General features: G+C 38.6%; 2 protein-coding genes across 5 annotated transcripts; both read right to left on the bottom strand.

The window, feature by feature from the left end:
- Positions 1-49,749: 49,749 nt before the first annotated feature.
- On the bottom strand, positions 49,750-52,303 carry LOC18449076 (serine/threonine-protein kinase-like protein At3g51990). Its single transcript, XM_006859125.4, has one exon. It carries the CDS (start codon positions 51,035-51,037, stop codon positions 50,021-50,023), a length of 1,017 nt encoding a protein of 338 aa, XP_006859187.1. The 5' UTR covers positions 51,038-52,303; the 3' UTR covers positions 49,750-50,020.
- Positions 52,304-65,785: 13,482 nt separating this feature from the next.
- EMB2804 (tubulin folding cofactor B) lies at positions 65,786-141,023 on the bottom strand. 4 transcript variants are annotated; one of them, XR_016044543.1, is made up of 10 exons: positions 140,680-141,023; positions 137,233-137,419; positions 128,303-128,454; positions 121,352-121,470; positions 118,744-118,859; positions 114,610-114,665; positions 114,350-114,391; positions 95,512-95,645; positions 75,721-75,790; positions 65,786-66,001 (listed from the first exon to the last, which is right to left on the bottom strand). XR_016044543.1 is itself a non-coding variant. In XM_006859122.4 (9 exons), the coding sequence occupies exons 2-9, from the start codon at positions 137,332-137,334 to the stop codon at positions 65,954-65,956; spliced, it is 723 nt and encodes a 240-aa protein (XP_006859184.1). In that variant the 5' UTR covers positions 137,335-137,419; positions 140,680-141,023; the 3' UTR covers positions 65,786-65,953. The 4 variants fall into 4 exon arrangements, 2 of the variants coding, with proteins under 2 accessions (XP_006859184.1, XP_020532174.1); XR_016044542.1 differs by lacking the exon at positions 118,744-118,859 and adding an exon at positions 80,855-80,890; XM_006859122.4 differs by lacking the exon at positions 118,744-118,859.
- Between the last annotated feature and the right edge of the window lie 3,156 nt (positions 141,024-144,179).

Here is a 144,179-nt window from a genome sequence, read left to right as displayed (position 1 = left end):
AGAGCTCGCGTACGCACACCCACGAACATGCGATGCGTGCAAACCCTCCGCGGTTTTTTGAGAGAGGATTTTCTCCCCTGCGTGCACATCCCATTCGCACGAGGATCGAAAAGGAATTCCCCGACCAACCACACTAGGATTTCTTGGCCTCAATAGTTTTATATATGGCATTGCCTCATGCTATATGTATGGGATTTCTTATATACCATACTAATGTGGTCATACACCATACTTAGATTCCCATATCTCAACAGCTTTGTATATGGCATTACTTCATACTTACATGAGATTTCATATATACCCTACCCATGTGGTCAAACACCACACTTAGATTTCTTGACCTTAATGGTTTTGTATATGGCATTACCTCATGCTACCTGCATGAGATTTCTCACATACCTAGCTAGTGCAGTCACACACCACTTTTAGATTTCTTGGCCTCAACAACCTTATATATGGCATTGCCTCATGCTACTTGCATGGGATTTCATATATAGCCTGCCAATGTGGTCAAATACCACATTGGATTTCTTGGTATCAATGGTTTTGTATATGGCATTGCCTCATGCTACTTGTATGGGATTTCTCACATACCTTACTAATTATTCACCAACATGTTGAATTTTATTTACATGTATCTTTTATCCAAGAGAAAAATAGGTCAATTGCTATCACCTATTTCTCAAACATGTCGTCCACAACTGGTTTTAAGTCCAAAGCTCAGATTCGGATCATAGGTTAAAATAATAAATAATAATTTGACAAAGCTGGTGGTATTATTATATACATAAAGAAATCTTTAAGTGGTTTCAACCTTAAAAATAATAAAAGAAAGGAATATAATATCATTTCTAGTTGACATGTTCAATAAGTTTCAAATCGATGTTGTTATCAAACTATTCAATAATGCCTCCCACTATTCTTAATATGTGGTTGTCATCATAATAACAAAAATTAGTCCAATATAGTTTAGCATGCTAGATCAGTGATTGCTCTCACTTTTTTAATGTGCATTGATAATTATAGAGCTAACAAATTCATTTCTAATTTAGTAAATGATGATTTACTTCCACTATCTAATGAAACTATCACCAATATGATAATTCAATCTAACATGATACATCATTAAATATTTTTAATGTCATTTGGACATACACAAAACAAGATAAGATGTCAATAATAATTACATCTCATTGAAAAATAATAGCTCAACATCACATCCTCATGAGTACAAATTTAGTTTTCTAAATAAACGAAAAAATACTAAGAAAAAAAAAAAAAACTCGAAAAGTAAGTCACAACTTGGTTAAAAATAATAAACAACATTATCAATCTAAACAAAATATTTTTAATGCTTGTAGAAAGAAAGAGGAATAAAAATCTTAGCAAAAATATACATATATTGTTGAACTTGAAATATTAATAATCATTAGATCACCATGAAAATTTTCAAATCAAGTATATCTTTAAATAAAATTGATAACCAATATTTGTCTCATCATAATATGTTTAATTGCTAGAGGGCCGTTTTGGAAATAAATAAGAATATCTTCCAACCTTTTTCTACAATTTATTTCTTTTTTAAATAATGAAGAGTGAGAGATAGAGACTTGCGTATCTTTGGGTAGAGAGAGAGAGAGACAGAGAGAGATAGAGAGAGAGAGAAAAAAAACTTAAATTTCAAAATAGGAATGCACATTGATTTACATTCATTTCATGCTATTAAGATAAAATAGAAAGTTAACAAATTTCTAATTTAAGGCAATAAAGAACTTATCACAAAAGCCTTGTAATTGAAACCTACCAAATTCTAATTTAAGGTTATAAAAAACTTACTACAAATGCTTTATGATTGAAACATGCCAAATTCTAATTTAAGGCAATAAAGAACTTACCACGAATGCTTTATAATTAAATCCTGCCAAATTCTAATTTAAGGCAAAAAGAACTTGTTACAAATGCTTTATAATTGAAACCTACCAAATAAAGAACTTGTTACAAATGCTTTATAATTGAAACCTACCAAATTTTAATTTAAGGCAATAAAGAACTTACCACAACTGCTTTATAATTGAAACCTACCAAATACTTTTCATATTCAAACTTATTAAAAAAAATTGTAATACGTAACTACAGAAATCAAAGGCACCTTGCATATGGATAAACTCTCAAAGGCCAAAAAAACAAATCGTTTGTTCTAGAATAGGTTTATCGCTTGACCCCTGTAACCCTTACCAAAGAGCAATAAACATGTCATCGAAAAAAAAAAAGGAGAATGCAAGCATATTAGTGGAAGAGGCAACCTCTTTTATTTAAAGATTGAGAACCCATTCCATCTGATGTTCACCACGCTATAGTGACGTGGATCCCTGCAAATCATCCTTTTGCAACTACTGTCAATGACATTAATGAAGACTTAGCGAAAAAAATAATAAATAAATAAACTGGCAATTTTTTTTTCAGTGAACTTTCGACAAGAATGAAAAAATATTCAACCGATCAAAACAACCCATCAAGACCTAAGAGCCTCTCGTGCCTTTCTCCTTGCATTTTGGTCAAATCTCTTCACAACGCTGCGCTTTGGAGTCTCGTAACATTTGAAAGTTATATTCCCAGTCATAGATTCGTTTCTGGAAGAGCTCACTTACTTGGATCTGTCTAGATACTTAACCTTCAATTCACCAAGTTGTTGTTCCATAGCTTGGCATGGAGACCACAAGGCTCAAATCTACTAGGAACCAACATGAAATCAGCTCCAAGTACTATCATATGGGCAGGAGGAACATTGAACTTGATGGCAATAAAAATCAACACCATCAGAGAACTCAATAGACCTCTCAAACCATCTGGCCGGCCACAAGAGCAGAGCCTTTCTAATAACCCAAGCCCCTCACATCTCACAACCAAGCTATGATACCATTGTTAGTCCCAATAAATAAAATAAAATAAAATAAATAAATAATTAAAATTGATAAACAACTTACTCGGATTTGTCCTTAAGTCACACAAGAGACTTAAGGTTCCATACCAAAACCTATAGACCAAGCCATCCGATGACAGGCTACCTCGAGAGTCCTATTGGTGAAACTCTGTTACCTTCCTTTTCTAATTTTCTATCATTTTCTCTCTCTTTTCTAAAAGGGTTAACTTCCTTTTATAGAGAACACATTTATTTTGTAACTCTCACATTCATGGTCTATAGGATTTGAAATCCAAGTATAACTATTGCCTTAATTTCCTTAAGTGCATCTAATTAGGATTAACAAGTTGTCACCAAATTGTTAATCCTATGTAATGAGCTAAACATGTCATTAGTTTACTAATGACTCATTTAATAAGATGCCATCCAAGCATCTCCACAGTTTACAAGGAATCTAAACACACCACTGGGATCCCTCAAGTGATACTGGGTTTTTCTCTACAGTGATATATCCTATTAAAGCTTACCAAAAAAGGATCCATGTATATGTCATTGCCTCATGTTAACCACATGGGATTTCACATATACTTCAATATGGCTTTTGTACTATTATTGAAAAAAATGAATTTTCTGGAGAAAAGGGCCTGATAGGCCACATTTCTAGCATATAATGACGCAAATTGGATATGAAAATCCATGGTTCACTATTAACATCTGGTTTGGCATTAACATTATCCCTTGTAGCTTGTTGGGGTCAATTCAAAAAACATGTATTTTGTATTTAACAATGGAGAGAAGTTATAGCTTTGGATTATAATTATGAAATAAGCAAAATGGCTAAAGAATTTATTGTAAGTGTTACCAATATGACCTGAACCGACATTGGCGATCACAATGCATTGTGATAATCATGCTACTACAAGGGTATGTGGCCTTTAAAGGTCTTGAGAGTATATAGAAACTATGATTATAATGATAATTTACTAGGAGTTTAGTCCATGTGAGGCTGGAGAGGCATACTTCGTAGTGCCTAGGACTCACTCGAGTTAGGGGGACAAACCTATGAATCCTTTAGCAATGGTATATGACACAATAGGAGAAAGTTTGCAAGGTCAGCCCTTTTTGAGGTTTAGAGACGCCTAAGGTGGTTTAACCAAGAGACTCTTGTGTGGTTTGTGGCTTCTAAGTGCAATGACCAGAATCCTCAACATTACCACATCACAACATGTACATATGATAGTCACGTCTTTGGGAAGCAACCTATTGGAGTATGACATATACATGTGTTGAAGAGAGGCCCTCTACATCATTGTGATAGTGTGTACATGTCCATATAGGATATGATTTATTCGTGGGGTAACCTGTAATCGACACACTAGGCATATATTCCCTCCTTTTTTTGTGCACTTTGATGGACCAAGTATGGGCTCTTATAATAGACTATGAGCTATGGGTTCCATTGGATTGGTTTGAGAGGATAAATTGTAGACAACAGAAAGCAACATAAGTTGAGTGCCCTAGTTTATTTGCATTTTCTTGACCCCTTTGATCCAATTCTCTTTTAATTGTATTTAGTTCTATTTCATAAGATTTATAAAACACTAAGATAAATTTTTAAACTCCTCTTTATATTTTCTTTTACAAAATGAATTTTTTATAGAAATATAGAGGCTAAATAGCTTTTCAAATATCAAGTTATTTTTAAAAATACTAAATTTTCGTTTAAAAGAGTTTGGGGCTTCTGAAATATATGGGGGCCATTTGGAACCCCATGGCCAAGGGTCCACATGTGGGGAGCCCACATGGTTCAAGGTTTACGGCCTAAAAGGGTCTCATGGGCCAACATGCCCCACCTTCTTCTCAAAGGTTTTCTTCTTTCTCCCAAAAATATTTAAGAAATATTGCAAAATATTGAATAATATCCAATTGAGAGATATTTTGGGGTAAGGAAGTATGAAAGTTTTTTGGAAAGTGGTTCTATAACTTTAGAATTTTTGAAAAGAAAATTATTTGATTAAAATTTATAAACTAAAAGAGAATAACTCAAAGAAATTAAGAGATATGGATTCTAGAACGATCCAGATTGAATCTCAATAAGATGATGAACTTTAATCCTAAAAAATATTTATAAATTAACCACATAGGGGATGCCTTTGGCACACCAGATACCTCTCTCTCTCTCTGACCTCAACGCACCCTTCTCTGTCTCCCTTGACCTAAGCGATGCCACGCCCCACCTAGAGACTCAGGGGGTGGCAGACCCCATATAATTGACCTATGACATTATGTTATGTGGGTGTTGAAATAAGCCTAGTATTTTGATCTTGGTTATGCTATCTTGACCCTAATTAACTTGGTTCGCCATAGAAAGCCTCCCCATAAGGAGATTCAAAGAGGAATGTGAATTAATACCCCATTGAGCTAGTTGATCTGGAGTCGGGTTTATTAAATTTTTGGAGGTAATCTGATGCATCTATTCCTGTATAGTACTTCCATTGTTTTTGAATTATTTATGGTTTGTAATTATTATTTTTATGAATAAAATATGTTTTACAGCAGCAAGTGAGGATCCTTGTATCATAGTCAAAGTTTTAAAAAATATCGATCTGATTTGAATTCACCCAATCCGAATTGGGTATCAGTGAAACTGTCCCGGTTTTACAAAAAAACAAGATTTGGCGATTTCACAAAGTAGAATATGTGATGATGTCATGAAAGATATTCGCTATAGTATGACGTCACCAAATGGTGAGTCCCTACAGTAAATCAGAATTGTTGAACAATTTTCTTACTACAGTGAATCAGAATTTTTGAACAATTTTCTTAAAAAAAATATTGCATTTCACATAGTAGAATATGTGATGATGTCATGAAACATATTCGCTATAATATGATGTCACCATTTATGTGATGATGTCATGAAACATAGCTACAAGATGAATGTGATGATGTCATGAAACATATTCGCTATAGTATGACTATAGTGAGTCACTACAGTGAATCAAAACAATTTTCTTAAAAAGAATAATGCGTTGGGCCCTACTGATTGCACTCACATCACGATTACCTTATCCATCAATAGGCCTTACTCTAACATCATGCTCACCTCATAAGCATCATTGGTTTGTTGATGGCATTGAGGTCACCTTTTATGGGGGAACGCTCTCCCCAAATCTTTGGATGTGGGGTTACTTTTAAGCTTCAATATTTCCAAGGGCCAGTTCGTTATTGATAATGATTTTCCAATACATCATTTAGGATTGTACCACGTCTTTAAAAAAAAAAGTACTTTTAGCCTTCTACATTTCCAAGGCCAGTTAGTTATTGATAATGATTTTCCAATACATCATTTAGGGTTGTGACAAGTCTTTCAAAAAAAAGGGCTAGTTCGCCTTTGCTTAATTGCTTTTATCTCTCTCTTACCTATAATCGTTTACAAGAAGCAATCTACAAAATAAAATTTATTTATTCTTTTAGATTAATAATATTTATTTAAGTTTTAATTACATATAATCACATAAAAAATTTATATTTAATTAATTTTAAAAAATTAGTATAATTATATTGAAATTATTATTGTTTATTTTCTTAATAACTTGTTAAACTTATGTCAGTATAATCTTTAAATATGATCACATTAAAATTTATAGGGGGTTTTATTTTTTATTTTTAATCATTTGATTTGAAACCATTTTCTAATAATTTTTTAGTCATGTAGATTATCATATTATAACTAGTAATTATATATTGACAACCAAATCTTTTATTTTATTTGTATTCTAAATTATATAATGCATTAGTTTTCTTATAGTTGTAAATAAGATTTTTTAAATTAAATGATACTATAAGATTTGTTATCATTTGTATGGTAAAATAATTAGAAAATATATAGTTATAGACCAACAATTTCAGTATCAGTATATAATATTATAGTTAGTTAGGTTGTGATAATTTTGGATGAGTAAAGCAAATTAATAAATGTTTGATACTTTGATGTAATACTAATTTCACATTATACGGGAAATTATTTTTTAATCTTATAATTTGGAAGTGCTTTTTAATAAATTTAAATTATTTTGATGCAATATTATAATTATATTACAAATAATAATTATACAGACATCCAGACAGGATAACAACGTTTCAGTATTCACCTATTTTTACAAAGTAATAAAAGTGCATAATGCACCACTCTTAATTTCTTTTAGAAACTTAGAGAATAATTTATTAAAGATTTATTGTAATTTTTTGAAAAAATTTTGTGAAAAAACTTGCCGATTCTCCAATCCGACATACCGATCCATCGATTCAATACAGTATGGGTGAGGACAATTTGGGTCACCGATCCATTATTTTAAACCTTGCTTCTAATTCAAGGAGGTCAAAATCGTTTTTATCCATCACATTTCAAATTGCGCGTATTTTAAATAAAACTCAATACTTAAAAGAAATTTTTCGAATTCTATGACATAAAATAATATTTATTTTTAAATTTCCCCATGTACTGTTATGTAAATATTGCCACGTCAAATCTATTTGTGTACAATGTTATATTTAAAGTGTGAGGTTTGTATAAAGTTGAGGCCCTACAATCAAAGTAAGATGCACTTTTAAATAGTATCGAAAAATATCGTTTTAGTAAAAAAAATCTCTATGAAGGGTTGAAAAATTATTATCATCTCTAATTATAAAATTTAAAATTTTAAAAATAGTGTAGATCAAGTAGATCAATGAACACTTGAAAATCTTGAAAATCGATAGTCTAGATAATACATTACAAAATGGGATTGTATACAATGAGACTATTTACTTATTGTATAAGGAGGTAACAATTGATTATAACAATCCCATGTGAAATTTGATAGTCTAAGTGTGTCACAAACTTCGAGAAACTTTCTTTTGAACGTCATGTTTGGTCAATAGAATAAATATAACCATCCAATTTCACATCCAAAAGTCAAGATTATTTGTGACCAACTTATACAAAAGGTATGTGGTCTCCTTGTATACTTTTCCTTACACATACTATTTGCAAGATTTGATGTCCATTTTTTCTGAAGTATGTATATCTCATGGTCAAAATGATTAGACATGTGGGTTTTTTAGCATTGAAACAACTTCTTCTAGTGAATTTTTTAGGTGCGTTTTTATTTGATTGTTTATGGCCTCAGCTCCATATAAAAGGAAAAGTTTATATAGGGTTGCAACCTCAAAATGTAGAATCACAGATGCACCTCAAAAATCTATCGGAACTGTTGTTTGAATGTTGAAAAACCTTCTAATTGATCATCTCAATATCGAGATGCGTGAATATGAAAAAGAAAGTTTTTGAGTCCAGAAAATAATGCATCTTGAAACACATTATCTAGACCGTCCATTTTCAAGATTTTCATATATTTATAAATCTATATGATTTTAACAATTTTTGGAATTGAAAATTTCTATTTAAGTATGAAAATAGATTTTAAGATAATACTAAGTATTTTTTACAACAAAATTACATGTTAAAATAAAATTTTAAGGTGCACCTTAATTGGATTGTTTAAGGTTGCAACCTTATAGAAGCCGCAACCTTATATAAATTGTTGTTCACGGGATTGTATACAATGAGACCATTTACTTTGGATACAATGTGGTCATAATTACTTACAACCATCCGATGTGAAGTTTGATAGCTTGGATGTGTCACAAAGTTCGATAAATTTTTTTTTGAAGTTTCGGCTTGGACGATGGAATAATTGCAACCACATAATTTCCTATTCAATGGTAAAGATTAATGTCTCACCTTGTATCAAAGATAAATGGTCTTATTCTATACTTTCCTTTTTTTCACACTAAAATATTATAGACTTAATAAATGGAACTTTTAACTCACCAACGTTCATCTCTAAAATGAATGTTGTAAAAAACCTAAGGAGCCAAAATACATTTTAAAAACATCACATTTTAAAAAGGGAAAGTATATAATGAGACCATTTACCTTTGGAACTAGGTGATCACAATTGATTTTGACCATTGTATGTAAAATTGGGTGGCTACATTTATTTTATTGACCAGATTCAAAATTCAAAACAAAAATTTCTCAAACTTTGTGACACACCCAAACTATCAGATTTCATATCAAATGATTGTACATAATTGTGACCTCCCTGAAGCAAATATAAACGGTCTCGTTTTATACAATCGCTTTCAAACAATAATCACATTTTAAATATTAAATATTTTATGTTATTTTATTTTTCATACTCATGATCGCCCTAATCTAGATCATGAATTCCTAAAATTTTATATTAAAAATCTTTATTAAAAGGCGAAGGACCTTGTCTATTATAGATATATATGGTTAGAGTGTATATAAAATTTGAACTGTCCAATCTAAGAGGCCGTTTGGATACCCGAAAATATATTATTTGTGAAACATATTATTGGCGTAATACATTATTACATAATACATTACCTGTAAATGGATTGTTACTGTTTGGGTAGTATTTAGATGCAACCTGGGAAATACATTGTTATTGTTTGGCTATGTCTAGAAGAAAGATAGGAAATGCATTACCAACATTTTACCAGCACATACCTACGAACTCTCATTTCTTCCTTTTTTGTCACAAAATTCCACTAAAATGCAGAATTATCATTTCTTTCTTTTTTGTCTCAAAATTCCACTAAAATGTGGAATTATCATTTCTTTCTTTTTTGTCACAAAATTCTACTAAAATACGGAATTAAAATCATCACACCATTCCAAAAAGATTTCTAATAATAACATCATCACCATTCCAAAAAGATTTTCAAATAATAACTTGTACAATTTTGCAGTTATCATGACACTATTTCCTACTTATTTTACATGCCTTTGGCACTTACATGGAATCACATATCTTCTAACATGACATTGGTTTCAACATGATAAGTCATTAGAACAATATGATTGGAATAACATGATTTTATTATATTAAGCCTTATTTTTATTTATTTTTTATAGAAGTCTTTCAAATATTTCTCTATATAATTTCAAATAAGCAATAAATTTATGATACTAAATTCATAATCTTTATGGTACAAGTTAAAAAATGGGAAAAAGTTTGATTAGTAAACTGTAAGGTTTGTTAATTGCAATATAAAATTTTGAGGTATTGGAGGGGACTAAAGAGGTATGTTATTTCAATTGAGATTTCAGTAATCTCTTATGAGAATTATGTTGTGTGAAATTTTTTATTATGATTGTATTGTATAACTTATCATTGATTACTTATTTTTATTTTTATTATTTCTGTTTTTATATGATAACTGATGCCGTCGGATAAAGTGACGAGCTTAAAAAGGGAGGGATGCTAGTTATTATGAAGAGAGAGGGCTTATTAGAGATGATTTTTTTAATCAGGGATAGGATAAACAAAAACTCAAGTGAAAGATTTTCCAAAATTACCTGTCACTCTCATAATAGATTTTTCATCTATCACCGGGTGTAAAATTACATGTCACTCTCGTAATAGATTTTTCACCTATTACCGCACGCAATGGATTTCCTAATTTTTTGAGGAAATATGGCATAATCTACTCCTTATAATCTATTGTCATGTAATAGATTTCCAGGTACCTGGAAATATATTGTTTGTCAAATATATTACTGGCTTAATACATTGTTGCGTAATTAAATAGATTGTTACTGTTTGCGTAGTATTTAGATGCAACCAGGGAAATACATTGTTATTGTTTGGTTATGTCTGGAAAAAATATAGGAAATGCATTACCAACATTTTACCAGCACATGCCTATAAACTATCATTTCTATCTTTTTTGTCACAAAATTCAACTAAAATGCATAATTATCATTTCCTTCTTTTTTGTCACAAAATTCGACTAAAATATTGACTTAAAATCATCATCACACCATTCCAAAAATATTTCTAATAATAACATTATCACCATTCCAAAAAGATTTTCTAATAACAACTTGTACCATTTTACAGTCATGACACTATTTCCTACTTATTTTAAGTGCATTTGGCACTTATATGCAAACATATATTTTCTAACATGACATTGATTTCAACATGATAAATCATTGGAACAATATGATTGGAATAACATGATTTTATTATGATAAACCTCATTTATATTTATTTTGTATAGAAGTCTTTCAACTGTCTCTCTATATAATTTCAAATAAATAATAAATTATAAATTTATGATACTAAATTCAAAATCTGTAGGGTACGAGTTAAAAAATGGGAAGAAGTTTGATTAGTAAACTAGAAGGTTTGGTAATTACAGCATAAATTTTGAAGTATTGGAGGAGACTAAAGAGATATGTTATTTAAATTGAGATTTTAGTAATCTCTTATCAGACATAGGGTAAGCAAAACCACACACTAAAGATTTCTCAAAATTAGCCGTCACTCTATTTTTTTACCTATAAAGGCAAGTAATGGATTTTCTGATTTTTGGAAAAGTCTTGCATAATCTCTTTCTATTTCCTTACGATTAAGTGTACGTAACTAGTGGATATACCATGTAATCTATTGTCACGTAATAGATTTCTAAGTATCCAAACGTGCTCTAAATATCAAAAAAATCCTAAGCACCATTCACTTTGACAGCCGATCATGAATTTTAATATCTTATTACGCTTTTTCCTTTCTAATTTCTCTTCCTTTTGAAACCCTCCCTCTTATTCTCTCTCCCCCTAAAACCTGTCTTATTCTCTCGCCTCTTTAAAAGCCCTCCCCCGCCTTCTGTGCTTAATGATCTTGTTTCCTACTCTTATTCTTATTCTCTCGCCTCCTTAAAAGCCCTCCCCCGCCTTCTGTGCTTAATGATCTTGTTTCCTAAATGAGAAGAAGAGATAGAGCCAAGCAACCAGGAACAATGTTTTAAAAGTTGTGTAAAATTGACATTGCCATGATCTTGTTATATGTTGACATTATTTTAAAAGTTTGTGTAAAATTTATACCGTCCAAATTAAATGAACGATGCAGAGTATTGTAATTTTATTTATTACAACTTGTACAAACTGCACCTTTTTATAATGTGAAGTCAATGAATTAGACATGAAATGCGGACCGTTCCCCATAAATGATCATCAACCCAAGAGAAATATCACCCATACCCATTGCCAAGCTATGGATCCTATCATGAATGAAATTGACCATGATCCATCTCAAAAAAACTCGTGATTTTTTTTGTTGACAAGGTTACTAAATCGTGATATTATTGTTGAAGCTCTTCATGTGATACCATTATCATCAATATCACTACAAAGGTTCTGTCTCCCCGTGTGATAGTCGAGATTTAGCTACTAAATAAGTCTCTATGATGGGGACTATTGATTCGCTTCTATATGGCTATTTGTCTGAGTACATAACGAAAGTAATTTAAAAGCTTAGAGAGAGAGAGGGGGGCATGACGTGCTGGCAGACCATAGACAATGAAAAAGAGAGAAAAAATAGAATAAAGGTGCTTCACGGATGTGGAGGCAGGTACAGGAAATGGAGGCCCACACAAAGAAAAGTAAATGAGGATGACATTTAAAGAGGGAAAAAAAAAGTCACAAAAGAAAGACTAATGTAATCATGTCGGGGGATATATTTTTTTATTTTTCTTTTTTTTCACTCATTTATTTTTAATTTTATTTTATTTTGTAAAGATCACTTACAACTAGTCTTATTACACTCCTGTTTCAAAGAAAATAAAACTGACAAATCTAAGATCTTAAAAACCTTGATGTCACTAAACCAATTTTCTTTAAAGAATGAAAATATCCACAATTCTTATGCTTAGGAATATAAAGGCAATATAATTAAATATGGCAAGAAACAAAAAGAGATTTCCGGAGATTACCTCAATCGAATTTATTAAACCCAGATGGTGTGGGATTAACAGTCAACCTTCAATCTCAACCGGAAAAGCAAGTTTGAACAAGCGACCCCAATGAAATATGAACCCCTTTGATCATAAACTCAAACCCTAGGTGAATTCCCTTAGCAACCTAGTTTGAGAGAGATGGATTCTGTTTTTGCTACAACCCAAAACCCTTAGGCATAAATCCATAGTTGAGAGATGGGAAAGAGAAGAACTCTATAGCCTAAACCCTTAGCTCCTTTTCATAATCTGAGAGAGAGATCCAAGAGGTGGAAAGAGTGGGGTGTTCCCCTTTAGGCTTTCTTGAGAGAGGGAGAGATTTTAAAGATGAGAGAGAGACTTTCTAGAGTGGGGCATGCCCCCTAAATGGATGAGAGAGAGAGAGTGTGTGTTTGGTGTAGGAGATAAGCTGTAAAGATTTTGGTAGGGATCAATCCCCTTTTCATAGTGCTTGAACATGATTAAGGGTCTTAGGGTTTTCCTTGGCTTGTCTCTTCTTGTGAGATTGAATATGAATTATTGATCTTGAGTGACTTGTGCGGTGAGAGATTTGAGCCCTTCATTTCATAGATGGGTCATCAATATCATGGAATGTACAAGAGCATTTATCTCCCTCTTTCCTTTATCTGGCAAATTCCATAGTTTTCAAAACTCTTAGGACCACATTATCTTAGTAAACCCAAAATCCATAGTTCACACAACCTACTCTATGACCCGGAACTAATCTGCCTACTCGAAACCTTGCAGAAACCCTGTTTTGGTCCAGAATCCTGCATACGCCCTATTTTACCAAAAAATCATTAAAAATAGTAAAAAAATCCATTTTGATCCAAAGTTTCTCTAAGAGCTTTACAAGAGGCTAAGGAACACTCCCAAATTGGAATTTTTTAATTTGGACAAAGTTTGATGTGTCCCAAAATGAAATTTTCTCTTTGTGAGTATTTTTCTTACCTTTTTCTAAGATTTTTACTATGTTTATTTGGGCGACACTAGGTCACCTAGGCGATACCAACCGTGTTGCCCTGATCCGTACCTCAAAATTGGAATTTTTTGGATGATGATCTGTTGGTTATGGAAAGTTATCCTTTCCAACAGATCCTTGATCCCTATAAGATGTCTTTTCGTGGCCATTTGAGGCACGACTTCAGAGAGAGTACAACTTTAGAAGATTGAAACCATATACACTGCTTCAGAAACCCTAGCCTCCTGAGACTCTAACCTTAAGCCAAAAAAGCTACACCTAGGGCACAACAACCCTAGTTCTATAACCATCTTCAAGGCACAATCACCCTTTCAATCACAGATCTGCTGGTCAGCATTTGAATCAGAGAGGCAAAGAGGATGCTGGTTCTTATACGGGCGAGTGCTCGAAGGCTTGGGAATCCCGAACCATCTGGCTTGGTTTGGTATTGCTTCTTCCTTTTCTTTCTTCTTCTTCTTTCACTATCTTCATTTTATTTTGATCTATTCACTGCTCTAAAATCGTATTTTGATATTTTGGATCATGCTGACTCGGCCACAGATCTAAGAGTAGATCTGCTCATTTTCGGGCAGATCTGGCCTCAGATCTGAATTTGATTTGTCCCACTTTCTCTACCACTTATTTTTCATCAGTTTAAGGCGTCAAGATCTGAGAGATCTTCGTCGGAAGATCTGTCAGATTTTGCATCGTAAACAGTTTGGCACCCACCATGGGGCCTTTAGATCTTGATAGAAGCACCAAAATATGACTTTTATTCATTGTTTTTCATTGATTTTAGTCACAAAAGGTCCCAAAAGTCGGCAGTAACCAGGATTTAGGGTTTCGGTGCTGTGAAACCCAGATTTTTCTAGGCGACACCAGTAGTGTCACCTGACGACACCTTCAGTGCCACCCAAATCCAAGGCAACACTCCCTGTGTCGCTCAAATTTAGATATGCTTTAGGCTCTCTCTTGTGACTGCTCAAAAAATTTCATATCAAAATAAAATTTTAAAAAATACCAAAAAAATATTTTACTTGATACAAATTTGTTCAGTCTGCACTATCCTTCTTTACTCTATTTTAATTTATTTCAACATAAATAGTTTTTTTCATGCTTCTTTCAAGTTTACTGTAGCCTTATTCATCAATTTTAACAAAATAAAAATAGCAAAAAGTAATAATAATAATTTTTTGCAAGGGCGACACCACCCATGTCGCCCAACTGCAAGTGTCCCAGAAAAATTATGGGACCCCACAGGCCTATTCCAAGGACGTTTGGCTCCCTGATGACCAAGTTTTGACCTAAAATAAATTTTTTGAAAATATAATTTTTTTTTTTACTTCAGATAGGTCTATTTTGTTACTAGCTTTCTAATTTTATTTTAATTTGTTAATTTTGACTAAAATCCTATTTTCTCTTCTTTCACCATGCTTAGTTTAATTGTGTTTCATCAAAATAATAATAATAATAATTATAATACATTGAGGGTTGCTTGCACCCTCCCTGAATCGTATCCTGTTCGAGTCACCCTTTACTCGGGCCGAGCTCAACTTAGCACGAACTGTGCTTGGTCTCATTGTTTTGACTGTACCTTCTTAGGGGTTGCTTACCCCTCTATCTATATTTTACTTCGAATGAGTTTCCCTCGAAGTGTGCATCACTAGGAATGACTAGTGCCAAGCACTCGCTTTATTTCTTCATTGCATTGTGTGCCTGCCTGCTTGCAACTTCATTTTTTATTGCATGATTCTTTACACTCCAGCACATACAGGACCGGGAATGCCTGGGAAACCAGCAAACAAATATTTTGAAAACCCCCAAAATACGCGTTAACGGCGTGAGGGGAACCTAGCTTCGAGAGTTGGGATTCGCGTAACTTTAACTGTGAGCGCCCCTCCGTAATCCTTTGCCTCAAACAACTCCGTGTATAATAGGACCTGGTGAACATCCTATAACAGGAGGCCAAGGCTTATGTGGGGACCTATATCAGCCTAGCCGCATTTCAATAGTTAGGAACCCACTCTCAAGCTAAGCCTACTTATAATCTAGGTCAAACATTTTCGTGTGTTGTGCTTGCTTATTTCTATTGGTTAAGCAATAAGCAATCTTAAATCTCAATCCAGACCCGCTCTGGTCCGAGCTGAACCCTCTGGGATCAAGTCTAGGCTTGTACCCAGCTTAGTCCAGGTCCGAACCAGGTTTCGCCATGCTCCGAACCTAGGCCCCCTCTTGGTCCGAGTCGAAGGCTCATTCCTAGTTCATCTTTGATCCAGTCCAGGTCCATACCTGGTCTGATCCTCAAAATTCTCTGGGTCCAAGTTCAGGCTCATACCCAGCTTGGCCCAGGTTCACAACCGGTCCTAACCCAGAGTCACTCTTGGTCTTAGCTGAGACTCGTACTTATCTAGTCTAGGTCTTAGTCTAGGTTCTAGCATAGGTCTAAGCATAGAGTTGCCTTTAGAGCTAGACTAGGCTTATCCTAGTTCAAGGTCTGAACCAAAACCCATTGAGTCTAGCAAGTCTAGGTTCCAGTCTAGTCTTAGCCTATGTCTTAGTTAAGGTTTTGCCCCAAGAGTCAGACTAGGTCTGCCCTAAGCCGTCAAGTCTAGATCTCACCCTAAGTTTAGATTTTAGAACCCTACTATAAGCAATCACCATGTCAGTTAGTCAAGGTGAACATGATGATCGCTCGACAGCTGACTCTAAGCCTAACCTGCCCAAACCTAGGGACCAGTATGTCGGATCCCTTGGGATTATCGACAGAATGCAAGTCAATCCATTATCCAACACTTAGGTCTACAATTAAAGGCAGAGCCTCAAGGGTCCACTCCTAATTCTGATATTTGTGTGGTCCGAAAAGCTAGGTCAGCTCGAAAGACTTAGGATAATCAAGGGGTCCAACCTGGGGTCATCTTGCAAGGGCTTTTAGGCAACCAAAGTAGAAGTCAAGTGAGGGAAGATGTTCATGCAGTATCAAATGCCAATTCCCATAACTCAAACCGAGATAACCCCGAGGCACAATGATCCCAACCTAAGTCTAGGGGATCTAAGCCAACCTCGAGCCACCATAGTACAACTCATGATGTCTTGAACACTGTATGAAGTAGAGGTGTCGACCCAAACCGTCCCTTAGGTGAGATGGGTGTCCAAGCTACCCTTAAAAGTCAAGTTTACCTAGGTTACACCATCCGTGCCCCAGTACATGGGTCGATGCCAAACTCAATTAGTGGTATAGGTCAAACCCTAGCATAACCGAGTTAGTCGATTCTTTAATCTAGTTCAGCCGGTCCAACAACCGTGCAATTTCACAACCGGTGGCGAAACCTATGGGTTAGTGCCCCCCTCAAGCACCAATGTATCAAACCGCCTCGATGACTGCAGCTCATCAATCTCCGGCCCAGGCAGGCCAACATGTACCTCAAGTCTTGACTCATCAATCTACGCTTGGGAACCCACTGACCGGTGGGCCTATTGTCATGCCAAATACTCAACACGAAGGCACCTTAAAAGCAATACAGGATATGCTTGTAAGAATGGGCATGCATGAAATTCTACCCCCGAAGGCCTATGTTCATGAGACCTTTGGAGGCATGGAAGACCTTCCCCTAGGATTTGTTGTCCCAGAATTTAGAAACAAGTTCAATGGGAAGAGAGATTCAGATACTCATGTCAAAGTGTACCTCCTCTCCGTTCGAGCTTTGCGAGACAGGCCTAACCAATTGAAGGCCATATTTTCACAAATATTGACAGGTGAGGCCTTGAACTAGCATCGAAGAACAATGTCCGCTCGACCACGCATCACTCCAGACAAAATGGTCAACATATTCGTCTCTCACTACCGCGAGTCGACACCAAGACCTCTCTCACTGGGCGAGCTCAGTGCAACGAAACAAAACCTAGGAGAATCCTTCGAGGATTTTATCGGTTGATTCTGCGAGGTGGCGATGCGGGTCATAGAATGTCTACTTACGAACCCAGCCAAGATCTCCATAGTCTTAGAGAATGTTGCACCTGAATACAGGACCTTCTTCTGCTAAGGTCTTATCCCCCACTCCTTCGACTCCATGATTGAGCGAGTGGCGTGACATGAAAGGATCAGAGAGACACTCCTCAGCCCCAAGACCGACAATAAACCAATAACAACTCCCCAAAATAAGAATAAGAACAATAACAAAGGGAATGCTTCCAGTCAAGTTCATGAGATTGTCGTTAACGGACCAGCTCAAGGTTCAGCCGCTCAACGCAACAATCAAAAGCAAAACCAAACGGGTCAGCCTAGAGCCAATGCTCAAAATAATAACCAAAGGCGAGAGGATAATATCATCCCTCTCAAAGACCCATTAGAAAATGTGTTGGAATTACTCCTGGCTAGAAACATGGTTTATCTCCTGCCACCATCGGAACCACCAGTTCAAGTTATAGATAAGAGCAGGTGGTGCAAATGGCATCAAAACTGTGCTCATGATACTCAAAATTGCTTGTATTTGAAACAAGGATCATCTTCCAAATAAGGGGCTGATATGACGAAGATGATACGCTATAAATCAATATGGTCAGGATCAACGAAAAGGGATCAATATAGTCAGGATCAACGAAAAGGGATCATCTTTCAAACAAGGGGCCAACACCCCAAAGTCTCCCATTACTCTTGCTAGAGTTGACCCTATCGAGGTTAAGACTTGCGAGGTTGATTCCTTAACCCAAAGAGGCCGAGTGTTCAAACCCATTCAATTGATGGCCGATACTCTCGATGAAAGAATGGGAAACACCTCAAAAGCCAGACAACCAACAAGGGTGGCAGATCACGAACCGAATAAAGAATTTCAAGGATCCACAACCACCTACAATCTACCGACTCATCTCGGGAAGATCCAGGCCCAATTCACCAGCACACATAGCCCAAATCGAAAGGGTCCTCACCAGGACACACATCTCGAGCAACACACAGCTGGATGAGTTGTGCGAAATGATCAACCAACTAATGGCACCAATGCCAATCGTGTTCACAAAAAAAGAAAAAAAAAGGACGTGGTGAAAACTTGAAAAGGCATCACGAGTAAAAAAATTTTTTACAAACAAGTACTTGCAAGAATAAACAATCTCCAAGAAGGAGCTTCTAATTCAAGATCTCAAGTACATGCAGACTCTAAGGATGGAGACTCCTCCTAAACCCTGCAGGTTCCCAATAGATGTAGAAGGATGACATGAATGGAAAAACCGAAGTGACTTCGACAAACCCTGAAAGAAGTCGAGACTTCTCCAAGATGGAAGCCCGACAAGAATCCAGAGAACTCTTCATAGACCCGCGAAGTACGGGATGAAAGCTCCAAAGGTAAAAAAGACAATTTCGAGATTTTTGAGTTCTCGTTGTCCCACAAGGACATCCTTTCATCATTTCTGGGTAAAACATAATAAAGGAAATAACCACCAAAGGGGCCATAGGTGGAAAAATAGTAAGGCCCATCCCTTTTGAAAATGCTCTTTCAATTTGATTGTTAAAACCGTTCATTTCCAAAACCCTTTTAGAAAGGAGTTTCTCCATCACTACAAGATGTTAAACTGTTAAGTCATCTGACCTCGTTCTTGAAGCCAACTTCTTAAGCCTGTTATGAAGGATTGAAGCTAGTCAGGCACTCCATGGTTGTATGAGTATAATTACCAACTACCATATATAAGAGATGGGTGAACCTCGCCAATGACGAAATTAGCTAGTCTGGGAGCACTTTTCTCTCGACTGGATCCCCTAAGGCAAAATGAGGCAAGCTCATCCCTGTGTGTGCGTATGATGATCCAATAGCTAGGAATTCGGGATAAAAACCCCACAACTAGGGGGTTGAGTTTGTAAAAATTCAGTTTGAAAAGAGTGTGCAAAGAAAGTGTTCTGCTATGCTTCAATGAATCAAATGCACACATAGAGATGAACAAGAACCCCTCAACATGGGTAGTAACAAGGAGAAAATGAAAAAGTAGAAGGGATTCCACAATCCCAGAGGACCAATCAAAATGGACCAATCCATTGAAAATGAGCTTATTACATGCATTTACGCAATCAACTCTGGCCGCGGACCGAAATTTCTGTAGTCCTAATAGACTTCAACAAAAATAGAACTACTAAAAATAATGTTGATCATGAGATCAACTTATACATGCTAAGAAAACAATAAATAAAAAGAAAATATTTGGCTATTCAGTCTTCGACTTCGGATCAACATCCTTCTCCTTGAGTTCCTCCACGAAGGCCACCCACCAAGCCAATTCGACTTCAGCCTCTTCCTAGCTGAGGTCTGACATGTCCTCATTGGATTTGATTCATTTATTTGAAGAAGAGGAGCATCTTCTTGAGAAAGCATGGAATCCTGAGCAGGAGTAGAAGTTTCGCCATGTAGTCTCGAAGATCTGAGGCACAGTGGAAGAGGACATGCACGTTCCCACCAAGAATCGTAGTTGGAGGTGGTCATGGGCTTATCTTGCTTAACCAATCCCTCACTAGCAGAAGACTTCTTCCCCTTCCATGACAAACCTACCTTAACAAGAAGCGTGGAAGAGTGTCGTCGAAGCAGAAAAATAGCGCGACGATCGATCGCCTCTCCAGGGGAAGTGTAATTCTGAGTATGGTGAAACTGACAAAGCACCCTTTGAGGGAAGTACCCCTCTGTGAAGAACTGCCCTGCTAAAATAAGACATTAACATCCCATAGCAGGCAGAAACAGGGGCACATTCTCAGACCCCTGATCACCTAATCGAATGACGACAGCTCATCAAGAATCCTGCGATAATGGTTGACATCACGAGGCCGAATGAAGTCATTGACACATGCTAAACCTAGAGCAGCAGATACAGCCATCATTGATCGAGGTGGACGGACAATAGCGATGTGTTCATAGGCCCAAATCTGCAGAAAATATGAGCCAAAATCACCACAACGGGTCACAAGATAGAAACCCAAGACCTTGGAACCATCCGGGGCATATTGACTTGGCAGTGTCGCCCACCCTGTGTGGGTGACACCACCAGTGTCGCCTAACTGAGACCCTTCCGGACCGAGCTGGGATTTTTTCAGTAAATTCCTATTGTAAAAATATGAGATCTAGTGGCCAAAACCAGAAGAAAACCTGAGTTGTATGGGAAAAATAATAAATTTGAGTATGAAAATATACATGCAAAATCAAGATACTACCCTCAATGAATCGGTCACCTCGGGTGACTTGGTCATGAAGACCCCGATAAATGCCCGCCAACACGGCCGAAACAATGGTGTAACCTGCTCGCTCCCAAAAGGCATGGGCTAAAGGTATAAGCGAACTTCGAACCGTCTTACGACTGCTTGGAAAAAGGATGGCTCCTAACAGCACAAAAAAAAATACGGATCTGTTCGGCGGCTCAAGACCGATCCTCATTCCAGACTAGCAATTCCATATCGACCCACTGACCGTGTGAAGAGTAAGCAGCCCCCAACAGTCGTGCACCCATGATGGAATGATCGTCGGTGGCAGTATACGGTTGATACGCAATCCCGGCCAAGCTCAACCCAGAAACCCTGGCAATTTCCTCTAAAGTCGGTGTTGTTTTGCCCGTAGGAAGGAAGAAGTTGTTCGTTTGATAGTTGAACCTCTTAGCAAGAGCCTCAAGGAGCGGAAAGTTCACAAGACAAGAGGCCATATTCAAGATGCCTATCATTGAAACTAAAGCCAAAAAGGCCATGAGCTCGGGCTACTGCCGAGCAGAAAGAAACCAATCCCTGAACCAGGGTCCGATGACAAGAAAGCCATTGACACACGTAGGAACTTCACCCGATCGAAGGCCATGTGAGATATGGGAGAGCATATCTTCAGATAAAGTGCCTAACCCTAGTAAAAAGAGGGAAAGCCTCCTCCTCTCTTCCATTGTCAACCCGCTCGAAAACCTTCCCCTTGCCCTTTCAGATCACGATGTCCTTCCCAAGAGCTATGAGAGCCTAAGGATGAGTGCAAGAAAAACCAGTAAGATCATAGGGAGAAGATGAAGATGGAGGGAAGAAAAAAAGATCAAAAGAAGAAAGAAGAATGGGAAGGGGGATGATTTTCATAGAAAAAAAAAGAAATCTGACCCAAAACTCGTCCTGTAGCTATCCACTTTGGCCAACATAGAGTTTAGAAAACCCTAAAACCCAGCAAAATGATAAACTTCGATTTTCGAGGTCGAAGGTTTTAGCGCCACGCCTGGTGTCACCCAACTCCGTACTCAGGCTGGGCGCCTGGGCGACACTAGCAGTATCGCCCACAAATTTTTTTGAAAAAGACCCTTTTCTCATGCCATTGTCCAAAAATAAAAATGAAAATAATGATAAAAATTTTGTATGGATGACACGCCTAGTGTCGCCCAACTTGTGAGGGCGACACTACGTGCGTTGCCCGGGCGACACCACTGTTGTCCCAAATTTTTTAGCAAAAAACCCCTCTTTCATTCCCCAAACTCCCACACAAAAAAAACAAAAATTCATGGGCGACACGTCTAATGTCGCCTAGCCTGTGAGGGCAACACTCCTCATGTCACCTGGTCGACACAAATATTTTTTGCAAAACTATTTTTTTTGTTACTTTCCCAACTTTCCCATAATAATAGAAAAAAAAAAAGAAAAAATAATAATAATTTGGTGGGCAACACCAGCCGTGTCATTCAAAGTGCCACCCGGGCGACACACCTAGTGTCGCCCAAAATTTGTTTTCCCAAAAATGCCCCCACTTAATATTAAGGACTTCCGGGAACCAAATTTGGTTTTTTCATATGAATAAAAAAAAAAATTGTTCCTCGTTGGCATGAGCCTAAATTACCAACCAAAGCCAATTCAGTTCAACGTTAAACTCGTGCGATGCAAAAGAGCCGACACAGCTATTGTCTTGCCTTGTATGACTTGAAAGATCGGGTGTATCTAGTTCAACGTCAAACTCATGCCAAAAGAGCCGAGACAGGCACCGTCTAGCCCCATATAATGCAAAAGGTCAGGTGTATCTAGGGCACAACCACCCAGTTCAATAGAAAAACATTAAACTCATGCGACGTAAAAGAGCTGAGGCAGGTATCATCTAGCCCCGTATGACATGAAAGGTCAGGTGTATCCAGTTCAATGTCAAACTCGTGAGACGTAAAAGAGCCGAGGTAGGTAATGTCTAGCCCCGTATGACGTGAAAGGTCGAGTGTATTCCTTCTAGCCCCGTATGACGTAAAAGGTCCGGTGTATTCTATCTATCCCCGTATGATGTAAAAGGGTAGGGTGTATTCCGTCTATCCCCGTATGATGTAAAAGGGTCGGGTGTATGGTCCATCACTGCATGATGCTAAACTGCTTAGAGGGCTTTATGGTTGCAGGAGTTGAAACTGCTAACCAACCTTGTTGTTCGAAATATCTTTCTCTTTTCAAAATTTTCACTATATGACTTGTGTTTTCAACAACTTTAATTTGTTTGTTAATATCGTAACTTGTCCTTGCTCCGGGTTCTATTTCAAATCTCCCCCTACTTTCATACTTCGAAAATGACTTTTAAAAAAAAGGATCTTGGACTCTTGTATGTGATGATTATCACGTTGCCACGATTGCCACGTTGTTGCCATGTCTCTCTCTTCAGAATCGGTCAGACAATTTTTTTCCTATAGAAAGCCTTTCCTATAGACAGCTATAGGAAACGCAATGGAAATCAAGGAAGATATCAAGGTTAAAAATTCAAACTATGAAACCCCTAAAGTTAAGTGGCATGGACAGAAAATCCAACTCGAGTTTCAAGCTTGTGTAACTCATCGATATCTCACGCCGAAAACCCTAGGAGGAAAAATGCCCTAGGTGGGTGAGCTCAGTGAGCGCAATGACTTGGAGGGATTAGTTGGTGTGCCATCTGACCACGTGACGTCGGGAAATTTAAAATTTCTGCATTATCTTTGACGTTCACCAGCCCCTCGGAGGACAGGGAACGCCAAAGTGTCTACTTCTTTGCCACTCACTTGTCCCTCGAAGGACAGGGAGTGCCAAAGAGGGGCAACTGTAGACACCCCATTTTAAATATAGCAAGTTCTACGGTTTTCTGAACCCTTAGAACTACATTATCCGAGTAAACCCAAATTCCATAGTTCATATAGCATACTCTGTGACCCGGAACCAATCTGCCTACCAGGAACCCTACAGAAACCTTGTTTTGACCCAGAATCTTGCATACGCCCTGTTTTACCAAAAAAATCATTAAAATAAGTAAAAAATCATTTTTTACCCAATTTTCTCTGAGAGCTTCAAAAGAGGCTAAGGAACATACCCAAATTTGAACTTTTGAATTTGGACAAAATTTGATGTGGGCCCGGGCAAAACCAATGGTGTAGCCCAACTTTTTTGTCCCAAAATGAAAATTTCTCTTTGTGCGTGTTTTTCTTACATTTTTCTAAGATTTTTACTATATTTATTTGCGCGACACTAGGCATGTCACTCGGGCGACACCAGGCATGTTACCTAGATCTGTACCTCAAAATTGGAATTTTTTAGATGAGGATCTGTTGGTTATGGAAAGTTATCCTTTTCAACAGATCCTTGATCCCTATAAGATGTCTTTTCATGGCCACTTCAGGCACGGCTTTAGAAAGAGGAAAATCCTACAGCTTCAAAAGATTGAAACCTTAGACACTGCTTCATAAACCCTAGCCTCCTGCGACCCTAACCTTAAGCCAAAAAAACTAGACCTAGGGCGCAACAACCCTAGTTCTAAAACCATCTCCAAGGAACAACCACCCTTTCAACTACAGATCTTCTTGTCAGTATTTGAATCAGAGCGGCAAAGAGCACGCCGGTTCTGATACAGGTGAGCCCTCGAAGGCTCGAAAGTCCCTGGCCAATTGGCCTGGTTTGGTATTGCTTCTTCCTTTTCTTTCTTGTTCTTCTTTCATTGTCTTCATTATATTTTAATCTATTCACTGATTTAAAATCTTATTTTGATATTTTGGATCATGCTGGTGTTGAAAGGTATTTTTCATCAACATGAGGCCCCCGCTATATAAAGGCCTAGCAAGTAGTGGAAATTTCGACAGTCTCAGAACAACCCCATAACTGACCAAGATCTTCATGAGGCCTCTCAAAAGTCTCTTGCCAAGTTTTGTCATATTCTGACATGTTTAAGGCAGTAGAGATTGACAAAACAGTTCTCGCTGAATCGGCCTCTAGCACACTGAAACGGACCCCTATAACTAGAGCTACAATTTCTGCATCCCAAACTACTGTGGGACTACCACCATTGGATCCGACACAGTTGAAAACCTCTAAGGGTCAAGTTTCAACCCAAACAGACACTGCAGGAAGAAGTTATAGGCGAAAGAGTGAAACAGGAGGAGCCGCACACTATTCTCATTCGGCCACCTTGCAACACTACACTATTAAATGGACAGTCATGGCCGGTGAATTTTGATGCTCATATCTCGGCCGTCCCATGTCGGATCGTGCCAAAATTGGTGAGCATGTTCGTCTAGTCAAGGCAAGCGATTCGATATGTGGCATGCCCCATGACGATACCCGAGCGTGAAGAAACGTAAGAGAGAAGTGTTGATCTGTGAAGAAAGTGCAAGAAATTCAGCAGTGTCATGCCTCGCTCGAGCAGCCAAATCACACAACTCGTGAGCCTGATCAATGTGAGACCAATTTCATTGCAGGCGTAAGGCCTTGGGCCATCTCTGACCCGAACTCCGTACATGATAAACGGTCGGATTCTGTACACGAAGCTAATGAACAGACTGCAAATTCCGTCACTGGAACCCTTGATTCTTGCCAAAATTCTAAACGTGCAAATCTTCGTTCGGCCACGGAATCGAGCTGCGTTTGGTGTCCCGTGATCGTAGCGGCATGCTCAGTGTGATTCAACGAAGAAAACATAGAAAAACATCAAGGAACGAACACACTATCGATTCGAAGTTTCAAGATCTACTCAAAATTCAAGTCACATGATCGTACACCAAAAACACGATCCATGGCTAGAAGTTGGTATCAAATCGGTCGTCATGTCGAGTCCTACAAGAAAACAATCATCTTATGATCAACCGGGCATCAAAACGACCTCAGATCAGCCATGCAAGAACACGCAAGTCCTAGAGCAACACAAGGACTATTATGGAATTCCACAACTTGTTAGGAAGGGGCAAATATGCCATTTTGCACCCTATTTTCTAATGTCTTTTAATTCAATTTAATCCAAATTTCTAGCAACTAGGGTTACTTTTGATCATCCACCCATCTTTGGGGCACACTTCTATATATGCGTACCATTATTGTACGTAAAAAACAACGAGAAAAAGGCAGATATCTACACACACAAGAGAGAGTTTTCATTTAATACAAGTTTCTCTTTCATACCATTGTGGTGCTACATTTGAGAGAGAGGGTGAGGTTAGAGAAACTTTCAACTGGTACGCCTAGAGTTGAGGTAAATCTTCCTTCTCTTCTTTTTTCTTTTCTTCTTCTCTCTCCCTTCTCCCCTCTTCTCCCTCTTCTTCTTCTACATCCCACTCAGAGGTTGTGCATGGCAGTGGTAGTGTCGTGCATGCCTCTCCCTTGGTCTCATAGGTCATACATGGCGATGGCAGCGCCATGCATGAGTTTTCTTTCCCTCCTTATCGTCAATCTTTTTCTCTTAGTGAAGTCTATAGATGGCGTTGCCCATCGCCGCCCACAGACGTAACTTTGACATTTCGTGAAGAACCTAGACAGCGAAGTGTGTTGCCACCTGCAGGAGTCTTCCTCTGCTATGCATCTAACGTAGACCTCCCGCTAGAGGCCCTGACAACATCCATCGCCATCCACAAGCTTCCTCCGTGTGTCCAGTGCCTATTGTTGTTCTCCCTGCATCCCACATCTATCGTCATGTGACTTAAGAGAAACCATTGCCGTGTGCCGCGTCAGGAGCTAGCACTGTCCACAAGGGATACGTCGCCTCCTTGCATTGCCCACCGCGATGTTTATCGGTGTCTGGATTTCCCCTTCTCTTCATCGTCTCATTCTTTTCTCTCCACCTCTTTCTCTTCTCACTTGATTGAGGGTAGGCCTAGCTTAGCGCCGACACGGCGACTTTGGTTTCGAGTAGCAATTGCTGCCATGCTGATCCTGTGAACCATGCCCGTCTTGCTACCACTCCGAGTCGGTGGCTTTCGGTTGTTATGCTAGCCTCATGTCTCCATCAAGTTATCTTTTCCTTTCCATCTTTCATCTAACCTTGCACTTCATCGCAGCATTTCCCTAAGACAAGGGTGGGTCCTTTTCGACCCACTTGTCTTACAAATTAACCATACAAGTGTTGTGCAGAAAAAATAGAAGGTTACAGGTCAAAGGAGGCGATTCTGAACCAGCTCAAGCAGTTGGGGGGGCCTTTTTCATGATCTAAGAGAGCGCCCACACGAGCCAGCCCTAGTAACCCACCTAAAATTCCTCTCTCATTGGTTGATATACCTGCCCTTGTCCTCGAGTAAGGTTCTGAGAGAGCGATCTCAAATCCTGGGTCCACCAGAGACCCGAGATACTTGCCACCAAATCACCTAGATCTAGAGAGCGAGATCGAGGCACCTAACTAGCTTGGCGACTCCACTGGGGACTTACTACCCCTTAGTAGGTTTGTTCTTGTTTGACCAGTTTCCTTCTTTACTTTCTGCACTCATTTCTTTGGCACCAGGGTTGTTTAACACATTCATCCGGGTCGGGGATTTCCTTATCCCTACACTTGTGGTTGTCCCAAGGAAGCAAGCCACTCAAGCCTCCTTCCCTACTCTTCTTCTGAGTCAGGACTCAGGGTCTGGCTCCCAGGTTCTCACCTGGGTCGGTGCGAGACAGGATTTAAAGGTCCCTGCCTCCCCACTTTCTCTCCCTGGTGGACTCTCCACCAAGGCCCCTTTCATGGGCAGCATTTCTGCTGTCGTGCACCCTGCCACTGGCAAATATCCTGCCAATCATACTGTTGCAGTACACCATAAGGCTGCCTCATCCATCCCCGTGAAAGGCAAACAAACTGCCGTCACTCCTAAGGTTTGCCGCGAGGCAACCCCCTATGCCCCTTCACTATTCCGAGCCCCCACACCTGGAGAGTCGATACACAGAGGCGGAGGACCTGAGGTCTTCACCCCTCGTATACACTCAAAGGCTTGTGGTATATCCACTCGAGCCACCCCTTGGGCGGACCCTCATGTTGCCTTGAGCTCACATCCAGGACCCTACATGCGCCATGCATTCTCTTCCATAGCTCAAGGCAGTGCTAGCTCTATGCCATCTCGAGCACAAGAGCGTTGACCGCTCCGTCTTCCCTTCAGGCACACACAGCTTCACCTTGTGAGAGATGCTCCCCCGCCTCATCCCTCACAAATACAAGCTCGTGGGTCTTGGCCTCCACAGGTTGAACCCATTGACTGGGCCTTGGTCGACCCCCAAGTCACCCGAACGGTTAACCCTAAAGGTCCACACGCACCATCTTCGCAGGTCCTTTTTGAAGCCAAACTCAAGAAGAGTCAGGAGCCGGCCCCTCTTTCCTCTGCCACTTTCCTGACACCAGACAAGCACCATGAGCCCTGGTACTCAAAGGTCTTCGCTAAGAGTACCATCTTGAGCCAGCCCCGGGTCATCCAAATACCCTGGCCTCACAAAGGAATTTGGGGCAACGGCTTGATGTCGGACAGAGACCTCCAGCCTCCAAAACAAGAACCCAAGCTGCGCTCAATCATTGAGCGCCACTCCCTACTCCAACTCATAGACATGGCCCTTGCCTCTTCAAAGAAGATTGGCCAGTCCAAGTCTCAAGTTCGGTTTTGGAATGAGGTCCACATCCGCCTCAGGATAAAGCAGAAGAGGGGCCTATAGGTCCCGACTAGGGAAGCCTCCAAGGCAGTCGAAGTAGCCACCCCTGACGACCTCCTGCCTTGTAATCCCTTTTTTCCTCTTCAAACTCCGGAGCCTGAGCAAGTCCAAGAGAACTGTTCAGTGATCACCACCCAGAAGCCACAGTCCCAAGACCGTCAAGAACCAGATGTCACAAGATTGGCATACAAAGCCCGAGTCTAGTCGGGGCAAGCTGAGCCACTCCAGACTGACTTGCCACGTGTGACTCACCAACCTCGGCAGTCCGGTGCATCACCTGACTCTGACCTCCCAAAAGAAACGATCAATGTCATGGTGATCAATGACCCGAACGACGCTCAGGAGGAGCGAATGAACAACTTTGAGGAAATGATGCAAGCCATCCTCGGAAAGATGGAACGCCTAGAGGCCTCCAAGGCCCCTTCTATGCCCGACTCCCCAACTGGTGCGGACACAGCTCCTAGGCAGGCTCTCCCATCGGTCTCTCAAGACAGCTCCTCTTCTCGCGGGGTCTCCCAAACCGACATAGATACTATGGTGGCCCATATCCTCAAAAACAAGGTCCCGAGCATGCAGGAGACACCACTCTACCAAAAGCCGTATCCTTCGGACATTGACCAGGTGTCATTTCCCTCGAACTACCAAAAAGGGAAACTCCCCCTATTCAATGGTACCACGTCTCCTCACCAGCATACGTCCCACTTCCAAGCGGCCTGCCGGGAGACGGCTGACGGACGTCTTCTGCTTCCCAATTCGTCGAAACTCTTGAAGGATCAGCCTTCCAGTGACATGCTCGGTTGCCGCCGAACTCGTTGAACACTTGGCAAGAAATGGAGCCGTTATTCTACCAACGCTTCTACGAAGTCCAAAGGAACATGGAAACCAACGAGCTCCTCACCTTGATGGACCCTGGTGAGCCGGTTGATAAATTCATCACCCAATGGAGAGAGTTGGTGACCTTTCATGCCACTCCCATGAACAAGAAGGAAGCAGTCCAGACCTGCATACGGAACATGCTTCCTGAGATCGCCCTACATGTTGAGGCATCCAATCCAACCTTCATGTTAGATCTCATCTCTAAGGCAGTCCCTATTGAGGGATTGTTCAAGCACGGCAACACCCATCAGCAACCTGCTAGCTCAAACTCATGCCCAAACAGTCGGGGCAATCAAATGGCAGTAATCAGCGTGGTCGTCACCGTGGCTGACACCAAAGGCTTGGTTTCTCAAGCCTTGGACCTCTCCAAGGCACAGGCATCTCCGGCCAGAGGCAAGCAACAGACCTACAACAGTGTCCCGCCTCTTAAAAACTCTGGGCAAAGCGACTACTTGGCCCAACACAAGAATAAGATTTGCCCCTTCGACACATAGTGAACACTTGCATTACTTTGCCTGCTGCTAGAATAGAACATGATACAGTTACCGGAGGCCAATACTGCAGAGTTGGCTGGCAGGAGGCAAATGAGAAGTACTACGACTATCACAGGAGGGTTGCCACCCCACTCATGACTGCTATAAGCTCAACGACACTATCAAAGCCCTTATCAACAAGGGTCAGATGAAGCTCAAAGAATTGAAAAAGGCGTTCGGGGCAACTGAGGCATCTCACATAATCACAATCCAAGAAGATGACGGGGCACCCGCTACCCTTCATGCATTCTTCTCCATAATGGTCGAAGAAGGAATCGCCACCCCAAAGCTGACAAGGCAGCTTAAGTTCTTGCCTCCAGGGACCGAGAACCTTTGGTTCACATACCACAGGATAAAAGGCCATGATGTCAACGAGTGCACTGGCTTCCATAAGCTCTTGGTCGAGAAGATGCAGCAGTGCCAGGAAGTTCAAGACGACCCAGTGAGACACCCTCGAGTCCCTCTCCCGCCTACACAAGAAGACCTCTCGACGCAAGCCCAAGGAAACGTTGAGCCAGACCATCTGCAAGCTCTATTCGAGGCAATGCTCCAATAAGGTCTCGTCACTTCCAAGCTCTCCAGGCAGCCGAAACGCCTTGCCCAGGGTACGAAAATACTTTGGTGCCCCTATCACCAAGTGTGCGGCCACAAACTCAATGACTGCTCTGGGTTTTAGGCCATAGTCGTGGAGGAAGTCCAACAAGGTGGCATCGACTGTACGATTCTTCTAGAACACGTCCAAGCCCTCTCTCCTGTTCAAGGAGAAGCCACACTGTAGGCCCCTCATAAGTATGCACAGGACTCCTCAGGGCCTACGACCTCTCATCCCTGGGAAGTCTACCATGGGTGAAGCAAGCTCAAGTCCTTGAGAGGTGAGGCAGTTCCCAAGGCTACCGCCTCTCACTAGCCTAATAGGGCGGTCCAAACACCCCTTCGAGGATCCCAAAGGAGACGGCGAACACTTAGGTCCGCCCACCGAAGGAGTTATCTTCCTTAGCCACCAATCGAGGAATAATTCTTCTGAACCCTACCTCTGCTACCGACCTTGCGGGACTTCATCCCAGGCACAGCTCGCCTCATATTATCATCCAATTAGGCAAACGGCCCTGAGTCATTAATATCATGCCAAAATGGGTGACGACATTAAAAGCACCCCACAACGGTCAAAGCTAGGGCAAGATCTTAAATACCCCTTGCAAACGTCCAACTCCGACGACGACGTAAAAGCTGCCTGGAACGTTCTAACCCTTCTTATCCTTCCCTCTCCTCTATTCCTTCTACAAGTACCGCTCGATGATGCATAGACTTCGACTCTCTAAACAAGGAGTTCGGAGACACCAGCCTCACCATGCCACAACAAGAACGCATCAGAGAAATGCTGGCCTAACCTAAACGACAGGATTATCAACAGCCACCGACGCCTTGGGAACCCAAGCCAAAACCTAGCCATCTCTGAGCTCCTACTCCCATGAAGCCTTCCACATGGTGTAGATCTTGGAAGTACCAGCCAGCATGAGGCAAATGGGCCTAAGATCGGGAAAGAAGCTACAGCCCACACCTCAAAAGTCAAGATCCTCAAATTTTCTGATCCTTCACTGTCCCCTAAGCCTAAACCTCAAACCTCTACATCCCTAGTACAAATTCCTATTTCTGCCCCATCAACCCATACCACATCGGCTGAACAGCAAAGTCAACCAATGTTACAAACCAAGACTTAACCACAACCTGTTTCTAAGCCTACCGTACCACCTACACCAGTGACTGGATCAAGAACACAGAAGAAAAATGAGGATAAAGTAAAATACGATGTAATTGGACACTTGAGAAAGCTTCTAGTCCTTTTGAGTATCTATGATGCCCTCTTGCTGTCAAGAGACTACCGCATGGCTTTGGTCTAGGAACTCTCTAAACCAGAGGTGTACGAGATTGAGGTGGAACCAATCGCGATCGACCCAACCATTCTAAGCGGGTGTCTGACAATCTCCTTTTCTAAAGATGACCTTCAGTTGAGAGGCAAATTCCACAATCGCCCCCTCTTCGTTAATGGTGAACTGGACGCTTACCCTCTCAATCGGATCATGCTAGATGGAGCAACAGTTAACCTGATCCCAAGAAGGATTCTCACCTGACTGGGATTAGGATTTGATGACCTCACTCCTACCCACATCACTATGCAAGGGTTCAACCAGTCAGGAGAAAAGCCAGCTGGCACAATGCGCCTCTGCCTCAAGATCGGTGACCTCAATGACTACGCTCAGTTTCACGTAACCGACACCGATACCTTGTATAATGTCCTACTTGGTCATCCTTGGCTTCACAATCAGGGGGTGGTTCCTTCCATGCTCCACCAATGTTTCAAGTACTGTCGAGATGGAAGACAACACACGGTCTATGCTGATGAAAGACCGTTCCCCGTAGTTGAGACTCACTACGCCAGTGCCAAGTACTATTTCACAAACCTTCTCGCACTAGAAAAGTCAAAAGATGATGATCGAAAGTCTGTGAGAGAGACAGGGCCTTCGTCTCATGATGACGCTGAGGATCTGGGGTGAATGATTACAGACATGTTTAAAGAAGAGGAAAGACAAGGCAAGATCCTTCCTTTGACCCCTATCCACCCAAGTATACCTTGCCACCTCTCTAAGGTCATGGTATCCTCTCCCGAAGGCGAAGCTTATCCCTCTACTTCTAATTCGCTAGAAGAAAAAGACGAGTTAGAAGTAGGCCCCGAGCTTGAGGAAGCCCCAAAGGTGGATCTGCCAGCACGAAGGGTCACCTACACATCAGACCAGCATAAGGTTCTGCATGTTCCCATCTCCCTTCTAAGACAGAACTGGCGCACCAACTGCCACGAAAGGTGCTCCAGGTTCCATCCTCCCTGAATAAGGGGATAGCCGACAGCCAAAAGAAGGTCTTACACTTCTCCAAGGTTGTCGAAGAAGTACAGGCGGACAAGATTCAACCCTCCGGCTCTTACGAACAAGACCCCAATGGCCGTGTTGAGAAGTGACGAATCAATTGAAGGCTCTGCGCGTCGCTTCAAAGCACTAAAGGGAGTTTGTCCCCGAGACCAAGACCTACTACCAGCTCAAAAGCAATGTACCTCGAATCGAAGCCAAAGCTCCCCCAGATTGAAGCACTTACAGTGGGCAGGCTCATCAAATCATGAGAACCGTGAATTATGAGCCCCTCTCCAATCAAACACTTAGTGGTGAGGAAGCAACTGCTCCCCCGTTCGAGGTCATTGAAGCCACAGCAGGCTGCCACAAGATGAAGCAAGGAGTGGACTATTCTTCTTCATCTCAAACCATGAAAGGGCGGAAGCAATGAAATAGAAAGAAAATTCAAAAGAATTGTTTCATTCACAAATCAAGAGAGTGTTACAAGCTTCTTTTATTTACAACGAAAAAGAGAACTAAAAAGACGGCGTCATCAAAATCTATTGATTGCTTCATCGACTATTCCTCTATACGCTGCAGTCGATGTCTTCGCCCGCTCAATCTCGTTCTTCAGCCCTACCACCAGCCCCGCCTCATGCTCCATCAGGGGGGTCACTTCTTTCAAGGAACACTTGAGGGCCAAAGCATCATCAAGAAGAGCCTTGTCCTTCGCTTCCCAATCCGAAGTCTCCTTCTCCAACTTGTCAAGCTTCTGCGTCAGCTCTAATATCTTTGCATTCAGAGCCACCACCTTATGGAGGCGGGCGATGGCCCCCACAGTAAGTTCTGATCTCCAGGAGTCTACAGCATCCAGCTGCTGCGATTGAGTATTTACTAATTCATGGTGGCACAGAAGAGAAAACTCCAAATGTCGCAACTGCGAGCTTTTCAGTCGTTGCGTAATCGCTTCTTCTCACAGGGCCTTCTCCCTCCATCCTTCCAGCTTGCTGGCAATGTTGTCAAAATAGGGGACCGCCTCAGGCACATTTCCTACAGCGACCCCCATCAATCGCAAAAGCGTTGTGCCAACCTCTTCAAGGGGAAGCTCTTTCAGCTTCTGAAAACCCACCCACAACATCTCGAAGAAGACGCCCTACATTCCACTGAAAGTGAACCTGGGTGGCATGGAAGGAGAAACCATGGTAGGAGAGCTCACGGCTGTAGCCAAAACCTCAAGCTCCTGGGATTTAGGAGCCACCTCATGCCGCTCTAGCGCCTCGCCAACGGCTTCCTCACTCTGGCCCCCGATCATCACCGTGTCAGGCTCGATCCTTTCATGGCCAGACACCGTCGCCACGACCTCTGCAAGCTCAGCCACTGCAGCTGGGGTGAGGTTGCCTTCCTCACCTGGTGCCACGACCCCAATCTCATGATGCCCCAAAGTAGCTTCTGCCTCTAAGGCGACAACCACTCCCCGTGGCCCCTCTTCTCGGATTGTCCCCACCTCGGGATGGTCGACACCTTCTCCCTCTCCTTCCTCGTCCTTATCTTCTGAGGCGATCATTTCAACAGTAGGCTCCCCCATGGAACATACCTCCTCTATGGTCATGGGTGCCACCCCCAGACCCTCGAAGCCTAGCCCCTCTGAGCATCCTACTTCCGCGTTCCCCGCAAATGCACCGCTAAAGGCAGCCACCTCTTGCTGCTCAGACGGCCCTTCTTTGATACCTGAGGCCCCAGTCTCAGTCTCTTCTATTACCACAAGCTCTACCGAGATTTCCCTTTCCTTCGTAGGCTCGACGAATGTTGGCACTCCAAGGGCCCTCTTCGCCTACACCACCTCACCAAGAGCAATCCCACCACCCTCTCTACCACCATTGGGACCGAGCCCCCCCCTTCAGCCTCAGGTGTCACTTCCCGATCTGAAGCAATTTCAATCGGGACAGTAGGCTCTGAGGAATCAACTCGAGTCTCTAAGGATCTAGGAGAAGATTCGGGCGAAGGAGAAGGTGAGGCCTCGAGAGCAGAAGGCGATGGGGAAACACATACCCCTCTAAAGAAGCCGAGAGTGAAGAGCCATCTTTTTATTCATGATTCATCGGGACCCTGCGCTCCGAAGTCTTGATTCCCTACTTGGTTGGGGCACGAGGAGTCGCTCGGACAACCTGCATTTCCTTCTCCTCCTGCACCGGCTTGGACTCAATAGCCTGCCCTTCCTTCTTCCCCTTTGCCGACTCTGGCACGGCAACCAGCTTTCTCTTCTTCCCTTGCGCCGGTTCAGGCTCAGTAGCCTGCCTTTTCTTTTTCACCGGTTCGGGCTCAGCGGCCTGCTCCGTCTTCCTTCCTTCCGCTGGCTCAGGAGCAGTGGCTTGCCTCTTCTTCTTCGTCGGCTCAGGTATGGCAGCCAACTTTCTCTTCTTCCCTTTCACCTGCTTAGGTGCACCACCCTTCGAGGTCCTAGACTTGGAGGAACTGGCGGTTAGCTTACTATGAGATCCGCTCCCTATCAGCTAATTTAAATCTTGGACCGAGTGCCTTTCATACCTCGGGACTTTACGTCCTTCTTTCCATTTGACAATAGCCGAGAGTTGGTCAAAAATACTCTCTGACCCCTTCTCCATATTGATAAACCATGGCACATACTTGTCCATGGTAATTCGGTGAGGCTGCTCGAGTATGCTTCAGTCATAAGGGAAGCTCAGGGTAAAGATTTCACCCAAGGGAGGGGTCTTAGCCAGTTTCTGCTGCCTGGGATCTGGGCTCCAGCGGCTATACTCCCCTTTCCCGGGTGGTCCGTGTCCCAAAACCCCTTGTTCGTAATTCTCCACCAATTATCTTGGGCCTTGGTCGTTCATGTCGTTTTGCCAAAATGGGGCAGCACATACTTATTGACCGTAGTGGCCTCCAAGCATGTGGCCCAAGCAGTACAGATGTGCCTCGGATGCCAAATCTCCTTGCGGGTTCCCAACTCGTCCGTCTTCCAATGGGCAGCCTTGTTATGCCTTTTCTAGAAGAACATCGAGAACGGACAGCCTTGATCCAACCCATGCTGTCGGGCGAACCGGTGAGGAAAATAGTCCTCAAGCTTCACACCATGAATAGTGCGATAGGCAAGAATGCCACCCTTGACACTCAGCACATACATCAATTCTTTCAGGCTGGTGAAGTCACCATCCAGGTGGAAATGCCACCTGGGTCATATAGAGGTAATCGTTGAAAAACAGGTTGCACGCATGGCTCGGGGGATGAAAAATTGCCTTCTGACCGACAATCTTCAGCAAAAACGGACACATGCTGTCCTCTAGCTCTCTGGTTCTGTGGTATGTATCCCAAAAGTAAACTCCAAGCAAGTCGTACACGTAATGAACCGGGAAATGGTCTTCCTATGGAGATGGCCCCCAGGCTATGATAAATGCTGCACAGTACAGGCCGTGCGAGCGCGTATTCCCTCCTTGTGCCATGTCACAGGCCACATAAAAGGTTTTGGGGCGAATGACGTCTGACCCCCCAGGAAGAGAAAATTTACAAAGGAAGAGTGTCAAGTAATCCATTAGGAAGACGTACCCATTCTTCCTCCGCAACTTGAAAACTGGCAGGGTTTCCTTCTCCCCCTTCTTCAGCGATGGGCCATCTTCATTTACACAGGTGTCGAAGAAGATTTTTACTCACTTGGCGAAGGTAACTTGCTCCTTTTTGGGCTCGTTAACAATTCCCGAAGCCCGGCCAGCGAGGCTTCGTTACCCACTTTCTCCCCTTCAAAAATGACTGAGTTTGGGGGAATAAACTCGTCATACATGGTGCTGAGGAGCGGCAGCCCACCGATGAAGTGCAGGTCCATCAATGAAACCCCTGCCTCTCCGTGACCAAGTAACCATGTGTTGCTAACGTGGCTTCAAGTCTCCAATAACACTTTGACCGTGTTTGAACAGCGGTCGTAATAGCTCACCAAGCATTGAAGGGCAGTTGGCAAAGAAGCTAGCCTCAAAATATCTCTAAAGTCCCACAGAACTTTCAGGGTCCAAGAGGAATAGCCCTTTAGGTACTGGTGCTCCCCTTGCACTTGCAAACTAGAAGAGGACCATTTCATGCCCGGGGTTTCCACCATTAGCTTGTCTAAAGTCGAAAGGTTCGTGTTAGAAGCCACGTTTCAATGCAGGCAATGCAGAAGGCCTACCCCTTCCTCTATCCTCACGTTTCCATCATTATCTTCCCTCGTCACCAACTGGAAAGGGGTGCTCACAAAGGTGACGCTTAAAGGCCACCTGGGTTCACACAAGGCTCGGGTAAACCAGATCATTGCACCTCGCATCAAGCTTTTGCCGGTGAATGCATCAATACCGAGCTCCCTTTCACGCTGGAGGTTCATCACGTTTGGAATGGCCCTCGACGACTCGGCCATTAGAACAAAAGCAAAGGGCACTAGATGGCCACGAAGAAACTGCACTCACCAAGCTAGGACTGTCACCGTCTGCCCACTAAGACACTATCGTCTTCTCGTAGTCAAAGGCAAGACTATCGTCGTCTGCCACTAAGAGGGAATCGTCGTCTCGCACGCATTCTAGGACCATCGACATCCCACGAACCAAGGCATATTAATGGCTCGCTTCAGCCGTCAACACGCACCATACGTACATCCCTTGAAATCTGGACACGCTGCTTGACACTTACGACGTGGCCTATCACCGCGCGTGTGGAGAGCGACTGATCGTCGTCCCGTGACTCCTCACCTCCTCGACCGTTATGGTCGCCCAACCCTTTGGTTTCCCACCTGCGCTTTCTTCTGCTCGTCAGGAATCCACTCCCGTCTACCAGGAAAAACCTCTCCCGCCTCCTGCTTGTTATCGGAGTTAGCAAAAACCACCAGAAGTCCCCATAAGACTTCCTTGAGACCCAGAGAATTTTCCTTCACCCCGGTTTTTCCCACTTCAACAGTCCACCAAAGCTCACCAAAATTACGTTAAAATTTCGGTGAGCTCAATGCAAACCCTTCTCCATCTCCTTCGACAACCAAAGAGCTGACAGAGCCCTCTGAGCTCTCTGTGACCTCCCCTTCAGTAGCAGAATGATCAGAGAAGCACTCAAACCCTGGCAAGGCACCTCTGCAAATTCTGTCGAGGCCCCAAGATATCTTCTTCTTTGCTCAGAAAGCTTCGATGCTGGCCAAAAATTGTTTGCAAGCACGCTGCGAAGCTCCACACCTCCTGAAGTTCGCCAGAAAAATCCCTAAGGACCTTTCTCTGCAAGTTATGGCCGGGAAGTGCTCACCGAAAAGCCCTCGCCAGGAACTTTGGCTCTCCCTCTCTCTCTTAAAAGCTCTTATACTGTTTTACCCTTCGAAAAAACAGTAATGTGGGGTTTCTCTCCCTTTTATGCCCCGTAGTACCGGAGACTGCCCCCAACAAACTCAGAATGACGCTCCAGTCCCCAGCTCTTGATGGCGATAAGGTTAGGTCGGGGCAGCCATGCCCGAGACGTAAAGCAGCATCGTCGCATGTCTCATCATGACTTTGTCCAGAGGACTAGCGTCGCACGCTTTGTTCAAAAGGTTGTCGTCGCTCATCTCGTCCAGGGACTACCACCGAGCGCTTCGTCAGAAGGCTATTGCCACGCACCCCGTCAAGGAGTTATCGCCCTTCGTCTGGCCAAGGGCTACTGCCGCGCGCTTTGCTAAGGGACCTGATGCCATCATTCGGGTCTAATTCTGCACTTAGTGCCAAACCAAGCCCTTGGTGCTCCCCTTCGGACCATCAGCCCATACCCTCCGGAAGTTTATTCCCTACACCACAATCTCGCCCCTCAGCGAGCCCAATTTTTGGTAATGCCTCTATTCCCCACAGAGTCACTTCCCTCATGGTCCGCGGTCCATGACCTTAAACTGTACCACCATGGTCTGCGTTGCATGACCTTAAACTATACCGCCATAGTCCACGCTGCATGACCTTAAACTCGACTGCCATGGTCCGCACTACATGACCTTAAACTGCACCGCCATGGTCCGCATTGCATGACCTTAAACTGTACCGCCATGGTCTGCACTGCATGACCTTAAACTGCACAGCCACGGTCTAAGCTGCGTGAACCTAAACTACATAGCCATAGTCCTTGTCTCATGACACAAAACTGTATGACCACGATCCAAACTGTATGACCTTAAACTATAGCAGAGGTCTAGTTGCACAATGTCAAACTGCAAAGTCCTTATCACATAACTTTAAACTTAAGACCATGGTCATAACTTTAAACTTAAGACCATGGTCCAGCTATGTGACCTTAAATCATGGTGCACGTTTTGGCCGCATGATATTAAAAGGCTTAGCACCACGGTCCAAACTATATGACCCTAAACTGTAGTAGAGGTCTAGTTGTACGACCACAAACTGCATGGTCCTAACTGTATGACTTTAAACTGCACAGCCATGGTCCGAGCTTCAAGACCCTAAAACTGTAATGCGCAGCGCGCCGAATGATCCATACGAATAAATCCAATTAGACCCCGAACGGAGTTAAATGCATGAAAGGGTCGTACTCATCCCATCATCTCCAAAGAGTTAGAGACATCCTTCCTTCAAACCATGGTGCGGTTCATCCGTGCCCTGACCTCTTAGAGTTCCATGCACACTGATATTCATTATCCCCGTGGAGTCGCACTAGCTCTCCTAATGCCTAGTGAAGCTTGGCCCTCTTAATCCCCAGTGAAGCCTTTCCCGTTAACTACCTCTCGTAGGGTCACCACCTTCATCTACATATCTTCACATGTGGATAGCCTTAATTATCTTTATCCCTAGGGAGTCAGATTGCTATCCACATACCTACCGGCCATGCAACCCTACTGACATGGCGACTCATACATGGTCCATGTTGCATGACCTTAAACTGCATAGCCATGGTCCAAACTATATGACCATAAACTGTAGCGTAGGTCTAGTTGCACGACCTTAAACTGTGCACAGTCCTAGTTGCATGACTTTAAACTGCGTAACCACTATCCAAGCTATATGACCTTAAACCATAGTGCACGTCCTGGCTACATGACGTTAAACTGCTTCGACCAGGTTCAAGAGGCACGACCTTAAAGATGCCCCATGTGTGCGCACACCTCCCTTTTTGTGTGCATGTTCACACACGTCTTCCCTAACCAGCCCATTGGTGTGCGCAAACCCTCTTTTTCTTCTCTCCAGTGAGCCTACCTAGGCCCACACGCCCTTTACGTGCATCACCACACACGTCTTCCCCAGTCGGCCCATTCGTGTGCGCAGGCCACCTACACCACTTCCATTGCCCCCCCAGTGAGTCGACGTACGTGCACACACCCTTGACGTGCATTGCCACACACGTCTTCCCTAACCGACCCATTCATGTGTGCGGGTCACCTTCACTATCTTTCATCTCATTCCCCAGTAAGTCTTACCCATGCGCACCAAATGGCAAGGCGTCTGGTCGCCAGCTAGTGGGTCATCACTTTTCACCTACCATCCAATCAACTCTCCGCAAGCAACTTCATGCTACTTTCCCAAGTGAGTCAAAGTCACCCACAGACTCACTGTATGGCCTCTACAGACTGCCATTGCTTACCACTACAGCCCAGCTGTATGACCCTAAAACTATAGTGCACGTCCTGACCGCATGACGTTAAAAGGATTCACATAGGTTTCGAAGGCACGACTCTAAAACACGCCTTCTCTCAAAAAAAGGGGCATCGTGTACACCTGGACAAGGGAGCGCCATGAGTAAAATGACGGACAGGCATGGTAACGAAACCATGAGTGAGAGAGTTCTGTGGTAAAATAAGGTACGGTGCAAACCCAAAAGGATACCGTGAGCAAAAATGGATGAAAAGGGTGGATATGACCACAAAGTCATGGGTAAAAGAGCCCGAAAATAATGAAAGTTGGTGAAAGTCATCTTCACGGCGCTGTTCAAGTGAAACCCCGTGAAAGGGCACTTGGCCTGACAAAGCAGGTAGACGCACTTCCACAATCTCTGCCGACACCCAGAATCATGGCTCGTTAGGGAGTGAGAGCCTCATAAGATCTCCCCAACAATCATGACTCGTCAGGGAGTGAGAGCCTCGTAAGATCTCCCCAGCAATCATGGCTTGTCAGGTAGTGAGAGCCTCATAAGATCTCCCTAGTTTCCACAGCTTATAAGGGAGTAAGAGCCTCATAAAATCTCCCCAGTTTCCACGGCTCATCAGGGAGTGAGAGCCTCATAAGATCTCCCCAGTTTAGCAACAACAAGAGTCCTTGAGGATGAGGACGCTGACAAAAAGATCCCTCCAGAAATGCTAAGGACCATCACGAAGGCAAGAAACTGACAACGTCAGGGTTGCCACAGGATTCAAGGTATGTCTCGCTAAAGCCCTCTAGCATCAGAGGACCAGACTTTCAGAATGGGCCAAAAGCCCCCGACTAGACTCCGCTAAATGAGACCTACAGGGATACCCTGAGCATCAAAGGACAACCTGGTCTAGCAGCAAACGATATCGATCAGAGGTTCGTAGCATTTGGCCTACAAAAAGGCCTGGTTCTGTGCGAGGAGGTCCTGACAAAGGCCTCATGCTCTAGAACCGCGGATTGATGGTGAAGACTTCTACAAGATCTCTCAAAATTCTCGAATGATTGTACTTCTCGATTCTCTCGAAGCACAACAATCGGTGGGGCATGTTGTTGGAAGGAATTTTTCATCAACATGAGGCCCTTGCTCAATAAAGGTCTAGCAAGTAGTAGAACATTCGACAGTCTCAGAACAGCCCCAGAACTAGCCAAGATCTTCATGAGGTCTCTCAAAATTCTATTGCTAAGTTTCGTCTCATTCCGATATGTCTAAGGCAGTGCAGACTGAGAAATAGTTCTCGCATAATCGGCCTCTAGTACCCTGAAATGAACCCCTATAACTAGAGCTACATTTTCAATGTCCCAAACTGTTGTGGGAACACCACCATAGGATCCGACATGGTTGAAAGCCCCCGGGGTCAATTTTCAGCCCAAACGGATACTCCAGGAAGACGTTATAGGAGAAAGAGTGAAACAGGAGAACCCGCATGCTATTCCTGTGCGGCCACCCTGCAACACTACACCATTAAAGGGACAATCACGACCAGTGACTTTCGACACTCATATCTCGGCTGTCCCATGTTGGATCGTGTCTAAATTTGGTGAGAATGTTTGTCTCGTCAAGACAAGAGATTCGATATGTGGCACAACCCGTGACGATACCCGAGCGCGAAGAAAAGCTAGAGAGAAGTTGTTGATCCATAAAGAAAGTGCAGGAAAATTCAACAGTGTTGTGCCTCGCTCGAGCAGGCAAATCACGTCCCTCGCGAGCCCGATCGACACGAGACCAATTCCATTGCGGACATAAGGCCTCAGGCCCTCTCTGACCCAAACTCCATACATGATAAACGGTCAGATTCTGTACACGAAACCAATGAACAGACTGAAAATTCCATCGGTGGAATCCTTGATTCCGGCCAAAATTCCAAACTTGCAAAATCTTCGTTCGGCCACAGAATCGAGCTGCGTTTGGTGCCCCGTGGTCGTAGCGGCATGCTTAGTGTGATTCAGCGAAGAAAACACAAAAAAACATCAAGAAACGAACACACTATCGATTCAAAGCTTGAAGATCTACTCAAAATTCAAGTCACATGATCGTGCACCAAAAATACGATCCATGGCTCAAAGTTGGTATCAAATCGATCGTCATACCGAGTCCTACAAGAAAACAATCATCTTACGATCAACTAGGCATCAGAACGACCTCGGATCAGCCCTACAAGAACATGCAAGTCTTAAGGCAACACAAGGACTGTTATGAAATTCCACAACTTGTTAGGAAGGGGAAAATTTGTCATTTTGCTCCCTATTTTTTAATTTCTTTTAATTCACTTTAATCTTAATTTTTAACAGTTACAGTTACTTTTGATCATCCACCCATGTTTGGGGCACACTTCTATATATACGTACCATCATTGTACGTAAAAACAAAGAGGAAAAAAAGGCAGATATATACACACACAAGAGAGAGTTTTCACTTAATACAAGTTTCTCTATCTTACCATTGTAGTGTTAAGTTTGAGAGAGAGGGTTAGGTGAGAGAAACTTTCGACCAATACCCCCCCTAAGGTAAGGTAAATCTTCTCTCTCTTCTTTTCCCTTTTCTTCTTCTGTCTCCCTTCTCCCCTCTCTTCTCCCTCTTCTTCTTCTTTTGAGTCCCTCACGGAGGTCATGCAGGGCAGTTGAAGTGTCGTGCATGCCTCTCCCTTGGTCTCACAGGTCACACATGGTGATGGCAGCGCCATGCATGAGTCTTCTTTTCCTCCTTCTCGTCTGTCTCTTTCTCTTAGTGAAGTTTGTAGAGGACGTTGCCCATCGCCACCCAAAGATGTAGCTTTGGCATCTCAATGAAGAACCTAAGCGACGAAGTGTGTTGCCACCTACATGAGTCTTCTTCTGCTGTGCATCTAACGTAGACGGCGCCGTCTGCAAACTTCCTTCGCGTGTCTGGTGCCTATCGCCGTTCTCCCTTCTATCGCCGTGTGACCTAAGAGAAACCATCACCGTGTGCCTCGTCAAGAGCTAGCGCCGTCCAGATTTCTCCTTCTCTTTGCGGTCTCGTTCTTCCCTCTCCACCTCTTTCTCTTCTCACTTAATTGAGGGTAGTCCTAGCCTAGCACCGACGCACCAACTTTGCTTTCGAGAAGCATTGTCATCGTTCTGGTCCAGTGAACCATGCCCGTCTTACTACCACTCTGAGTCGGTGGCTTTCGGTTGTCATGCTAGCCTCCCCTCTCCATCAAGTTCTCTTCTCCTTTCAATCTTTCATCTAACCTTGCACTTCATCGCCTTCTCCCATGAACGTGCATTGCCCTAAGACAAGGGTGAGTCCTTTTCGATCCACTTGTCTTATAAATTAACCATAGAAGTGTTGTGCAAAAAAACAAGAAGGTTACAGGTCAAGGGAGGCGATTCCAAACTAGCTCAAGCAGTTGGGGGGCTTTCTTCATGATCTAAGAGGGCGCCAACGTGAGTCAGCCCGAGTAAGTCTCGAACCCACCTAAAATTTCTCTCTCATTGGTTGGTATACTTGCTCTTGCCCTAGAGCAAGGTTTCGAGAGAGCGATCTCAAATCTCGGGTCCACTAGAGACCCGAGACATGTGCCACCAGATCACCTAGATCTGGAGGGCAAGATTGAGGCATCTAACCAGCTGGCTCTGCCACAGATCTGAGAGTAGATCTGCTCATTTTCGGGCAAATCTGGCCTCAGATCTGAGTTCGATTTGTCCCACTTTCTCTACCATTTATTTTTCATCAATTTAAGGTGTCAAGATCCAAGAGATCTTCGTCGGAAGATCTATCATATTTTACATCGTAAACACCATTATCCCATCAATATAAATCAAATAAAATAATATTAATCATATTGCTGTGCTTTATCCAAAAATATGTACAAGCCTTATCATGCTTTCTAAAAGATTCATTCAAACCTTTCTCAACATAAATCACATTTCCAAATCTTATAATAACTTAGCCTCCAAGCCCTATAAAATAGGAAAGACTCCTAAAAGTGGGGTGTGCCACCCAAGAGGTGGCTACGTGAGCCCCACCAACTTAGGGCATGGTGGACCCATGTGCACAATGGACCCCCAATGTTATAAATCCAAATTTATAGCAAGTGTGTACCGTGGTCGACGATTGAAAGTGGAGTGCCCCCAAAATGTTTATTCTTATACCATATGGATCTTTGTCCCATCTAGTGACTTTAATTGTGTTTATTTTATAATAATATGATTTTAGAATTGTTATTTGAATAATTTTGGATCTCTGGGTATTGTATTTATAAAATTTGGAGTTATAAAAACAGAGATATTGATTTGAATATTTAAATGGATTTAATAAATTCTAAAAATATTTATTTGAATTTAAAATTCTTTGAAATTACATGGGACTTATTTGTGCCCATGGGTCTGCCATGACAAATTGGTGGGGCCCATGAGATGCCATCAGGGGTGGCACGTCCCACCTCTTGGATCTTTCTATTTTTATTGTGATCAAGTTATTTGGCTTGAAGCCTAAGATATCAAGTGTTTAGGAAAGATTGAATTTTTTAGGAAGTTTTGAAACATAATAAGGAATGTGTGAAGAGGCTTGTGCATGAGTATTAAAAACAATATTATAATTGATATTTACTAATTTATTCTAATTGATGGGAAAATGGTTTAAGAAATGGGGAATAAAGGTTCTAGCAATTGTATATGATCTTGATGACCTATCTATAGAATAGAGGGCTTATATCTCTCACTCTCCAAGTCACATAAGATCAATGGTGCATATTCAATCTCAGAACAAGAAGCAAACCATGGAAACCTTAAGAAACCTTTAAACCTCTTGAAGCACTATAAGGGGGTGGCCCCTACCCACATTCTCCACACCATATCTCTTCCCTCTCTCTCTCTCATAAGACTCACATAGGGGGCATGCCCCACATATAGTATCTCTCCTTCCCTACATAGAAACTCTTTCTCTCTCTCTCTCTCTCTCTCTCTCTCTCTCTCTCATGGTAAGCAAATAAGGGGCACGCGCCAGTCATGGTTGTTTGGATCTCTCTCCCATTTTGTTGTGTTATGACCTAAAGAATTAAGGGTATAATAAGGAGATGTTATCCCTCTCAACTAGGTCGTCAAGGAGTTCTACTTAAGTTTGAGATTTTGATTGAAATGAGTTATTGTTCCATTGGAGGGTTTTGGCCTAAATTACTTTCCCATGCTTAAGATTGAAGGTTGACCATTGATCTCGCTCCATCGAAAGTGGTGACTCAGTTTGGGGTGTAAGAAGCCCAGTTAAGATAATCTCTGGTACTCTCTTTATTGTTTCTTGTCATATTTACTTTTGGTGTCGTTTATTATTCACAAGCATAGTTTGTGTGTTTCTTTTATTATTAAAATAAAGGTTTTGAGCAACATCAAGTTTTAAGATCCTAGATTTATTTTTTTTATTTCTTTTGAAGTTTATTTATTGTAAAATGACTACTTGTGAGTGATCTAAGCTGTGAAGAAAAAGAAAAAGAATAAAGAAAGAAGAAAAAATATATATATATTCCGGCTAGATCACATAAAGTCCAACTTTTAGGTTTCAAGTTTCTGAATATCTGATTAGTGTCCGGGTCAATTTTCTGGGCTCACAAGGCTCATAGGTGTCTAAGGTGACCATATGAGGGTATTGGGATTAGTTTTAGAATAATTCTATTGACTATAGGTTGCTTATGGTCTACTAGAGTTTGTGTGATCTTTTGGACTTAGAATCAAGGTTTTAAAAATTCCCTTAGCCTGAATTTCTAGGGGGTGTCTACATCCCCCATAATTCCAACTTGTATACACGTACCACAATCCAACAACCAAACGGGCCTCCACCATTAATCAATTCTACAAGAGACCAAGAAGCCCAAATCAAGCAATTCTTCAGTTCTTGGACTAAGGTTGAGCAGAAAAGAGACCATATTATCGATGTAAAAAAAATGAAGAAGAAAATATAAATAGGGAAAATATCTTCATACTCCCTATTTTTAAGTTTTATATCTCAATAGACCCAAAGTTTCAAAACATATATTGGGTCATAAAAATTATAAGTTTTATATCTTTTAACCCTCTAAGCTAACTTTATCTCCCTATAGACCTATTTTTTTTTTCAAACAAATATAAGAAAGACATATCCTTTCTAAACAACATCATTTCTCTCTCTTCACATGATTTTCCCCTAAATCTCTCTCTACTTATTTTCCCCCTCTCTCTCCCCCCATGTCTCTCACTCTCTCTCTCCCCCATTAGAGAGACAAAGATGGTGAATATTACAGAGAGAAATTTGAGGGGAATATATCACGTAAAGAGATGAAGGATTTACAATGAACATGCATTTTTTATATTTGTTAGGGCTAAAAAATAATTCAAAGTGGGTAAAATTAATCAGGGGGTTAAGAGATATATTTTGAATCTTTGTCTATTGAGATATGAAAATAAAAAATAGAAGGTACGAGGATATTTCCCCATATAAATAATACAAAGAGATCAAGATGAGTAAGCTATCCACGAGAATGACCGGCCTCGAAATGGATCAAGGCTATTAAAAGAAGGGTGCGGTTTATATAGAGCCTAGGCTCTAAATAATCAAATTAGAGCCTACTTTCAAATAGTATCGAGAAATGTGGTTTCAATATTGGAAATCTTTGTGATAGACTTAAAATATATTTTTTATATTTATTTATAAATTTTAAAGCTTCAAAAATAGTGTAGATCGGCAGATCTATGAAAACTTAAAAATCTTGAAAATTGATTGTCCAAAAATACGCTACATAATACACTTTTTCCAAAACTTAAAATCCAATTTTTTCTCGTGTTCATACATCTTGATGTTGAGATGATCAATTTGAAGATATTTAGGCATCAAAACAACCTCTTTTAGTAAAATATTTTAGGTAGACTCAAATTTGATTGTTTAGAACCTCGACTCTATATAAACTTTTCCCTTAAAAGAAACATCGAAATGGGAACCAATATACTAAAGCAAGTAACGAACTCTCTCAATAGAGAGTAAATGCTCTCTCAATAAAGAGCAAATGACTCTCTCTCTCTAGAGTTTCACTTATTTATTTGCTTTGTGGTTATATCAGGTACCCAAAGAAGGCTGAAGGGAAATTGGGTTATATTAGGGTGCTCATACATAGGGGTATTTTTTTATTATGCTCAATATTTTGGATCATTTATTGCCGTTTGCTTATAATAAAAAAATTTAAAATAAAGATATTTTTTGTCAATGGGAGAAGATATTTCTATAAAAAACCAGTGACATTTTACTAGTGGTTAAAAAACAATCATTCTTTTATGTGTGTGATGTCATGTCTTATGCGGATGATATCTTCCTCCATCATAATTAACAAGTGTTTTCCTTTCTACAATTTTTTTATTTTATCTTTGATTAATTAGCTAAGATACACCTAGACCAAAAAGACACTACATCGTAGGATAAGGGTATCAAGTATCTAAACTTGCTAAGTACCTTAACAAAATATTCATATGTATGAATACCTTAACATAATCCTCAAAAAAAAAAAAAAAAACTTAGGAGACATTTTGGTGAGATTCTTATGGATAATACTATAATAGGGTGTTGTATAGAGCCTAGGCTCTAAACAATCAAAGTAAAGCACACCTTTGAATAGTGTCGAGAAATGTGGTTTCAATACTGTTGTGATAGCTTTAAAAAATATTTTCATCTCTAATTATAAAATTTCAAGCTTAAAAAATAGCGTAAATCGAATAGATCTATGAAATCTTGAAAACCTTGAAAATTGACAGTAAAAAATACATTACAAGATGCACTATTTCCAAAACTTGAAATACATTTTTTTCTCATGTCCATGCATCTGGATGTCGAGATGATCAATTTGAGGATATTTGGGCATCAAAACCACCTCCTCTAATAAAAGTTTTGTGGTGGGCTCTAATTTGGTTGTTTAGAGCCTCGGCTCCATCTAAACTTGTTCCTAGTACGATTTTCCCAATATTTTTATCACTACTCTCAAATTCTACTAGCAAGGAATGACTTTTGGTCATCCACCCACGTTATATGCAATGATACCCTCACGAAAGCTTTAATTTTCCACCCACCACCTCTCAGGCCCCACCTCCTTGCGATAGGGACGAAAGAGAAAGTCAGAGAATTCCAGGCTTGCATTCCTACAGTGCGAGCAACTGCCTAGCCGTGCGATCTTCCACACGGGCGGCTGATTAGCATCGTTCCCTGCATAAAAAACATATTATCCTCCAACGCTGCGCTCCTAAGCCTCCTCCAATAAAGAGCAAAAGAACATCCCATCTCACGCCTCTCTATCCCACAAAAATAATATTAACAAATGTGAGATGTTAGTTAGCCACCCATGTTTTATTTATTTTAAGAAAATTGTTTCAGGACAAACGGCATATGTTTCTTTAATATAATTATTATTTTTATTTTCATTTTTTTTCATATTCATAATCTCTATGTTACATATTATATATACTTTAGGATCAAATTTTATTTAAAAAATTTACTTTTTTGCCTACCCCGCATTTCATCATCAAAATCGGGGCCTTTATTTTAATAGAAGATCAAATAAATGAGGACCATCAAAGTTCTTTTTTTTTTGTTTCACGTTTATTCCTTTTTGACCGTCACTTGCTTCTTGTTTTATTGGGTGTGCTGAACATAAACACACCGTCACATTTATTATTAGGGAGGTTCATATAAGATTGAGTTTTTGTTTTTTTTTTTTTTTTTTTGACAATATATAAGGTTGAGTTCTAAGTTGCACCCCTAAAATTTAAAAATTTGCTTAAAGATATCATTATGGTGTTTGAAATCTTATAATGATTTGAAAATCTATTTTAATCTCTAATTAAAAAATTTAAAATTTGAAAAAAAAATGTAGATTGAGTAGATTAATAAACACTTTTGGCTCAGATAACTTATAACAAGATGCAGTACTTATTAGATTTGAAATTCTTTTTTTTTTTCACTTCCATGCATCTCGAGATCAAGATTATCAATTTGACAGTTCTTCAATAGTGTAAGGTTGTAACTTCATATAAAACTTTTATTATTATTATTTTTTTATTATTTTATTTTATTATCTATCACCAAAAAATTATATATTCAATTTATTTTTATTTTTTGGTAATTCCGTGGAGAAGACAGGCCTCCCCTTTTTTTCGAATTACATTTTGATGGTGATGTTACCACCACTAACCAAGCTCGTTTACTTAAGAAAGGGTAAGTCAATGAGGATTTGGACCCCTTCGATTTCGGGACAAAAATTAGCTAACTTTCAGAATCAGTACACAATGAAGTCATTTTTCCCCGGGCGATTTGGTATTTCACCTTTTTTTTGTATTATTGTTATTGGTTCAAACTTCAAACCCATTTTTCCCTTCCATAATAACACATGAAACTAGAGAAAAAAATAAAATACAACTGAAATCACTCATTGAATTGGATGAAACACCTCAATTCCATGAGCTCAATCACGGGTTCAGTTCCTCCCCAAAAATAAATAAACGTGGTTTTACCCTTCTTTTCCTTTGTTTTGGATTCAACACCATTATTCAAACCAGAAATGGAAGATCAATCAGGAGCTTCCGCCCCTTGAATCAGATGCTCTCTTTCTGCTTCTACAGTATGGTGTTCTCTGCAAACGATCCTTCTCGTTCGATCTCCTGGGCTCTGCAAAAAGCAACCAGCAATGAGTCCCCAAACCGGAAACCTCGCACGATGCACAACCCCCTTGAGCTCCCGCACCACCTCTTTCATACACGGCCTCCTCTCCTCCGCTTTATCGACACACCTCACCGCCACCGCCATCAAAGCCCACACCGCTGCTGCGGGTGGGCCGAGCCGTCTATCCCACACCTCCGCCACTCGGCCCTCGTCAACGAGCAGTGTAGCCCACTCTGCCACCATCGGCGGCTCGTGATCGACATCCACGGCCTGTCTCCCACTTAATAGCTCTAGCAGGACGACCCCAAAACTGTACACATCAGTCTTTGTACTCAGCTTTGAAGGTGCTGTGTAGGATGGATCAAGGTACCCGATTGTGCCCGCAGGTGCGGCTGTCGACCCGGGACCGCGAACGGCTAAGCCAAAGTCTGCTAGCCTCGCTCTGTGACGGTCATCGAGAAGAATGTTTGCCGATTTAATGTCACGATGGATCACAGATATATCGTGCAAGGCTGCGATGGCCTTGGCGACTTGGAACGCAGTGTTCGTGCGTCGGTACCAACGCGGTGGCAAGATTGGGGCTGCAGAGCTATGCAGCATCTGGTGGAGGGTGCCATTCGGCATGAAGTCGGTGACTACCAGCAAGTGGTCATTATCCCGGGCACGGGCAAAACCGAGGAGGTTGACAAAGAAGGAGCTGCGGTTCAGGGAGGAGAGGACGACGATTTCGTTTTCGAGTTTGGTTTGATCTTGCAGGGTTTGGAGGCCATTGGAGATTTTCTTTATGGCAACGGTGGTTCCGTCGAGGAGGACACCTTTGTACACAGAACCATGGCTGCCTTTGCCGATCAGCCTGTTTATGGAGAAGCTCTCTGTTGCAATTTCGAGCTCTCTGTACGTGTATTCCACCACTTTCACCTTCATTTGGATGGTGGGTTTTGTTCTGTGTTTCCTCTTCAATAGATGAGTTTTTCTCCTCTCCGATTATGTCGGATGCTTCGACTCGATCCCTTCAGTTTTTATTGGTAGTTCTCTTTCTGTGTCTTTGGTTTTGGTGGCGGGTTTTATTCGCTTCTAATTTCCATGGCTTTGTTGGTGGTGGGTTTTATTCTGTTTGGTATAAAAAACTGCTGCCAAAAGCAAAAGGGGAGGCGGCAAGAATCAGCAAAGCGTGACTGATAAAGGGGGTGGCTTTCGGGACCTGAGTGCGCTGCTGTCATGTCTCTAACTAAAGAACCACACTTAGAGAGAGAAGATGGAGGTTTTATATATATAGAGAGCACCGATTTAAAAAAAGCCGTGCCCGTACGGAATCGCTCGATCCCATCTGATAATTGGTACTGCGTACCGGTTACATGAACATATAGAAAATCGTTTTGGTCTAAAAGAGAACCAATGGTTTGCTAAATTAAAACGCCATTTTTGCTAGAGCGAAAATGCCGTTTCACCGATTCAAACAGGTTTTTGGCTGGTTCATTGTTTTTGGACATATTTTTTCGTTACTGTTAGTAAAGCAACGATCCGGACCAGTTTTTACAATGCCCGATCCTAGTTTTAGAGAGAGAGATTGGTGTGTGAGAATTTGGAATGAATAGAAGAATTAATGGGGGGGCTTAGAAGCAAGTTGAAGAGCCAATTCTTTACTGGAAGAAATGAATTCGTTGAGGCTTTGCTCAGCAGTTGGTGATTGTTTGTTTGTATAAAAACAATATTAATTTGGTAAATAGAAATTATAGGAATAGGGGCCTGAAAAAGGACTTGGAGATGAGCACCTAAAAAGTGGGGTCCATTACAATTGAAAATGGTATGTTCATAAACAAGTTAGGGATTACTTTTGTAGATCGTGATTATAACATCTACCAGCTTCAATTCCCCAAGAACAGAGAGAGAGAGAGAGAGAGAGAGAGAGAGAGAGAGAGAGAGAGAGAGAGAGAGAGAGAGAGAGAGAGGTTTCATGTAAGATGACCACTTCAATTTCAAGGGTTTGAACGAGTATTTTGGTTGATTATATTGAGAAAGAGATACATTCCCAAAAGGCTCAAACATGACGGCTTCAATGTTTTGGATGACTTTTATGTATGCATTCGAACATATCTTTGAATGTTGCATTTGAAGATGACTTTTAAGCATGAAGTTGATGTATGACTTGGAGGTAGGAATGAAAGATTAAAGAAGAATAAAGATAAAAAAAAACACACTGTTTCGAGGTTGTAAATGAATTATGAGTTGGATGTCCCATTTCATGTGATAAAATGTCAAAAAAGTAGGTCGTTGATGTTGGAGTGCTTCTGAAAAGCACAAGATATTCATAACTTCCATTCAAACTCTACACAATGAAATTAATGAAATTAGGTACCTCTCTTTTATTTTTTGGTTAAGCGGTATTTAATGAAATTCCTATTCAAACCCTACCCGATGACATTGATGAAATTAGGTAACCTCTCCTTTATTTTTTGGTTAAGCCAAATTAGCTAAGCTGTCTTTTATTTTTATTTTCTTTTATTTTCCGGTTAAGCGGTAGGGTTCGAGTTGGGGATGTTACGCTACAAATGTTTATTTTCCCATTAAGCGGTAGGGTTCGAGTTGGGGATGTTACGTTGCAAAAGTCAACACCTCAACCACTCCACCCAAAGGCTGGAATAATTTTGTCAGTTTAGTTTAGTTTACTTTAGTTTTTTCTTTTTTTTTTTTTTCTTTTTTTTTTTTTTTAATTCGGTGGGGAAATGTCTCGACCTTTTTTCAGATAGTTTTGAAGTTAACTTTTTGAAGATGTCAATAGGGATCTGATAAGGTTCCCAAGGCAATAAACAAATCGAACAATAAATCTTAGCCGACGTAATTGTTTACTTGATTGTTAATCTTATCCAACCAGTGTAGGAAAGCATGAGCTCAACGACTCGAGTGTAGGAAAGCTTGAGCTTAACGACTCGGCCTAGGAACATAGCCGGGCCAAGTCCGAGCAACTTGACCCGAGTTTGATAGGTCCTGGCCAGACCAAAAAGAGATAAAAAAAATACAAATAATTACAAAAAAAATCCAATAATATTAAAAACATTTTTTAAGTAAAATTAAACAAAACACATCTAAATGAGGTTGAAGAAGTAGTAAAATATGGATTTTGGAAAAAATCAATTTGTGACCGGGACATTCTAGAAATAATAAAAAAAAAATGAGGGAATTATATAATGAAATAAATATTTATGACCAAAAGACTTCCCAACTTTGCCAAAATGATAGAAAGCATAAAAAAAACCTACTAAAATAAATTTTTTATTTTTTGAAATTTTTATTTTTTTGTGAATTTTCTTTAAGATCCTAACACCAAATTCATGATACTCAGCCTCACCAGTTTGGCTAGCCAGAATAGTTGAACACTATATCCAAGAAACTCATGTAAGACTAAGAAAAGTCCTCTCATTTTAAACTCGAGTGAAAACCGAGGGTTGGCAATGTGCCAAGAGGCTTGGTGGGGCTAGAGCAACAAAATGTGCCCAAGAGCCAGGCCTCCGATAGGGCCACAAAAAAGCCAGCCTGGCTCCTGTCCTTACTCTCAATAGTTCTTCTTTTATTTTATCTAGGGTTAAGCACGGACCGGCCTAGGCCTGGGCCAAGGCTACTTCCACCTAATCCTATCCGGCCCGGCTTTTATTAGGACTAGCCTTATAAGTACAGGGGCTGGGCTAAGATCAGGGCTGGTTACCAGCCCAGTAGAAAGTCAACTCTCTCCCTCTCGCTCTGTCACCTAAAACCGAAATGGAGACCTCTCTCTCTTTAGAGAAGCACTCATGGGCTTTTAGTTGGAATGTAGTTCAACAACTGCAAAACCAGTGCCGAGATGTATGAAGTAGATTGGTTTCATACTATAAATGGCAGAGCACGCCAAAGCCCACCGTTTAGCAGGACATTCGTTGGTGAAAATTTTAAGAATTCAACTCTTTTCTCACACTCTAACTAAATGAATGTTTTCAGTACAACTGGAGGGTAAAAAAAAATATTTTTTGGGTTTCAAAAAGAAAAAATTCCATATACATAATTCGAAAATAGTTGAGATTAACAAATCTAAAAATTTTGCATCTAAAATTTATCATTCAGATGATATTTAAGTGGAGCTGCACTAAGTCGGCTGACACACTAAACACTTTTTGTAGGCCAAAAATATTGCGTACACCATAGGTAAGCTACTGTGCACATACGCATCGTGTGTACCATCGTTTCGATAAAATGAATGGTCACGATAAAACTCCATTTATCCGAAGAAACCATGATGAAACACTGCATGGGCATCAAAAACTTCAAGTGGGTTTCTTCGATTCATCCATGTTCCTCTGTTATCGTGATCCCAATTGGGTGGATGGATTTCAGGACCTTTATTGGAATTGGGTCCCATCGTGCCTAATTTTCTTTAACACACGATATTTCATCCAAAATAATAAGGGGATTGTATAAAAAGAGACCATTTATCTTTGGGTGCCGTTTATTTGAGGTTGCAACTTTAAACAAGTCAATTAAGACGCACCTTAAAATTTTAGAAAAACATGTAATTTTGTTGTAAAATATTCTTAGTATTATCTTATAATCTATTTCCATACCTAATTAGAAAATTTAAAATTTCAAAAATGGTTAAAATCAAGTAGATCTATAAATATATGAAAATCTTGAAAATGGACGATCTAAATAATGTGTTGCAAGATGCATTATTTCTGGGACTCAAATTTTTTTTTTTTTCGTATTCATGCATCTCAATGTTGAGATGATCGATTAGAGGGTTTTTTCAACATTAAAACAACATTTCCGATGGATTTTTGAGGTGCATCTGTGATCTACATTTTAAGGTTGCAACCTTATATAAACTTTTCCCTTTATCTTTTGTACAAAGGAGGAGACGATTACTCCTGATCTCATTAGAAGTCAAATTAGATGTCTTAGGGTGCGTCAAGAAGTGCAATTTTTTTATTTGGAACTTTGTGTTTAATCATTGACACTCTTACAACGACCCATTTTGAAATCTAAGGGACAAGAATGATTGTGACCTCCTTTTACGAAAAGTAAAGGGTGCATTTTGTATACGGATGCATCCGTAGGTGTACAGGTAAGGTGCACTTTCAAATTTTATCACGGTATATAATTTTGATGTAAAATGTTCTTAGGATTATGTCAAAATCTATTTTTATATCTAATTATAAAATTTTAAATTTAAAAAATGGTTAAAATAAATCTATAAACATATGAAATTCTTGAAAATGGACGGTGTAGATAATATGTTGTAAAATGCACTATTTCTGAGACTTAAAATCCTTTTATTTTTCATAGTCTTACATCTCGATGTCGAGATAATCAATCAAAGAGTTTTTCAACATTAAAACTACCTTTTCTAATGAATTTTTTAGGGGCATCCGTAGTTCTACATTATAAGGTAGCATCCTTATATAAATTTTTTTCAAAGATGGATGGTCTCTTTATAGACAATCCCAATAATAGATCAGGCAAAGCATTTTTAATGTGGTGATGGGACGATATTGTAGACCTTTTTAATTCTAAATCAACTTGCTATCCCCGATCAAATTGCTTTTAATAAAAATCACAGCATTTGCAAGTTAAGTCTTAAGTATTCATGAACTCATTCACAATATGACAAAAAATCAAACAGAGCATATTTTGCCTACAAATTGACTTTCCTATGGCTTTACAAGAATTTAATTGAGAATTCCTCACAAATGAACTCAAAAGACATCACGGGTTGAAATTCGTTAGTTAGGATAAAGATCTGTATATCTCTAGGGCCAAATACCATGCAATCTGTAACGGGACTCTTTTTTGGCTGTTTTATTAGAAAAATAAAGACGACAAGGGACACCCTCCACCCATGTTTTCCCCTCTATATAGAATGCTTTAGGAAGCTCATAGAGTGGAAGATGGCCGAAGGGAATTCAAGCTACACATTCTTATGTACCTCATGCTGATGACCTCCTCATTTTCGGGAAAACAGACATACAATCATGCAAATCCCTAAACCATCACATATACTAGTTCTAATCCCTTATTAATCAACAAAAAAACTTTGAAAAACAAACATACAATTCTTCAACTCTACCCCTTCTAAAAAATTCCAAAATAAGTACTCCTAAAATGTGACATTTTGGAACTATCCTCTATATAGCTAGGTTAAATTACCTTCAACCAAAATAAAAATGCCAAGAAATTCCAAAACGAGCGCGCTTTTTCTATAAGAGAAGACAAGAGAGAGAGAGAAAGAGAGTTATCTTTCTCTGAGAGAGAAGAAGAGAGAGAGAGGGTTATCCTTCTTCTGAGAGAAGAATATGAAAGAGAGTCGGTAATCCTCTTATTAAGTCTTTTCGTTGTTGACAGAGACAAGAGGGAGAAGGGAAGAAAAATGAGAAAAAAAGATAACTTTTTCTTTTAGAAGAGAAAGTCTCTCTAGAAAGAAAAACGTTTCTGAGATCAGAGAGGGAAATCCTAGAGAGAGAAGTCTATAGATGAAATCGATGATTCCAAAAAAGTTTGTTTCTTGGAAGACTATTGTAACCTTTGTGATAATAGTGAATTTGTCTCTTTCTCCCGTAGACATAGCCTGAAAAGGTGAACCCTGGTGCCAGTAACATTTATTTTCTTTATTTGCTTTATTTCATGTTTACCCACTCATACACACATATCGACTTTGGCATAATTTTGTTTATCATATTTCCTGGTTCTGCTGCGTGCATCCGCATTTGTGTGTGAGGGCTCTAATTGGGTGTGCCCAACAAGAAGTAGAGCTAGGTAGATGAAGTAGATATGTGCAATGAAGTTTTATGTGAATGCATGTGGACACCACCCATAAAATTTTGGCTAAGGGCATTCTTAAAAACCTCAATAAACCTGAATTCTGATCTCAAATGACCACATAAACTTTAGTAGACCATAGGCAACCTAGATCCACTAGAATTGTTCCAAGTCCGCAAACCTATTCCAACCGTAGTAGAACTCGAGTGCTTTCCAATGGTCTAAGAATCGCTTGAATCGGACCTATGGATTACAAGTTATACGCTTTGGGAGTTTTGGAGACAAATTATTAAAATGCCCCTGTAAATAAGCACTGCATGACCCACTCGAGGTGTAACATGCCGCAAGGCCCAAGCCCGTCCAATGATACAGTAAAAAATGTGTTTTTAATTGGATTATCCGAAAAAGTTCAAAAAACAAAAAGGAAAAAAATCGAGTTATAAATGCCCCCTCTAAAATCCCTAAAAATATATTAAAAAAAAACAATAAACAATCCTTATAAAATAGAGAAAATCTTGAAATTAGAAAAATACCTCAAAAATACTTTAAAATAGGAAAAATCATTAGAAATTTCTAGAGAATTAGAAAAAATCCTAAAAAATCTCAAAAATCACCAAAACCCCTCAAAATTTGGACCTTGAAGCATTAAAAAACTAAAAAAATACTCCTTTAAGCCCAAAAAAAATTAAGTAAATCATACCTAAAGGTCCTGAATTTTCTCTCTTCTTTAAGAACTCTAGATTTAGTGAAAGACCTATAAATTTACCGATTCGAGTAATGCATAAAGCATCCAATATTGTGTGATGTGATTTTCTCTTTAATATTGTGTGATGTGACTTTCTATTCCCCATGTAGGCAGTGGAACCTCTTGCTGAAACTCCATTTTTGTTTCTCTTTACACTCAAATCAAATTTTTTCCTGTACTTGCGCACTCCATCTCTCCCTCCCTCTAGCAAAGGGAAAAAAAAATTCTAGAAAAATGTAATTTTTTTGTAATATATTTCTTGTCAAAAATAAAGAATCTAGATGCAACCCGAAAGATACATTTCTACTATTTAAGTCATCCGGAAGAAACATTTTATTGCAAAATTCATTTTATTAGTTTTACCTATAATTATTTTCAAACTTAGTTATTAGGGTAAAATTTATCCTACTTTATCAAATCATTGAAATGTAAATTCCTTTAAGTTGTTCTAGTAGTGGTATTGAAGGCCGATGCCATTATTCATGATGGAGCATAGATTGAAAGCCCTAACTTGCCATTAGAGAGAGAGAGTAGTTTTTGGGTGAGAGGGAGAGACAGAGAGCAGTAGAAATGAGAGAATGATGAGATAGAGAGAAAGAGAGAGATAGAGGGAGGGGAAAGAGATGGAGCCATTTTATTTGTCATTTAATAGCTGAAGATGATTATGAATTCTTATTGTATACGATACTTAATATACCCAAACGAATAAAGCTTGAAGTATTTTATATCCAACAGTTTTTATGGAAAAAGTTAATTTAGGACTTGTTCAATAACCGGAAGGTTGTCAAGTGAAAATTTGAAGTTCTTCTTTACTGGGAAGAACTTGTTGGAATGTTAAAGAAGTTTGATGTACTTATGTTTGACAATATGTTGAAATATAAAGTCATGTTTATTTAAATATTATGTATTAAATATTATTATGATATTAAACAGCATAATTTTTAATATATATTGTATTGTAAATATCTATTATATGCATAAAATATATTATACAACAAAATGTATATATTTTATACTATGTAATATATTATATAATAGTATAAAACAAATACATAGTAATAGTTTAAATATAAATATATGATATTTATAATATACTATAATAAAATATCTTATATTCTATAAATATTATATATATATATATATATATATGGTAATAATTTAAATATAAATATAGGAAAAATTTTATATAGAGCCAAAGCTCTAAACAATCAAATTGGAGCCTACCACAAAAATTTCAATAGAAGAGGTGTCTTGATGCTCAAATATCCTCAAATTGATCATCTCAACATCAAGATGTATGGATATGAGAAAAAAATGGATTTTCAGTTTTGGAAATAGTATATTTTGTAATGTATTTTTAGACCGTCAATTTTCACGATTTTCAAGTTTTCATAGATCGGTCGATCTACACTATTTTTGAAGCTTTAAACTTTATAAATAAATATGAAAATATATTTTAAGGCTATCACAAAGATTTCCCGTATTGATACTACATTTCTCGACATTATTTGAAGATAGGCTCTAATTTTATATAATATACAATAAAATATATTATATTACATAAAGGGTGCAGTTTATATAGAGCCTAGGCTCCAAACAATAAAATTAGAGCCTACCTTCAAATAGTATCGAGAAATATGGTCTCAATATTGAAAATATTTGTGATAGCCTTAAAATATATTTTTATCTTTATTTATAAAGTTTAAAGCTTCAAAAATACTATAGATTGACAGATCTATGAAAACTTGAAAATTTTGAAAATTGATGGTCCAAAAAATCTTTATAAAATACACTATTTCCATGACTTGAAATCTATTTTTTTCTCATGTCCATACATCTTGATGTCGAGATGATCAATTTGAGGATATTTTGGCATCAAAACAACAGCTTCTAATGAAAAATTTTATGTAGGCTCAAATTTGATTGTTTAGGGCCTCGGCTCTATATAAACTTTTCCCTTACATAAATGTATAATATATATAAATATATATTACATATAATATCTATAACATAATATAAGATATAACAGAGTGTATTTTATATTTATTTATTTTATAATATATAATATATAATAAAATATATTATATACATAAATATATGCTATATAATACAAATACATATTAAAATTTTAAATATGTATATATATATATAAATATATAACATAATATAATATATTATATATTTTATTTTATATTTATTATATTAATATAAAATTTTATTATATATAATAATATAAATATTTTTTTATTATATATAATATAATATAATAAATTATTATATCAATATTTATTTATATTATATAAAATATATAAAATAATATAATATAATATAAATAATATAATATAGTATACTACAAATATAAATTAACAATATAAATATAAATATAAATATAAGGATGGAGGCAAAATAGGGTTTGAAGATCCAAGTTCCTATTTTAAGTTCCATCATTTTAGATGGAAAGGGAATAAGGAACTTCTAGGTGAAACTTCTTTACTGTATAAGTTCAATGCATCAAACACGGAACTCGTACAGTAATGGGGAAGTTCCTTCTTCCTCCCCTAACTTCCTGTTATCAACAATGGCCATAAGGTATCAACATCATAATGTAATAAGTAAAGAGCACATCAAATATCCACTCGTAAATGGTGTTCTGATGTCAAAGAACCTACAATTGATCATCTTAACCTCGAGATATATGGATGAAAGAAGATAAAGATTTCTAGTCCTATAACTAGTGCATCATGCAACACATTATGTAGGCCATCTATTTTTAAAACTTTTAAATGCATAGATTTTCTCGATCTTCACCACTTTTATAGCTTTAAATTTCACAATTAGGAGGGAAAATATAGTTTTAGGCTAACGTAAGGTTTCCTGATACCAAAACTGCATCTTTTAGCAAGATTTATAGCAAGATTTAGAGGTGCATAATTATTTAAGGTCAATACTTTATACGACCGTTACCCTTCTTCTCTTTCGAAATTATGCATCTAGTGATAATGAGATTGTCTACAAAATTTTTGGACAAACAAATCCCTTAAGGTTATTTTCATAGTTCATCTATCTTTCTTTCTTTCTTTCTTTCTTTCTCAGGACTACATGTAATACGTGAACTAATATGTCTTCCCATGTCTTGAGTTTAGATTGCCCTCATAAAACACGCATGTGATTCTTACCCTGTGTCATTGTCTAGGTAACAAGGATCTATACAATTGTTCTATAAAAGCCAAAAGTTTATATTTTTGAGAATGCAGATCTCCCTTGAGTTTTATATGCCCCCTTGATGCCCCTAGGGAATGCACCATAATCTTCCCTTGTAGTAGCAAACTTAAAAAGCACTCGGAAGAGGTGTATTGTTCGTACATGCGTGTGGCTATGGGGTCTTTAAACGTGTCATTTTTCTCTCTCTTATAATTTAATGCTTATCACTAAAATATGAAGATTTCTTAGATAAAGAAAATGCCGTTATCTAATGGGCAGAAAATAACCACCCACCTCCTAGGATTACAGGGCCACATTTCTCAGAAATATTCAAGAACTCAGCCGAACATTGAAGAACGGTCTCCTTCCATCTTTCTTTAAGAAGGGTTTCAAGGTCATGGAGAGCAAGACCACATAATTAATTTTGAGTTCTTATTGTTCTGGGAAAGGGCATGATCTCTGAGATCCCAAGTCTCATGATGCTGCCAGTAATCCTGAGAAGGGGTTCCATCTCTTCCCTAATAATCCAACATGTACATGTCCTCTCGAAAAACCGATGCCACAAGTAATTTCTCATTAAGACAAAAAACATCTATATATCTCCCTATATTCTCTCTCCGAGACAAATGAAAAATGTGTTCCCTGTTCATCAACTTACGCATGTGAAACTTGGCACAAACCCTACATGTGTCAATAGCCATTTGATGCCAACAAAACTAAATCAAGGGTCATGAGTTACTTCAAATACATTGCTTCTCACCCTCCAACTACCTCCCATTCAAGCTTCATTCATGCTATCATGGATTGCTTTTTTGAAACTCGTTAGTGTGTTTCTCAAAAGAAATGTTTTTAATTTTTTTGCACTTCTCTCATACCCTTTTTCCTTTTGTACTAGGTACTTTTTGCTTAGATGATTCATAATGAAGATATTCTTTTTGCCCTTTTGGTAGGTCATTGCTTTGATTCGAACTTCGGACATGGTGCTGCATTTTGTCAACACCATAACTATCAACGCAGGTACTTGGATTGCAGGTTTTGTTTGTCACGACTTTCGTTGTTGGTTTGATGCATAACCCATACGCATTTCATTTAGTATCCAAGATATGGTTTCACTGGAAATTGTAGGGCTCAAAATGCATAAATAATCCCATGCCAAGAGTCTAAACATGTTTTCTCAAGGAAAATTGTTTAGTCAATGGGCCCGCTGACTTACAAACATCTATCCTAAAGATGGACATTATTTAAAGTGTATATGGACGGTGCATAAAAAAAGTACTAAAAAATTATAGTTTTAATTTTTTATATTTATTTTTTTTATATTTATGTTGGCCTACATGAATCTACAAAAAACATAAAAAAAATAATCTAAAATGAATTTTAGTAGGGGTCCGCATGTGTACATATGAGTCAGCCGACTAATAAAAACACCATCATTTTCTCAAATTTTGGTAAACAAGTGTTGTAAACGGATATTTTAAAATAGGACAACCCTGAATCGCCACTGCTCCAATTTCAATTTACCCAATCCACCTCGAGCAGATCCAGAGCAAGGTACTTGTACCGATACAACTAAAAAATAAAAAAGATATTCAAATTAGGCCTTGAGGGCCACTCGAGGGTTCCTCAAATTGGAATCAACCATCTACGTATCCTGATCGAAATTGGGCTATTCCGAATCGAAATGGTAGTTTTAAATCACGGATTGTAGCTTATATCTCTTGGCTTGGAATCCCACAGCTGACCTATCCAAAATAAATAAATAAATAAATAAATAAAACAATATAGTTAAAGAAAGAAATTTGGTTTGATCAATCTCAAAAAACCAATAGACTAAACCCTAGCCCAAAAAATCTTAGAACCCTTAGAAATTAACAAGTCAACATTGTGGATTGCAATTTTCCCCTTGAATAGACTCAAAACAGAAAAGCCAATCTGGTAGGTTAGCCATTTAACTATAATTTCGGGAAAATACAAACCCCCCTAAGTATACTATCTATGCAATTTAACCCCCAGCTAACTTTTTTTCTCACTTTTTTTCCCACAACCATCTTTCCTCGCAAAACCCCCCAATCTAAAACAAAAGAAAAAAAAAACTAAACTACCCCCCTCTCTCGCCTCGTAGCTTTTACCCATGACTCTCTCCGCATGCGCTCCGGTAGTCCATTTAAACTCTCTGACAATGAAGACATGCGCTCCGACAATGCAAGGACTCGCTCTGGCAATACACCTTCTGGAGTCATAGCGCTCCGGCGGTGGAATAGGTCGCTCCGGCAATGAGGGCACACGTTCTGGCAGTACAAAGACACACTCCGACAATACACGTTCTGGTGCCACAGTGCTACGACGGTTGAATAGGTTGCTCCGGCAATAAAGACAAACGCTCCAACAGTACAAATACGCACTCTGGCAGTACACCTTTGGGAGCCACATCGCTCCAGTGGTTGAATTTATGCTCCGACAATACGCTACTTGGGATCGTCAATTGACTCTTTTTTTTTGTAAGGAAGGGCATTTTCGTCTAAAAAAATAACAACTTTTTAACTTGGGATGTTTTGTGAGGAAACGTGATTATGGGGGAAAAAATGAGAGGAAAAGGTTAGCTGGGGGTAAGCTGTATAGATAGTATATTTTGGGGGGTTTTTGTAATTTTCCTTAATCTTCTGGGTAAAGAATAGTTCATCGATTATTCTTGAGTAATATGCGGTGCTTGATTGGCAAAGGGGATACTACCAGATTTTGGTAGCAGAAATGGTGTGGGGAGTGAGTCTCCTTTAACGTATCAATTTCAAAATTTATTTGGTAAAGTTAATTCAAAAAGCAAAATTTGTGAGTGAAATGGTGGAGGGTAAAAGTTATGAAGCTAATTGGGATATTAGTTGTTCTTATAGAAGAGTTATTCAGAATATTAGTGAGGAGTATATTCAATGCTTGGACTTGCTTCATCAATAGTTTTACTGTCCAAATCATAAAAAGATAAAATTTTATGGGAACAAGTGGGAATGGCTTATTCACTGTTAGTTCTGCTTATAAACTATTATTCAATAATCGTATTAGATGGCCAGATATGGAGGCTTGTAAAGTTTGAAAATAGCCTATACCTTTAAAAGTTAAGGCTTTCTTATGGTTACCTAAACTTGCAAGGCTTTTAACTGTTGATGTGCTTAGAAAGAGAGGTATGATTATGCTTTGTAAAGAGCATGAAGAAAATATTGATCATCTCTTTATGAATTGTAGCTTTACAAGATCTATTTGGCAATGGTGTGTGGGAATGATTGGAGTTAATAAGGATATCCCTATGCAAATGGAAGAATTGTTTGGAGATTGGCTGAGATTGGGTTTGGGAATAAAAGGATGAATTATATGTAAAGTGGTAAAATATGTTGTTTTTTTGGGAAATATAAAAAGAACGAAATAGAAGATGTTTTGAAGGAATTAGGAGGCCAGTAGAAGAGATGAAAGGAAAAATTAGATTCACAGTACGTGAATGGTTAGCCATTAACAAAAATTAGCGAGGTGTATCAAAATTAGATTTGATGTATAACCTAATACATTAGTTCTCGAAAGACTTCCAAAGGAAAAGCGAATTGGTATATGGAAGTGTCCAGCAGAGGGATGGATAAAGGTAAATTTTGATGAGAGTACTTTAAGAAATCCTGAAAATGCAGGAATGGCAGGCATTATCCGAGACAGTGAACGAAGAGTTCTTTTGAATTTTTTGGTCCTCTTGAGAGTACTACTGCAAATCAAGCAGAAGTTCGTGCTTTATTGGAAGGTGTTAAGTTGGCAAAGAGGTTTAATAAACCAGTGCTTTATTGGAAGGTGTTAAGTTGGCAAAGAGTTTTAATAAACCAGTGGAAATTGAAGGTGATTCACTAAATGCTATTAAATGAGGGAGTATCCATGGAAATTGCAGCTTTATTAGAGAGAACGGATTTTTGTTTGAACATGGAATGTGTTTTTGTACATGCGTTTAGGGAATGCACTATGGAGGCAGATATTCTAGCAAAAACAAGAGTTGTGGCGACATAATTGAATATTAATTTGTAATAGTTTGGAGGATAATTGTTGTCTTAGTTTCGTTTGTTTGTTTTTTTTTTTTTTTTTTTGGTATTCGTCAGTATGTAATTTTTTGTTTTTTCCTTGCTTTTCCTGTTTCAATTATGTACTGTTTTGAGATTCTATAGCAATAAAAAGTCGACTATTTAAAAAAAAAAACAGTTCAACGAGCTTTCACTAACTTAGCTTCCATATCCTCCTCCAGCTAAGAGACTTATAAATAAAACCCCATTCAGTTACATGTTTTAGAATGGTATAGGACCGTGACAATAGTATTACCGAACCCCATGTTAAAGACTCTTATCACCAAAAGATAAGGGCTCAAATCCCCATTTACTTTACCACTTTTTTCTTTATTTTAATGGTATTTTTGTGCTGAGCGTTGGTCTGTGGACTTCAAATTTTACTAACCAAAAAAAAAAAAAGACTTAGAAATAAGGAACCTCAAAAATCCCTCGAAAAAGGTTGTTATGACGTTGAAAAAACATCTAATTACTCATCTTGACATTGAGAAAAATAGACATGAAGAAAAGAAAGATTTCAAGTCCCAATAATATTACTTCTTGCAATAAATAATCTAGAATGTCTATTTTTAAGATTTTCACTCGTTTATAGATCTGTTTGGTTTGAAACATTTTTGGAGTTTAAATTTTATAATTAGATATGAAAATGCATTATGATGCCATACTAAGAATTTTCAACACCAAAATTGCATCTTATGACTAGTTGGAGGTGCACCTCACTATGATTGTTTAAGGTTGCAACCCTATGTAAACCACACCCTATAAATAAATTTTCCTTCTAAATTCTTATTTCAACTTTATCATTTAATTTCCTTTTTACATATTTTCTCATCTCTAATAATTAGATCTAAATCAACTAATAAGATATCAATGAAAGGTACGTTAGATCAATATAAATATATCTATCAACATAACTAGAAAATTAGCAAATCAAGGAAAAATCTGTTTACACTCAGTGTACCCATATAAATCTTCAAATACGATCACACGTTAACATAAATTGCAAAAAACTAATCATAGAAACTGACTCCAGATTTAAATTTCATCTTCCTCAAATGGGTCTCGTTCAGGGTAGTCTCCAACCTGCAAAAAAGCATTCCCCTGGTAAATGACATTCAGTAATTCAAGAATGTTTTAACAACAATGAGCAATGAGAAAATTTCCCATCATTCCCAACCGCAAACTTACAACAAAAGAAACCAGATAATAATGCATATTGGCGTTGGTGGGTGGGTGTATGTGATACTAATGTTCCTACGAGGATGTTCCTAACAGTATAACGAAATCACAAGTACACAACCAAATGGCCTACCCATAAAATTAAGATATGCCTCACAGAAAATAATATGTTACAAGACCAAGAAAGGCATTTTCTTAAAATGGAATGAGACCAATAGGCAAACCTTGTTGGATGTATAACCTAACCCTTTGGTGTATACTCATCCGAATTTATTCAAGGGGCTAGTATACACCAATACAAGCACAAAGAAGATGACAAATACAGCAAAGAGGGACAGATAGAACTTCTTAAAATTCACTTTTACAACTCAAAAATAAAGAAGAAAAGGACCTCATCATAACCCCCACACACTTTCCATTCAATTACACTAGTGAATGAAACATTACAACAAGACAATGTGTGCTTGATTACAAAATTCAACACTACAATTTCCATCACATTATCACACACTTTCAAATACATCAAAACTAAACACTATTACATTCCTTCACTTTGCATAGCATACAAACTAATTACGACTCAATTATGAAAGAACTAACCATGAGAAGCCAAATAAAGAACTCGTTTGCTCACAGGTCACCCCCAAAGAGCAATACACCCAAAATCTGATCTCCACTTTCAATAGTGTGGGGTCTAGTGCTCTCCTCACTCCTCACTCCTCAATATAGGAGGCCAACCAAGAAAGCAATCTTGCTGGAAATTAATTTGCAGCTGATATTGCATCAAAATGGAAGCTCCTTGATGCTTCTTTAGTGCAGGAGTGAAACTTGGCTGAGTTTCTGCTCCAAGGAGTTGAAGGGACTAAAGGGTTCCAATGGTGGTCTCTCATACTCATGGATTATGGACCATGGAAGCCATGGTCATAGGGCTAGAACACTCAACTCTCCTCTCTATTGGGGCACCCCACTCCCTAGACTCTCTCACTCTATTTGGGCATCATAGCAATGCGTTGAATTAGAGTGAGAAAATGATAGGGTGAGGCCCCCTATTTTATAGTTGCAGAAGAGGACTGTGTAGAAGCTTCTTGGGAGGAGGAATGAGAGCCCTTGATCATAGAGATCAATGTGGTGAGAGAGGCTTTGATCTAAGTGCTCCGTCCTTGCCTAGCTATCATAGATCAAGGGCTAGAAATTCACACCATTGTCCCTTGGGTTTTTAGACTCAAATTTCCTTTCCAAGATGGAATTGCACTTTCCCACTAAATCTTAGCTTAATTGCCTTCATACCCATCTAGATTGAAATGATCAAGAGAGAGAAGAATCTAGAAAGGGGGGTGTGCCCCTAAGAAATAATCCTTCTCTCAGTTCACATGAAATGAGAAAGATAATGAAAGACACTTCCTCTCTCTTGTTCAAGTAACTTCCTCTCTCTTGTTCAAGTAACTTGCAAATGAGATGAATGAGAGAGTGACAAGTCTCATGCAAGTCGGCTTTTTTATTTTCATTAGCCCTAGGTTTTCAATTGAAATATCAAATCATATGCCCCTTCTAGAAGATCCACCCATGCGCATTCCTAATTTTAAGTCCATAAAATAGGGCACTCCACTAGGCTTATCTTAGAATACTTGACCATTTTCTCAAATCAATCCCATGGAACCCATGACCCACAATCTTCCTTAGGAAGTCACGCTTGGTCCATCAAAGCTGACTACTAGATGACCAGTGGATTGCAGGTGCCTCCCAAGGACAAGTATATTATGCACCTGCGAGGCTGAGACTGTAGTCACTATCAAACCATGGTGCAGGGGTCCTTTCTCAGCACATATGCACAGCCCTAATCTGGAACATAACCCAAAAAGGGCGGCTTCCCATTTATTCAATTATAAATAAGTTGAGGCTTTAGCCCTTGCCCTCACAAGCAACCAATCTACACGGGGTGTCCTTCCTCCAGCTTATCTGATGCGGGAAACAAAGAGAAAAGATCGAGAAATGGCTCAAAATCAGGTAGATATCAAAGGACCTTAACTGTGATTCAAAGACAATAGGTTGAAGCAAACAAAGCCTAGCTTCAATGGCTCATTTGAGGGTCCAAAGCCACTCCTAATGGGAACTAAGTTCCTGATTTTCCGAGAATTACAGTAAAAACATTGACTTTCAGTGGGGTAAGGTCTCCCGATTTAATTGATTTGGCTTGGCTACAAACTCAATTCTCTTTTAACTTTCCTAGGAACATTACTTCTCAAGTCATGCAAAATACATTTTCCCAAGCCATCCACAATACCACTTCCCAAGCAAGATTTTAAATTCAAATTCAAATATTTCCCTCCAAATGTTTCCCACGCCCTAATTTTAATAGAACCCTCCTGAATTTTCTGTAAATTCCAGGAAATTCCATTACAGAGAAAAAACCCCATAATGCCCTTGCAAAACCCCCCCAAAAAAAAATACAATCCAAAAAAAAATCAAAAATTTCTTTTATTTTCTTCATCAATCTCCCTGGGTTAAAGCGAACTCGACTTCGAGTTCGAACCGGCAATGAACTCCTCAAGGGCTTTTGAATCAATCTTCATCAATTTTGCTTTAGAAATCCACAAACTCTCTGTGCATTGGATTGGCCCTTCCACTGTAGTAAATACTGACTATAATTCCCTCGCGGGTGGAGATGATGTGGCTGTCTAAATCCTTTCTACCTCATCCTCCTTTTGCTTCGGCAGATGTGCATCCCAACTAACCAACTTCCACATGAACATCCCCATGATACACATAGAGGTCGGAAATGTTGAAAATAGGAGGAATTTCATATCCTTTAGGAAGCTTGACCTTATAAGCATTGTGCCCCATCTTTTGAAGTACTCGACGAGGGCTAATCTTCTTATATTTAAGCTTATGGTAAGTACCTCTTGGAAAGCGCTCATGCCTAAGGTACATCATTACCAAGTCTCCTACTTCAAAGGTCTTTTCACGTCGGTGCAAGTCGGCATCAGCTTTGTAGTTGTCGTAGCACCTTTGTAGTCTTTCCCGAACTTGTTGATGGAGGTCTTGAATGTACTCAGCCAAAGCTTCCACATCATCGCTAGCTCACACCCTTTCGGTCAAAGGGTCTTGGTCAAGCACCTTGCTTGGTGGATGACCATACACCCACTCAAATGCCTGTGAACCGATTAGGGGAATTGTTCTAGGCAAATTCTGCCTGAGGTAAAACTCAATCCCATTAAGATGGCTTGGCCCCGGCAAGGCTTCTCAACAACTCTTTAAGACTCCAGTTGATGACCTCGGTTGTCCACCAGATTGAGGGTGATAGGCACTACTATATTGCAGTTTGGTGCCTAATTTTTCCACGAGGATTTTAAAAAATTGCTCACAAATCTTGTGTCTTGGTCAAGTGATGGTCTTAGGCACACCATGAAGGCGGACCACCACCTTAAAGAAGAGATCAGTCACTTGAGTCGCATCTAAAGTATTTTGAAAAGAAAAGTGGGCCATTTTAGAGAACATATCTATCACCACAAAGATAGAGTCACACCCTCTCGAGGTGAGGGGAAGTCCTACCACAAAGCCCATACTCACATCTGTCCATGGTCGGTCGGGGATAGGTAAAGGAGTATAAAGACCAGTGTTTTGAGACGGACCCTTCGCCAACTGGCACACTTGGAAATGCTCGCCGAACCAGCTAACATCTCACTTTAGTTTGGGCTAAAAGTACTTTTCTTCCACAAGTACTGTAGTCTTATCCCACCCAAAGTGATTACTAATGTTGTCACCATGCATTTCACCCATGATTTGGATGCAAAGTGACCCCTCGAGAATGCAAAGTCAACTCCCTTTGAAGAGAAAACCATCCTGCAAAACAAAAATAGCATATGTTTCCCTTTCTCCTTGTGCAAGTTGCTCAAGGATTTTAGAGAAGTAAAGGTCTATAGTGTAACTGTGAGGTAGGGACCAATAAACAACTGAGGTGATAAAGTAACAAGGAGGTGACACTTCCGGCTGAGAGCATCAAGCACTTTGTTTTGGCTGCCTGATTTGTGATGGATTACGAACGTGAACTCTAGTGTTAGCAAGCCTATGATTCAGTTTCTCTTGAGCACTCAGATACTTCAAAGCTTCATTGTTTGAAAATAAGATAAATTTTCTTTGGATAAGGTAGTGTCTCCAATGTCTCTTGAACCACGGCCTAGAACTCCACATTATAAGAGGAATAATTAATCTTTGCCCCACTCAGTTTCTCGCAAAAGAAGGCCATGGGTCTGCCCTCTTGACTTAGGACACCTCCAATTCCCTCCTTCGAGACATCACACTCCACTTGGAAGACCTTTTCAAAGTCTGGAAGCGCAAGGACAGGAGCACTTGTCATCCTTTCTTTCACCAATTTAAAGCTGTTTTCAGCAGCTAATGTCCACTCAAACACCTCTTTCTTCATGCAATCAGTTATGGGTCCTATCATGATGCTTAAGTTTCTGATAGACCTCCTGTAAAATGTTGCTAAACCATGAAAACTTCTCACCTCAGTCACTGTGTTGGGTTTCGGCCAGTCCACAATGGCTTGTACTATGGTAGGATTCATCTTGACCCCTTTGCATGATGCCATGAAACCCAAAAATACTAGGTTATCAGTCAAAAAGGAACATTTTCTGAGGCTTACAAATGAATTTCCTTTCCAAAGGACCTCTAATACCTGCTATAAATGCAGAAAATTCTCATCAGTGCGTGCACTATAGATCAGGATATCATCAAAATACACCACTACAAACTTGCCAATGAATGGGTGAAGCACTTGGTTCATTACTCTCATGAAAGTCCAATGAGCATTAGAGAGCCCAAAGGGCATCACTAGGCACTTATATAGGCCCTCTCACATCTTAAACACAGTCTTCCACTTGTCTACATGCTTTATACGAATCTGGTGATAGCAACTTTTCAAGTCGATTTTGAAAAATACCCTTGATCCCGATAACATATCCAGCATATCGTCAAGTCAAGTGATTGGAAAATGGTATTTCATTGTCATTTTATTAATTGCTCTACTATCCACACACATTCTCCATGAGCGAACTTTTTTTCGAGTTAACAAGGCGGGAACTGCACATGGGCTCATGCTCTCATATCAACCCTTTCTCCCATAACTCAGTTACTTGCTTATGTAAATCCTCGTGATGCAATGATGAATGGCTCTCATTGGTGGCAACCATTGCTCGCAAAATCGCCCGATCTAACCAGTAACCACCTAGTTAGATCGGAATCGGCCAGTGGCCGGTTCTAGTTTTGGACGGTTAGGGTGATCAACTGGTATTTAAAAAAAAAATCAAAAAATGTATATAAATTCTCAAAAATAAGGAATTTGATTTGTAATGCATTTTTAAATATTCTTTACATTATGGTAAAGAATAAAAAATGTTTTGGTCATTGATACTCACTTTTATATTTTCCCATCTTTTTTAGAAAATTTTAAAAATAGCCCTTAAAAAATATAAAATGGGTTAAAATCCTTTTTTTTAATTAATTTTCAACTTCATTTGCATGAGTTTTGTTTTAATCATTCTCTATATGCTTTTCATATTTTAGTAGATTTTTTTTGTATTTTTTATTTTTTTCAACACTTTCTTGACTGCCCGGGACTTGCCCGGTTAGAGCGGTTGAATCGGCCGGTTTATCTGTTAGGCCGGTTAAACCGCTTCCAGGCCCATGTCCGATTAACCGTTCCGGTGATTTTGCGAACACTAGTGGCAACTCATTAGGTAGTTTATCAGGCATCACATCCTTAAACCTATCTACTAGGGGCTTAACCTTTGTTGGGATTTCATTTAGGTAAGACCCTTCTTTGGCTACCAAAGCATACACTACCCCTTGTTCATTGCCTTCTTCAACAATCCGATTCAAAGTAAGGACAACATCTCCTTTCCCACTCTTGGGTTCAGGCTTGTTCTCCTCCTTTTAACAATTTCGAAACAATTTTCACCCCATCCTTCCAAAAAGAGTATGTATTATGTCCGTGGTGTATGGCAGCTTGGTCATATCACCAAGGACGACCCAAAAGGATATGCATACCAAATGGAATCATTATAAGTTTTATTAAAGGAAAAATTAATTAAGCAACGAGAAGTTACCGGAGGCTCATTACCTTTCCAAAACCATGCTATTTTATAGGGTTGTTGGTATTTCTTGCATGTCAACTTCAACTTGTGGACAACCTCTTGAGACACCATATTACCGCAGCTACCACTCTCAATGATAATGGTGCACACCTTCCCAAGGACTATACAATGAGTCTAGAAGATGTTAGTTCGGAACCACTGCTCTTCTATCACCTTTAGGGTAGTGAGTATTTGTCTAATGACAAGAAAATCCCCCTCATCAGGCTCAATTTCAGCAACATCTTGTTCATTTTCCCCTACCTGCTCCTCATTGAATACTAGCCCTGTGACAATGTCTCTTTCATTCGCATCATCCCCATCTAAGATATGTGTTCCAGCATGATGTTTCCAGCACTCATAGGACCGGTGGCCAACCTCGCCAAATTTATAACACTTTACACCCTATTCTCTGGTTTGGATGTGTCTATTGGCAGCTGGAGGTTTACCCTTAGATGCCTCATTTGAGTGTGAATTACACCCAACTTCTCATGGCTTTTGATTTGCCACTTGTCCCCTTTGAATTGTGGTTGATTTCCAGCCACTAGTTTGATTATTTTTCCACTTGCTTTCAGCTTTCGAGGTCACTTGATAAGCCTCATCAAGACTGAAAATCTGGTGTAGAATTAGTTTGTTTTGAATTTGAGGTTTCAGTCCACTCACATACCTTGCAAAAAGCTGGTCATCACTATCATTGACTTCATTCTGGCTCATAAGGAGGAAGAATTCATCTATATACTTTTGGACACCCTTTTTTTGTCACAAATGATGGAATCATTTCTTGCGCATAACCAGAGGGTACAAATTTCTCCTTAAGACGCGACTTCACTCTCCTCCAAATCACCATATTTTCTTTCCCCTTTCACACTCGACTAGCTTGCACCTGCAGCAACCATATTTGGGTATGCGCCTTGAGTCGGGTAGGCACAAATTTGACCTTCCTTTCTTCCGGGAAATCTTTCCACTCAAAGAAGACCTCCACACTGTCTAACCACTCCAAGAACTCATTGGGCTGAAATTTTCTAGAAAATTCAGGGACATCCACTTTGATTCCTAGATCCAACCCAGCTAGGGTACAAACCGACCTATCCTCCAATGAAGGGTTCTCCCTTCGGTTGTGGAAAGGATTTATAGTTTCTTCACTCGATTCCTCACTTTCGTGAGTGACCAACTCTCGATCAAAGGGGGCAAGCAACCCCCAATTGCTCTATTTCATTGAACCTCAATAAGTCATCATATCCTGCCCTTGGCACAGCACACCCTCCTCGGCCTCCATGTTCTCCTCTATTGGTCATAATTCAAGGTCCAAAAGAGAGAACTCCTGCTCAGATACCACTTGATGAACGAAAGAGAGAGAAAAGTCAGGGAAATAGATCAAAATCAGGTAGAAACCAAAGGAACTTAACTATGATTCAAAGACAATGGCTTGAAGCTAACAAACCTAGCTTCAATGGCTTGCATGAGGGTCCAAAGACACTCTAAATGGGAACTAAGTATGTGATTTTCTTAGATTTACAGCAAAAATTTAATTTCCAGAGGGGTAAGGTCTCCCCTTTTAATAGATTTGGTTTGGCTTCAAAGTCAAAGGTTTCTTAACTTTCCTAGGAAAATTAAATGGACACCACCCCTTTCCAAGTCACGCAAACTGCATTTTCCCAAGCCATGCACAATACCACTTCCCAAGCAAGATGTCATATTCAAATTCAAACATTTCCCTCCTAATTTTTCCCATGCCCAAAATTTAAAAGAACCCCCCTGACTTTTCTATAAATTCGAAAACAGTCCATTACAAAGAAAATTCTCAAAATACCCCTGCAAACCCAAAAACCAAAAAAAAAAAAAAAACAATTGTAGCCCAAAAGAAATCAAAACTTTCTTTTATTTTCTTCATCATTATATCTCATCAAGATATCCTTTCTCTCGATCCCTCACAGGCACCCCTGTGTACCGGGATTAGCCTCCACTGTTTGGTTCTAGGCTCACACTGACCTGGACTATAGGGTAATCCACAACCCTCACAATGCCCCGCTAAACCTATGACTGAGGTGACTCAAGACACCTCTTCTGGGCCCAAGACCACTGAGGTCCGGTAAGTCACTGGGCATACGGTCCCATTCTCCCATTGGAGTCAAAATCCACTATAAAAGAGCATGAGTTACACGATGTCAAGGCCTTGAAAGGCTACATAAATGCAAAAACCTATCCCTAAATTTTTCAATCTCATAAAAGTATATGTACATGTGCATGTATATGGTTATGTATACACATAAAACCATATCTATGCACCCCATATACGCTAATAGTACAAAGAACAGAAATACAACCAGATGGCTCTCCCAAAACACAAGAACACGACTTAAAGAGAGAGAAAAATGTTCTTTAATTCGCTTTCTTTCATGGTTTGAATTTGAGCTGCATTCTCTCTAGACCAGGAGACGCACTTTATGGAACGAGGCATCTGCCCAAACCTGTCTCCGAACTTCTTCACTCATAGATTGTACAAAAGGAAAAATGTAAATATGCATACAGATAAAAAGAAAATCTCTAATATCCAATGCTCCAACCCCCAAACTCCAATGGGACACAAGTCTATTTCTACTCTGAAGATTGTAAACATCTAGCATCTCCAAGATCGGTGGTTCTTATCTTTGTCACTAGTTTCAAGGGTATCTTGGGAATCAAGGCCATGTGTGCAGTCATTATCTAACACCCCTAAAAAATATGGTTTATTGAAAATTTAAATGTCATCACATTCTATAAATCCTTATTTACCATTCATGTTTGTCCCTTGTGATTCTGGGATGAAGTTATTCCTATAGTTGTCTTTTTCTTGTCAAGCACTTGGGCTATCAAAAAAACTCAGTTACTCAAATTTACTGCTCAAGGAACCTATCAGCTCAAATTGCAAAATGTAAGAAATTAAAAAGAGGAAAAGAAGTTTGATCACAAATGTCTTGCATCAGATATCAAATATTGAACATATATGTTTCAATAAAATAAAAAGTTCATAAAGGCAAATGACACCGAAACAAAAGAAAAAAAGGTCAACAGCAGCATTCTTTTTAGAAGTTCAACACTGGTATAAACAAAGGGAAAGAGATATGTCATTAAGTGCCTGATACAAAAATGAACAATGCTGTGGAATTAAGAGAGAATTGCTTGCATGCAAGGAATAAGAAGTGTGATAGCTAGTGTCCTGTTCACATCCAAACATGTTTTGAACCTTATCAAATATAGAACATTTATTGTTCAATTAACCAAAAAGTCTCAAAAAGGTAATTAAGAGCTAAAAGGAAAAGTGGAAACAGAAGTCAGCAGCATTCTTTTTGTAAGTTAACCAGAAGCATAAATCAGACCAAAAATATTGATGCCATAAGTGGCCATACAAAAAAGACGGCAGCACAAAATTAAGAGACAATTGCTTGCATGTGACAAGCACACACATATTTGTGTGTGAGATGCTTTCACCATCCAGATCAGTAAATTGTTACAAACCTTAACTTTGTCTGGTCTAAGCATTGCTCCATGGAGAGGAGGACATTCGAAGTAGCGCTTCCCCTTCACCCTGCAATAAATTTCACACAATTTATGGAGGAAACCTTTATGTATATATAGAAACAGGAAACATAAAAGGGACTCCCCAAGAATGTCTTCAATTTAGCATAATGACGTGCGTGCCCAAACAGACAATGCATTGGCTAGCAACATAAAACAAGATTTGAAATTACAGATTTTTAGAAATAAGCATTGAACTGAATATAAAAATCATCTTCAAAAGTCACATGAATACGTGACAATAGAATCCAAAGAGAAGCTGACATGTATATTGGAGTTCTTAATCATCAATAAGAGGAAACTCATTGAAATTTTTATTGCTAAAACACTACAATATACAGATACACAAATTTCCATTTAAGTGATAGTAGTATCAACTTAATGAAGCACAAATCAAAAAATATAGGCCACGACTTCACAAGTAGCGTTACAAGTCCCTGAAACAACACACATAAAATGACAAAGCAATCACAGAACAGTACAGTTAGGTTTTTGCATACAAGGTGACTATCATGAAAATAAGTAGAACCCATATGAACAATAAATGAATCAATTTCTCCCCTCCCACTTTACACACTCCATAATTTCTTCTACAGTACCCTTCCCCCTGCCCCCTGCCACCCCCCACCCCCCCTTTTATTTCCTTTTTGTTCCACAACAACACATGCACGAACACATGAATGCACATGCGCGTGCACACACACACACAAAAACAAAAGATTATCAACACAAGCCCCTTCGGCAAAATCGAAATCACCATAACCAGGTCCATCACTCACATCCAATTGTCTTCCAATCTTTGGCCTCCCTCTTTGGCTGCAAACACCTCATAGAGCTTACCTTCCCCCAATCCACCACACACCCTCCAATCCATCAAACATCAGAAACTTTCATATTCAGGGACGGCATCATTTCAGTAAGGCTTGCACTGATGCGAGCAAGAGTAGTACGCACATTCAACCCTCCCCGTCATGACAATGGAGGAATGAGTTAAAAAGAGATGGAGAACCAACATACCAGTCTCTTCTCAAAAGGGACAAAATTCTATTCTTCCTCGAAGCACAGGATGAAACCCAAACGTTTCTAAGAGCAACGTGGCTCAGTTTCACAGGGGTTGTCCTCCACCTCAAACCCTTGAGCTCCTCCGATGTATCCACCAACATCCATCAAATATGGATCCTTTCCAAAATAATCCCTCTACATGCCTGGAATTTGAAAGTTTCCAAAGAGAGGGTAATGTTTGCAGTAAATTTGTCCAACTCAACACTGGTCATATTTGACAGAAAGCTCCCTAAGCTTTGTCCATATCCTAATCAAAACCCCCATCCACTTTCAGATTCAAGATTCCATCACTCTCTGTTTGCAGGCCAAATACCTCATCCTCATACTCAACCTATCCCCGCAGACTCCCCCATCAAACCCTTAAGATATTTTCAACTCCAATCCAGACCATGTTCCATCCACGTCATCCCTGCCTCTTCAGTCCATCCCTGATATTGTTTCAAACACTCACCAGCTCCTCAACTAAACACTGATGGCTGAACCCTGCTGGACATCAAAGAGACCCCAGAGGAAAAAGAAAAGTACTTGCCCGAATCCTCATCAAAAAGGAAACATGACAAAGTAGGGATACGAGAACAAACCCAGTTGAAGAGGCTGGTACAAATCCTTGACCTTCACACGTCAAGGTCGCCATGGTAGTCCACTCAGTCTCTCATCCATGGAAGGCAACAGCCACGCTGTTTAGCTTAGACCCCAGATCAGCACAGCTCAAAGTCAAATGAATTTTTTAAGTTGAATTACATCTCATATTCAAATTCAAATCACAGCATTGATCGCAATGTTGACTTGGCATGAAAGAGAGAGAGAGAAAGAGAGGTTAGTGAAACCCCTTCAGTTCTCACTTGGGGATGCATGTCTCCTTTATTATATATAATAGTTGGATTACGTGTATTGCACGTAGAATAGAATAATCATTCATTTAAATTATCCTATAAATATGAAACGTATGAATTTTTTGTTATCGTGAAATGAGCACATGATTTTTCAATGGGTGATCAAGTATGTATCCATCATTTTATCATTTTAATACAGGAATATTAAAAAAAAAAGATGCAAAAAATGAACATATATCATTTGATTTCATGAAAGTACATGCAAGATGATAAGAAAAAAAAATGGAAAACAAAAAAGTATGCTTGCATGAAGCAATTCTATTGATTTTGATAAATATTACACTACATAGAATTGAACATATGTTATTTGATTTCATGGAAGTACAACATGCATGATAACAATAAAAAAAGAAAAAAGAAAAAAAAAATGTAATATGCATGCATGGGGCCAATTCCATTGATTATGCAAACAATAAAAAAAATTTAAAATTTTATTTTACTATTTTTTTACTACTACTGCCTCATACCTTTAGAGAGTAAAAAAATAAATGTTTTTGGTACATGTTTTGGTAATGTAGTAATAAGCATCAAAACGATAAACAAAACCAATAGATCTTTTAGAAGTCGCTTAAATAATAAAATGAAAGAACAGATCTTTATTTTTTATTTGAATATTAAATTAAAATAAAATAAATTTCATCACATAATAATATTTTAGAAGTCGCTTAAATAATAAAAATAAAAAAGAAATTTTCTTAAATTTTTTTTTTATAATTTTATAATTACAAATGAAAGCATAAAATATTGGGAAAAAGAAAAATAGTGGGCATAATTTTGAAAGCTATTTGAAACGTTACAACTAAAAAATTCAAAATTCGTCAAAAGTATCTCCAAAGCATGAAATTATGTATTTATAATTATAGATTTCTTCAATCTCTGCAACAACAAAAAAAAAAACAGCTTGATTTTCTTTTCAGTTGAAACAATAGAATTATTTTTAAATCTTAAAAAATAAAAAAAATCATAAGTCAGGCCTAAAAAGTTTTGAGAGCACAAAACTACTTAAATTAAAATATTGAGAGTTAAAAGAAAATCGGGGTGGTTGTTTGCAATATTTATAAAAATAAAAACATAGAAACGATTATTTTGGAAATTGTAAAATTTTTATCCATAAATAAAAAATAAAAAATAAACAGTACAAAACCAAAAAGGGAAGGTTTAAAATATTAAGATACAAATTCACCAAGCTTAATTTAACATAAAAAAGGAGCAAACTTTTCTTGTTAAAAAGTAATTATTCTCTTAATGCACAAAGAATCTAATCAGAGACTAATCAGAAACACTGACTAAATAGAAAAAAAAAATATCACCTAATGATTCGAAATTCTATAGGAAATCTTCATGGTTAAATTGTAGTGTTTCTTATATATGTGCATTGAACATGAGAGAAAACCCAATGAAAGGATAAAATAGCTACAGGCCATTTAAATTAATAAATCTAAAATTGTAAACTCAAAATTTTTAAAAATTGTTTAAATTACATAAATAAATTACCTAATATTTCAATTTAAAACTAAATATAAATATGCAAAAATAGCCCAACGCCTAAATTATTAGTGCCACCACCTAAGCTAATAGCTCTAAATGTTCTACAGACCTAACATTATATTAAAACAAAACACATCAGCCTATATTATTGCAGAGAATAGAAATCCATGTAATGCATGCCAAATATTGAGGAAAAATCTATATAAAGTCTTTCTAGTGCCAATGTTGATGAATTTTGATAAAGTATAATACAAAAAAAATTAGTATGAAAATAAATAATACCAATAATGAGTAAAAATTGTTTCAAATAATTTGTTTAAACAGAAACCGTAAAGTCTTGACTAACTTCAATATTCATTTACAATCAAAAGAATAACACAATTACCGTGTATTTTTTTTATCAATAGGCCAAAGCCACCAAAAAAAAAAGGAAAAAAAAAATATATATTAGGATAAAATTAACTATACAAAATTAATAGGGAAAATTACAAAAAAAACCCCAAAATTTACTTTTTATGCACCTTACCCCCTAGCTAATTTTTATCTCAACTTTTTCCAAAAAACAAACTTTTATGAAAATACCCCCCCAAAGGAAAAAGTTCATTTTTTTGGATGAAAATGCCCTTCTCATAGCACGTTGCCGGAGCGCCCTTAAATAGTGTCGAAGCCCTGTCACAGGGGCTCTGGTACTGTGTAAGAGCGGTCTGACAGTGTAACACCGCACTCCGACAGTGCGTAAGTATGTTCCGACAGTGTAACACAACGCTCCGGCACTACGTGAGTGCGCTCCAGCAGTGACGCATTCTGAGTCACAGCGTTCCGACATTGTTTAAATGCGTTCCGACAATGTGATACGCGCTCCGGCACTGCGTAAGTGCGCTCTGGCAATGTAACATAGCTCCGGCACTGCGTATGTGCGCTCCGGCAGTGGAGCATTATGAGTCACAAGGCTCCGGCACTGTTGAAGTGCGCTCCGAAAGTCTACTACGGGAAGGGCATTTTCGTCTAGAAAAATGAACTTTTTCCCTTGGGGGGGTATTTACATAAAAAGCTTATTTTTTGGAAAAAGTTGAGAGAAAAAGTTAGTTGGGGGGTAAGTTGCATAAAAGGTATAGTTTGGGGGGTTTTTTTATAATTTTCCCAAATTAATATATCAATGTAAGCTGCAATAAAAATTAGTGGAAATCAATTTTTGTAATGCACAGTGCTACCAAGGAATTGGCCACTTTGAGTTTACATCATAATAAAAAAAATTTTAAAAAATAACATTTCATATTTTGCTTAAAACACAACGTACACATCCATGAAAAATAAAGAGCTTTTAATATCATAGTAAAAAACTAACAAATAAAAGACAGAAAATAAAGTATCTTAAAATTTGGCCAAAAATATAAATCAAGAAATAGAAAATAAAATAAAAAATATCACAAAAGTCATTAAAAAATGAAAGTTCCGATTAAACAAAAATAAGAATTTTATAAAAGATTTTTTCACCTTTTCCCATTATATCTAAGTACTTAAATGATGAACAGACTTTTTTTTTTTAAATACAGATATACGTAAATGTTTAAATCCTAAGAGATGCACATCGTGGGATTATTATAAATAACTCTATCAAAAACTAACCACACCTTGTCGATTAATGTTTCTTCTTTGATTGGGGCTGCCTTCAGTGATCATATGCCATACAAAAAAACAAATTTTGTTAGCTGAATCTACCTAAGCGATGATAGAAAACCATGACTTAGAGTTTTAACTAATAATTCCATAAGCTTAAATTGATATTATCAGTTGTCACGATGCATGGCATCCCATTCCCTGAATAAAAACATACCTTATCAACTCGAAGCAATGCGTGATACACATAATGATCCTTTTAAAGAAAGCAAAAAATAGATCTCATGGTACTGGTTGCTGTAAAATTGGATGGCATCCCCATCTTTTACCATTATGGAGAATGTAATATCGTGATTTGATTCAATTTAAATGGAAACTTTTAATAGAAAATTGGGGGAAAAACAGTAGCTCGTATAAATTTTTTAATATCTTCTATTTCATGTCTATCTTGCAAATTAGAAAGAATATCTTCCACTATTTTTTCTCTCATTGCACAACTACTTTCTTTCTATTCCTTCTTGGATTATATTGGGAATATCTTTATACTATTTTTCGTCTATCTTCTCTATCATGTGTATCTTCCAAATTAGAAGAAATATATTTCTATAATTTCTCTCTCATCACACAATTTTTATAGGTGTATATCTAAAGAGATAGAGAGAAATCCTAATTTTTAGAGAGAGGCCACATTCCTAAAATATTGCATTATTTGATATAAGGCAAATGTATGTGTATATGTGAGAGAGAGAGAGAAAGAGAGAGAGCACGCACAAATAGTAGGAGGCCGACATGGATTTCTATGCTCGCACAAATTTTAGGAGGCCTACATGGATTTCTATGCAGACCTCCGGATGATCCAAGAAAACATAAAGGGAGTTTAGAAGTTGTGTGATGAGAGCGAAATTATAGAAAGATATTCCTTCTAATTTGGAAGATACACATGAAAGAGAAGATAAACAAAAAATAGTATAAAGATATATCCCAATATAATCCAAGAAAGGATACAAAGAACGGAGTTCTGCAATGAGCGAGAAAATAGAGGAAGACATTCTTTTTCATTTGCAAGATAGACATGAAATAGAAGATATTAAAAAAATTATAGGAGCTGTCGTTTTTCACCCAATTTTCTAATAAAAGTTTCCATTGAGATTGATTCAAATCACAAGATTATCTTCTCCATAATGACAAAACGTGGGTATGCCATCCAATTTTACGGAAAAAGTACCATGAGATCTAGTGTTTGCTTGCTTTAAAATGATCATTATGTTTATCACAAATTGCTTCGAGTTGGTAAGGCATGCTTTACATTCAGGGAATGGCGATGCCATGCATCGTGACAACATATTATATCAATTTAAGCTTATGAAATTATTAGTTAAACTCTTAAGTCATGGTTTTCTATGATCGTTAAGGTAGATTACGCTAACAATTTTTATTTATTTTTGGTATGGTGCAGCATATGCTCACTAATGGTATTGCCCCAATCAAAGAAGATGCATTAATCAACAAGGTGTGGTTACTTTTGATAGAGTTATTTATGATAATCTCACGATGTGCCCACCACTGTTAGAGCCATAGAGATTGTTAAAGGAAGCCTCTATATGTTCTTTCTTCATTTTCATGCATCTCTTAGGATTTAAACATTTACGCATATTTGTATTTCAAAAAAAAAGGTCCATTCAACATTTAAATACTTAGATATAATAGGAAAACATGAAAAAATCTTTTATAAAAGTCATTATTTTTGTTTAATCGGAGCCTTCATTTTTTAACGACTTCTGTGATATTTTTTATTTTATTTTCTATTTCTTTATTTATTGTTTTAGCTAAATTTTAAGATACTTTATTTTATGTCTGTATTTTTTATTTTTTTACTATGATATTAAAACATCTTAATTTTCATGGATGTGTATGTTGTGTTTTAAGAAAAATATGAAATGTTTTTTTTTTTTTTTTTTTTATTATAATGTAACTCGAAGTGGCCAATTGCTTGCTAGCATTGTGCATTACAAAAATTGATTTCCACTTATTTTTATTGCAGCTTACATTAAAATATTAATTTTGTAGAGTTAATTTTATTTTAATATTTATTATTTTTCTTTTTTTTTTTTTTGGTGGCTTTTGGTCTATTGATAAAAAAATACATGGTAATTGTATTATTCTTTTGAATGTAAATGAATATTGAAGTAAGTCAAGATTTTATGGTTTCCGTTTAAACAAATTATTTTAAACAATTTTTACTCATTATTGGTATTATTTATTTCTATACAAATTTTTTTTTATATTATACTTTGATATATAATTTTATTGTTTTTATAGAAGTATTCTACGCCATTTTAGAGAACAAAATTCATCAACATTGGAACTAGAAAGACTTTATATAGATTTCTCCTCAATATTTGGCATTCATTACACGAATTTCTATTTTCAAAATGAACTCCATTTTGACATTTTGCTCTTCAATAATATAGGCTGATGTGTTTTGTTTTAATATAATGTTACGGTCTGTAGAACGTTTACAGCTATTAGCTTCTGCGATGGTACTAATAATTTAGGCATAGGCTATTTTTTTATATTTATATTTAGCTTTAAATTGAAATATTTGGTAATTTATTTATGTAATTAAAACATTTTTTAAAAATCTTCTGAGTTTTCAGTTTTAGATTTATTAATTTAAAAGACTTATAGCTATTTTATCCTTTCATTGGGTTTTCTCTCATGTTCATTGCACATATATAAGAAACACTAAAATTTAACCATCAAGATTTCCTATAAAATTTCTAATCATTAAGAAATATATTTTTTTCTATTTAGTCAGTGTTTCAAATGAGTCTCTCATTAGATTCTTTATGCAGTAAGAGAATAATTTACATTTTTGCACTAATAGCTTGCTCCTTTTTTATGTTAAATTAAGCTTAGTGAATTTGTATATTAATATTTTAAGCCTTCTCTTCATTGGTTTTGTACTGTTTATTTTTTATTTATGGACGAAAATTTTACAATTTCCAAAATAATCGTTTCTATGTTTTTAATTTTATAAATATTTCAAACAACCACCCCGATTTTCTTTTAACTCTCAATATTTTAATTTAAATCGTTTTGTGCTCTCAAAAGTTTTTAGGCCTGACTTATGATTTTTTTATTTTTTTAAGATTTAAAAATAATTATGTTGTCTTAAGCAAATTGATTTGTTTTTCAGTTTAAATTGAAATATTTGGTAATTTATTTATGTAATTTAAACAATTTTTTAAAAAAATTTGAGTTTACAATTTTTAGATTTATTAATTTAAATGGCCTGTAGCTATTTTATCCTGAAAAACAAATCAATTTGCTTAAGACAACATAATTATTTTTAAATCTTAAAAAAAAAATTATTATTATTATTATTATTGTTATTATTATGATTATTATTACTATTGTTATTATTATTATTATTATTATTATTATTATTATTATTATTATTATTATGATTATTATTATTATTGTTATTATTGTTATTATTGTTATTATTGTTATTATTGATATTATTGCTATTATTGCTAGTACTGCTATTATTGCTATTATTGCTATTATTGTTATTATTATTCTGTCTATTGTTGTCATTGTTATTGTTATTGTTATTGTTATTATTATTGTTATTATTGCTATAATTATCATCATTATTATTATAAAATTAATTTTATTATATTATAATTTATATTTTATAGTTGATTTATATTAGTATGGTTATATATTATTATTATTATTATATTTAACTATAATATAATATATTAGAACACCATTTTATGCTATGTTTCATTTTTATATTACTAATATGTAATGCTATTATATATTACAACTAATTAATTCTTTATGTTTGTTTTGATTAAAGATTATAACCTTATGATTCATAGGGTTTGGGTTTCCAATAGTTATGGTATTCAATTTGGTAGTAGGAGAGTAAAAATAGAGAAAGAGTGTGAGTACTGAGGTTTTTCCGCAAGTGGCGAATAAAATATAATAGGTAGGATTTTTCGGTAATGAAGTTTTGGTTCTCATATGCGGAGTTTATAGCACTACTTTGTAGAACAAAAAGGTTCTCTTTTATTTTTACTTTTAATCAATAATAATTCATAATTCTACTAAAAAGAGTCATGAAGTGCTACACTCAGAATGATCATTTCATTTTTGAACAGCTTCCCAATTATAGGAAATCAAGAAGCCTAACATAGTCTATCCATCCCCCTTGCTCCCTAGAGCTTCTCGATCACATGTACTAAAAACAGTCATCTCTTTACTCTCAAAAGGTATGAGGCAGTAGTAGTAAAAAAATAGTAAAGTAAAATTTTAATTTTTTTCATTGTTTGCGATAATAAATGGAATTAGCCCCATGCATGCATATTACATGTTTTTTTTCTTTTTTCTTTTTTCTATTTTTATTGTTATAATGCATGTTGTACTTCCATATAATCAAATAAACATGTTCATTTCTATCTAGTGCAATATTTATCAAAATCAATGGAATTGGCTTCATGCAAGATACTTTTTGTTTTCTATTTTTTTTTATTATCATCGTGCATGGTGTACTTTCATGAAATCAAATAATATATGTTCATTTTTTACATCTTTTTTTTTAATATTCTTTTATTAAAATGATAAAATGATGCATACATACCAGATCACCCATTGCAAAATCATGTGCTCATTTCACAATAACAAAATGTTAATGTTACATATTTATAGGATAATTGAAATGAATGATCATTTTGTTCTACGTGCAACGCACGTAATCCAACTAGTATATATAAACGGTTAACTTGATTTATAAAAATATTATTAAAATTCAAACACTTTCAAACAATCGTAACAATCATATGAACTTTGGATGGTGATGAGCCATGGGCAAAAAACTGTAAAAATTCGCTTGAGTGTTTTTCATATATATTTATTTTGAAATTTATTACATCATGGTACAAACAATATATAAAAACTTATTACATCACGGTACAAACAATATATAAAATAACTACAATAAACTCATTAGGTACATATGCATAACACGTCCCCCTCGGATTATACATTTTCTTTAATTAGAAAGTGATGCCTTTCACTCATGAGTCCCTTATCGCCAGTTTGACTCCAAGTCCCAATGTGGTTAGTGCAATATTGAGAAATTGGGATTAGCAACGAAAGCCACTGCATTTCGCTCATCACAATAAATTGTTGAGTATAGTACCTTGTAACCAATCGATAGAATAAGGGTCCGAGTCCAAGAAAAGTCTGCTACAACACTACCTTGTATTCATCTTCTATGCTTGATCTTGCCACAAATTTTTGCTTCTTTGCTTCTCCATGATGTCATATTTCTTCTCAAATAAACACAACATCCTAAGACTGATTTGCATGAATCAAGTCTCCTGGCCAATCGTAAGCTTTCAATCTTTTGTTAAGCGTTGTAAGTATGGCCTATGATTTGAATCCAACATATCATAACCCTCAAGTAAATATAGATTACATTTATGTTGAGAGAATAAATTTTTGTCTCAATTATTATCAACTTCCATCCCTAGAAATATCTCAGTCATCACAAAGCCTTCACTTTCAACTTGCCATTGAGAAATCTTTTCATATTTGCAATAATGACCAGAGAACTTCCTATGATAACAATATCATCGACGTGTAAGAGAACAATCACAATATTCTACTACTCTTGTGAATGAATATGGAGCACTCCATTGCTTTCCTCATAAATCCATATGCCTTTATTGGATGATAAAAACTTTGAAACCATGTACAAGAGCTCAATATACACCATAAATGGATCTCTTCAGTTTGCATACAAATTTTCACCAATAACCTTAACTCCCCATGAAGAAAGGTTTTCTTTATATTGAGTTGGAAGAGATGGAAATCACATGTTAAGGCTAAAAATAAAACTATCCATACAGTGACAATTCTAACTTGGCTAAAAGTTTCCTCAATGCCCAAATCCAATCCATGTTGTTCAATGAATCCTTTTTCCACTAATTGAGCTTTAAATTGCTCAATACTTCCATCTTGTATTTTTATTTTGTATACCCATTTGCTATATATAACATTCTCTCAAACTGATTCTTATTGTTAGGGATCAAAATCCCAACCGTAAGGATCAAGATAATAACCAAACAAATGACTGTCTTAATTTATAGCCAGCTAGCAAAACAACTACATTTTTAATATACTTGCATTGCTTGTTTGCTATAAAAAAAGAGATCCTTTCCTTAGAATACATATAGTCCTAGGTTACACATACTTTTTTAAGGTTGTGTGCAAGAACCCCAAAAGGTTGGGAACAAGATCCCAAAAGATCGGGATCAAGATCTCCAAAAGATTAGGATCTCGATCCCCAGCATTTGCAATTCTAGATCCCTAAATGATGCATTGAATGGACGGAGGTCCCAAATATAGGGTTCTTCAAGTATTTCACAATCCCCTGCTCCCAATCTGGTCCCATTCCCAATTCCAACAACTACATAAGAACCACTCAAATGTCCTATATGTTTCTAACCACGAATGAACGGTTTGATAATGGCTTTCTGTGTTATGAAATTGGATGAAATTAACTTTAAAGTGACCATTTTGGAAGAAGAGATTATGGTAAGCTAGAAGTTGAGAAAAAAGAGAAAGGGTCGTTGGAATTAGGTGCATGATGCCCTAAAGAGAGAAAAGTAAGCACGTGATGACCTAAAGGAAGAAAACTGGTATATAATCTCTTGAGGGGAGAATGTATGGAAAATTAAGGTTATAAAGAGGGAGAAATTTTAAGATTTTGCCAAGAGCAGGGGAGCAAGAGCAGGGGAGCAAGAGCTGTTGGACAGCTAAGTGCCTGATGCCCTAAGGAAAGAAAATTAGGTGAGCAATGCCTTGGAGAAAGAGAATGGGGCATGTGATGCCCTCGAGGGAGAAAGTATAGAAATTCAGGCTTAAAGGGGAAAGATATTGAGATTTTAGCGCAATTTTGAGAAGGAGAATATGTTTGAATAAGAATATGAACCCTAAAAGAGAAATGAACTAGGGCTTTGAAGAAGAACATTACAACGAAGAAAGAAGTGCATGGAGAGAAAAATTGGTGTTTTAAGAGAAGAGAACTAGGGTGTTAAAGAAGAAAACTACAGAGATATAAGAAAGTAGCGCATAGAAATGGAATTAGGGTTTTAAGTAGGTAAACATAAGAGGGAGATAGAGTGTTAGCGTTTGTGTGTAGAAAGATGGTTATTATTTGCTAGGTGAAAATTGAAGAAGGCGTCGTGGAAAGATCCTTGAAGACCGTTGAAGATCTAGGTTTTTTGAACCTATTCTGATACCATGATAGAAAAGCTTAGCATGGAAGAGAGAGATAAGTGCATGAAACCCCATTCATTTCTTACTTGGGGTGCATGACTTTTCATTATACACACACACATGCACATTTATACATTGGTGTGATTTGTATAAGGCTGACCCCAAATAATTGGGAAATGGCGACTGACGATGATGATGGTGTGGTTTGAATAAAGCTGAGGCCCTAACCGATTAAAGTAAGATGCACCTTCAAATAATGCCGAAACATGTTGTTTCAGAATCAGAAATCTTTGTGATGGCCTGAAAAATTAATTTCCACTCCAATTACAAAATTTTTAGATTCAAAATTAGTGTAGATCGAGCAGATCCATGAACATTTGAAAATTTTGAAAATTGATAGTCGAGATAATACATTACCAGATACACTATTTCCAAGACAAAATCTACCTTTTCTCATGTCCTTACATCTTGAAGTTGAGATGATCGAATAGAGGGTTTTTCAGCACCGAAAGAACCTCTTCTACTGAATTTTTGATGTGCATCTTAATTTGATTATTTAGGGCATCACCCTTATATTGACTTTTCACACACACACACACACACACATGCACGCACACACACATATCAAAGCCTTTTCTCAACTATTTGGGGTCGGCTATACGAATCCTGGTCTGCCATTCTGCTCTATCAAAGAAAATAGCCTCAGTGAAGCCGTAAGTCCCCATAACTTTTTTTACTACTTCCAACCATATCCTTTTGGGGCCTACCCCTTGCTCTTTTTGAGCCTTCCACTTGAACCAACTCGCACATCCTAACAGGTGCTATACTGGGTCTGTGTTGCACATGGCAAGCCCACTTAAGTCTACTTTTTCTCAGCTTACCACCTATTGGAGCCACACCTAAGTTCTCCCTAATGTATTTATTTCAAATTCTATCCCTTCTTGTCTTGTCATTCATCTATCTCAACATCCTCATCTCAACAACACTCATTCTATAAGTATATTTCTTGACTGCTAATATTCCGCCCCATAAAGCAAAGCTGGTCTCACAGTTGTCCTATAGAACTTCTCTTTCAGCGTCATTAATATGCAAAGATTACATAAAACTTTGGTTCACATCTCCACTTCACCCACCCAGCTCTAATTATGTGTGCGACATCTTCTTTAATCTCTCCAATTTCCCAAATTATCTATCTCTAAATGTCACACATAGAATAACATATCTATATGAGTTATTCTACCATTCACACCTCTCAAAAAACATTATGTGATATTTAGAGAGAGATGTGAACTGTGAACAGTACGTTTACATACCCTCCCCATAAATTTTTAAATACAAGGGCATTTTAGTCAATATTTCTAAATTAGTAGCCCAATTATGGAAAATAGGTTCGGTTTTGATTTTAAAGATCTATGAAGTGTTTATCATCCACTTTTGTTTGTCCTTTTCTTCTCCAAAACTCAGCAACCCACCCTCACTCTCAACCTGCAACCTCCCCCCAACTTTCTCTCTCTAGAAACCCTCCCTCAATTTCTCTCACTCTTGCCCCGATACCCCACTTCAATTTCCAATGCTCACCAAACCCTCCATCACTCTCAACCTGCAACCTCCCCCAACTTTCTCTCTACAGAATCCCTCTCTCCCTTTCTCTCTCACTCTTGCCCTAATACACCACTTCAATCTCCAATGCTTTTCTTCTTCACCTCTTCTCTCTCTAAGTACATTTACTGCCCCACTCGCTAAAAAATGTGGAATGGGTACCACAGTTGGCTGCATCCTACAAATATCACAGCCCAAAAATATCACCATAGATCTCTTTCAAACCAAGATGTGCTCCCATTCCTCTCCATGTCCTTTATCTCATTGGATGGAGATGAACCCAATAGACCATAGTTACAGGGATCTTCTAAGGAGGGGGTTGCTTCCGCTCCGGAAGCTCGATCCCACGCTCCGAGATACAGGATCTCGATTCAGAGAGATTCCTTGATACTTGGAATCTCGATTTGGGAAATCTGAGAATAGGATCCCATCTAATGGAATCCAGATCCCTATGCCAAAGATCATGGTTCTATGTGTAAGCAGAACCACAATTCCACCAACATGGAATCGAGTATCCTCTAATTTGGAAGCGAGTTTCACCAACACATTTTTTTGGTTCATATACAATCGAGTGTGGACCTCCAAACTTTTATGACCTTACAATCTTTCTGAACTCCATGATTTCCTAGATATTTATGAGGACAAGGAGAGAAGCAAGAAGATGGAAGGAGATACAAAAGTTAGCCGCGTTATGGTTCAATTGAAGAATGTCAATATGCTCAACTTCCTTGGAGCTAGTTCACTAGGTCTTTGTCTACCTCCTGAAGGACTTCTATTGCTTGAATGTTTATCAACCAAAGTGAGCCATTCATGAGATTGCCTTACGAGTGATGGAATAACATGTTTGCGTGGAAATGTGAGGTCTCTCTTATGTATATGTATTTGAACACCTAGCAATCTTTGATAGATGAGAGCTATTGGGAATTATATATAGCAATGTCTTCCCTTTTTCTTACTTTGCCAAGGAGAACTAAACTATTGCGTTTCTTTATTGGAAACAATCTATCACAACATTCTTATATTAATCATCATTTGATATTCGATTGGGAGTTGTCCAATCCAACTGATTCGTGCCAAAAATGAGGACGTGTGGGTTGTGGGCAGACCAATGTAGGTAGGTGTGCACTTTTTGTAATGGATCCATATGTTGTAGGCAGACCAATGTAGGTAGGTGTGCTGTTTTTATCACCCTCCATTCCCATTGTTAACATGGGATCGAGGACTTAAGTATTACATCACCATACTGGATTTCTATTATCATTATGTGTAAGATCATACTCCAATGACAACAAAATGTAAAAGAGAATTTCAATGAATGAATTTTGTTCACATTGATACTAGGTTTGTGAATTTGAAAAAAGTTAAAAATATTGTTTAATGGTATTCGCTCCCAAGTTACAATACAGTTGGTAAGTGAACTTCGGGTACCTTGATCCTTATCATAGAGGAAAGCGATCTCATTTAGTAAAGAATTCCCTCCTATGAAGATATGGAACGCTCTCCCTAAAAGTCAGGGATCTCGATCCGCTTTACTTGACCATGTACGGACCTCGTTTCCCAAACTAGGGATCTTCGAGCCAGCCTCGCTCCGCGCTCCCGCTCCCAATCCCGGAGCTCTTGTCGCTCCCGTTCCCGGTAACTATACAATAGACCATGATTTATAGCACTCACTTAGATTGCAATATACTTTTCTTAAAACTTGCTTGGCTGAAGCATGGCCTTTCACCAGTCCCCAACTGCAAAGGGACATGAAGGAAAGAATGCCCAACCTCCAGAATGGGCTGCCCTGCTGCCATGACTTGGTTATCAGCTCGACCCCTGTTTCAAGTAACTATCGAGCCACATATGCAGGCCAAGATTTTCACCTCAGACTCCGCCACATATGAGGTTATTTGTGCTGGTTTTTGTTGCAGGAAAGGGACTCAAGGAAGCAGCAAATCACTTTCTCTCTCATTATTTGGTTCTCTCTCATTGATGAGGTAGAGGAGATATGGCAATGCAGAGCACGGTAGCAGATCTCTATGTTGGAGCTCATTGTGGATAGTGGGAGATGAGTGGGAATGGGGTGGAGAGAGAGAGAGAGAGGAGATGGCGAGTAAGGAGATGGATGCGAACAGAAGAGATAGGGCGGCGGGTAGAGAGAAGAAATGAGATGGAGGCTAGAGAGAGGAGATAAATATGGTTAGAGAGAGAAATCGGGATATGGGTTTATGAATGAATGGGAAAACCGGTGGACCCACTTATAGAACTTTCATTTGTTTTCAGCTTCCTGAAATGCCCTTCAAAATTGTAGCCACCTGTATTTTGCAGAAGGTCATTTTCTGTAATATCTAAAATGATTACAATGCACTCCATTAAGTACAAATTCTTAAGATAAGCATCCCCCACCATCCATCATGGATACTAGACATTCAACCGTAACTCATCTTATCTCTCTCTATGCCTATTCTCTTTCGATCTATGCTTCATTTTTATTTTTATTTGTAATTTATAATGAAGGTGTATGGGAAGAAAATGGCAGAACCTATTTTGACTTAAATTCATTAATATCTTTTATTAAAAGCCTACACTTAAATAACTTTGGCATATTATTATGCAGGATTTTGTATGATAAGACCTGAGTAATAAAAATGAGCTAAAATTTACTTAAGAAGTCATATTTGTAAGTCCAATAAATTCTTTATTATGTGGTTCCAAGTTTAGCAACTGTGGCCAGAAACTCATCTCTCTTACCTCTATGTTTTTCTCTTTCTATCTACGCTATATTTTCGTTTTCAATTTATAATGAAGCCGTAGGGGAAGAAAAAGGAGAACCTATCTTAACTAATCTAGTAATATCTTTTACTAAAACTTACACATTCTTGAAAAATCATATTTTTAAGTAAAACAGATATTCCTAATGTATTTATTTTTCATATTTTTTATATATTTATTTGAAAGAGAACTTCTATGATGCCTCCAAACTTGGGAGCTGCTTCTTACCGATGATATCTTGCTCTGGTTCTCGCTTACAATAACTGTGATCTAACATGGGTGTGAATTCTACTGATTGATCCCCAAGGGATTGGGATCATGTCCCCCCCATAAGGAAGCAAACCCACCAAAGACCCCCTTTTGGGAGAATGGGATACCCTGGGTTGCCACCAAGCTGGGAGGTCCAGAAAACTAAATGGCAGGTATCAGAGACATTTTTAGTGCCCACTAGCGAAGTTTTTCTCTCATAATCTGGGCCCATAAGCTCTGGTGAGGCTTCCCACGCTAAATCCAACACCTTATCAGCTGGCATGCAATTATTTGACAAAATTTGGGGCCCCACAATCCATCAAGAGCGAGCTGCAACTCCCAAAATGTCATAGCATGTGCCAACAAATCCACTCCCCGCCCCTAGAGGTTAAAGAACCTCTTTGAATGATATTTCATAGAGCTCCAGCCTCACAACCTCAATTATTCCCAATTGATGAGAAGATGAGAAGCTAACTTAATGGCTGATCATCTTGCTTGTTAAGGGGTGAATCAACCACAGTATTTACTTCTCAATGCCAAGAACCCCACATTCCCTAAACACCAACTTTTGTACAAACCCGTGGCCATTCATGTAGCTACAGTAACACACTTTTGTCCCACTTTACCATTACAAATTGTACAAGTTTATCATTTTCATACAAAGAGTTAATTAACGAAAAGAGAAAAAAAAAAAAAAAAAAGAACAAGCAAACAAACAAAAGAAAAAAACAGACGAATGTAACACTCAAGACCAAGTTAGACATATATAAGCTGATCCACAGGAGCACAAAACCTCCATTTTCACTGTGCTACTCCAATCTCACCAGAAAAGTACTGAAAGGATAGTACCTCTTCCATCTCTTAAGATACTGATTGTCAATCATGCTCCTGGTTTCTCAAGATACTAATTATCAAACATACCGAGTGGGGATGGCACTCAAGCCTTAGCCACTAATAATGTCTGAAAATGATTGACTACTCCTTAGCCACTAATAATGTCTGAAAATGATTAACTACAACAAAAAATAGCTAAGGAGAAGGTGTCTTTAGAAAGGAATCACCTAAAAAAGGATATCCAGAAGCTTAAATTTTAAAGCGAGAGACACCCATTCGGCAGGAGAGGAATAGATACCAACTATTTCTACCGGCCGGCTGGAGCGAATGAATATCCGGGGGCTGGAAAACGTAAGGGTAAAAACCGGATTGCTTGGGTAAGTATCTACTAAGAAGCACTTGGCGAAATCACATTGCATTTTTATGGTAAATATGATGTAACCTATAGGAAATTACGGCACTTTAGGTGGTTGTTTTCAGGGTTGCTAGTGGCACCAAATCCACCGTAATTAATATCATCTCTCAATGTGCTTGAGGTATGTATATCCATGGCTAGAGATTTCAATTCCCAATGCCTGTATATGGTATGGGTCACTAAGGGCGTCTTTGATTGGTGAAACTTTTTGGCAGCAGGCTCAAGTTCCACGAATCAAGCCTCCCATGTTTGTTGCGGGAATGTTGAAGCTGAATTTTGGAAGCACAGTGCTCCATGCTCCTCTTAAAATGGCTCGTTTTTGGAAGCCACAGCATGCCATGGCATGGAAGCCGCAGGTTCCACTTTTTGTGAAAGAGGGGGCCGCCAAGCCCCCTCTTTCACCTCTCAAACAAGGCCTAAGATTCGAGTGGAAATGTTGAAAGCAGTGCAGTACATCAGACTTCTAAGGCTGTGTTATGGCTGTGCCCTTTACATGGCTGACTCATATATGATGCCAAACCCATAGTGAGGTGAGCGGCCACATGTAAATCCCTCGCTGTCTCTGATAGAATTGAGTGCGACAATAAGTACAACACAATCACAAGTATACACACATAGCTGTACATGACCTTGCAGAAGCTTACACTTAAAGTATATTACAAGTGTGCCACGTGAATATAGTCTCTGCCACTGATGCTGGAAATCATTTCTACAACCTTAGGACTCTATATTTGGGTATGGGAAAGGAAAAAGTGCTGCGATGATTCCAACATAATCAAATGCACTAAACAGTGAGGAGGATTCCCACTATCATCCTAAGCTGCCTATAGTTTATTTCTATTATCCAATGACTTATATAAGTATACAGGTTCAAGGCTAGATGTGTGATATAATTTTCTTGTATATATATATGTAGGAGGTCTTGTCCTGAGTATGAATATAATAATCCTTTCATAAACAAATCTCTCCCTTTATTTTCAGAATATGAAATGATATTGAAGCTGGTTTGACCATATCAATACAATGATCTCCTGAAGATTTATTATAATAATGAAATGTATAGAATGAAAAATACCTTAAATTCTCCATCTAAGAGCGAGATGATGCCACCTGATATGGATTATACACTTGCTAAGCCATACACACGCAATTGGAGATTTGGAGTCATGGATCATGGGCACAGCTATTATCTAATTACTTACATTCGTAACTCCAGGTAATGCATGTAGGAAATTTGAAAGGTCACAAGAGTCTGGCAAATGAGTGATGATATTAAAATTTTGAAATGGGTGACGAAGAAATATAGGGACGAGCTTCTTAAAGTAGAAGCAGAATCTAGTAGGGAGAAATTTCAAGTTACATCAAGGTTCCCATTAAATGTGATAAATTAAAAAACACAACCAAAGAAATTAAGACTTAAGATCCAAAGGGCTTCTGCAAACAATTCATAGAATCGAAAGGCTACATTATTCTTATGTTCTAATAAATTCTCTTCAATACTAAAGTTAAAGAAGTCCTTACATGCCATCATGCTTTCCAAGAGGTTCATCGTACTGAACTCCAACCCAAAACCCAGGTGCCAATGTTCCAGCTTTACCAACAAACTTTACAACCCCTCTTTTCTCTCCAGGTTCTACTTCACATCGGTCGCCAACCTACAAAAAAAATGGTTAAACTAATCAATCTAGAAATATGCGACAACCACACCCAAATTACACATGCAAAACCGGAAATCAGTAATCCTAATGTAAGGCTGAAAGGGAACAACATAGAATTTGTTGAATAGAACTAAGTACTAGAAAAATGCGGGATGAGGCCGAAAGCATTGGGAGAGCCGATGTGGCGATGCGACTCGATGCGGGTGCATAGCGGCGATGCGGTCAATAAATATAAAAAATTCTAAAAAATATAAAAAAATAGGTTAATGCATAGAAAAAATATGGAGGTGATATATGTGATAGTAGGTGTTTAGTTTATTCATAAACTTCAAAAGTATTAACTGTCGGAGATTTTGTATCCACTATCCCCTGATAGAAACTAGAAACCTGAAACTAGCTTCATAAAACATTCAACAATCAACAACCATAAGCACAAATTTGCAACCACAAACTTTAAAGTTACAAAATACTACATACTAAAAGTCCATGAAGATTTGTTGTCACAAGTTCGCCTAAACTTCCTCAAATCAACGCCCAAAAGATACAAATCAACAACCAAGCATCAACAAATGCACAAATCGAAGAACTTCAACAAATAAAATTTTCACCAAATTTTTGTTTTGATTCAATCAATCCAATGAAAGCCATGGATGTGCTGAAAATTGATGTTTGGGGGGTTTAATACCCCCCAAACCCTTTCCCCCTATTTTTGAAGGTCCAAATGACCTTATTACCCCTTGCCCGAGGGGGTACAGTTTCAAAAAAAATGGCAGAAAGATTATGCGGCCTGATGCAATTGATGCGGGATGTGGCTCTGATGAGGAGAGATGCGGCACATAAGCGAACGCATCTCTCCAAATCGAATATGCGGGGATGTGCGATGCATTGGGCAGCACATAGAAGAAGTGAAGCTTTAAGATGAGGAAGGTAGAGGCTTAAATGCTATTCAGGCCCACTGAGGAAGGTGAGCTTAAATGTATGTGTCCCTTCCATTTATGCAGAAAAGGATTATCCTAGTGTCATATGATATCCTGTAAAGAGTCCTCTATTCCGTGGAGGTTGGCCATGACATTTGATGAGATTTTTGGCATTTGTGACACTAAGAATGTGACCTATGTGCACAGTCTTAGGGTGCTAAAAGGGAGGCTGACTGTTGCCAATGAAGGGGTTCTTCAAGAACCACTCTAAGTCGATTTCGCTTCAGGCTCCAGATGGTGAAGCAAAACCAAATAATGACCGAAGCACTCAGGTATACTCCTTTGGGATTTTAATAGAAGGATGATGGTTCATTATTATTTTCATTGCGCTTTTTTCAGCTTCTAACAAGTTTCACTACCAACAGCAAAATAACCTAGTTTTAAGATAATACTTTAATAGATTGATTCCACATACTTTTAAAGCAATCTGACCCTTGAATTGAGGGATTTAAGTTTCTTCTTTTATAATAAAGATTCCAAAAATATTTATGCGAATCTAATTCTTGATTTCAAACAAAATTCTAGAAAACCAATTGATTCACCAATCTCCAAATCCAGGGAGGTTGTGTCCTTGTCTCTGCCATTAATAGTCAAAAGAGTGGGTGTCATTGTTATTATTTATTTATTTTTCTGGAGATGTTAACTTTTAAAAAAGTGGGTGCTATTGTGGTTTCTTTTTTTAAGAAAAAAACCCTACAGTTTCAATTTTTCCTATTATCTAAGTGTGAAAATATCTCCATACCCCCTATTTTTAGGTTTCATTTCACAATAGACCCAAGGTTTTAAAAGATATCTTGGGGCATAAAATTGTAGATTTTATTTTTTTCTAACCCCCTGAGCAAATTTAAGCATGTTTTTTTTGGCCAAATAAATCTAAAAATACATGTCTTTTCTAAAAGTCATTCTCCCAAACTTCTAGAGAGAGAGAGAGAAAGGATTCATTGAGGTGAGAGGTTACCGGGTGGAGAGAGAGCTGTTTGGAAAAACACGGAAGGAGAGAGAGAGTGAGAGATGCAACAAGACAGAGAAAGAGAGAAGTTTAGGGTATATAAGTGAAGAGAGAGAAAGGATTGGGTTTCGAAAGAGCATGCCTTTCTCACATTCGTTTAGGTTAAAAAATAGGTTTAAAGTGGCCAAGGGGTTAGAAGATATCTTTTGAAACTTTGGGTTTACCAAGAAATGAAATCTAAAAATATGGGATATGGGGATATTTTCTCAAAAAAAAAGTCTTCCTCCGAATCCATCGAAGGTGCTACACTTCCCTAATAGACAATGGTACCCCGATGCGAATCTATTAAAGAACACAGTTTCTATGAGTCCATGTAGAAATGAGTCACCTCTTAAATATCTGTTTTTGAGATGGATTTTGGGACTTAATTTTTAAGGACATGTAATCTCTAACATGGAGATCATGAATATGAAATATAAATAAATTTTAAAAATTAGAAATAATAATTTTATTAAGAAAACATTTGAACCGTTAGTTTCAATTGTTTTTAGATGGACCACCTATCTGCATCCATCTTTAAGATGGATGATTTATACCTTGTGACTGCATATTGTACAAATGCAGTCGAGCCCGCATGAAACAATTTTCCTTTATTAAAACTGGGTCATACATATATAAACTTACAAGTTTTTTCAATACAATCATAAGTCAGTGTTAGAAATGGCAATTAACAATATAACCTAACAAAGGGAAACTCAAAAGAAATCATACAGCTAAAATTTGAAGAAATAGTGTATGCAAACCATACCAATAGTGCATTGTTTATAAAAAATCAATACCACAATGAAAACAGAAACATTCTTCTCACTCTTCCGTAAAACTGAGGCAGTTTTCCAAGAGGATGCATAGTATTGCAGTGGATGGACACATCAAGGATGAAACAAAATATGAAATTATAATCGCTGAATGAATTCAAATGAAGAGTAGGACATAAGTCCATGCATATTCAAGGCACAGATTGCTAGGTCAGATAATGAGAACAGTTATGGGAACAATGATCAAAATGGCCACTCCAAACATTGTTTCGCATTTGATCTAATAATACCAAAGGTCAAACTTCTAATCAAGCAGTACAGATGAACTAACGAAAGAATGACCGAAGCTCCTCTATTCAAGGAAAGGTCATACAATCAGCCACAACCAATGGATACAATTGCATACACTTGGTAAAAGTTTATGGCAAAAACTTATGTTAGGAAAGGTCGCTAGAACATCCAAACACATGAGTGATTACGGAGGATCACAAGTGTGAAGATGAATGATTACGGAAAATTGTAAGTGTGTGAAGATGTGTTTTAGGAGGTTAATTTTATGACGCCAACTGTACGAGGGAGGACTAACTAATGTACGGACAACTAGTGAAGAGAGTGAGCTTTCAGTGACAATGGGTCTACATCTACGTCAACATTGAGCCCATACCTCTGTGTCTTAGTTATGGACGAGTTAACTAGGCACTAACAAAATGAGGTACCGTCGTACATGTTGTTCGCAAATAACATAGTTTTGATCGATGAGACCCAAAATGACATCAACAAAAAGTTAGAACTATGGAGGGAAGCTCTAGAATTTAAAGGTTTTAAAACTAGCTAGACAATAACAGAGTATATGGAATGCAAGTTCAGTAATAGTAGGAGTAAAGACGAGGACAGTTAAGATTGACGGCCGAGAAATACCAAAAAAATCGAACTTTCAATATCTTAGGTCAATAATCCAAGAAAAATGGTTGAAAGTAGAAGAGACAATTCGATTTCGATATCTTAGGTCAATAATCGAACTTTCGAGATCTATTGGTTCCAGAGATCTAGAATCACCTGGTTGAAAGCAAGTGATCGGATTACTGCCTTTTTTCATCGCATTGCAAATTGTCGCAAGAGAGACAATTCGATTTTGATGATTAAGGTTAATAATAGACACCTCACTTAACCTGCAGAGATAGAACAGGCAATTTTAGAGTTCTTTCAGGCTTTATACTCTGCCCGCTCTGGCCTTAGACCGAGAATGTCTTCCCTTGACTTCCTTACCCTCACAGATAATAAAGCTGTCTGGCTTGAGCAACAGTTCACAAAGGAAGAAATTTTATTGGCTATCAATGCTCTAGCCAAAGACAAGGCATCAGGTCCTGATGGATTCCCGATCGCTCCCTTCAAGGAGTCTTGGGACCCTTTAAGGAGTCCTGGGACACCTTTCGTCCTGACTTCATCAATTTTTTCGAGGAATTCTTCCACAAAGGTACTCTGCGCAAACCATTAACGCAACCTTCATAGCTCTGGTTCCCAAAAAAGAAGGTGCTGAGGAAATCAAAGATTTCCCATTAGCCTCCTGAATTCTTCGTATAAGATCCTAGCCAAAGTCCTGGCCTCCAGACTCCAACAAGTTCTTCCCTCAGTTATTTCTTCAACACAATCTGCCTTTCTCAAAGACAGACAAATTCTTGATGGAGCCTTAGTAGCTAATGAGTGTATCCACTCGAGGCACCTTGCCAAGAAACCTGGCTTTATCATTAAAATTGATTGGGAAAAGGCATATGACCATGTGGACTAGTCAATTCTTGATGAGACGATGGCTAGAATGGGTTTCCGAAATAGATGGAGAATGTGGATGCTACTCATATCCACATTTCTCTATTCTTATCAATGGAACCCCTAAAGGTTTCTTCCCTTCTTCAAGGGGTCTCTGCCAAGGAGACCCCCTTTCCTCCTTCCTCTTTGCTATTTCGGCAGAGGTTTTCAGACGCTCCATCTCTCGGCTCTCAGAGACTAGTTTACTGTCGGGCTTCAGGAGTACTTCACATGGACCAATGGCGTTTCATCTGCAGTATGCAAATGACACTTTGGTGTTTATTGATGCCTCCTGAAATAAAGTTGAAACCCTCAAACTCTTCCTTAGGTTCTTCCAAACAGCAAATAGGTTCAAAGTTAATTTCCATAAATCTAAAATGAGGGGTGTAGCCCTTAACACCAGAAGAGGTCAAATCCTTCATTCCAAGGTGGGAACGCAAAGTGTAAGACTTACCGACTACTTATCTAGGCCTCCCTCTGGAATCGAGTAAACCCAAGAAAAGGCAATGGTCCCATGTCCTAGACAAAGTAGACAGGCGTTTGGAAGGGTGGAAGGGTAGATTTCTCACTATGGCAGGTAGTAAGACTTTGATCAATGCTACCATTGCCAACTCTACGATGTACCTCATGTCTCCATTTCACATGCCAGCCCAGGTTGCCAATCGACTTGACCAGATCATGCGTAATTTCCTCTGGTCGAGTCAGGCGGATAAGACAAAGTTCCATCTTGTAGCATGGGACAACGTTTGTCTACCCAAACAGCAGGGAGGACTTGGTATTCGAATCCTTCGTAAACATAACCAGGCACTCCTTGGGAAATGGTGGTGGTGTTTAGCCACTCAGCCGAACTCCCTTTGGGCCCAAGTCCTACGAAAAAAGTATAACATCCCAGAAGGTGCCTGGTTGCCTTCTAGAAATCATTGGCACAATGCTTCAAGGGCCTGGAGATCTTTTGCCTCGGCCCTTTACCAGTTCATTAGATTTCATCCTAGAGAGGGCTCTAGAGTGAGATTCTGGTTCGACTTGTGGCTAGGACCCTCCCCTTTGAAAGAGGTGTACCCCACCCTCTACTCTCTAGAGCAAAATAAAGAATCCTCAGTCGCAGAGGAGATGGTCCTTACAGGGGGACAGAGAGTATGGAACCCTTCCTTCCGAAGGAATCTTACTGAAGAGGAATTTAACCATTTTCAGTCTCTCTCTACCTCTCTCCACTCCCACTTCCTTTCGCCTCAAGGAAGTGATGCTATCATCTGGACGCTAGCCCCCTTTGGCATCTTTTCGGTAGCTTCTTTCTACAAAGGTTTAATTCTACCTCCTACTCTCCCGGCTAACCCAACAGCAATCAAATCCAAAGTTTGGACCACCATTGCTCCCTCAAAAGTCCAAACTTTCAACTGGCTCGCATGCTCCCATAGAGCTCTCACCGTGGATCAACTTCAAAAGAGAGAAATCCCGCTCCCTAACAGGTGTGCCCTATGCTTATGTGAGGAGGAGTCGAGCCAACATTTGTTCATACTCTGTGACTTTTCTTTCGACCTATGGGGCCAAGTATTGCAACTTTTGGTATACAATGGGTCACCCCGCCTTCGGTCCAGGCCTTGATCTCTTACGATCTTGACTCATGTTGGCCGAAGGCAGAAAGATTGTTATGGAAGGCAATAATTGCAGCAACCATATGGTCCATTTGGTTGGAAAGAAACCTTAGAATCTTCCAAGGTGTTAAACTCCACACACCTGCTCTCTTTCACAAGATTCTCTCTTTGGTTACTTTTTGGGCCTCCAATCACAAGGTTTTTTCAGGAATCCCACGAAATGTTTTCCTTACCCATTGGATCGATGTTCTTCACCACCAACCAAGAGTCGTGACCAGAACTCATAATTGGCAACCACCACCCCAAGGATGCATCAAACTGAATTTTGATGGGTGCTCCATAGGGAACGGGAACCCTGTCCTGGTAGGGGCTGGGGGGGCCTTTCAAGGCCACCAAAGCAACGTCCTTTTAACCTTCTCAGAGAACATTGGCATAAAGGACTCCAATCATGCCGAAGCTCTTGCCCTCCTAACAGGCTTAAAACTTTTCAATACTTCTTAGGGCCCTCAATTGCTAGTAGAAGGAGACTCCAATAATGTTATCTCATGGGTAAGGAGAACGAGCTCACCACCACGGTACTTAGCCACATTGTTTGACGAAATTGATCATATATGCAGGGATATGGACGTCTCCTGGAGGCATATTTGGAGGACGTCCAACAACATCGCAGAGCTATTGGCGAAAGAGGGAGCTAGAAGCAAGGGCCAAGGACTAGCTCTACCCGGGTCAGACTCCTTTTTTGCTCAGGACCAAGGGCTCACGACTTAATATGGCTCGCTTTTCTGGTTTTTCCCTCTCGATGTATTTTTGCAAAAAGCTTATGGTAAATTGTTGTAATTGGGCGGCCTTATAAGCCCCTTTTGTATGTAGTAGGCTAGCATCAGTTTTTACTGAGTCACCCTTCTCGAGGGTGATCTCGAACGTCAATGTAACTCTCTACCAATAATACAATACTAACATTTATCAAAAACATAATAATCCAAGAAAAATGGAGAGATTGAGGAAGATGTCGCATATAGAATTAGAGCTGGATGGGTGAAGTTGAGATGTGCAACCGGAGTGTTATATGATTGCCACATACCAATAAAGCTAAAGGGCAAGTTCTATATGACAACAGTACGACCAGCTTTTCTTTATAGGGCAGAACATTAGGTAGTCCAAAAACAACATACTCATAGAATGAGTGTAGTTGAGATGAGGATGTTGAGATGGATGAGTGGTAAAACAAAAAGGGATAGAATTCGAAATAAATACATTTGGAAGAATTTAAGTGTGGCACCAATAAGCAATAAGATGAGAGAAAGTAGACTTAGGTTAGCTGGCCATGTGCGGCACAGACCTAATACAACACCTGTTAGGAGGTGCGAATTAGTTCAAGTTGAAGGCTCAAAAGGGGCAAGGGATAGGTCCAAAAAGGCATGGTTGGAAGTAGCGAGAAAAGATATGGGGACTTATGGCCTCACTGAGGGTATGGCCCTTAATAGAGAAAATGGAGGACCAAGATTCGTGTAGCTGACCCCAATTAGTTGGGAAACGGTTTTGATAATGATAGTGATGATAATCTTATGACTTCAACATTATATCACCAGAGAAATACATTAGCAACTTGAATCAAGGAAAACGAGTTTCAAAATATGATTGGTTCAGGACCAGTGTTTTAAAAAGCGAACCACCCAATGCCAAGGCGACTCGCCTAGGCGGTCCAAAAGGCCTGAGCACATCGCCCAGGCCTAAGCAGCCAAATTAAGCAGATATCCCTGGGCGCCCGCCTAGATGCCCCGGAACCCGCCTAGGCGCCTGCCTAGATGCCCGGGAACCCTCCTAGACGCCTGCCCAGGGCAAAAATGCAGCTCCTCAAGGGTATTTTTTGGTCATTTTTTAGTACTAAAGGGGTAAAATTATGGGTTTTAAGTTCATTTGATACCTAAAACCCATTAGAGACTATTTTTTAGAGAGAAAACCAAAAAAAAAAAAATTTCTACTGGGGCGCCTAGATTCTGGGCGCCTGCTTAAGCGCTGGGTGACCTGGACCCCCCCCCCCCTCCCCGGACCACCTAGGTGCCACTTAGGGCTTTTTGAAACACTGCTCAAGACTTATCTCCTGTCCTATAAGAGGAACCCATTAATTTACCTTTCCTCACATTTTAGTGGGAGATACACCTACGATTAACCCCCAAAGTGTAAAATGAACAAAAATTGGAATAGAGACACAAAATATACCCAGCAAGGAATATCTATTTGCTTACCTTGTGATATGAAATATGGGGGATATGCACCTTTCCCAACTCTGACTTGATTTGACAACTTTGAGGGAGCTTGGATTGAATCCCCTTGAGTTGGGTCTTGGCTCCTTGGGTATTTGACGTCCTCACAATTCTAGTCTCGAGCTTGATCACTTGATCTCATCCCCTTAAGTCGAGATTCTCAAACACAATGCTGGAAATCAAGTGCGTTTCCACCCTTAAATGAAGCTTGCAATGAAAATTTCGAAAATTGTCACTCCAAGGCTCTTTCTCTCTTTCTCTTGCTAGACCCTCGCTCTCTTAGGTTCTAAGTTAATAGCAAAGCTCACTCCAAATGACTTTGGCCCCAGACCTTAATGGCCAAGACACGGGCAATTTATAACCTTACGGAAGAAGATAGGCCGTTTGCCCCATTTTGAATTTTTAAAGGAAAGTTAGTTTCATCATCCTAGAGCCAAATGGTTTTTGTGGCTGGCGCTCTATAATCATTTGCCCACAGCATTTCTATTAAACCGGTGCGGCATGAATTTGGATTCATTATGCCCCTTCTATACGAACAATGATGATAGTCTTTGTCATCTATTGTTTCAGTGTGTGTTCTTGCAAGGTGTGTGGAGATCAGTTGCATGGCGGTCCAGTAAGCGGTTCACCCCTGGTATTTCAGCTCCTGACATGTTGAGAGGCTGGTTAGCCTTCATATTTAAATCTGATGGTCTTCTTAATATTTGGACTTCTATTTCTTTTACAACAATCTAGTCTTGTGGGAGGAGCGAAATAGGAGAATCTTTCACTCAAGGTCTACAAGAAGGGAGCAATTTGTTAAGAAAATTCTGTCTCATATTAAGGAGTTAGCGGATGCAAAAAAGTAGGCTTTCATTTATCAGAGAGAGCAATCATTGATAATTTCCAAATCACATGGCGTCAACAGAAACTGAGATCTATCATTCTGGTGGCGTGTTCACTCCCTAAGACCCAGTATTACAAGTTCAATATTGACTGTGCTTCTGCGCAGAACCTAGGATTGGCAGGTGGTGGTGGTGTTATTAAAGATAGTAATGGTGCTTTTATCGCTGCTTTTTCTAAGCCATTTGGATATGCCTCTAACAACTATTCAGAGTTTCATGCCCTTGAGGAAAGTTTTCGCCTGGCCATTCAGAAGGAGTGCTTTTCGCTACAAGTAGAAAGTGATTCATCTTTGCTTGTGAATGCCATTCATGATCATTGTGGAGTTCCATGGAGGCTGCATACGGTTGTTGCGAACTGCCGAAGTAGACTTTCAAATCGTATATGGTCAATTTCCCATATTTTTCGTGAGGCCAATATAGTAGCCGACACACTTGCTAAGAAGGCTTCTTATAATTTTGGAGCTGCTATTTGGCATTGTCGTCCGCCGGATTTTATTTCCCTTCTCTTACTTCATGATTTGGCACAACTACCCTATTATAGGGTTGTAAATTAAGGAACTATGCGTTTTTTTTAATTTTATTAATGAAAAACGGGTAGAGGGCCTTCTCCCCCACTGACTTACCCAAAAAAAAGTGTGAAAATATCAAAGTTTTCCCCTTGCAACTTGAAGTTCCAACTTCTATCATCAATTGACCCCCTTATTTTGGTCAAATTTCTATCATTTTGGGCCAAATTTGTTCCATGGAATAATGAGAAATTGCAATCGAATCCTTTCACTCAAATTTCATCAAAAAAACTCTTCAATTCCATGGAGTTATGGATCAGGTTTGATAGACTCCTATTTCCACTCTTAGCTTAATAGTTCATTGTCATCCAAACCAAGCTATTCAACAAGGTGTTGAGAACAAAGAAAATATCAGATAAATGGAGGAAAAGTATTGTAGTAGTTATTTACAAGAATAAATGAAACATACAGAATTGTGCAAACTATCGAGCGTCAACCTTATGAGCCACATTATGAAGCTTTGGGAGAGAGTGATTGAGAAACGACAAAGGCATTAAACGAATGTATCTACAAATCAATTTGGTTTTATGCCAGGGAGATCAACAACTGAGGCTATTTTCCTACTTAGGCAACTGATTGAGAAGTTTAACGCGAAGGGAAAAGACCTCCACATGATCTTTATTGATCTAGAGAAAGCTTATGATAGAGCACATCGAGAATTGATTTGGTGGGTGTTGGTAAAGAAAGGAGTCTCCAAACTTGGTGAGAGATATGTACAATGGACCACTAACTACTATATGAAAAATTAGTGAGAGAAGAGTGAGTTAGCAGTGTCAGCATTGAGCCCATACCTCTTTATCTTAGTTAAGGATGACCTAACTAAGCACCTACAGGATGAGGTATTGTGGTGCATGTTGTTCGCAGAATACATAGTTTTGATCGATGAGACCCGAAACGGCGTCAACACCAAGTTAGAACTTTAGAGGGATGCTCTAGAATCTAAAGCTTTAAATATTAGTCGAACAAAGATATAGTATATGGAATGCAAGTTTAGTAATAATAGGAATATAAACGAGGAAGTAGTTAAGATTAACGGGTAAAAAATTCCAAAAAGAGTGCATTTTCGATATCTTGGGTCGATAATCTAAGAAAATAGAGAGATTGGGGAAGATGTTGCACATAGAATTAGAGTTGGGTGGGTAAAGTGGAGATATACAACCGGAATTTTATATGATCGCTGCATACCAATGAAGCTAAAGGGCAATTTCTATAGGACAGATGTGAGAACAGCTTTGCTCTGTGGGGCGGAATGTTGGGCGGTTAAAAATATATATATCCATAGAATGAGTGTAGCAGAGATGAGGATGTTGAGATAGATGAATGGCAAGACAAGGGAAAGAATTCAAAATGAATACATTCGGAAAAATTTAGGTGTGGCACCATTAGGCAATAAGATGAGAGAGTATACCTAGGTGGGTTGTTCATGTGTGGCGCAGACCCAATACAATACCTATTAGGCGGTGCGAGTTAGTTCAAGTGGAAGGCTCAAAAATGACAAGGGGTAGGCCTAAAAGACATGGTTGGAAGTAGTGAGAAAATATATGGGGATTTATGGCCTCATTAAAGGTATGGCCCTTAATAGAACAGAATGGCGAACTATGATTGGTACAGCCAATCCCAATTAGATTTTTTTTTTTTAAGGAGTTGACTATTGTATTGATAATTACAAAGAGATACATGATATGGGTAAATACAAAATTAGGCGATTCCCATAACTGGGTTCCCTATACAAAACCCTTAAGGGTCCAAAAAAGTTCTACATCAAAATCGAGAAAATGAAAGAAATGTGTCTTCAAGAGTTGTCTATAGCCCCTTAGGAAGAGTTGAGACTAGCTCCTTCCTTTGCTAGAGTGTTTGCTGCAAGCCTGCAACATTAGCTTCCTTATGTGTATGTCTCCAAGAAACTTGGATACTGCTGCAGAGGTGCGCAATTTTTACAAAAATGTAGTCTAGTCTCCACAGACTAGGGATGGTACCGGACGCCCAAGAGATAGTATGTTTGGAGTCGCCCTCAATCAACAACTGTGTGCTCCAATTGTGATCGAATCTCTAAGCCCTTCGAGCAAGGCATTGGCCTCTGCAATAGTGGAGTCCGTGACTCCAATAGGCATACGAGAGGAAAATTAGGCCTTCGTAATTCCTAAATAAGCCTCCAATGCCGGAGGGACCCGAGTTGCCAAAAGGGAAACCATCAAAGTTTAACTTAATCTCCCCAATTTCTGGCAAAGAAGCTCGGGGGATCCTCTGAACCCTAAGATGTAGCAAAGTCTGCCATTGGTCGTGAAGATCCATAAAGGAGAAATTTTGTGATTGAGCCTAAAAGGTGATGAGGGACCTTCGCTTCTCAATTGGGGTTGAGGTAGTGGCTTTCTCCCCTCGAAATGTCCTATTGTTCCTTTCAATTCAAATGATCCATAGCGTGATAGAGATGGCGGCTCTCAAGAGAAGTTTTCTTGAATTTCTCCAAGGGGTGTAGAGGCAAGTGGAGAAGAGGTGAGGGAGTGACCCACAGCCAGTTACAGAGTAGGAGATCAATCCAGAGGGCCATGGCGACTTCACAATGCAAGAAAAGATGTTGATTTGTCTCTTCAAGTTTCAAACACATAATGCATCTATTAGGCAAGGGCAAACCCCTGTGTTGTAGTTGGTTGAGGATTAGGGCCCTCTCATGGAGGGCTATTCAATTATAGAATTGGATCTTCGGAGGCAAGAAGGAGCATCGAGCCTTGGCGGCTATGGAAGGGGTTGCCGAGAGATGAGGAGGATAGGTGAAGCTTCAATAAAAGCAACTGTGAAGGTACCTGAGGGAGGTGGGGACTATAAAATCTTGTCTTCCCCTAAAGGTGAAATAAGCACCGAATGGAGCAAGGCTGAGAGTTTCAAAAATTGATCAGACTCATGATCGACTAAGGTTTTCTGAAGTTTGGGTTTCAAGTTCTCGAGGTGGATAGGCCAGCAAACTGTTCAACCACTATTGAGGAGGGATTGCAAGCCAGAAGGAATTAGGACAAAAACAGGTCCTTGAGGGGAGTAGGTCCTATCAAAATGTCATGCCAAAACCCGACTTTGGAGCCACTTCTGGGTAGATATCAAATATGGTTGCGGAAGAATTGGTGATTGTGCAAAGGGACCTCCAAAATCCAAGATCTTGCCTCCTGTTCTACAAGAGGGGAGCCAATGATGGTCTTCACGACAGTACTTTCGTCTAATCACCTCTTGCCAAAGGTGGTTGAGTTGGGTAGCAAAGTGCCACCACCACTTTCCCATTAAGGCTATGTTGGTGATCCTAAGATCCCAAATACCAAGACCCCCTAGGGCTTTAGGTCAGCAGAACTTCACCCAATTAATAACATGGAATTTGTGTTCTCCTTCGCCAGACCATAAGAACTTTCTCATGAACTTTTCCCGTCTTACAGCAATTGCTACTGGCATAAAGAAGAGAGACATGAAAAAGATGGGAATGTTAGAAAGAGTAGCCTTAATAAGCATCACTCTACCAACAGGGGATAAGAATCCCCCTTTCCAGGAAGCCTGCCACCTCTTGACTTTGTCAATGACCGGGCTCCAGTCCTGAATTCGAGGGAGGCCAATACATAACAGAAGACCGAGGTAGGTGGAGGCCAAGGCCTCAACGACACACCCTCAATAATCAGAAAAACTTTGAACCATAGCAGGGTCTAGGCAATGCCTGTCATCTTGGTTTTATCTAGGTTCACGCTAAAGCCCGTGGCAAGCTCAAAGCATTGAAGAAAGAGAAGCAATTTAGTTCTTGATGGGAGGTATTGCAAAAGAGGATGGTATTGTCAACATATTGGAGATGAGAGATCGAGGGACCCGTCCTTTCCACTTGAAAGCCTGAGAGGAGGCCTGCATATGTACAAAATGGAGGCACTAAAAACCGCAGCCACTATAGCAAAGAGGAACAGTGAAAGGGGGTCCCCTTGGTGAAGCCCTCGCGATGCTTGAAAGTAACCCTGTGGAGTGCCATTTATAAGGACCGAGAATTGGGCTTTAAAGACGCACCCTTGGATCCATTTCCATCAAACAAGCCCAAATCCCATTCTAGAAAAGGTTTCATCTAGGATTTTCCAATCTACATGGTCATAGGCTTTTTCCCAATCTAGTTTGATCACCAAGCCAGGAATTTTGGAGTTAGACCAAGGGTGGATACATTCATGGGCAACTAAGGTCGCCCCGTCGAGGATCTGGCAGTCCTTCACAAAAGCTCCTTGGGACTGAGAGATCACCAGACCAAGAATAGGCTTTAAGCGAGATGCCAGGACCTTAGAGAGAATTTTGTAGAACGTGTTGATCAAGATAACGGGCCTGAAATCTTTGAGCTCCTCAGCTCCCTCGTTTTGGGGGATCAAGGCGATGAAGGTAGCATTCATCGCCTTACGGATAGAGGTTCAAGAGTAGAATTCAATAAAGAAAGCCATGATATCGGGTTTTAGGGTGTGCCGAAAAACTTTGAAGAGGGCCACGAGGAACCTGTCGAGCCCAGGAGCCCAATCCCCACTGAGATCTTTGATAGCCTAGAGGAACTCATCCTCATAGAAGTGTTTTTCCAGAGAGGCTGCTGTTTCAGGGGAGATGGTTGAGAAAGAAAGATCTACCGTTTCTGGTCTAGGCCAGTTTGGGGATGAGAACAACTGGGAGAAGTATTGAATTGCAGCTAACTCTATGAGGGGGGTTGGTAAACAATTTGGTCCCGTACCTTCAAATGAGAGATGGAATTCTCCCTTCTTCGACAACTGGCAATTTTGGGGAAATAGGTTGTATTTTGATCTCCAAGCTTGAGCCATTTTACTTTTAACGGGCCCATGTAAATTTCTTCTTTCTTTAGGATGCACTAATAGCCATATTTATCCTTGGAGCGAGATTCCAACACAGAGGGAGAGTGGGGGAGTCCTTTTAGTTACGAAAATTCTTGGGGAGTTGAGAGCTCCATGATTTGAGGTAGGCTTTGAGCATTAGAAGTTTTTTTTGCATAATGAAGCCAGCCCAACCTCTCACAAAAGGAGAGAATGAATCCCATTGGGAATGGATGAGAGAGGGGAGGCTGGTCTCTTTGACCCAAGACAACTAAAATCGAAAGGGTTTTGGCCCTCGGGTAACGCTTGGGAGTCCAGAAGTATTGGCCGATAGTCCGAGGTGGGCTTGAGTAACACCAAAGAGTGAGCGCTAGGGCAAAAACTGTCCCACTTGAGAGAAGTAAGGAATTTGTCTAGTATTCAGAGGCTACGACTGGCTTAGTGGCTAGACCAAATGAACTCAGCTCCTTCTAGAGGGATATCTAAAAGGCTGTTGTGAGAGATAAAGTCCGAAAATTGGACCATAGATGGGGCGATTCTATCATGGGAATTATTCTCATGGAACCATCTAGTTATGCTAAAATCTCCTCCTAAGCACCATGTTGAGGAAGGTAGGATAACTGATGATTGTAGTTCTCTCCAGAATGTCGTTCTCTCACTGTCTTCATTTGGTCCATAGACCATAGTGCCCTTCCATTGTAGAATCTGAGATCCTGGCTAGGTTCACAGTGACTGAGAATTTGCCAATATGGGAGGTCACTAAGACTGGTAAAGATGCAGGCCAGAGGACCCAAATTCCGTCTGACGTGCCAAGTGCGTCCAAGGTGACCCATTGGCATAAACGGAAGCCCCAGATTTGCCAGATCAAGGAGAGGGAAGGAGAGGGGAGCTTGGTTTCCATAAAGCCGAGTATAGAGGGAGAATACTGTGATGCAAACTGTCAGACATGATTTCGTTTATCCGGGTAACCTAGTCCCCTTATGTTCCAAATTAGGATCTTCATGACAAAATTGGGGGCGATGGGAGCTCGCTTGGCCGAGCAACAAATAGGCTGTCAGGCAAAGGAAACTTCAGTGGGGGGAGCTTAGCTAAGGATTCTCCTTTCTCGTACCTCACTCCAAAAAAGAGATTTGAGGGTTCTAGGGCACCTTTGAGGGTTATTAGCGGGGGTCTTTCCTTTGATGTTGCTCGCTTTCTGCTGCCATCTGTATTCACTATCAGCTTTGATGAGCTTCAAGAGCCTCGTGTGGCCATTGAACCAGATTCCCATCACCTTAAGGACCTCTTGTGGGTTTCCTTGGGCTTGATCTAGAGCGTCCACAAAATTTGAGTCAATGGAGCACACCTAGTAGATCTTCGAGGAAGGGATAAAAGAAGGATTCTCGGTAGGAGGGGGTGGGGGGGGTGGTTGCAAGCAATTGGGGGCTATAATGTAGCGGGGAGGGAAGGAGCGATCAAAGTAGGGGATTTGAAAGGAAAGACAGGCTGGGGGGGTGGGGGATGGGGGGTGGGGGGTAGGGGAGGAATAAGAGAAGAAGAGAGAGGCTGAGGAGTAGGAGAGTAGGTCAAGGATAGACAAAGCTGTGGGCATGCATAGGTCGCTAGCTGGTTGACAGGCATGGTAGACTTTGTCATATTCACAGGGTTAGAAGGGGAATGGGCTGCGGTAAGGTCTAGAGAAGGGGCCAGTGAAGGAGGGGATAGGATAGAAGAAGACTCGAAAAGCAAGAGTCAAGGAGAAGAGGGGTGAGGATGGGGTGAAGAGAGGCTGGGGGATGGCGACTGGAGGGATGCAGTAGGAAAGGGGGGGACAGCTGAGGGGACAACCAGGGAGGCAAGAAAGAGACAGGGAAGGGTGGCCAAGGTTGGTGGGAGGGCTGCAAACGAGATGGTGTAGGCCAACATAGCCCAGCAGTCCTGAGAAGCCCTGAGGAAGAGAAAGGCGGGGCACAGCCATGTGGAATGGGCCATCTCAGTGGGACACATGTTCGCAATCCGTACAGGGAGAGACCCAAGAGAGGGCGGCAGCCGAAAGAGAAGGGGCAATAGTATGAGGGGAGGAGAAAGAGGGACAGGAATTTTGCTTGCAAAACACTTCCCGGCCCCAATTAGTTGTGAAAAAGCTCTGATGATGCCTTCTGACATCTCTTCCTGTGTATCTTGGAGACCCTCTAAATTTCAGCCCCTATTGAGACCATTTGAGGGTATACAGTAGGTATTTTTCATATGGCCAGAAACTCGGTTTGTATCAAATGTCAGCTGCTTGTTTGGTTGGTGACCCAGCATTGTGGATGGTGGACCACCATAGTCTAGTTTCCCTTGCAATTGCCATCTTTGCGATGTTTTTGATTGTCCAAAGTATACCCAAATAATAAAGAGTACATATTTATATTCCCAATGAACCACAAGCTATAAGGATCCATTCATGAGGAATAGAGTCAAAAGGAGATAGACAAGTTTCCGCAAAGGTATGAGCCTCTAAAAGCAGTATTTCACAATCTAACGGCAAGCACCAATCAGATTCAGTAATATGAAGGTATATTTCTCTAGAGAGACTATACCGCTGCAAGGCAGTTGAACATGAAGTGCTGCAAGCCGTTAAACAACAGAACATTTCCTGAGCTGTAAATTCACATCCATCTTCACTAAGAAAATTCCTAATCTTCCAAACAGCGCACAGTTACCAACTGAACTTTTTGAAATCAGCCCAGCATATCTGAGTTCAGTCCGAGGGATAAGACCTAAAAGGTTCCAATATGAAATAGAGGAACAGAGCACTTCATCAATATAAATGCATATGAAAATTAGTGCAGAAAAAAAAAAGCTAGCATAGTGTTGATACAAGTTCATATATCATTGACAAAAAGTGATCACGTGATTTATTTGCTGGTTCTGGATATTATCATGGGTTGCGATGCCAGAATTGAGAGGCATGGCAACCAATGAATGGAAAAACTGAGCACACTGATGGAATTTATAGAGAATCATAGCATTGTGGAGGGCAAACAATTCCAATTCTCGTATTGCTGGCAAATAACCCTCATAGGATTAGAATGCTCTAGTGGCATCCCAATGAAACCAAAGGGTATAGGACACCACAGACACCATCTTTTCTCTGTATTTTGTAAAAAAGTTCTCTTTGGTGTCGTTTACCAATTTTTATGCACTATATCTTTCTACCTCTCACATTTCTTGTGTAGGATAATTATGTCACACTAATTGTATAAATATTCATGAGAGGGCTTGTATAAATATTCATGAGAGGGCTGTATGTATGCTTGAGTAAGATGAGAAGAAACTATTCCATATGCAATTTGAGCCGTATATTACATACAAATTCAGCTTCAACGTCCTTGTTAATGCCTTTTCTCTGACCAACATTTTCTTCTCTGTTTTCTTAGGTTTACTAATTTTGTTCCTCAACTATAGATATTTCTATGTCAAGAATGACAACTGATCTTGATATTTTAATATTTTTGCCAACTTGAAGCGTAAAGTAAAAATGGAATCTTATCCTCAGAATGTAAGCTCTGAATGATCATTAGCAAAAGGAAATGGCCCAAAGGTAAAGACGAATACTGTTAAATACAAAACAATGCCCCATGAATGCAAGAATCCAAGTCCTGGCTAAAACGCATAGGTCGCACATTGTGGCCCAGCACACAGGATCAGGAACTGGTTACCGAATGAAAATAATAAATACACGCAACAATCAGATACTTTAAACCACAGTAAGACCAGTCAGGCCGCTAGACCCACCTCCTTATTGATGTGGATTGTGGAGGAATATTGGGATGATGGCTGGAAACCCACAAAAAATGTGCTTAATGCAGGCACGAATGCTAAAAGTGTCAACCAACAGTGGTCAAAAGTACTTTTCTACATAACTCAAGGGTAGTATTAAATGATTGATGAAGATTAAGTTGTCAAAATTAGTTTTATATTGGAATAGAAGAAAACGTTTGCTACAAAGAATCCAGTATCTGCAAGAACAATACTCTCAAGTACTTGAAATAGGAAAAATTTGGACTACTTACCTTGATAGTTTTGCATAGATCCTCCATGTAGTTATCAGTTACCTAGAAAGGAAGCACGGTTCCCAATTCAGAAATAATAAGAGTATATTGTGATATGAGTTGTATGAAACAGCACAAAATCACAGACTGCTGCACATAAAAACCAGATTTGAGTGTGAAATGGAAGAGAGATATTGAATAGGCATCCTCAAAGACTTGGTTGACATCAAAGGGATAAGTCCATTTTAATGCAACTACGAATGTTCTGAAGTGAGACATACAATATTTGCACTGGGTTTCTCAGATGCCAACTTCTCTTTGAATTTTCTAAAGGTACCTGAGAAAGGCATTGTAAGTAATTAGGCTGCATATCAAATAAAAAGATCTCTATTCTTGCAACAACTTTGATAATTTCTTTCCAATAAAAAAACTGTCAGTATTAAAAAAGGAACTTTCAAGTTCAGTGATCTCAGATCTAAGAGGAATTCTTAATGTAATGAATATAGCTATAGGGAGCTCTGTAGGCAGTGAGTTGTCCAGCTCCCGAATCTCGATGCGGCAGTTCGTGAGGTGGACCATGGGGGAAGCACAATCCTCCATCACTTAGGATCGTAGTCCTGTACGATGAGGGATCACCATCCCATTAGCCCCAGATCCCCTCTCTTGCGTGGTCTAGATTGCATGAATCAGGGGTTTGAGATCCCAGAGGTCTTGGATCATATATCCACCTCGAACTGGAACATTCCATAGCATAATGAAGGTCGCAAGCCGATCATTAAACGTGCGAATAATTTGAGAGACTAAAATCTGATAATGTTAAGAATTGTTTCTGAAGACAATGAATATTTATACAACATCAAGACGAGAGTCCATTTAGCAATACATGTAATGGCAATTATCTGGTGAACAAAAAACTGAATTAACTTGCATTTGATAAAGTAGGGGATAAAATATCTAACCCAAAGGAAAATGCCATTAATTAAAATCTCAATGGTCAAAATGCCCAGATATCTACAGAGAGTGAGAATGACAAATGCACGGGCCCACCCCACTCTTATAAAAAAGGCAAATGGCAAAGTGTAGATGGTGATTAGAACATTCTTCTCTAATTAACATATGATTAGACAAATTGTCAATTATAAATTATGACTATCATCACTAACTGACAAAGTGTAGATAGTGATTAGAACATTCTTTTCTAATTGATATAATTAGCAAATTGTCAATTACAAATTATGACTATCATCGCTAACTGACAATACTATAGCAGTGTGCACGTGTGTGTGCATGCCAATGTGTGATAAGTTTGTTTGAGTAACTTAATGCGTTGATTGTATTCCATAAATTGATAAGAGGTCAGGGATAGATCTCAAGGTTCCATGAAAACTACTAAAAGATTTGGTGGTTGACGAATAAATTTCAGTGCCCTTTCTTGGCATGGCATTTATGGGACTCTCTCTACGGAATTTCTATTGTCCATGTATATATATAATACTAAATAATGATTCTTTTTTTTTAGTGTCTCTACATATTTACCCTATTTTATGATGTATATTAATATACTATATACTGAGAGAGAAAAAGTGTAGGGATCTAAACCATATTAAATGCATTAAGAGTGAGGATCAAAGGGTCTTGGTTATTTTCAAAAATTATTAAATAGAAAACACAATGGGAACACATTGGTAGAAGAAATCGTTAGCCTAAATGAGGACGAAGGTTATAGATACATTCTTAGGACTAAGATATTGAAAGTGAAAGAAGCTTTGAAGATGATGAAGATAGGAAAGACTTTAGGACCAGATGTTATCCTGATAGAGGTTTGGAAGTGCATGGTGGAGATCGATATTGACTGGCTGATCAAGTTCTTCAACAAGGTGTTGAGAACAAAAAAAATGCCAAACAAATGGAGGAAAGTATTGTAATACCTATTTATAATAACAAATGAGACACAAAATTCTGTAAACTATCGAGAGATTAAACTTATGAGCCACACTATAAAGTTATGGAAGAGAGTGATTGAACAACGACTAAGGCATGAAACGAGTGTATCCAAAAACCAATTCGGCTTTATGCTAGGAGATCAATAATTGAGGCCATTTTCTAATTTAAGCAACTAATTGAGAAGTTTTTGCGAAGCAAAAAGACCTTCACATGGTCTTTATTGATCTAGAGAAAGCTTAAAATAGAGTACCTCGAGATTTAATTTGGTGGATGTTGGAAAAGAAAGGAGCCTTCATATACTATATCAAATTGGTGTGAGATACGTACAAGAGAGCGCTTGCTAGTATACGAATAACTAAATGTGAGACGAGTCAGTTTTCAATGACAATAAGCCTATATCAGAAGTCAGCGTTAAGCCCACACCTCTTTGTCTTAGTTATGGAGGACTTAACTAAGCACTTATAAGATGAAGCACCGTGGTGTATGTTGATCGCAGACGACATAGTTTTGATCGATGAGACCGAAGCGGCATCAACAGAACGTTAGAACTTTGGAGGGATTCTCTAGAATCTAAAGGTTTTAAAATTAGCCGGACAAAGACAAAGTATATGGAATGCAAGTTTAGCAATAATAGGAGTAGAGACGAGGAAGTAGTTAAGATTGAAGGCTAAGAAAACCAAAAACAATCACACTTTCGATGTCTTGGGTCGATAATCCATCCATGATAAATGAAAGATTGAGGAAGATGTCGCACATAGAATTAGAGCTGGGTTGGTGAACTGGAGATGGGCAATCAAAGTTTCATGTGATCACCGCATATCAATGAAGCTGAAGGGGAAGTTCTATGAGATAGTTGTGAAACCAGCGTTGCTTTATGAGGCAGAATGTTAAGCAGTCAAGAAAAGACATACTCATAGGATGAGTGTAGCTGAGATGAAGATGTTGAGATGAATGAGAGGCAAAACAAGAAGGGATAAAATTTGAAATGAATATATTTGGGAGAACTTGGGTTTGGCTTCAATAGGTGATAAGATGAGAGAAAATAGACTTAGGTGGGTAGGCATGGGCAATGCAGACCCAGTACAACACCTGTTAAGAGTTGCGAGTTGGTCCAAGTAGAAGGCTCAAAAAAGGCAAGAGTAAGCCTAACGGACATGTTTGAAAGTAGTGAGAAAAGATATGGGTACTTATGGCCTCACAAAGGGTATGGCCCTTAATAACGGAGAATGGCAGACCAAGATTCGTGTAGCCGACCCCAAATAATTGGGAAAGGCTCTGATGATGATGATGATGATGATGATATATATATATATAGATGTATAAATAAAATGAAATATATTATATGCAATAATATAAACCAGCATAGTATATATAATCTTGGGATGCCACTTGATGTGTGTTGCAAAGGGGTGCATGTGTGTGTGTGTGTGTTTATAGATAATATATAAAACATAATATATACAATCCAGAGACACTTCCTAACATATGCTTCAAGGTTTCTATGTGTGTGTGTGTATCGCCTTGGTCTCCCAGACAAGTGATCCCATGAGCTCCCGAGTTAGGGAGCTTGAGGCAGCGAGCAATCCCTGTCCCCACTCCTACTCCTGCTTCTGCTTCCTCTCCCAACGACTACGGCTCAAAGTGTTATAATAGATTACTAAATAATACTTTAACTAGAATATCACAGATGCTACCCTATACTAAATCATAGTCACTGAGATCCCCCACCTTAAGTGGCAAACCACTCCAAGACTGCAATGCATGTTCCCTAAGCAAAAACTTGGGTGAATTATGGTGGTCGGAACACAATCTCAATCTCTTAGGTATCGGTCACTAATGTTTCACAATTCTTTAAAGGGAGAGAAAGGCTCAAATGCATATCATTCAAAAGACTAAAAAAATAATTAAAAAAAAAAAATCAATTGTGATGCATATGCAAGTTCCATATGTTTTTAAAAGCAAAGAGATGCTTAAATCCATATTGATCAAAAAAGGATGTCTAACATGTAGATCTAACAAAAACAAATACAATAGTGATGTAAATCATGTATACCTAGAGTTTTCAAAGGGGAAATGATGTTCTAGTCCATATTCATGAAAAAAATATTAAATGCAATGCTTTCAAATCACATGTTTGGAAACGTTTGTCTATCTCTTCCTCTCTCTATGTTTATACTCTCTAATTCATGCTTTATTTAAAAAAAGCTAGAAATAAAGGGGTTACAAGAAGAAATGGGCAGGACTTATCTTGCGACTTGACCTAAATTTGTAACAATCACAATGTACAATATTAGATCAAATAAATATATTTGATAGACTATGACTCAAAGTGTATAAATATGATTCTTAAAAATTACTAGAGCAAACATATTTGTTAGTTAAATAAAGACATCTCTAGTATACTTGTGCATCTAAATATAATTTTAGAAAATTTAAGTATCCATTCATATTCCATTTTTCTTTATAAATACCTTATAACCACTTCCATGACCCTCGCAGACAAGAGTGGTCTCCCACCTATGCACGCTTCAGCTCCACACCCATTCCCACTTCGAACAACTTGCATTGAACTTGGCTCTTATTGCCACTAGAGCATTGCAAGAAATAATTATTACGCAAAGGCAGCTCATTCTTAAGGGAAACAAGGATACATAAAAGCATAAGGAGAAGAAAGATTACTGCCGAATGATCGAAACACCAAACTTGAGGCTGCAGTTACATATGCAATTTGGAAAAATGAGATGCGTAGTGGACATAATACCCTCCAAACCACAAGAATGACAAGTTACCCTAGTAATTTTATGATTATTGAAATGTCTAAACTAAAACACCTCACAATAAAAAAACATTTAATGAGGACACAACCAGCATAAGAATAACATGACAAAGTGATGTGCCTCCCTGGAATATTTCTTGTGTGACATTCATAAACCAAAAGACCTCTGGGAGCAACTATGGATATAGAACCTGACCAAGATTCTTTTTGTTATCTAAAAATCACTTCTGATCAGAGGTACATACCAACATACTGATCTGCTTGTTCCTTTCCTATATAATACTGAGATGAACTACTTCTATATCTGGAATTCAATGTTCAAAAATGTGGAGGTCGCTGCCTAGGGGTGCCGCATGACTAAGGCACCAAAAACAAAAGGGAGAAAAAGAGGGGTTAAATATATGATGCAATATACATACAAGGAGTGGGGTTGTTGGTACATATACGTACTATATTATATATAATTTAAAAAAGTGGAATTTTAGAGAGAGCGAGAGAAAAAGAGGGTAGAGACCCATCATCTACCCCTCTCTATCTCTCTCTCTATACAATTTAGTACAATATAGTAATACTATAGAGTACCAATACAAGTACTATATATAGTAGAGAGAGGGAGAGAGTAGAGACCCAACATCTACGCTAGCTCTCTCTGTCCATATATAATATTTAATACTATGTAATAATTATATATTATAGTAATGCAATGATATTGTAGTACTATAATATAATATTAATTTACTATAGTGTTATCTAATACTATACAATATATAATATATACTATTAATTTACAATAGTACTATTATATGTAAATAATATTATAGTACTATAATAACACAGAGAATATAATATCTAGTATTGTAACTTACTATAGTAGTAAAGAACTGTAATATATATAGGGGAGTGATTGCATGCAATCGGTCTATCGTAATATAATGAACCATATTCAAAAATCATGTTAAGGCCATTTGTTTGACCCCAATTTTTAAATCTAAATTCTTTTCACTCTAATGAACAATTACAGAAAAGAAAAATTTGAAAATACACCTTAGAAGTGTTTTTTTTAGCCCAATGAACATAGGCCACCCATTTTGGTGAGACGCTTATATCTAGGGCTTAGCAGGATTTATTCTTTTTCTTTATTTTTTAAATAGCTTTATTATCATTAGATGAACAATGTTAAAAAAAGAAAAAAATGATATTGAGTTCGTAAAGGCTTTGATCTTGAAATTCACCAAATGGATGATCTAAATTCAATGTTGGAGATACTCATTTTGAGCATATCCATGGTGCAAATTGAATTTTATTCTTTTAGGGATTGATTATTGGGATGAAGAGAGGGTGTGTGCAATTTTTGGGATCATACAAATGCCACAAACTTAATTTTCTAGAAGTGTGGTTTCATTATATTATCAGGACATGGTGACATGAAATCACTACCTATATATAAATAATATTGTAGTACTATTATAATATTATGTAATACTATTATAATATTATACTGGCCACCTTTTGGTGAGTTTTGAGGTATCCATTCCTTGCCCTTGGTTCCATGAAGTGGCAGGAAGTGAGGCTTCCTTCCGAACAGTGAGTAGATTTCCGTTTTCGCCATTAATGGCCACTAAAAAACAGAGAACTCTATGGCTCAACCTATAAGAGCTCACAAGATCTACACCAGGGGAATAATTTTATGAAACTTTTTCATTGAGATTATTATGAAACAGAATAATGGCTTAATCTAGGCCACCTACACATCTCAAACTCATGGCCTAGAACCTAGAAACTACTGATCCTTATACCCCGCTGCCTTTTCATCACACCAGCACTAACACTATCACCACGACCACCACACCAACAAACCAGCAACACCACAATGCACCACCTGTCTTTACACCGAGTCCAGGTCAGCGGCACTAACAAAACAAGCCATTTTGCAACTGTGATGAAAACCGGTATATCTATTTTTCATCTCAGTCACAAAATGGCTGACACCTATTTGGGTTCTAAAGGCATCTGAAGGAACCACCTGAACCACGAACATGCCGTGACCTAAAATGCCACTGCAACAGTACAATGTCATTTTTTGGGCAGCATGCAAATAAGCCTTAGGTCTTTTAAATGAATATATATTTCGCATGGACAAAATTACAGATATATCATTGTTAAGGAATATTCCATAAATTTACTGAAACATGTAAAACATGAAACAAATATAAACAGCAACAATGTCAAGTAACGGTACAGCAGACATGAATATCCAAAAACAGTTAGGCAAAAGAATAGGGGATGCAATAGAGTGAACTTGCCACCAAGTTTGTCATAGGCATCTTCAGAAATTGAATATTTCTCAACCAATGAAGTGTCTTCCAACCAACCACCAGCAGTCACTGAGGATGGATCCAGATCTATGACATGCATCCTGTACCTGCAAACACAGCCATGCTCTACAAACTAAATATTTAAGACATTGTTTCTAGCACTAATTTATCAAAAAGAGAAAGCACAATCCTAATACTGCTGCCCTATGTTATTCGTACATTCCAAAGAAGGTGAAACATCATGTTCAACACCTATTTGATGCTATGCCCCAGACATGCAGCGGAGGAATGGAAACATGCAGCTCTATTTTGGCCCGTCACATTATGGACATGACAATGGAGAGTTCAAGAATTAGACATTCCCATTATTATCTTTCATAAAACTGCGAACATTTAAGATTCTAAATGAAGAAATAAAAAGTGTTGAGGAGCATCACTTTCTTTGTTTCCTGATACCAACAGGGTTCACCTTTTAAAATGTGATATATCACAATTCTTAAAATTATTGACAACATCCCACCAGCAACATTCTTCATCTGACTTATTAATGACAAAATATGAAATAAAGGTACTATACATTGATTTACATCTCACATGAGCATCAAAACCATTTAACTTTTATTTTTTATTTTTTATTTTTTACTTTACTGGACAATTTATATTAAGATTTATGTATTTCTTATTATGTTAATAATCACATATGTAACAATTTCTAATGTACAATTTTATAGGAAGCAATTGTGTGCCTGTTTTGTTGGACGCCTGTCCTCATACCTAAATAATTATGCAAGTTCAGCTCAGGGTTCTTCTATCAGATGACTAGGGATAGTTTTCTAACATTAGTGAAACAGATGAACAAACAAAAGTGCATTAAATAAACATTTGGGACATAACAATCTAATGATGTACAGGTCTTAAATAGCAATGATACCTTGCACAAAACAACTTCAAAGAGGACAAAATATATATATATATATATATATATATATATATATATATATATATATATATATATATATATATATATATACCTTCCACAACGAACCGAACCCAGGCAGCTTGAGTAATCTAACAATAACAGAATCATCAACGGACCATGTAACAGTGCTTGTGCCATTTTACTGCATCAATGCCTTTAGACTCTGGCAATGTACAAATGCATGTCCTTGATATATACATTGATCAAAACTAATTGGTCTACTCATATATATTCTTCCTACAAGCCATTTCAGTCCATCTAAGCAACCCTGCACCTGCTTGACTTTTTGTCACCTATTATGTAATGGCCAACAACGTAGTGTGCCCAGTGAGGTAAAACATCAGCACTACATCTAGCTAGTCTTACATATCCTAAATTTCGGATGTAGAACACAAAGAAAAGAAAGATAATTCGTTATTGGGTAGAAACCAAGGGATTGCAATTGTGATTCAAAGACAATGGGCTGAAGCTAACAAAGCCTAGCTTCAATGACTTCTATGAGGGTCCAAGGACCACCCAAAATGGGAACAATTTTCCTGATTTCTGAAATTTCCAGCAAAAAAAAAAATCATTTAAGGTAAAAGTCTTCCTCTTTTTATAGACTTGGCTTGGTTGGGTCCCAAGCCAAAAGTTCTCTAAACTTTCCTAGGAGCATTCATGGATGCTACCCTTTCCCTAGCCATGCACGATACCTTTCAACGACATGCACAACTTTCCTAGGAGCACTAATGGACACTACCCCTGTCGAAGCAATGCACAATACCTCTTCCCAAGCCATCTATAATACCCTTCCCAAGTAAATTTTGAATTCAAATTCTAATATTTTCCTCCTAATTTTCCCCACATCCAAACAGTAAATAGAAACCCCCTCGCTTTTCTGTAAATTCCATAAAATCTTATTACAAAGGAACTTATCCAAAAAACCCCTACTTTACCACAAAAAAAGCCAAAAACAAAATCCTCAACAAAATGTTTAACAAAAATTTGTTTTCTACATCAACAATGAACTATTTCTCTTTCTTTTCTCTATGTTCTACATAAAGTGGTATCTGAGCAAAAATCCTCTCTTTTGGACTTGAGTTATGGCCAATAGAGGAGCATGTGGACGCCGAGAAGGAGGTACCATGCCAAGTCAGAATATGAGGAATTGCTGAGTCGGTTCAGTGAAATGGAACAATTTGTGGGTCGTCTCGCCCACTTTGAAGGAGATCAGTTACTCATGAAAGTGAGGAATCGTACGAAGAAAGAGTAATCCTTTCCACAACCGAAGAAGCAAGAACTCCTCGTTGGAGGATAGGTTACTCTGCGTCCTAGGCGGGTCGGATCAAGGTTTGAAAGTGGACATTCCTAAAGTTTAGGGAAAATTTCAGCCCTATGAAATCTCGGATTGGCTAGATAATGTGGAGGCTTTCTTCGAGTGGAAAGATTTCCCAGAAGAAAGGAAAGTCAAATTTGTGGCTACTTGACTCAAGAGGCTTGCCCAAATATGGTGGCAGCAGGTGCATGCTAATGAATTGCAAAAGGGGAAGGAAAAGAGAGCGACATAAAAGAAAGTAAAGTCACATCTTAAGGAGAAATCTGTATGCACTGGTTATGGGCAAAATTGTACCAGGATTCCACCATATGTTGAAAAAGGAGGGTGTCCAAGAGTATACAGATCAATTTTTCTGCCATATGAGCCAGAACAAAGTCAATGAAAGCAATGACCAGCTCGTCGCAAGTTATGGAAGTGGCCTGAAACCTCAATTTCAAAACAAACTATTTCCACACTAAATTTCAGTTTTGACAAGACCCGAAAGCTTCAACCAATTTAAAAATAGCCGCTCTAGTTGCTGGAAATCAACCCCAGTTGAAAGGGGACATATGGTAGATCAAAAGCCATGAGATATCGGGTCCAGCTCACACCAAAATGCAAAGCACCAAATGCCAATAGGCTCCTCCAAACCCGAAAACAGGGCGTGAAATGTTATAAATGTGGCGAGATTGGCCACCGGTAGAATGAATACTAGAAATGGCAAGCTGGCACATATATCCTAAATGGGGATGACACAAATGAAGGAGACCTTGGCATGGGGCCAGTATTCGATGAGGAGCCCGTAGAGGAAAATGTGCAAGGTCTTGCTAAACTTGAGGCTGATGATGGGGAATTTCTTGTCATCAAACACCTACTCACTGCCCCAAAGGTGTTAGAAGAGCTGTGGCAAGAAACTCACATCTTTCGGACTCGTTGTACAGTCCTTGAGAAGGTGTGCACCTTTATCATTAATAGCAGCAGGTGCGGTAATATGTCTCAAGAGGTTGTAGACAAGTCGAAGTTGACATGTGATAGAAACCCCCAACCCTACAAAATAGAATGGTTTCGGAAAGGTAATGAGACTCCGGTAACTTCTATTGCTTAATTATTTTTCTGTTGGTAAAGCTTTTAAGGATTCGTTTTGGTGTGACGTCCTACCCATGGACGGATGCCATATCCTTTTAAGTCATCCATAACAATATGATCGAGCTGCCATACACCAAGGGAGAACGAAATTGAACCCAACAGTAGGGTATAAGTTGTCCATACTTTATTAAGAAAGCAAAGACCGAGGGGTAGCATATGATTTGGTAGCCAAAGAAGGGTCTTTCCTGGATGACATCTGCATAATAGTTAAGCGCCTAGGTGAAATGCTTAAGGACGTGATGCCAGATTAATTACCCAATGAGTTGCCACCCATGAGAATCATTCAACATTGCATTGATTTGGTTCCTCTCTCTCTAACATCCCACATTATCGAACAAGTCCCAATGAACACGAGGAGTTACATAGGCAAGTAAAGGAGTTGTTGGGGAAATGGTTGATACGAGAGAGCCTATGCCCATGTGGTGTCCCCGCGTCGTTAACCCAAAGAAAGATGGCTCATGGAGAATCTGTGGACAACAGAGCAATTAATAAAATCGTAGTCAAATACCGTTTCCCTATCTCTAGACTTGATGACATGCTTGTGTTCTCAGGATCGAGGGTCTTTTCCAAAATTGACTTGAAAAGAGAGTATCACGACATTCGTGTACGGCCCAGCTATGAAAAGAAGGTTGCATTTAAGATGCAAGAGGTTACATGAATCGCTGATCATGCCCTTTGGGCTCTCTAATGCTCCGAGCACATTCATGAGGGTTACAAACCAAGTGCTCCTGTTCATTGGCAAGTTTTAGTAGTGTATTATCCTCATTTACAGTCCAAGCACCAATGAACATTTGTTACATTTAGAGCAGGCGTCGGAGGCCCTTCGAAAAGAAAATTTATTTGTAAACCCCAAAATGATCCTTTTTGACTAATTACCTAGTATTTTTAGGTTTTGTGGTAACATGCAAAGGGGTCAAGGAGGATCCTACAAAGGTACATGCTATTGAGACTGGTCGACACCCAAAATAGTGACTCTAGGGAGAAGTTTTCATGATTTAGCAACATTTTATATGAGGTTTATTTGAAATTTCAGCATCACCATAGCACTCATAACTGATTGTATGAAAAAAGGGTGTTTGTGGACTTTGGCTAATGAAAATAGCTTCAAAATGGTAAAAGAAAGAGTTATGAGTCTTCTTGTCCTCAAGCTTCCAGACTTTGAAAAGATCTTCCAAGTGGAGTGTGTGACACCTTGAAGATGGGAATTGGAAGTGACTTAAGTCAAGAGGTAAGACCTGTGGCCTTCTTTAGCGATAAATTGAGTGGGGCAAAGATTAAATACTCTACTTATGATGTGGAGTTCTATGCGATAGTGCAAGCCTTAAGACATGGAGGCACCACCTCATTCAGAAATGAAGCTTTGAAGTATCTAAGCGCTCAAAAGAAACTGAATAAGAGGCATGCAAAGTGGATCACTTACTTACAAGAGTTCACTTTTGTAATCCGCCATATATCGAGCAGCCAAACAAGGAGGTTGATGCCCTCAACAGGAGGTGTTACCTCCTTGGTACATTTGCCACCTCAATAGATGGTTTTCTTTTCAAAGGTAGCCATCTTTGCATCCCCAAGGGGTTACTTCTCATCCAAGTCATTGATGAGATACATGGTGACCACCTTAGCAGTCACTTTGGGAGGGATAATATAACAACCCTTGTCAGCCACCAAGCAAGGTCCACTGGAAAGGCTCCATATGAGGTGATGTATGATTAGCCACGACCTAGTACCTTTGCCTTATGGGGTGAGTTAACAATCATGCAGAAGCCTTGGATGAGCACATTCAAAACCATCATCAAGTTCGGAAAAATTAGAAAAGTGCTATGACAAATACCAAGCCGACGCCAACTTACACTAATGGGAAAAGTCCTTTGAAGTAGGAGACTTGGTAATGGTGTACCTTATGTATGAGCGCATCCTGAGAAGCACTTACCATAAGCTTAGATACAAGAAGATTAGTCACTGTCGCATACTTCAAAAAACGGGGCAGAACGCCTACAAGATTGAAATTCCCAAAAAATATGAAATCTCTCCTATTTTCAACATATCCGACCTATATGAGTGTCATGGGGAGGTTACTGTGAAGGTGATGCTAGGTGGGATGCACATCTGCCCAAGTGAGAGACAAGGTAGAGAAGATATTGGACAACCGATCATCTCTACCCCCTGCGGAAATTAGAGTCAATATTTCGTATGGTGGAAGAACAAACACAATGCCAAGAGTTCGTGCATTTCTATCTTGAACTTGAGGACAAATTCTCTTTAACCCGGGGAGATTGATGCAGAAAATAAAAGAAAGTTTCATCCACATTTTGTGGACTTATTTTCTTTTTTAGTTGTCTTTATGGTAAGATAGGGATATCTTGAGTAGTTTTCTTTGTAATGGACTTTTATGGAATTTACAAAAAAACCAGAGGGTTTCAATATACTTTTTTGACACGGGGAATTAAGAGGGAAATGTCAGTATTTGAATATAAAAGTTTTTGGGGAGAGGTATTATACACTCTTAGGAAGAGGTATTATGAATGGCTTGGAAAGGGGTAGTGTACATTAATACTCCTAGGAAAGTTAACTATGCATAGCTTGGGAAGAGGAATCGGGCACAGCTTGGGAAGGGGTAGTGTCCATTAATTCTCCTTGGAGAGCTAAAAGAACCTTGGCTTGGGAGCCAAGCCAAATCTGTTAAAAGAAGAAGACTTTTACCTTGCTGAAATGACCTGTTTTATTTTTGTCAATTTCAGAACGAACCTTGGCTTGGGAGCCAAGCCAAGTCTGTTAAAAGAAGAAGACTTTTTTACCTTGCTGAAATGAATTTTTTTTTCTTTTTTGTAAATTTCAGAAATCAAGAATCTTTTTGCTGTAAATTTCAGAAATCAGGAACATGTTTCCCAATTCGAGTTATCCTTGGACCCTCATACAAATCATTCAAGCTAGGCTATATTAGTTTCAGCCAATGGTCTTTGAATTACAATTCAAATCCCTTAGATTCTACCTAATTGTGAATTGTTTATCTTTTTTTTTCTCTCTGTTCTACAATTTCTAACTGATGGATTAGAATTGTCTAGCAGCACACTACATCTCCAGTAAACTTTACTAAACCCTGGCTAACTGATGATTATCTATATTGGCAATGGCATGACCAGGGAGGAACACAAAACCTACCATACAGTTATCAGTAGAGGGTACACAATAAAGGAAGAAAATTTACCCAATCTTTACACACATTGATCGACATTATAACTATTACATAGACATCAAAAATCCAGAACATTTGTCAGAGAACCAAGAAATTTGACGAAAGTAAAGTGTCAAGTGCAGTTCCAAAAACAAAACAAAAAAATAAAATATAACTAAATCATTCCTATAAAAGAATTGTATCAGCACATAAATCAAAAAAAGGTGTAAAATATGTAGAAATTCAGGGCAGCTGGCGAGGCCTTGGAAATAATGAACGCAAGTTAAGCAACTGTCATTACATATTTTCAAACATGTATGGAGAAAAATTATATGAAATTTTTAGACTGACCCATCTTGTGGAGAGAAAACTCCAAGGGGACTCATATTGTCAGTCAGGTCGCAAACTTTGATTCCATTAACATCGTAGAGTTCAAGGCACATTGAGTCCACAGATGTACCACATTTTTTCCAAAGTCTTTCCTTTGCAGCTTCGACAGTAGTCTGAAACAAAGTATACAGAATACTATTACAGAGTTGTTGACACATGTCAAAAGATGCTAAAAAATATATAACCACACATCAAACAACCAATAGATGAATAATATGATATATACTCAAATAACAGCTGGGTAAAGCTAAGCATTTCTTTCGAGCATTGTAGAATGCATTGAGGGGCAGAGGGTATGATAAAACCTCAGATGTCTACAAAATAGAGTCAGAATATCTAGGCAGACCGACCTTTAACACCATGTTTCCGAGGCTCACAAGAAAAGCATCACAAAAGGAAAGGAAACTATTATAATGTATGTTCACAGCAAAACAATTATAAATTAAGCTAATTCAAAGAAGATAAAATGATGCAGTGAAAAAGAGTTTATGCAATTACATTTACGAAAAGCTCCAAACTAGAACACAAAGTTATATACAAATTGACAATGAATAGATTTTAGCAGGTGCAATCTAAAAAAACATTGCCATCCAGGGACAAAGACACAACCTAATGCATTTATATCTACATCTAACTCTTGTTTTTCTTCCTTTCTTCTCTTGTTTCTCTTCCTTTCTTCTCTTGTTTCACAGTTAAGACTTGCAAGTATGCTTGTCAATTGTAGTTTTAGGCCTTGCAAGTATATTTGTCAATTGTAGTTTTAGTAGAAGTGCTCCAAAGAAATATCGCCATTCGAGAAGAATAAAGACAGCCCCACCCCTCTCCCCATCGCCCGCCCCCCCCCCCCCCCCCCACCCCCCCTCCCCCCGCCCAACCCAAAACAGAAGTTTTGTAAATTGGTAAATCTAGTATTATATGCAATAGTTTTCTTGGTTTTGCAATTGAATTTACGTATACAGGGACTTGTACATTTCGTACGACAATCAATGAAACAAGGTCATTATTTAAAAAATCAATCTATGTCAATGTTGTGCAACAGAGTGATGAAAATTCTTCAAAGCAATTGACCCAAGCAAGGTTCACAAAGGCGGATGCGGCCGCCTATGCGGACGCCCAGATATCCGGGCGGCCCTAAGGGAAGGGGGTTGGGCAGGGGCCATATGTTGTCTTGTGTGTGTGTTTGTTTTTTGTGAATGTGTGTGTGTATGTGTTCAGTGTATATATGTGCATGCGCACGTATTTGTGACCATGAGGTCTCACATGAAATTCTTAAAGATCATCCTCTTTTTTCCTTTTGTTTTTTCTTGGGATCTGAATTTGTGAGAGAGAGGTCTCAAACACTTGGAAGATATGTCGAGAGAGAGAGAGAGAGAGAGAGAGAGTGCAAGAGAGAGAGGGACCTCGCATTGAAAACTTGGAGGTCATTTTCTTCTTTTTCTTCTTCTTACATATAAAGAGGGAAAATATGGGTCCATGTGTATCTTTGTGTGTATGTGTGTGTGAGAGAGAGAGAGAAAGACGTGACCCATCGAACACTTGGAGTCCATCTTCTTCTTCTTCTTCTCATATGTAGAGAGAGCACATGAACCAGAGAGAGAGAGAGAGAGAGAAAGAGAGAAGGGTAAGACTAGGTTTTATTTTTGTTTTGGTGGATTTGAATTTTTTTTTTGAAGGGATAGCACTAGATGGGCGCCCGCTTATGCGCCTACCTTGGCAGCCTGCTCCGACCCCACTGCCTAGGTCACGCCTAAGCAGTTTATCGGCAAGGCCGCCTATGCTGCAAGGCAGCCAAATTTTCGATCATTGGACCCAAGGTTTGATAATTCGGTGATCCGAATCAGGAACTGTTCATGGCAATTCGGATCCCTTAATATATCGGGATCCAGACGACTCCCCTTAGAAACAGCCGGATCAAACCGGTTCTATCAGAAAAAGTTGTACACATCATTGGTTCACAAGTTGACAATTTCCAATATAAAGTTTGCAGCTTTTAAATTATAAAAGGGCTCCATCATTGCTGGTCCCACATTGCATTTAAAGAATTTTAAAAAAAAAACTTATGGGTGGGCTCACCATTGCAAGCCCAATTTCCCAAACTTGTTGAGTCACATGTGACACTTACCACAAGCAGCCATCCAAACTTGTGAGTCACGTGCGACACTATCAAAAGTAGCCATGAAACTTTTATACCACCTTATAACAAGTTATGGGTTCAATGTGGGATTAATCCCCCCCCCCCTCCAATGGCCACTCTCTCTCTCCCTTAACAACCTATCTCTCTCGCTCTCCTTGGCATCCATCTCTCTCTACAAATTATAACAGTTTCCAAGCCTTTTGTGATGCTTTTCTTGTGATCCACCTCAAAAACATGGTGTTAAAGGTCAATCCGAGTCACCCATCTATTTTTTTAAACCTTGAATTGACCAAAAGCCAAAATGATGAACTTTTCACATTTGAGAATACCGAACCAAGAAATACCAAGACAATTACAAATGGGTTTGATTAAGGATCAAATGAATATTATATGTAACCCGTTGAATCTAAGACTCCTAGATCCTGAGGAATCCAAAAAAGGAAGCGTGCAATTTAAGATGTAACCGATTACATAATATTTCGAATGCTAAATTTACCAATTTCTTTAGATTTCTCTAACTAATTCCCATAGTCTCACTTAATTATTGGTATTCTAGTTCTAGAAACAGCAAGGATCATTAGACGAAACGGTCAGTAGTTCCCTACCCCTCGACAACAAACCACCGAATTCTATCTCGGGTAAATTTCTTTATTCCTGAGTCACACATGCTATGCCTATTTCAGATCTAGTCCTCTACATTGGTTTCCTGTGAAATGATCATTCTCATCTTCAAATTTCTTCTCAGCATTTTGACCCATTGCACTGCCTTCCAAATAGTATCAGTAAGTTGCTTAATAGGATTTTAGAATTTCTTTTGAAATTCTTAAGCACAAGGAGAAATAGATATTAATCAGAACCAGGAAAAGAAGTAGCACAGGAGATGTGGTGGACAACCCAATGAAAGTCGAAGCCATTAATCTACAACACCTTAAACCCAAAAGGAGGCTAAATATTCTTAATGAGATTTTCTATCCTAACTAGAAGGGGTAAGTACTCAAATGCTTACTTGGCAAGTTGATGTTCTTCAGTATAATGAAACTCAGAAATCTAGTTTGGATCCAAAACCCCTGATTCCAGCCAAATCCATCTATTTTATTTGAAGTATTAGACCAAGCGCAAGAGTTGCAGACATCTCCAGCTTCAACTAAACCACTTGTATCCCTCACATCTCTGAATTCATCAACATTTCTCTCATATGTTTCTAGAACCTTACCAAACATCAACGAATACAAGTTTTACTAAGCCCATAAGTCGGATTAGTTTACAGGCTCTTTCATATTTCATTCAAATTTATGCACATTTTGCATACCCGTCTCCACTGTCTCTCCACCTTCCACCCCCACTAGAACTTTTTCCTTTTTCCTTTTTCTTTTTTTTTTTTTTTTTGATCTATTCATTTGGGTGGTATTTTTTTTTCCACTATGCACAACTCCTATTAATAATTTAACATTGCATAGTTTGGCCTATGTGAATGAAAAGAAGACAAATTTCTGGGAGGTATGTCTATTTGTACAAAAAAGAGTGAAAGAACATTTTGCTCCTTCAGAAGGCATTGATGCATATTGTCGATTGACGAGGATAACAGATATCAAGATATCTTTCGCAAGGAAGTCAGCAATGGCATTTGCCTCCCCCCACGATTGTCTAACAAACACTTGTAGAGATTAAAAGCAAGGTTTACAAAAAACACTAGGTGGCCCCTCAGGGGCCTGCATGGCTCTCAGAGCCTAGGTGGGAGCCCAGAACCTCAAGTGCCCTGTAGTACAAATTCTTTAGATATATACATGTGTGTTGTCAAAATGCACATAAATGGATATATTTGTATCAATTTTGTAATTTATTGCATTTGAAAATATAGCGACATATTTTTTTATATACAAACATATGACATATCGCATGTTGAGAATAAACTAGTTAAAAATTTCAAAATTCAAACCATACAAAATTTAAAAGAATTTAGAAGTCTAATAGGGTATGTATTAGTAATAGTCTTCAACTCTCCATATGAAAAAATAATTTCAATGAGAAAATAAAAGTTTAGGAAGCTTCTTCATAACACGAACAATATTTTTGATTGTTAGAAATAGGTGTAGCTAAGAGATTGAGGACTTATGGAAGTGTTCTTTCAACTTTGGGGGTTGAAAATAACCCCCATAACCTATTTAAACCTTTCTGGGGGTCAAAATTACCCCTTTTGCCCTTTTGGGCATCTTCAAAAATTGAAAAAAAGGCCCACGTCCCTGGACACCAGCCAAGAACTGGGCACTAGACGTTCGCCTATCCCATTTGGGCACCCGCATAGGTACAGCACCTAGAATGGGACGCCTAGGTCTAGGCATGCAGCAAAAAGTGTCTTGGGCACCTACGGGCCGGGCGGACAGTTTTTTAGAACATTGATCAAATGACATTGAAATTTTAGTCAAGCATGTTTTACAACCTCCAAGGAGAAGAGGTAGTCCATGGGGCCCAACTGATAATATTTTATGAGTCACCATCTACCAGTAGGACCAAATCCCAACTTCTATTGAACACCTGTATCAACCAGCAATGCTTGTGTCTCCATGTGTGTTGTCTCTGTTATCCCCATTGGACCAAAAAAGGTGGGTAGAATCTCATGCATTCAAGCAGAGCACAGATTTTCAATGGTAATTACCATCAAAATTTAGCTTAATCACTCCCCGTTCAAGTGGTAACCATTCCAAAGATCTTCAGACTGTGTGCAGTATTGATCATATGATGTGTATCCACTAATTAGCAAGGTCGAATGTACCTTGAACTCTTAAGGCAACCGCCCAAAAATGATTGTCGTCCTGATGTGATCCTTGAGAGGGCTCATATGGCTTCGGTGCCATAAAAAATGCTCCCCTTCCACAATAGCCAAATGGCCAACTTGTAGTTATTATGGATGAGCACCAAAGAAAAATCCCGAGGCAGGAAAAGGGGGTGAAATGTAAGAATGAAACCATAGTTACCAGGATCAGGATAGAATCACACCTTGGATCAGGATTGGGACCGTGGGATCATAACAAGCAGAAAGCTCACTATGGTAGGGCGCGGCTACATCTTGAAATCTAGGGATCTCAATCCCAATATGTAGGGAACTCGATCAAACTTAATCAGGATAGAATGATAAATAATTCAAGATCAAGCTCCATTTCATTAGAAATCGAGACCCCTAAGAACACTCAACTAGAATAGTAGTATAGTAAACCACACTGTTATACGATATCATACTGCTATATTATACTACAATATTATGTCATATACTCTATTCTTCTGCACTATAATCCATATGCTACCATATTGAAACCCATGTATATAATTCTAACTATATAGCATATACTACTACACCATACTACTAGAATATACTATAATGCTATACTACGCCACACTGTTGTACTATACTATGTTACAGTATTATACTACGCCACAACGTTAGGGAATCTGGATCATGTGTATCTCAAGCACTAGATATCTAATAGGAAGTATCGAGTTTCCAAAATATAAGATCGCGGGGGAGCGTAGGATCAGGATTCCAGTGGGGAATTGGAACCTAGTAACTATGATCCAAACAAGTGTCCGAAAGATGACAGGGATGACCCATAGCCAGTCAGACAAGACAAGTATGAAAGACCAGACTTGGAAGGCCATCTTGCAATGGATGAACATGTGGTTCATGGTATCTTCTTGTTTCTAGAACATTCTACATCTCTTAGGTAACAATATACCCCTACTATGGACATAGTCTAAAGTCAAAGCCTTATTAGATACTATTAACCAGTTGCAAACCGAAATTCTAGGAGGTACAGGGGTGAATGATGCCTGGCTATCAGTAACAAGCTTTCATTATAAGGTGAATGCTTTGTAGAAAGATGACACTGAAAAACTACTTGTTGGGGAAGGGCACGAAAAAATTTGTAGTAGTCAGATCAAGGAATAAATTGGTATTTGCGGAGGTCTAGCATAGATATCAAGTCTGGAGACTCAATGCTATTAACGCTTCTCTGAAATAGGAGTATCCATACTGTTAGCCAACCTAACACTTCAATTGACTGCGAAATCATGAACTCCTTATCCAAAACTATAATGAACAAACTTGGAAAGGCCAGTTTGAGGGTGTGTCGGTCAAACCATAGATTTCTCCAAAACATGATGCAATCGCTACTTTTAGCTTCAAAGCAAATCTGGTTTGAGAATTCTTGGTGAATTCCACTAATGCATCCCCACTTGAATGTCTAGGCTTAAGAACAGTTTCTTTCTAACAAAATGGAATTTTTGGACTCCTCCGATAATGCTCCATAAGAAGTCACGCATGAGAAGCTCCAGCTTCCTAACTGTAGACATAGGCATGTGGAAGATGGCAAAGTGGAATATAAAGATGTTAGAGAGAGTGGCCTCAAATACGAGAGAAAAGAAAAAACAAAAAAGAAAAAAAAGAGCGAGTGCCCTTATTAGAAGTGATCCAGCCATTGTTTGATTTTTCTACAAATGACATCCCTTGAGCTTTCCCTGGTTTGCCTATTCATAATGCGAAACGCAGATAATTGTTTGGCATTGCATCATTGCCAAAACCCACGCGCTGAACTTGGGTAGTAAAGTTGACGATCCACTTCAAAGATGCCAACACATGGGCATCAAATCCAATCAAAAGCAACCAATTCCTCTTAATTTTATACCAAATTGCATTACAAACCCACAAGTCAAGAAAAAAGCTTACTTTTATCCTTTTTTGTCATATAGGAAAAACAACTCATGTCAAACACATAAAATTGGTATGATCTCGAATAAGTTTCTCAATTCTTCTACATGTTGCGCACAGGATTTAAAATGTGGGATAGAGACCCAATGCAGTTAGGGGGACGATGCGGCAATGCTGCTCGATGCAGTCCAGCTGTGGGCGCATCACCCCAATGCGGTCAATAAATATAAAAAATCTCGAAAATGTTAATGCATAGAAAAAATATAGAGGTGATTTATGTGATAGTTGGTATTTAATTTATTTATTAACTGTAGTATTATGAGCTGCCACTCTGAATTCCCTAATAGCAGACATTAGAAAGTAGAACTAGAAACTTGAAAGTAACTTTATGCAAGACACTAGAAGACATCATATTATCATAAATATCCAAAAACCATAATTGCAACTGCAAACTTTAAAGTTGCAAACTCGAAAGATACATACAACCATTAAATGTATATGAAGAGTTCAACAGCCAAGACAAAACATAAAAGAGAATAGAAATCAAAAGATAATCTTATCAGCACTCAACTGTCAAGTTTTACTCCCAAATCTCAATCAGACAAGTCATCTAGGGAGTCTCTATGTGCATGTGCATCTCCAACATCAGAGTGCGAGGATACAGAGGCATCATTATCATCAATATCATCCTCGCGGCCTCCAAATATACCTCATCTTCCTTGGCGGACTCCAAAAACACCCCCCCAAATAAGTATTTCCACAAAGAGTCCTAATAACACAATTTTTCTATTTTGGATTTTGGAGTTTTGCATACTTCCAAGCCGTATCCTTGTTACGCGAAGATTGTGAAGACATTGCCTCAAAAAAAAGTATTAGGAAATGGAAACTTATTGATTAATTAAAAACAATTTTGATATCTTCACGGCCCTTGAAACCCTCGATGTGTTGACAAATCTACGCCGAAACTTCTTCAAATCATCGCCCAAGCAGATCCCAAATCAAAACCCAACCAAGATCCCAAGTAATCCGACGATTTTGAACAAAAACAAATTATCCAATTTTCTTTCTTTTACTGTTTCTTATGATGCATTATTTTCGCCCACGAGCCTGGGCAGTGTATGCGACGTATAAAGTGCCTTCATATGCACTGGGATGCACTGCATATGCCGGCACATCCGTAAAACGCGCATATGGGGCCTGAGGCGATGTGCTTCAAGTCGCATAGCGTCTGATGCGACCGCATAAAGCTATGCAACTACATTTTAAAACACTGGTTGGGCATGGGCATCATTTATTTCCAGCTTTGGAAACTAAAGCCTATAACATCATAAAAGAACTTTGAAAACTAGTGAGAATTATAGGGTTTCACTTAGAGGAATAACCTGTCGATCAGCTTGGTTTCCAGTCTTATTACTAGCAGCATCTCATGCTTTTCACTTGTCAAAAGCACAATCAATAAATTGGAGCCACTATTCATGCAGCAATGGCCCATAAAGACACATTATTTCCACCACTGAGTTTGACAATGGCTCAAGAGTTGGCCCGAACCAGCCATCTATTGGGACTGTGTTACATAATTCTACCCTAAAACTGGAAAATTATAATAATTACAATAATAATCTAAGATGACACCTGAACTGTTGGAAAATTCAACGAACACCCCAACACCATCAAATTCAGAAAATGGTAACTTCCAGATCTACATTTTTTGTTGAAATTCCTCACAATCAATTTAAGAAGTTTTAAAGAAATATTGAAGTAATATCCACCAATTCACAAAGCAAAAAGGCCTAAACTACCCGAGTTTGATCTCTTAGTGAGAGATGCTCAGATATGCTAAAGACTTATAAAACTTTGTAATTCTTTTTTTTGTTTTTTTATGCATTTACCACTATTATTAATAAAGCGATAATAAATAAAGTACCATTCGTGATATCAAGTACTTTATGAACAAAAAATGGAAACGAAGAACAAAGGAATAAAACTTCGGAAAACAAAGCATGGGACAACAATGCAAGTAAGATGCCCAAACCTTGAGAGAGAAATAAGGGGAAGTACCTGCAGAGGGAAGCGCATGTCAGTGGAGAAGCTCTTGAGGTTCGAATGAGTGACGTGCAGCACGACAGTCTCATCAGCAGGGACGTAGAGAGAGGATGACATTGCTGTCACTATGTTCCTCTTTGATGCTTACAAGATTTCAAAATCAATACCAATTTTGGTCCTATTCGGCACTGAAACTAGAAGCCTGAGAAAAAGACAAAAGTAGAAACTAGTGAACTGAAAACTCAAACCCTTGTTTGGCAACATGTCTTGGGAAACAAAGGAAGTCTAATGCTGGCTATTTCCCCTTTTTGCTAACCTATAAATCTGGAAACCATTGTTTTAACAGTTAACTGCATAACTAATTGATTATAAGATGAAGTTTATCATTTCAGTGAGATCTTCTAATAATTGTCCATCCATGAAATTGCGTACAAAATAGACAGCTCAGATCATATGCTGGCAAACCAAAACATTGTCATTACAAAATAATGGAACCAAAACATTGTCAACATGAGGATTTCATGCTAAAAATTACTTTCACATAACTATCAAAATTTGACAATTTTACCAATTTACTGGTAAAAATCAGAAAATAGTAAATATTGGCACACTTATTGATGATTTATTTTTTAGAATTAAAGACGTATTAATGATTTATTTTATGTTTTTGATTAACTGATCGATATTAAAAAAATTATGATTTTACTGAGTTATTTATTGTATTTTTTATTAACATATAAATGTCAAAAACTTTGATCAATTTTCTAATTTACTTACAAATATCAAAAATCGGTATCAACAAAATCACTGATATATCACATTTTTCCAGATTAACTGATAAATATCAAAATATTGACAAATTAACTGATTTAATAGTTGCTATTAGAAAAATGTAGTAAATATTAGTAGATTTATTGATTTATTATATTTTTATGGATACCTGATCAATAGAAAAACATTGACAAATTTACGTAAATACTGATAAATGCCCCAGTAAATAGCTGCAGATTTCACTCTCTTTTCTAAGTAACTGATCAATATAAAAAGATTGACGAATTCACTGATTTATTGATAAATATCAGGAAAATAGTGAATAGCTGCAGATTTACTGATTCACTTATTTTCTAATTCACTGACAAAATTAGTTAGCACATTTTTCTGAAAAATATCAGATTTCTCATTTTTTTCATCAAGAGGCATGGAGAAAACTTTTTTAAAAATACCAGAAAATGAGATCAAAAGCTTAAAGAAAGAAGAGGGGCTCGATCTGTGAACAAAGAAATATTTCGTGACAAAAAATGGGACCTTGGACTTGGAAAGAGAGAAGGGGGGGTGGGGGGTGTACCAGTGGATTAGAGAGAGAGAGACAATGGGTTACAGAGAGAGGGATTCGGGCTACGATTTGCTTCTGTGAGATGAGAAAGGGAAAGAGAGAGAAATCAGGGAAATAAGGTCGTGTTTGATAACTTTCTTTACAGAAAAATTCAAATTGCTAAGGATTTTAGAATTTGGGGTGAGAATTGGTAGCTGGAAAGTTGGGAACCCTGTTTAATAACTTTTGGTGTATTTTCAAATGTTTGGTATCGGGAAAGCCCCTATTTGATAACTTGTAGTGTATTTTTAAATGTTTGGTATCAGGAAAGCTGGAAACTAACTATTTTAATCGTTTATTATGCAATTTATGGATTTGATGCGTGAAATGCATAATTTGAATAATATTTTTTTGTCTACTACCAATCTAATGTATTTCTTATAAAATGAATCATTCAGATTGAAATATATTCTTATCTCCATGTAATTTAAGAGTGGAAGACACCGAACAATAAATTGACATTGCAGTCCCACCAGTGCACCAGAAAACATAAGTATATATCCATATCTAAAGGTTACCACGAGTAATGCCTCATGAAATATTAACGAGAGAGAGATAGAGGACAAACATATGCCATGCGTACCACTAAAAAATAGATCTCCAACTTAAAAACACAAAAATATAGCTAAAGAATCTTCTTTTTGCAGCTAATTGAAGCCAGACAATCTTGATGTTGCTTAAATCATGAAAAATAAGTAACTTTGAATTAAAACTAAACCCGATTCACGTACACATCCCAATTTCTGAACAACATCCTGACCATAAAAAGACATGTAAAATATGTGTCTCAACACACACCCAATAAAATACCCTTTAAAACAAAATATTAGAAAAGAAATCAATAACAAATAACAAAAACAAAGGTAGATGTTCCATACAAAAGAGATGGTGCAATATCAATAAGAAACAACCAACTATGCAACCCAAGTGAACAAATTAAAAGTGCAATGCATATTGAACATTTAGGCCACCCATGATTAAATCACCAAAATAAACATGCTTTTGGTAAATCCAATCTAAATTCCTTCCTGCATATTAAAGTGGGAGGACAAAATAAAACAGCAAAGTAAAATAAAACCTGTGCACCAACAAAAAGAGAGAAAATAAAAAAACAACCAAAAAATGGAAAATATAGCAGACACACAGGCTGCAAATGCAAAAAAAAAAAATTTAAAGGATAACCAAACGCAAAAGCAAAAATGATATTTTACCCAAGAAACAAAAGCAAAAGAAATTCCCCATATAAACTTGTACTTCTATTGACATACTAGAGGGATATACTATTAGAGAGAGAAACAAATAACTTACACTCACTGAAGAACACTTGAAACTATGGTCCAGAACTATGCCAAACCAAAGCCAAAAAAGAAAAAGAAAAACAGAGCCACAAATTTTTAGAGACAAAATAAGAACTATATCTATAAAAGGATCCCCAAGAGAAATAATAAGAAGAGATCATAAATATAGAGAGGGATATAAAATTTTACTTGAGAGAAGTGAAAGATGAAATACAGTGAAAAATGAATTTCAAAGACTAAAGCCTACATTACAGTGGAAAATGAATTTCTCCACCTATTGAAAATACATTTCCTCTAAAGTCAATCTATGATCAAGTAGAAGCAAGATAAGTTCTAATTTCTAACGAACCACTGCAAGTATGTAGTCTGACACTAACGAATATCATAACAGGAACATATGCAAAATTACAAATTCAGAGCATTTCATAAGCAAGGATGTTAAAAGTGATGTGCACTAATAAACTAATTTGAATTAAAACAAATTCAAGCACTAAACTCCATTTGATTCTCACAAAGAATTTCATTTATCTACACTAGGCAAATTCACTGTATTCGAAAGATCTGCTTTGGATCAAGCAATTTGCACATTCTATAAAAAATTAATAGAGACAGAACAACTCGGCAATTGATCACTACTCACAATGAGTTACACAATTTCTTCAACGTGACAACCTATTTCTTTACAATAACGTGAGAAACCATCGGTTTTGAATGGCAGGTCATTAGCTTAGGGTTTTCAGCAATGAACTGTGCTGTAAGAGAGAGCAGGAGGGCGTGGGGAAGATTTTGTACCTGGAGAGGCGGGCGCGGCGAAAGAGAGAGAGAGAGAGCGGGAAGGCGTGGCGGAGTAGTGACGGAGGAAAGGAAGAGTCTGTTCCAACCAAGGTTTAAAAGCACGGACCGTCGACTTGAAACCCAGTCCAAAAAATTGGTCAGGATTGGGTGGTCGGTGGTGACAATCCGGCCCAGCAAATCGGCAAATGGAAAATAAAGAAAGAGAATAAATTTTCTAACATATTAAAAATATAAAGTGGGGATGCTTTTGGCTGATTCTCTTTCTTTTGGTGCCCTGGCTGGAACGGAGCGATTCATAGCCGATTCCTAATATCTGGTGGGAACTAATTGAAATACGATCTAGATCAGGTGATTCTTATCAATATAGGAAAAATCAAACCAAAACGGTTAACCGGACAGAGGCTTGAAAGCGGTTCAACGTACTCAATCGGGTAAATTTCGAGCAGTCAAAAAAGTGTTAAAAAAATATAAAAAATACTAAAAAAATCTAATAAAATATGAAAAATATATTTAAAACATGATTAAACAAATCATATCTAAATGAAACTAAAAATTATGGAAAAAATAGATTATAAAGAATATTTGTACCTAAGGATATTTGAGAAATTTTTCAAAAAGTATTAATGGCTAAAACAAATTTCAATCTTTGTCAAAACGATGAAAAACATTCAAAAAATACATTACAAACAAAATCTTTTATTTTTTGAAATTTTATATACTTTTTGAAAAATAAAATAAAATACCTGGTTGGTTAACCAAAACAAGCTGAAACCCAAACCAACCGGTTTTGAACTAACCGGAACTAAGCGGACAGCTAAAAATTGAACTGCCCGATTTTTCGTACTCTGATACAAATTGTTGTTTTCTAAAACCTTTGTTATACCCATTGCAGGGGTTATAACCACTTTAAATTTTTCCCGTCAAATTTACATCGAGGGTAACCCATGCAACAACTTCCCTTAACAAAACAGTAAAAGGATAAAGCGTGGGCTTCTAACTTAATCCAACATGCCCCTGAAATGGACAGGAGAGGGAAGTAGAGTTATCGGATTGCCTAATATATTGGAGGAGCTACTTACTTCAAGTAAATCCCAAACTTTAACTATTTTGGTATAACGTCGTTTCATCTCCCAATTTAGATGAGTGATCACCTTTACTTGTTGCAAGATTAACTATTTTTAGGACTTGAAATCCGTTTTTCTCTCGATATTTTTTAAGGTACTTATAAAAGTGAGAAAAAAATTATCATGCACTGGTTTTTAAATACCTATATGTTTTAACACGTGTTTCTAGTTATTTAGAATCATCGATTACCTAAGACCTTAAACCATAGGGAATATTGTAGAAATATCATCTTGTTAGGTCTCCTTGATACGTGCTGTGTGGATTAGACAACTTGGTTTGTATGGGTTTACAACCAAGAAACTGGTGTGTTTTAACCTTTGTGGTTTGAAAAATGGTTTTACGAAACGAAATGGGTATTGAGTTATTGTTTAGTATGAGACTTGTTATACTATTTCATGACACAACTATGAGAATGCTGAGATGATATTTCTTATATGTTATGTTTGAGTGAGAGTTATTAACAATCCTATGGTTATTTTTAGCTGCTTGGATATTCAGTTATATAGGTATCATGTTATAAAGAAATCTAGATAAACTTAATATTTCAGTGGGAGCACCAGCTTATGTTTGATGGGCCAGCTGGAACGACATATCGTTGTTCACCCATGGAACCCGAATGTGTGGTACTAGTTGTATGGCTACAAAAGGGAACAGCTTAATTGAATAACTGCTTTAAGCCAATGAAGATACGACCACATGTGACGAGGGTACATGAAGATCTTCTGTGACAACAGGTCCATGATTCGCTATAAGACATAAAAGATGGATTACAACCACGTTTGGAATGAGATCCGAGCATTAAAGAGAAAGAGGTGCTGCCTCTATAAATCCTTTGTGAAAGGATTGACGGCAAAAGTCATGATTAATGTAATAAGAGAGAATAAGTGAAAAATGCTTGAGAGAGATATTGTAATTAGGGAGATGAGAATCTGATAAAGAGATATTGTAAGGCCTTCAAAGACTAAGTGGGAGATCTTAGGTTTATATGGCTTTTAAAGGCCTTATGAGAGCTTGTATGAGCATTTTAAATAGTGAAACATAAACTCAGTGGGAGTGTGGTCCTCTTGTGAACCATACTAGGCAAATGCGATTTGTCGATACTTAGACTAGGCTCGACGTACTAGGCCAATCGAGTTTAGAAAAACTCAAGATACCTGAACATAAAGATCTACCAATAAGGGTTTAGTGGTTTAGCTCTTGATGAGATCGGAGTATTGCCAGATGAGAGCCGAGTGATTATGTGACCCTTATGTATGAGGAATAGCCTTTAGAGGCAGGGTTAAAACCTCATTGTTATATCATCATACGACATATACATAGATAGTCGTTTTGATATTTGCCAATGAGGTGAAGCTTGTACATGTGTGAGAGATTACATCTATGCACCTAAAGTCATGATTGCATTATGGTCTGGAGGACCATGATTTTTTTTATCTCTAAGAGAGAACCTGAAATCCATAAACTGAGATTGCGACCCCTAGTCTATTGGCTGACTTTGATGGTCAAATCAAGAACCCCTGCAGTAGATTATGGGTCATGGGAACTACTAAGTTAGTTTGAGAAAACTAGGTAGATCGTGGTCTGCAGTTGAAGGTGGAGTGCTCCCATATATTGAGAAATTCCTAAATCTAACGGATTTGATTCCCATCAAAATTAATCAGTTTTAATTAATTTTATGATATATGATTTTTTAGAATGTTTATTTGAATTTTTGTGAATGTTCTTATATTTTATTTTTGTTATTTAGATTTATAAATTAAGAGAAATTAATTTTTCAATGTTTTAAATAAAATATAAGATTTAAAAATTTTAAATACAAAATAAAATATTTTCTAAAATTATATGGGACCCTCCATAAATATGGGGGCTCAATTTAGAACATGTGGGATTGGGGTGGGACCCATATGTGGCAACCAAAGCATGGTACGCCCCACCCATAGGGACTAACTTATTCTCTAAGATTGGGTGATAGTTATCCTTTTATTTGTTGGCTTATCTTTTGGGTATAGCCAACTTACATAATAAGGTTGAATATTTAAAATATTTAGTAAATATTTGAATCAAGATTGCTTAATCCAAGAAATAAAGATTGGATATACTAAAATAGATAATAAGATATATATTTTCTTTATTTAAAGATTTGATGGGAATAGATTTAGGAAAGGAGCATAAGGCTCTTACTCATCTCTTTGAATCTTGATAGTTGATCAAAGAGATTGATAGGTCAAATCCTCACCCCACAAGTCTCCTTAGATCGAAGGTAAAGATTTGATTCTATGAATTAAGGCAAACCTCAAGGCATAAAAAATCTCTAAAAGATGATCTCCCACCTCATAAAATCTCTACACCTATTTTATCTTCTCTCTTTAAGG

This window comes from Amborella trichopoda, chromosome 11, assembly GCF_054954075.1.
Source record: "Amborella trichopoda isolate Santa Cruz 75 chromosome 11, AtrichopodaSantaCruz75HAP2 v2.0, whole genome shotgun sequence".
NCBI lineage: Eukaryota > Viridiplantae > Streptophyta > Magnoliopsida > Amborellales > Amborellaceae > Amborella > Amborella trichopoda.
Note: the sequence above shows the minus strand (reverse complement) of the source record. Positions and strands in the feature narration are given on the sequence as shown.

Coding starts and splice junctions, on each gene's coding strand:
- LOC18449076 (XM_006859125.4), bottom strand. CDS start 51,037: ATGAAGGTGAAAGTGGTGGAATACACGTACAGAGAGCTCGAAATTGCA.
- EMB2804 (XM_006859122.4), bottom strand. CDS start 137,334: ATGTCATCCTCTCTCTACGTCCCTGCTGATGAGACTGTCGTGCTGCAC. Junction 128,455..137,232: donor ACATGCGCTTCCCTCTGCAG/GTACTTCCCCTT, acceptor ACTTTGTTTCAG/ACTACTGTCGAAGCTGCAAA. Junction 95,646..114,349: donor ATCTATGCAAAACTATCAAG/GTAAGTAGTCCA, acceptor TTTTTTTTGTAG/GTTGGCGACCGATGTGAAGT.